We start from the raw sequence: 144,179 nt of genomic DNA, 5'->3' as shown, positions 1-144,179 counted from the left end.
TTCCAGTGAGTACAGACCCAGAGCCATCAAATGTTCCTTGTATGATAACCCTTTCATTCCCGGAATTGTTCTTGTGAACCTCCTCTGGACCCTCTCCAATGCCAGCACATCTCTTCTAAGATGAGGGGCCCAAAACTGTTCACAATACTCAAGGTGAGGCCTCACCAGTGCCTTATAAAGCCTCAGCATCACATCCTTGCTCTTGTATTCTGGACTTCTTGAAAATGAATACTAACACGGCATTTGCTTTCCTCACCACCGACTCAACCTGAAAGTTAACCTTCAGGGAGTTCTGCACAAGGACTCCCAAGTCCCTCTGCATCTCAGATTCCTGGATTTTCTCCCTGTTTAGAAAATAGTCTGCACATTTATTTCTACTACCAAAGTGCATAGCCATGCATTTTCCAACATTGTATTTCATTTTCCACTTTCTTGCCCATTCTCCTAATCTGTCTAAGTCCTTCTGCATCCTACCTGTTTCCTCAACACTACCTGCCCCTCCACCAATCTTGATACCATCTGTAAACTGGGCAACAAAGTCATCTATTCTATCATCTAAATCATTTATGTACAGCATAAAAATTAGTGGTCCCAACACCAACTCCTGCGGAACACCACCAGTCACTGGCAGCCAACCAGAAAAGGATTCTTTTATTCCCACTCACTGCCTCCTACCAATCAGCCAATGCTCTAACCATGTTAGTAACTTTTCTGTAATACCATGGGCTCTTAACTTGATAAGCAGCCTCATGTGTGGCGCCTTGTCAAAGGCCTTCTGAAATTCCAAATATACAACATCTACTGCATCTCCTTTATCTATCCTACTTGTAATCTCCTCCAAGAATTCCAACAGTTTCGTCAGGCAGGATTTTCCCTGAAGGAAACCAGGCTGACTTTGTACTATCTTGTCCTGTGTCACCAAGTACTCCATCACCTCATCCTTAACAATTGACTCTAACATCTTCCCAACCACTGAGGTCAGGCTAACTGGTTTACAATTTCCTTTCTTCTGCCTTCCTCCTTTCTTAAAGAGTGGAGTAAAATTTGCAATTTTCCAGTACTCTGGCAATATCGTGGCTGACAAGAGAAATTAGGGATAGTATCAATTCCAAAGAAGTAGCATACAAATTAGCCAGAGAAAGTGGCTCACCTGAGGACTGGCAGAAATTCAGAGTTCAGCAGAGGAGGACAAAGGGCTTAATTAGGAAGGGGAAAAAAGATTATGAGAGAAAACTGGCAGAGAACATAAAAACGGACAGTAAAAGCTTTTATAGATATGTAAAAAGGAAAAGACTGGTAAAGACAAATGTAGGTCCCCTGCAGACAGAAACAGGTGAATTGATTATGGGGAGCAAGGACATGGCAGACCAATTGAATAATTACTTTGGTTCTGTCTTCACTAAGGAGGACATAAATCATCTTCCAGAAATAGTAAGGGACAGAGGGTCCAGTGAGATGGAGGAACTGAGTGAAATACATGTTAGTAGGGAAGTGGTGCTAGGTAAATTGAAGGGATTGAAGGCAGATAAATCCCCAGGGCCAGATGGTCTGCATCCTAGAGTGCTTAAGGAAGTAGCCCAAGAAATAGTGGATGCATTAGTGATAATTTTTCAAAACTCGTTAGATTCTGGACTAGTTCCTGAGGATTGGAGGGTGGCTAATGTAACCCCAATTTTTAAAAAAGGAGGGAGAGAGAAACCGGGGAATTATAGACCGGTTAGCCTAACGTCGGTGGTGGGGAAACTGCTGGAGTCAGTTATCAAGGATGTGATAACAGCACATTTGGAAAGCGGAGAAATGATCGGACAAAGTCAGCAAAATCAGCCAATTGGGCCAATCGAGTCTGCTCTGCCATTCAAACACGGCTAATACTTTAACTCTACGTCATTCTCCTGCCTGGATGCACAGTGGGCTGTACTGTCTCTAGACGATAGCCTGATCCCACTCAGTGCCACAGTTGTCAATAGTCTGATTGACAACTGAATGTCCAGGAACCTGGAAGTTCTCAGTCTGGGTTCCCCACTCTCATGAAGCAGGCATTGTTTAGTTTGAGCCATGGGTTCCACATATTCTCCCTTCAATAAGGCCAGAATAAACCATGTGGGCTGGAAGAGCTGTTGGAGTTGCAGTGGGTTTATGAAGACCGGGGTCCACTGTAGAATGGATGGTAGATTAATTTATTGCTCTTCAATTACTGTAGTGACACAGTGAATTTTGTTTTAGAAATTTAAACTCATTGCTTAATTTATAATATCACACAGTGCATTTTCAACCATAAACCTCCTCGGGAGAGGGTCCAGAGGAGGTTCACAAGGATGATTCCAGGAATGAAAGGGTTACCGTACGAGGAACGTTTGATGACTGAGTCTGTACTCACTGGAATTCTGAAGGATGTGGGGGGATCTCATTGAAACCTTTCGAATGTTGAAAGACCTATACAGAGTAGATGTGGAAAGGATGTTTCCCATGGTGGGAGGGTCTAGGACAAGAGGGCACAGCCTCAGCATAGGGGGGGCGCCCTTTCAAAACAGAGATGCGGAGAAATTTCTTTAGCCAAAGGGTGGTGAATTTGTGGAGTTTGTTGCCACATGCAGCTGTGGAGGCCAAGTCAATGGGTGTAATTAAGGCAAAGATTGAGAGGTTCTTGATTGGACACGGCATCAAAGGTTACGGTGAGAAGGCTGGGAACTGGGGTTGAGGAGGAGATTAAAAAAAAGAATCAGCCATGATTGAATGGCGGAGCATACTCGGTGGACCAGATGGCCTAATTCTTCTCCTATGTCTTATGGTCTTATGGTCTTTATAAACCAACTTTATTTCATGCAGGACACATGATGGATATGAACACAAGAGATATATGGGATGTTTTCTACACTGAGAAAACAACATGATTAGGTCAACTTACACTAAGCTTCCAGTTACCTCTTGCTATAGTTCTCCTTCCTACTCTCTCTCTCTCTCTCTCTCTCTCTCTCTCTCTCGCTCTCTTTCTGATCTCTCTGCTTATGGTCTCCTTCACTGTTCCAAAGCCCTCACTTCAGCTTGAGAAACAACATCTTATCTTCACCTAGACACTCTACAGTTTTCATACTCAGCAGCTCATCAGATAATCAGACCTTCAAGCCTTGCATCTCTCATTGCCAGTATACAGAGGCGCAGGTGACTCCGCAGATGCTGAAAATCTTGGGCAATACACACAGAATGCTGGCGAAACTCGGCACGTCAGGCTGCATCTATGGAGGGAAATGAACAGTTGACAATTTGTGCTGATACAAAACGCCAACTGTTCATTTCTTCCATAGGTGCTGCATGCCCTGCGCAGTCCCTCCAGTATTTTGTGGGTGTTGTCAATTTGCAGTCATTTTCCCTTTTCTTCTGATAATTGCAGATTTTCTTCACCTCCTCCTTTCTGCACGCCGTCAGCCAACCCTTTAGTATCCTCCTTCAACTGGAATCAGCAGCAATTGTGTCATTCAATCTCACTGAGTCTCTGCGTTATCTAAGAACTTGATTTCATTCTCTCTGCCCTTCTTGTCGATCCTCACAAGTTAAACTTTGTTTTATCTCAAACTTTTCCCATCTCTGATTAAGTGTTATTGATCTGAACTGCAACTGTTTTACTCTCCACTGACATTTCCAGCATTTTCTGTTTTCAATACAAGTGAGATTTCTTGCGTCTCTCATCCATTCAGTAAACTATGGCGACGCCTTTATTTTCGGCTGCAGTTTGTGTGAACCTCCAGTTCATTATAGCTCAAGAACACCAGTTTATCCATTTCCTCTCTCAGGGAACTGACTGTCAATTTGCTGAACTTAGAAGATATATAATCAGACAAGGATGGCAAATACAAAATCATAGTCATAGTCATACTTTATTGATCCCGGGGGAAATTGGTTTTTGTTACAGTTGCACCATAAATAATTAAATAGCAATAAAACCATAAATAATTAAATTGTAATATGTAAATTATGCCAGGAAATAAGTCCAGGACCAGCCTATTGGCTCAGGGTGTCTGACCCTCCAAGGGAGGAATTGTAAAGTTTGATGGCCACAGGCAGGAATGACTTCCTATGACGCTCTGTGTTGTATCTCGGTGGAATGAGTCTCTGGCTGAACGTACTCCTGTGCCCAACCAGTACATTATGTAGTGGATGGGAGACATTGTCCGAGATGGCATGCAACTTGGACAGCATCCTCTTTTCAGACACCACTGTCAGAGAGATCAAGATCCTTTGCTGCTGTTATCACAGAAAAAAACCCCAGAAACTAATGACTTCTGCAACTAGAACATTTCCTTGTTCACTCTTTCCAAACAAGCCTGCACTCTCTGGAGGAGTTTTTCTTACTTTGCGCCCAGTGCTCCTGCCTCGTTTTGGACACCCTCATTTTGCTAAAAAAAAACTTAATTCTTCCATATTTCTCCCGCAGGCTCTTCTTTATCCTGCACAGTGATGAGTGTAAAATTATTTGCTTTTCAAACCAGCAAATACTGCTTGCCCACACACTTTCAAAAATACACGAAAGAGGTCTGAGTTTATATTGCACTAAATGCACAGTGTGTTTGATACTTTATGGAATATTAAAGTCAAACTGTTTACATGATATTTTGTATCGCAAAAGTCATGGAAATTTGTGTAATCAAATTATTTTGCAATATCCTAGACTGATGATAAAGTACATTTTGTGACAATTGCATATTTCTTTGGAACAGCCTACACAGTAGTTTCAAACTCAGTCAAACTATTTACTTTTGAACTGATGAATAAAGGTTGATATAGATATTTACCACCTGATTCCATCAGAGGCGCTTGATACTGATTAATTGCACGCATGTACAAGGCAATAAAACTGGAAGTAAGATACTTGTCCGTATTAGCACTGCTGCAACAGAAATGGCCATTTAAAACTGCTCCCACCACAAGCACATGGACTCTTTAAATACCATAGAAATGGACAAGCTAAAGCCTTCTAGTTAAAGAATCTTTTGCTCAATGTTGAGTTCTTGAAGGATGAGTTATCAGTTCCTCTCAGAAATGGCAGCTGTCCTGCACCAGCTATCTCTATGTTTTGGATCATGTCGTGGCAAATTACCCAGGATAATTGAAGGAAATGGAAAAGTAGTATCAAAGGGGAATTATGAGACCTTTCTGAGAAAGATTAGAGGAAAACTGCTCGAGTCATGTTCACCTGACAGTACAGAGCAAAGATAAAAGAACCAAAGGGAATTCACAATTGCTGTCTTAAGTGGTCAAACTTTTCAAAGTAAATTGGTGTTGCTGACCACTAACAAGCTCAGTCTAACTGTTCAATAACCTGCCAAATGGAGCTAATGTTATGCTCTAGTGCACAGGAGGAAAACCATTTCACAGCCCATGCCTTGCATTTGTGATAGTGCTAGGCTCATTGGGGGTTTAGGTAACTCTCACTGCTCCAGTACTGAATCCTCATTAATTCATTTGACCATGGATGTGTGATGGATTTGCCTGCATCCCTTGAACTGTGACATACTTACAAAACCTTGAGAAAAATAATCATAAGTTATAATAATTGTGCAGAGTCGGCAATCATGCATGAAAAGAAAAATGGTGTTTCAATTTTTGGGGCTGTAGCTGGCAGTGTAGATAAGGGGCAATGCAAATTTCAATGAAGAATTTTTTACAGAAGGTCGCGATCCAGGATTGGAGTGGCTTATTGTTATGAACTGTTGGTCAGTACACAAAAATAGAGTATGAACAACAGACTTATTGGGATACCTGTTGTACCGCTCAGCACTGCAAATATCAGCATTTTCAGCTTGGCTATTTATTATTTGTATCAATGACCTTGATGAGGTAATAGTGTGAATTAACTCCAGGTTCACGGAAGATACAGGAGAGACAGGTAAACCGTGAGGCGGATGCCAAATGGTGCAGAGAGATCGAGAGCTGTTAAATGATTGGATAAGGAAGCATCTTACAGAGTGCTATTGATGAAATGTTAAATACCTTGGTGAGAAGGATGGAAAGCAAACTATTTTAAAATTGTTTTCAATTAATTATACCTTGGTGAGAAGGTTGGAAAGCAAACTATTTTAAAATTGTTTTCAATTAATTAAGTGTTGATTTTCGGATAGACCTGTATTTTTGGACATGAGTTACATAGTTAAATTTGAAGATACCTGGAAACCTTTTATGCGACATTTTCATATGATGTAATCTGACCTTTCCGAATCTTTTTTCTAAAATTATATGATGAGGGGAGCGGAGTTAGCAACATAATGGATCTTGTCTGATACAAGTTGTTGGTCTAGCCCTGTTTCACATTTTTTTTTTGGTTTTTTTTTTCTCTTTTACTTTTGGGGTTTTTTAAAATATTTTTTTTCTTTTTATTTCTTTGTTAATGTTTAATCTCATTATGAGTTTGGAAGTCTTTTATTTCTATGTCACTTAAAATTCATTTTATATATGCTGATGAACATTTTTCCAATCTCTTTGTACCAACTTTGTTATTGAGTTTATAATTTTGAGAAATTAATAAAAAGATTTAAAAAGAGTTACATAATATTAGTGTGCAGATAGAGCAAGCAATTAAAAACACGGTTTTGCTGTGGATTTCGAGGTTCACAAGTTGCAGAAAGTTGCATATTGTGTAAATCTTTGATGAGGTCATGCATGCAGTAACATATGCAGGCTTAGTCGTTTTTTAGCCAAGGAGGATATGCTCACCTTCTGAGCATCAATGAAATGTTTTCACAGATGGGAGATTGTGCAGAAAAACCTACATGCTCTGGAGTTTAGAAAGATCAATAGTGTTCTCATTGGAATATTGAAAATTCTTGAAGTTTTCACGAGATGGAGGCCAAGATGCTGCTCCTATACTCAGTTAGAATTAGAAGTCATGGGTCTGGGATAACATATCAGCCATTTAATAATGAGATAGAAATATTTCAATTCTAAATCTTTGTTTTTTTTCCTTTGCAAGCTATGGATCCCCATTTGGTGAGTATATTCAGAAATGATATTGATTGATTTTTAGGCAGCCATAAAATCAAGGAATTTAGGAATAGGATGAGGAAGTCAAGTTGTGACAGAGTATCAGTCTACTGAATGGGCCTGGAGGTTCACAATTGCTCTTGTTACTTGTGGTTTTGTGTTCCATCATGAACACTGCAAGCACGAATTGTTTCCTAAGATTGCCTAAAGTTATGCCAATTGTTAATCTGAAATTTGATGGAGAGAGGTTACTTTCTGTCATCTGATTTCAATATATTAATGTAGCCTGGGGAAAAGTACGCACTCAGGACAACAAAAACTTTTTCAGGTTTTAATTCCTTTATCTGTTTTAGATGTTTAAGTGCCAGAAGAGGGTCGCAAAACAAAACGAATGAATTTACAACCAGTTCTTGCCGTTACAATCTCAGTTTAACTTTCGATCCACACCCTCGTATATGGACAGAATTGCGTATGCAGTATAAAAAAAATACCAGAACTAATACGGTACAAATATGGTACAAATACGGTAGTGGCAATCCTTTCCTCACCACGCCCAGCACACTCTGGGAGGGTCCCAATTCCAACACCCTACCACACCTTCAGCAGAAAGCAAAGTGGTCTCCCCACTATCCCACGCATGCATAATGACATCACCGTCTCCCTTAAAGGCACAGGCAACTATTTACCATTACCCGGATGGATGCCTAAGTACACTTTTAACGATAGTGAATAAGATCTGACGGTCACCCAGTTACATTAGTATAGGAACATAACGAGTAAAAGCAGAAATAGGCTACATGACCCTTTGAGTATTCTCCACCATTCAATGAGAACGTGGTTTCCATCATGTTCCCAATGACAGATGTTTGTCCAATTGATTTAGAATTTCTTGCTTTATATCTCACTTACCCCTTCAATAAAGTTGCTATATTTGCACCTTTTCAATCTGTTGGAGTCTTCAGAGTGTCTAGGGAATTTAGGAAAACCATATCTACTACCATTATAGTTCCGAGCAGTTAATACACTTGGAATGGGGAGCATTTGAGTTAGTGTGAGGAACATTCACCTGTTTCTCCAGAGACTCTCATCTTGAAAAAATGTGCAAGGTATGAAGGGGTCCAATATCACATGGAAGAATGCTCAATGTGTCAATCAGTAGCCTTTTTGTTCAGCCACCTCAGTTTAATTTTAATTCCCATCTGGCTGTACAATCTCTGAAGATGACCAAGAAAAAAGGCAACTGAGGACAAAGTAAAATGACTAACTCAAGAGATGCTTAAATCCTAAACAAGTCCCTGAATAAAAAGGCAATTTCCATTCTCACTGCCCTTTCCCATGAAATGGTGGGAGATACAACACATGCCATTTTACTTTGTCCTTTACCAGTATCCAAATGCGCAAGTCGTGCTTCCAGACAAAGGAGAAATTCATTTGCATTCCTCTAACATAGTATATTACTTTCCAATGCTCATGAAGAAGGTCTTTGTACTGGGAAACCAAACGTAAATTGGATGACTGCTTTGTAGAACATAGTTTAGTCTATGGAATGAGGGTGGCGTGGGGTGGAGCTTAGTGCTGATCTTTGAGTTTACTATCCCTTTTATTTTCTTACAATGACCAATGTAGGCTCGAGAAACATTGAATCTGTTTCTCCTCCACAGATGCTCTCTGACCTGCTGAGTAGTTGTGGCATTTTCTGTTTTTATAAGAAGGTTAACATCAGAAAATAATCTGTGCATTAATTCCAATGTGTTTTTTAACCATTGGCAGAAAAGATAATTGTGCCTTAAAATAACTTAATATGAAAGCTGTTTTTTTATTTCTCTAAATTACTAAGTACAGATATGACTCAAGCTGGTTAGACCACAAGACAAAGGAGCAGAAGTCAGCCATTCAGCCCATCGAGTCTGCTCCACCATTTTATCATGAGCTGATCCATTCTCTCATTTAGTCCCACTCCCCCATCTTCTCACCATAACCTTTGATGCCCTGGCTACTCAGATACCTATCAATCTCTGCCTTAAATACACCCAATGACTTGGCCTCCACCGCTGCCCGTGGCAACAAATTCCACAGGTTCACTGCCCTCTGGCTAAAAAAATGACTTCGCATTTCTGTTCTGAACGGTCGCCCTTCAATCCTTAAGTCATGCCCTCCCGTACTAGACTCCCCCAACATGGGAAACAACTTTGCCAAATTCACTCTGTCCATGCCTTTCAACATTCAAAATGTTTCTATGAGGTCCCCCCTCATTCTTCTAAACTCCAAGGAGTACAGTCCAAGAGCGGTCAAACGTTCTTCATATGGTAAACCTCTCATTCCCAGAATCATTCGAGTGAATCTTCTCTGAACCCTCTCCAACGTCAGCACATCCTTTCTTAACTAAGGAGCCTAAAACTGCCCACAGTACTTCAAGTGAGGTCTCACCAGTGCCTTATAGAGCCTCAACATCACATCCCTGCTCCTATACTCTATTACTCTAGAAATGAATGCCAACATTGCATTCGCCTTCTTCAACACCGACTCAACTATTTGCAAGATATCAAAACATTTTTTGAGTAGCAAGTTAGTCAGGGTGCAGAAGAATTGAAATAAAACTAATCAGATTAAGAGCAATCAAAGTGTTAAATTGTGTATAGGGGCTGAATGCTGTGTAAGCCAGAAAATGATCTGTTCCTCAGATATAGCATTGCAACTTTGAAATTGATTATTGAGCTGCAGTTAGTCAGTGGTCTGGTAATGAGAGTATATGTGCTGAACATTTCCTCAGTGTACTGTGCCTTGTAGAGCAGTGTCAAGGAAGTCTATATTGGCAGCTCAGCTTAACAGAAACCAATCTCTCTTCATATACAAAGGTCACATGGGGACGACCACAATGTACAACTGTCTTCAGTGAAATCGTACGTTTTCAGACTGTGTGAGAAACATTTTGCAAAGTTGCCATGTTGAGGCTTGTGATTGTCTGAGAAGTTATTTATTCTTTCTCCCATTTGGATTTGAGCACTGCCCTAATGGTTCTAATGGGCCATTCACACACTGTAAGATCTAAACTATTACCTTATTTGGTAGGTGTCCCACATCACTCTTTCTTTTACTGAACTGCATCACTTTGTCAATATTTTCGTCTGCTTACAGAAGTGAAGGTGGCAGTTCCTCCACTGGCCCAGGAATACTGGGCTTCTGCTCTAGTCTCATCCTATTTGTTCCTGCATGGCCCCATGGGTACAGGCACCATGTCAAATGACCTGTTGCCCTCAATTAAGAGCTAATGAAACCTCACCACAGTCTCAGGCGTTAAGACCCTGAGACATAGAAGCAGATATAGGCCATTCGGCCTACTGAATTTGCTCTGCCATTCAATCATGGCTGATTTATTTTCCCTCTCAACCCAATTCTCCTGTCTTCTCCCCGTAACCATCGATGCCATTATAAATCAAGAACCTACAACCTTCACTTTAAATGTACCCAATGATTTAGCCTTAAAAGCCATCTGTGGATGTCTTTAACTTTCACAAATGTTTAACAGTATTCTAGCCATACTAAAACATGTGTTAAAGACTGAGAAATGCAGTGGATTCTGGTTATTTGTTCTATTGGTTAATTGGGACAGCCATTTATTTGGGACGACTCTTAAAGAACAAAAACTAATTGAGAAAATAGCTGGGATTCCCTTCATTTATTTGGGACACTATGCCAGTTAATTGGGACGGGAGAGTGTTGCCAAAAAGCCTCTAACTAGCTTCAGTCACATGAGTTTCTGTAGCCATTAGACACTACACTGTGCTTAGGGCAAACAGTTTTTAAATAGTATCAGTTGCATGTACTTGCATTCAAAAAGCAGTGAATTCTGTAACTGAAATAAGCAGTAAGACAATTCATTGCTGTTTTGCTCATTGTGGTTTCAAGTGTTCATGCTTTGAAATGCCAGAAGCAACCTGGGGTGAAAGTGAATCAATTTCACTACTTCAACAAGTTAGGAACTATGAAGAATTGAAAGTATTGATAATCATCTTGAATGTTAACCTTACTCCTCACAGGGCACTCAGCTCTCACTTATAGCTGTTTTCATGTGACTCGGCCATACCCTAGTACGCCATCTCGAAAGGCAGGCTAAACTAGGTGAGGGTAGCAGGTGGGTTTCATACCCTGTTCTAGCATGCAAACTCAGCTCTGGCAGATTGGGTGGATGAGATCTACAGTGAGGTCTAATGGCCAGGAAGGAGGTTCTGCAACACTCCATGGAAAGCAAAGGGCATGACAAGGCACAGAAGAAAGTATAGTCAACAACTGCAACCAATGAAGACCCCAGTATGACAACTCCTTATACCACTGGACCTGGCCATCCAAGATCATCCATGAGACTCAACCCATGCCTGTTTAAATATTGAGTGTTATAAACGTACTGAATGTTTTTCTAGTATGGTGGAATGGACCCAGTCTTCGTCATGATGATCTTGCTCCTTATTGTCTATCTGCACTGCACTTTCTCTGTAGCCATTACACTCTATTCTGCATTTTGTTATTGTTTTATCTTATGCTGCCTCAGTAATGAATTGATCTGAATGGACAGTATGCGACACAAGTTTTTTCTCTGAAAATATAAAAATAATAATCCAATTCCCATTCCAATATCTTTGTACAAGGGATTAGTTTTAGAGATTAGGAGATTATTAAAGTGCATACCTGTTCAAACAAGAGGGTTAATATTCACAATTATAAGCCATTTAATCTAGGCTCAGAAATGGAGAACTATTAAAAATATGAAAACGAGAGAAAATTAACCAGCGAGTGAAAGCAGAGTAAATAAATGAAGGCCAGCACAGACTTAGTAAAAGGCAAATCATACTTGACTGATGATTTAGTTCTTTAATGGAGTATTGGAAATATTAGATGAGCATAATGTGATGGATATTGTCCATAAGGACTTTCAATAGGCTTTCAATAAAATAGCTTCTCAGTCAAATTGTAGTGCCAGGGAACAATGAGGTAGTTAATGCATGAAGACAAGATTGATTAAGGGATGGAAACAAAAAGTTAAGGTTAAATGACAAACAAGGGAAAATCTGTAGATGCTGCAAATCCAAGCAGCGCACACAAAATGCTGAAAGAACTCAGCAGGCCAGGCAGCATCTATGAGAAAAGTGCAGTCGACGTTTCTGGCCTGGACCCTTCAGCAGGACTGGAGAAAAAATGCTGAGGAGTAGATTTAAAAGGTAGGGAAGGGGAGAGAGAAACAAAAGGTGATAGGTGAAACCGGGAAGGGGATCTGTTCCCTCCTATCGGACTCCCCCTTCTCTAAGCCTGGATCTCTTTCACCAATCAACTTCCCAGCTCTTTACTTCATCCCTCCCCTTCCCGGTTTCACCTATCATCCTGAGTTTCTCCCTCTGCTCCCTTTGGCTAGGCTTCACTTGAAGTGTTTGATGCAGTTCTAGCCACTCCATTACAAGAAGGATGCAAAGGCTTTGGAGAGGGTGCTGAAAATGTCCAGAAGAATGCTGCCAGGAGCAGAAGGTATAAGCTAAATGTGGAGTTTGGACAAAATTGAATCATTTCCTCTGGATCATCAGAGGCTAAGAGGAAACCTAACTAAAGTTTATAAAATTATGAGATGCATAGGTAGGGTAGACAGCCAGAGTCTTTTTATCCAGGATAGTAATGTTGAATACTAGAAGGCAGAGCTTTAAGGTGAGAGGGGAAAATGGAAGTTGGACATGTGAGGCAAGTGCTATTTGACGCAGGGAATGGTAGGTGCCTGGTGCTAACAGCGGTGATAGCAGAAGCTAATATGACAGCAGCATTCAAGAGGCTTTTAGATATGAATATGTGAGGATTGAAGGGATATGGATCATGTGAAGGCCGAAGGATTACTTTAATTTGACATCATGCTCTGCACAGACAGTTCCTGTGCTGTACTGTTTCAAGTTCTATGTAAATGTAATTTAACAGAGAATTGAAAATGACTCATATTTGTAGGAAGAAGGAGGAGGCGCAACATAAGATAAATGGTGTTTTCTCAAATGGGATGCAAAACCAAAGAGATCTAGGGGTGTTAGTAGTCTGAGGTTTGTAGGGAATCTGCAAAGTTGTTACAAAGTTATTTGGATGCTTGGTTTTGAGGACAGAGTACAAAAGCAAAGAAGTTATGTTGAGCCTTTACAGAATACTAGTTTAGATACATGAAAAATCTAGTTTAGATAGAATATCAAGACTTTACAGAAGTTGTAGAAGAGAATTACAGGAATGGAATGAGTGATATAGATATATGGTGAAATTGGAAATGCTGAAGGTCTCCTTTGAGGTTTGATAACCGAAAGCTTTTGACAAAGTAAATAAGAAGAAATTGTTTTGAGTATCAGAAGGATCAGTAACACAGTAACATGTTTACAACAACTGGCAAAGAAATCCAAAGTCAGGGGAGTTTCTTCCCTTAGCTACATGCAGATAACAACTATCCAAAAGCAACATAGAAGCAAAGAAAATTAATTTATTTGATATGATCTGGAATTCAGTGAAATGAAGGAAGAAAATTTATTATTAGCTCTTGCAAGGAAATTGAGCAAATGTTTGGTAAGATAAACTTTGTTGGTCAATGGGGATAGAGCAAGGAGTGAGATGAACTGATGAGCCAAATGGCTTGATTCTGTGTCATTCTGTCCTAATATTTGTGCAATCACTTTTCAGACCAAGCTTCGCTGTGTTGCTCATGATTTCTGGACATTAAAATTTGTCATCTGCATGATCTACAGAAAGTTGACAGGTGAGAGCAGAACTATGATGCCTCCAGAATAGTTCCCTGCGTAAACTATGTGTCCTGGAGTGCAGAAAGTGTGAATCTAAAGAAATGGGAGGACTCTGAAAGGGAGGCAGAAATATTCCTTCCAGAGTCTAGTAAAGCACATCTCATCCCCTAATAGATAAAAATCCTGAAGAATAAGACCATGTAACTTAAGTTGTCTTCTTCTCACCCCCATCCTCCATTCTGACAAATTGCACATGTAGGTTTGATACTGTACTATCTGCCTATTTGAAGGAAAAAATAATCTTCAGATAAATTATTTTCTGACACTGATGCCGAAAACTTAAATTTAAATTTGGTTCCTTCCAAATTAATTGCAACTGGAACCTAAGGCTAATTTTTAAGACAATGAAAATAAAATATTGTCATTTTGGAGATGATTAGACTTCAGGTCAGAAAGTGAAATCAAGATCACTTTAAACTTTCCCAGTAGTGCAAGGTTGATGGAGGATGTGTTGAAAATCTACTCTGTAGCCTCAAGGAAAAACAATTGGTTTCGCATTACTTGTTAAAACTATGCTCACATTCCCTGAACATTGCTTATATTCTAAGATGAACCTTGTTTCTGTACTCCATTATGTCTGCTGATCATTACAGGTCATTTCCTTAGAGTGCTGAGATTTCTAGCTTTATAATTTAACAGTGTGCCCTTTGGTCCTCATTTTAAAATAGGAAGCGTGTTGAATAACTGTAATTTTCTCATGTACAAGCCAGACCTGAGTGCCCTAGAAACCAAAAAAAGGATCAGGATTTGCGACAATTTCTTGTAATTATTTTGCCTGTTAATGGACTTTTAAAATTAACCTGTTATGTCTGATAGTGTAGGATTTTACAGCTGTGCAAACAGAGAGAGTAACATGGTGAACATTTCATACGGTCCCTGGAATCATTACTCAAATCCTTGGAATATTATGAAACCTTTGCCCTGTGAGTCCTTATTTGCACCTTTTGAGATGCAAAGTGATTTGGGAGTCCTCGTCTAGGAAACCACAGGTTGATCTCATTGGTACCTACCAAATATTGAAAGGCTAGAGAAAGTGGACACGGAAAAGATGTTTCCTATAGTGGAGAAGTCTGAGACCGGAGGGTACAGCTTCAAAATGCCAGAACATCACTTTGAACAGGGGTGAGGAGAAATATTTTTATCCGGAGGGTGGTGAATCCATAGAATTCATTGCCACAGATGATTGTGGAATACAAATCATTGCGTATATTCAAAGCAGAGGTTGATAAGTTTTTTTAAATTAGGAAGAGCATCAACTATTACTGAGAAAGCAGGAGAAGGAATTTGAGAGGGATAATAAAGCAGTAATGATGGCATGGTGGAGAAGGCATGATGGGCCAAATGGCCTACTTCTGCTCCTGTCTTATGGTTTTACTATTCAACATCTCTTCTATCCTGCTGGGCAACCCTTGCAGATAACCTTTTTTTCCTATGCCGAAAGGCCATAGATTAACATAGCCTTCAAGAAAGATTAACATTTACTTCAAACCTACAATTTACTGTGACAACTTTCTTTTTCATTTTTCCAGATCTGAAACTATTAGCAAGAACGGCTTCTTTTGTCCACTTCCTAATGGCTCTTGTTTGACCACTTATGTAGGTGTCAACCAGACTGATGGGTCTAGACTCACATTTAAGCCAGAACAGCTAAGGACTGTGGATTTCCTATGTTGAAGGATATTACTGAACCCAATAGTTATTTTTGATGACCTGTAAAATGCTGGAGGAGCTCAGCAAGTCAGGAAGCATCTATGGAAAAGAATAAACTGTTGACGTTACAGGACAAGACCCTTCTTTGTGACTGGAAAAGAAGGGGAGAGGTCAGAGTAAGAAGTTGGGGGACAGGAGAAAGAAATACAAAGTGGCAGGTGATAGGTGAAACGTCTTCCCGCCTTGTCAATTGTAACAATGTCTCCCGTTCTCTAACTTCCTCCATCTCAGCCACATCTGCTCTCAGGATGAGGCTTTTCATTCCAGAACAAGTGAGATGTCATCTTTCTTCAAAGAAAGGGGCTTCCATTTCTTCAAGATTAGTGCTGAGGAATAGACTGTTTACTCTTTTCCAAATGTAACCAGGTGACTGTTGAATATCATTTTTTGTTGCTAAAGTGCATTTATGCATTCACCTTGGTGATGTTCATCCATTTTCGTCGTCAATGAAGACCTTGACACCATTAGTCACTTTGAGACTGGATGCAGTGTGTCTGAAGATGACTGGTCAGGTCAATTCGGGCACGGAATGTCCTGGCACATGTCGGGCAGACGTGTGTAGGCACTGCAGTTGTTGCGCTGGTGGCTCTGGACTTGCACAGGTCGCGCTTATGTTGATCTTCAGCAATGCGCCTTGCTTCGTAAGCTTGACAGCCCTTGTGGATGAGGCCGCGCGGGTAGGGCGGTTTTGTGCCAGCCTTTCCCAGGTGGTTGTGTCTATGTCAAGTGACTTCAGGGAGGCCTTTAGTGTGTCTTTGTAATGCTTCTTCTGCCCTCCATGTGAGCATCTTCCAGCAGAGAGTTCCCCAAAAAGGAGCTGCTTGGGTATGTGCTCGTCCGGCATGCGGATGACATGACCTGCCCACCGGGTCTGTGCTCTCATCAGCAGTGTGTGGACTGATGGCAGACTTGCTCTAGAGAGAACTTCAGTGTCTGGTACTTTGTCTTGCCGTCTGATGCCTAATCTTCTGCGAAGACAAGTCATGTGGAAATGGTTGAGCTGTCTTGCATGCCTTCGATACATAGTTCACGTTTCACAGGCATACAGGAGGGTAGTGAGTACCACGGCTCTGTAGACCTTCAGTTTTGTTGCTGGACTGATTCTTCGATGTTCCCATACAGTGGAGCGCAGTCTACCGAAAGCAGAACTTGCCTTTGCTATTCTGCAGTTAACTTCTGTATCAATAGTCACTGCTCGGGAGAGGATGCTGCCAAGGTAACTAAACTCCACTGCCTGTAGTTTCTGTCCTTTGTTTGTGATTTTCGGTTCTGTGTACGGTGCATGAGGGGCAGGCTGGTGCATGACTTTGGTCTTTTTGATGTTGATGGTGAGTCCAAAGTTGTCACAAGCTGTGGAGAGTTTGTCCATATTGACTTGCATCTCTGGCTCCGAGCCAGCATACAGGGCGCAGTCTTCGGCAAAGAGGAATTCTCTCAGAACAGTCTCCTTCACTTTGGTAATTGCTTGAATTCTTCTCAGGTTGAAGAGCTTCCCATCCACTCTGTACTTGAGGCTGATTCCGGCATCACTGTCCTGGAAGGCATCATTCAGCATGGCAGTAAACATTATGCTGAACAGTGTGGGTGCGAGCACACAGCCCTGTTTGACACCATTGGTGACTGGGAACGCCTCAGAGGATTTTCCGCCGTCCAGCGCTCTGGCCATCATGTCATCATGGAACTGCCGTACCATCTGAAAGAATTTGGCAGGGCAGCCGAACTTTGACATGATCCTCCACAGGACTTGTCGGCAGACAGTGTCGAAGGCTTTCGTGAGGTCAACAAAAGTTGTGTAGAGTTCGCGATTCTGCTCCTGAAACATCTCCTGAAGTTGGTGTGCGGCAAAAATCGCGTCAATAGTCTCACGACCTTTGCGAAAGCCACACTATGATTCTGGCAGCTGGCCCAGCTCCAGATAAGTGACCAGACGATTTAGCAGGACTTTTGCAAGGGTTTTTCCTGCGATGGAGAGCAGCGAGATTCCTCGGTAGTTGTCGCGTACTTGTCGATTGCCATTCCTCTTGTAGAGGTGTACAATGGATACAACTTTAAGTTCCTGAGGAATGGACCCTTGCTTCCAAAAAGACTAGAACAACTCGGTGAGCTTCTCTATAAGTACAGGTCCACTGGCTTTGTAGATCTCTGCAGGTATGGCGTCCGCCCCTAGGGCTTTCCAACTGGATAGTTGGCTGACAGCTTTCGTGACTTCAGTTACTACCGGTGGGTCATCCATGGTGCTGTTGATGTTGACCTGGGGAATCCGGTCTATCGCCTCATCGTTAATAGATGACGGTCGGTTGAGGACGGCTTCAAAGTGTTCAGCCCATCTCTGCAGGATCTGAGCCTTCTCTGTAATGAGAGTTGTACCATCTATACTCAGGAGGGGGGAACTCCTGAGAGACTGAGGTCTGTAGAGAGTGTTGAGGGCTTCATAGAATCATTTCAAGTCATTTCTATCAGCGTATTCCTGTATTTCATCTGCCTTGGCACTCAGCCAGGCATCTTGTAATTTACGCAGTTTATTCTGGAGTGTCCTGCGAGCACTGGTAAAGGCGTTTTTCTTGGCAGCTGATGATGGGTCGTTCTGATGGTTACGATAAAGGCTGTGCTTTTCAACAAGTAGAGCCTGTATCTCCTCATCATTCTCATCGAACCAGTCATGCTGCTTGCAGGTAGAAAGCCCCAGCATCTTCAGTGCAGATGAATGGACTGCATCCCTGAAACGATCCCAGTCGTCCACAGCGCTGCCTGCAAGGTGTAGGTCAGCAAACTTGGTTTCTAAATCTTCAGCCAGTGCTGATGCTATGCTGGGGTTCTTCAGCCTGGCCACATTGATTCTTTTCATAGCCTTGCTTCCTTGTGGTCGCCTCTTGGGTCTGATGCGGAGCTTCATTTTGGAGACGATGAGCCTGTGATCCGTCCAGCAGTCAGCACCACACATGGCCTTCGTCACTGACATCCTGCCTGTCTTTTCTCCTGACATTGACATGGTCGATAAGGTGCCAATGCTTGAGCGGGGGTGCATCCGGGAGGTCTTGTTACAGGTAGGCAGGCGGAAAGTTGTGTTGGTGATGAGCAGGTTGTGTGCTGCACAGATCTTCAGTAAGAGCAGGCCGTTACTGTTACATTTGCCCACTCCATGTCTCCCAACGACTCCCTGCCAGGCTGCAGAGTCGCACCCTACTCTTGCATTGAAGTCGCCGAGCAAGATCAGCTTGTCAGTGCTGCTCACTGCTGACAGTAGGGCGTCTAGTTCTTCATAGAACCTGTCTTTCGTCTCGTCCGGGTTGGTCAGTGTGGGGGCACAGGCGCTGATCAGGGTGGCTTGACTTCTGTTCTGTAGCGGAAGCTGTAGTGTCATGAGCCGGTCGTTCACACCCTTGGGGAGACTGGCAAGTTTCCGAACAAGGTGACTCCTGACGGCGAATCCAACTCCAGCATTACGACGCTCATCGCTGCCCAGACCGCTCCAGAAAAAAGTGTATTCGCCTCCAGTTTCAGTCAGCTGACCTAGTTGGCAAGATGAGTCTCACTCAGAGCTGCTATGTTGTATCTTGCAAGCTCTCTGGCAACTAAGGCTGTTCTTCTCTCTGGTCTGCTTGCTGTAGGGTTGTCCAATAGCGTGCACATGTTCCAAGTACCAATGGTGAGCGGTGTCACCTTGCGTTTTGTTGTGTTTGTTCGACCACCAAGACAGGATCCCCGCCAGCCGCGGTAAACTAGCCAGGGTGTAATGAAGCAGGCAATGTTTAGGGCACCTTGTCTAGCCCTTCCTCACACTACGGAGGTGAGCAGTGCGTTTCTGAAGAGGGCTGCTCAGTCGCGCAGGTAGACGCCGAGTTTCACCGCTGTTTCGGTCAGCAAAAAGCGACCATAGACCATTAGGCCTGCGTGCAGGTCCGTGACTACAGCTCCCAGTGTATCCACACCTGCTGCTTCGTCGCTCGCCCATCGCCACAGGACTTCAAAGGTTGAGGGTGATGATGATGATGGTGTCGAGACTAGCGCGTGACTTGGATTTAAGTGAGGGAGAGTTGCGCAGCATCAGCCTCACTCTCTCTTCCCAATTCCCATCTTGTCTTGCCATTCACCTCGGTAATGCTGAAATAACTGCATGTGCCTTTAGTAGAACATGGAGATGTCACTTTGCATGGGTGAAATAGAATGAAGAGTCACCATGTTCTAGAAAGGATGATGTTCGAATGCTTTTCCCAGGTTTGGTGAGGAAAGATTTTCGCGAGTAAAATTGATTAACACTGCAATAGCGCGATTGCAAAGTTCCTTAATTGGCCTATTAGTGTGAGCGAGCAGAGCTCATTTCAAGGTCTAGTCTATATGTCTTTGGAAGTTAAGCACAGGTATACCAAATAATTGCCACTACCGTATTGGTTTTGTATATTTTATTTTAGTTATTTTCAGACTGCATATGTAACAAGGGTGTGGTCAGAAGTTAAACTGAGATTGTAATGGCGGGAACTGTTCTTTTTTAATTTATCTTGTCATTTTTATTTTGATACCCTTTTTCTGCAGTAAGTCATCTCAAACAGATAAAGGTGTAATGGCTTCTTTGTAATGTGTCACTGCTAAGGCTAATGTAATGGCTTCTCTGTAAAGTTCACTGTTGAGGTAATGGTTTCCAGTAGCAGCAATGTTTGGGTTTTGGCTAGAGATAATGGGGCTTTGAAATGGCAGGGGTAGCCAATGAGGAAATGTTGTTCTTTCTTGTGTGTCTAGGAGCCAGGTTTTTCACAGTTTTTTGTCTAGGAGAGATGAAGAGAGAAGACGCAAATGGAGAGATTTGGTAGACCGCCAGAAGGGTGGACTCGGAATGAGGGTCTGAGGAGCAGCGACGATCGAAGGAGGATTGGTGAAGGGGAAACCGTGAGCTCCAACTTTGTGCACAGATTGTTTATTATTAAATTTTATGAATTGGGTCCTTTTTATTTTATATTTTGTTTCTCTACTGACCATATAGTTAAAGTAAGAGTTAGAAAGCTTAATCGTTTATTCGCATATTGTGTACTGTTTGTTATTTCGGGATACTGATTTGTAACAGGGGGCACATCGCGCAGCATCCACTCAAATGAGATTTCTTAAGTTTGGCTGGGCAGGGGGTTATCACCCCCTATATTAAGCCACTAGGCGAAGCGAGTGTTAAAATTGTGGGGGCTACATTCGGGATTGATTCCGTTGAATGCTGTGTGATTACCCTGAGTGATGACCCAGTGGGGCAGATATTTGTACTCCGGATGAATTGTTAATTCCACTATTAAGTGCTGTTAAAGTTGTATTTGTGAGCAAAGGTAAAAATCATCTTTTAATAGTTTCCAGTACAGAAGGCATGAAAACATCCTGATGCAAGGTTTTGACCCAAATTGTCAATAATTCCTTCTCCCCTTCCTTTTTCCCAGATGAGTTATCCTGCAGATTGTTTGTTTTTACTCCAGATTCCAGCATCTGCAGTCTCTCCTGACTTCAGAGGATTTGGCCATTGGAAGTGCTTATCTCTGCACACTGGATTCCATTTACTGTAATAGAAAGAAATGTCATGACTCAAGTAAAATTGCTGCCTGATATTCTTCTACATATGAAGGAACAAAGATTGATTTCTTCTGTAGAGAGTGCTTTTTATTTTCTCCTCCAGGGCCTCCAGTTGAAAACCCTATTCTTTTATACATCAATGGAACAATTTCATAGATTAGATTTCCTGACATTTCTGTTCCTGAATCCTTTGAAGAGAGCCCTTTCTAGTAAACAATTATAGTAGTGTACTACAAAAATACTTTTCTCAAACAAATATTCATACCTAACTGCTCTCAATTCCTTTGAAGACTAATTTTATTAAGCAATATCAATCCATGTTATAATTAACAAGTTAATGACAGACCACTAAAGATGTCAGTCAGGCTTAATGTCTTCTCAGATATTTATTTCCTGTATAAACATGTTTCGTATGTAATATTCAGACATCAAAGGTAGATTATGCTTTTTATTATACCTAAAGCTCTGCCTACGTATTGAAAAGCAACGTTTAACAACAGAGGTTAGACCATAAGACCATAAGACTCCCCTGCAATAAGAAACATCCTCTCCACATCCACTCTATCTAGGCCTTTCAAAATTTGTTAGGTTTCAATGAGATCCACCCTCATTCTTCTAAATTCCAGTGAGTACAAGCCCAGAGTCAGCAAAAGCTTCTCATATGATAAGCCTTTCATTCCTGAAATTATTTTCATGAACCTTCTTTAAACCCTCTCCAGTGTCAGCACATCCTTTCTTAAATAAGTGGCCCAAAATTGCTCACAAAACTCCTGGTGAGGCCTCACAAGTGCCTTATGAAGCCTCAGCATTATATCCTTGCTTTTATATTTCAGTCCTCATGAAATAAGTGCTAACATTGCATTTGCCTTTCTCACCACTGACTCAACCTGCAAGTTAACCTTTAGGGAATCCTGCACAAGGACTCCCAAGTCCCTCTGATATATGAATTTTCTCCCCGTTTAGAAAATAGTCCACACTTCTGTTCCTTCTACCAAAATGCAAGGCCATTCACTTCCCAACACTGTATTCAATCTGCTACTTCTTTGCCAATTCTCCTAATGTATCTAAGTCCTGCTGTTGTCTCCCTTCTTCCTCAAACACTATCTGTCCCTCCGTCTGTCTTTAGGCATAATCCACAAGGCCATCAAATCCATCATCCAAACTGTTGATATACAACGTAAAAAGTGATCCCAACATTCACTAGTCACCAGCAGCCAAGCTGAAAAGGCTCCCATTATTCCCACTCTCTGCCTCCTGCCAATCCTAGTATCTTTCCTCTAAAACTATGGGCTCTTATGGTACTAAGCAGCCTCATGTGCAGCACCTTGTCAAAGGCTATCTGAAAATCCACGAACACAACATCCACAAATTCTTCTTTGCCTCTCTTGCTTGTTATTTCCTCAAAGAATTCCAGCAGATTTGTCAGGCAAAATTTTCCTGAGCTCAAGAGCAGGGGATGAGCCAATGTTTGGTCATAGCTAGAGCAGACTTGGAGACAATCCGACGTGGGAGAACTGAGGTGAGGCAAATGGACGCAAGGTGAGGCGGAGCCCGCGCGCGTAAGTGAGGAAAGACCCCGAGGTTTGAATGATTTAAGTGTTGAGCTGAATTGGAAAGGTCAGGTATGGGCTGAATCGAGGCAGCAGCGCCTGAGCCCATGAGAATCTTGAAGGCAGGTCCAGGATCTTAGAACAAGAAATGAACCAAGGTTTGGATGACTTAAGCAAGGGGTCGATTGAAACGATCATTGTGATGGGGCCGGAGGCGAAGGGCGGGCTGGTTCAGCTTGCTGCTCTGTGAGGTTTACGTGTATCTGCACTGAACAGGGTCTGTGCTCTGTGACTAACGGGCTTCTGTGGACTCACTTTGATGAACTACGGTTCTGAATGCTATTTGCTTACTTGCTTTTGTTTTTTTTTAATGCACGTTGGGTGTTTGATGACCTTCTTTTGCCTTAATGGTTTCTATTGGGTTTCTTTGTTTTGTGGCTGCCTATAAGGAGGAATACCAAGGTTGTATGAAGTATACATACTTCGATAATAAAGATGCTTCTAAATTTTGAACTTTGAACTTTGAAGTGCAGTCTGTTGAATGTCTTATAAAGCCTCAGCATTACATCCTTATTTTTGTATTCTAGTCCTCTCAAATGAATGTTATCATTGCATTTCCCTTCCTTACTGCAGACTCAGCCTGGAAGTTAACCTTTGGGGAATCCTGCACAAGGTCTCCCAAGTCTCTTTGCATCTCTGATTTTTTAACTTTCTCCCCATTTTGAATATAGTCCACGCCTTTACATGCAGGTCACTCCTGGGCATAGCAGCTGCTTAACATCCTGATCGGGGTCACGTGAAGCCATGGGACCAGTGTGAGCAGCTGGTGGGTATCACAGCGTCGTGGTTATGTGACCACTGATGCCAGGCAGACCGTCTCTGATAGTGCCTGGGGTCACCTATCTTGTTGAGACCCTGAACAAAGGAAGACAGTGGCAACACACTTGAAGAAAAATTCTTCTGTAGAAAAAATTACCGAAAGCAATCATGGTCATGGAAAGACCATGATCACCCACATCATACAACACACACATGATGACAAACAGTAGAATAAAATGTTGGTAGAGGAAGTGGAAGACATGTTTCCACATAGCCAAGGTTCATCCCGGGCTGTAGAATATTGTTGCACATAGAAATCACTCTGACTTCCTAGGTTGTGTGGTAATTCCACACCATTTTGTTTAATTTCGTATATGGATGTCTTAGACCAAGACCATAAGGTATTGGAGCAAAATTAGGCCATTTGTTCCATCGAGTCTTCTCCACTATTTCATCATGGCTGATCCAATTTTCCTCTCAGCCCCTGTCTCCTGCCTTCTCTCCGTCTGCCCTCGTGCCCTGACCAATCAAGAATCCATCAACCCCTGCCTTCAATATACATAAAGACCTGGCCTCCACAGCTGCCTGTAGCAATGAATTCCACAGATTCACCACACTCTGGATAAAGAGATTCTTCCTCAACTCCGTTCTAAAAGGTTATCCCTCTATTCTGAGGCTGTATCCTCAGTTCTTAGACTCTCCCATCATAGGAAACATCCTCTCAACATCCACTCTAACAAAACCTTTCACCATTCGATAGGTTTCAATTAGGTCACCTCTCATTCTTCTGAATTCCAGTGAATACAGGCCCAGAGCCATCAAATGCTGATGTGACAAGCCATTCAATCCTGGAATCATTTTTGTGAACCTCTTTTGAAACCTGTCCAGTTTAAATACATCCTTTCTAAGATATAGGGCCCAGACTTGCTCACAATACTCCAAGTGAGGCCTCACCAGTGCTTTAAAAAGTCTCAACATTATATCCTTGCATTTGTATTCTAGTCCTCTTGAAATGAATGCTAATATCACATTTGGCCTCCTTACCACAGACTCAACTTGCAAATTAACCTTCAGGGAACCTGCGCAAGGATTCCCAAGTCCTGTTGCACCTCAGTTTTTTGTATTTCTCTCCATTTAGAAAATAGTTAACCCTTTCATTTCTTCTACCAAAGAGCATGACCATACACTTCCTAATTCTGTATTCCATCTGCCACTTCTTTGCCCATTCTCCCCTAATCTACCTGTCCTCCTATAGCCTGCCTGTCCTTCTATAGCCTCCCTACTTCCTCAAAACCAGCTGCCCCTCCACCAAAATTCATATCGTCTGCAAACTTTGCAACAAAGCCATCAATTTCATCATCCAAATCATTGATATATAATGTTAAAAGAATCAGTCCCAACACAGACTCCTGTGGAACACCAATAATCACTGGCAACCAATCAGAAAAGGTTCCCTTTATTCCCACTGTTTGCCTCCTGCCAGTCAGCCACTGCTTTATCCATGTTAGAATATACCCTGTAATACCATGGGCTGGTAGCTTGTTAAGCAGCTTCACGTGTGGCACCTTGTCAAAGGCCTTCTGAAAATCGAAGCACATAAACCAACCAGTTCTCCTTTGTCTATCTTGCTTGCTTTTTCTTCAAAGAATTCCAACAGATTTGTCAGGCAAGACCTTCCCTTGACTAGGCCTATTTTGTCATGTGTCTCCGAGTACCCTGGGACCTCATCCTTAATAATCAACTCCAACATCTTCTCAACCACTGAGTTCAGGCTAACTGGCCTACAGTTTCCTTTCTTCTGCCTCACTCCTTTCTTAAAGAGTGGAATGCCATTTGCAATTTTTGGGTCTTCTGGAACCGTTTCAGAATCTAGTGATTCTTGAATCATCATTACTAATGCCTCCACGATCTCTTCAGCGTCCTCTTTCAGAACCCTGGGGTGTACACCATGTGGTCCAGGTGACTTATTTACCTTTAGACCTATCAGTTTCCCAAGACCTTCTTTTTAATTACGGTAACTTCACACACTTCATGACCCCTGACACCTGGAACTTCCACTATACTGCTCGTGTCTTCCACCATGAAGACTGATGCAAAGTACTTATTCAGCTCATCTACCATTTCCTTGTCCATTACTACCTCTCCAGCATAATTTTACAGTGGTCCAACAGTGACTTTTGCCTCTGTTTTACACTTTATATAACTGAAGAAACTTTTGGTATCCTCTTTAATATTATTAGTTAGCTTACTTTTGTATTCCATCTTAGCCTTCTTGTTGACTTCTTAGTTGTCTTTTGTCGGTTTTTAAAAGCTTCCCAATCCTGGAACTTCCCACTAATTTTTGCTCTTTTATATGTCCTGTCTTTGGCTTTTATGTTGGCTTTGACTTCTCTTGTTAGCCATGGTTGTGTCATCTTGCCTTTACAATACTTCTTCCTCTTTTGGATGTATATCTGCTGTACCTTCCCAATTACTTCCAGAAATTCCAGCCTTTGCTGCTCTGTGTCATCCTGGCCAGCTCCTCTCCCATGCCTCTGTAATTCCCTTTGCTCCACTATAATGTTTTCTCCTTCTCAAATTTCACTGCAAATTCAATCATACTATGATCACTTGCCCCCAAGGGTTTTTTTCACTTTAAGCTCTGATAAATTCCAGTTCATTGCTCAACACCCAATCCAGTATAGTTGATTCCGTAGAGCAGCTCAACTGTGAGCTGCTCTACAAAGTCATCTCATAGGCACTCTATAGATTCCACCTCCTGGAATCTAGCGCCGACCTGATTTCCCCAGACTACCTGCATATTGAACTCCAACATGACCATTGTAACATTGCCCCTTTGGCATGCATTTTCTATCTCCCAATGTAATTTGCAGACCACATCCTTACTGTTGGGGTTCTGTAAACTACTCCCATCAGGGTCTTTTTACCCTTACAGTTCCTTAGCTCTATCCACAATGATTCAAAACCTTCCAACGCTTTATCACCTCTTTCTAATCACTTGATTTCATTTTTTACCAACAAAGCAATGCCACCCCCCTGCCTTCCTGCCTATCCTTTTGATACAATGTGTATCCGTAGACTTTAAGCTCCCAGCCATAATCTTCTTTCAGCCACGATTCAGTGATGCCTACAACATCTTACATGCCAATCTACAACTGTGCTGCAAGTTAATCTACCTTATTCTGTATACTGTGCGCATTCAAATACAACACCTTCATTCCTATATTCACCCTTATCAATTTTACATAGAAACATAGAAAACCTACAGCACAATACAGGCCCTTTGGTCCACAATGCTGTGCCGAACATTTACTTACTTTAAAAATTACCTAGGGTTACCCATAGCCCTCTATTTTTCTAAGCTCCATGTACCTACCCAGAAGTCTCTTAAAGACCCTATCGTATTCGCCTCCACCACCATTGCCGGCAGTCCCATTCCACACACTCACACTCTTTGCGTAAGTAACTTACCCCTGACATCTCCTCTGTACCTGCTTCCAAGCACCTTAAAACTGGGCCGTGTCATGATAGCTATTTCAGCCCTGGGAAAAAGCCTCTGACTATCCGCACGACCAATGCCTCTCATCATCTTATACACCTCTATCAGGCCACCTCTCATCATCTGTTGCTCCAAGGAGTAAAGGCCGAGTTCACTCAACCTATTCTCATAAGGCATGCTCCCCAATCCAAGCAACATCCTTGTAAATCTCCTCTGCACCTTTTCTATTGATTTTGTCCGCCTTTTACATCGCAACTCATCCTGTTGACTGCAATTTTGCCTCTGAACAGCTTCTCTTCACTATACATTGCCTCAGTTTCTAAACCAGCTACCTCATCTTCAGCACCATCGTCTGACTTTCCTATGATCCTATGATATGAATGTCTTAACCCAAGACAAAAGACTTGGAATGTAAAAGACTGATTTAAATTTGCCATAATCCCTTTTGGCTATGGTTGGCTGATAAATATTACCGCTGGATTCCTTCAGGCATTCGGTGGAGGGTGGGCATTTGGCGTGCAGGAAAGCTCTGATAAAATGCAGTCTATAAGAAGCAGAAACCAAATTTGGACATTCAGTGCGGAAGATTTGTTTAGTCTATCATACACTTTGAAAAAGCTAGACTGTAAAACAAATTGAATAGAAAACATCCAGCTACTGAGAATCTGAAACAAAAAAGACAACAATGAATATATATATATAAAATTTTAGAGATACAGCATGGGGCAGGCCCTTCTGGCCCAGCACCTCACCTATTTAAATCTAGCCAAGTCACAGGACAATTTACGGTGACCAATTAATCTAGTAACTGTACATCTTTGGACTGTGGGAGGAAACCAGAGCACCTGGAGGAAAACCGTGTTTGTGGGAATGATATTCAAACTCATCACACACAGCATCGAAGTTGAACTCTGAAGGCTGATGCACCGAGCTGTAACAGCATCGCACAAAGCACTGCACTCCTGTGCCGCCCCCAGCAAGTGAGCAGGTGGGGCAGCAGATGTGGTGATGGAGGCAGGGTCAACATGTCACATCAGTGAACCTCCATCAGAACTGGAAAAGTGGGAAAGCAAGGATGTTTAATGTAGCAGTGAGGGAGACAGGTGGCAACAACAAAAAACACCTGTACAGACAAACATTGTGCAGGCAAGAGCACTTTTGATGCTGCTTGCTAGAGAGAGAGAGCGAGAAGAAACAAAAGGACGCACCGAACGGCAAGATGCAGAATGTCGCAGATGCTTGACATCGGAAACAATGAGAATGCTGGGAAGGCCCAACAGATCAGACAGCATCGGAGGGAAGACAAATGTAGAAGAACTGGAGCTCTAGGATCATTTTTAAGGACACACAACAGGCAGTCATAATTGCAAATCTCCTACATTAAACTTATTGAAAACAGGAATTCTAAATTATTAAAGTTCTTGCTCAGATCAGATTAATGCCACCAGTGTGACATTTCTTCAGTCCACATCGGGGTGTTCCTGCTTTATTGTTCAACCTGTAAAGCCATTTGCGGCCGTTTATCACCAGGGTACGACTGATTAATGGAATCAGGGCAGACAAAAGCATTAACATAACGATAGAATAAAGCTACACAGGAAAAGCACAAGGAGGATTAGCCGATGTTTGTGCCATAATTTCGTTTATAAATTTAGTTTAGTATGTTCAAATGTGTCAGTTACTCTAGTTTTTTCTTCCTTCCTTGCCTGTTCTGAGGTTATTATGTCCTTTCTGGAGAATATTTTTCCTGATGTTGTGTGCTCCCCTGTATATGATCCCATGAACTATGGTTCACATTTGAGATATCAATACCAGCATCTCTTCAATCACATTAAACAGCACAGACAACTGAGTCCTTGCCCATCATTGAAGCTGGCGAACTACCAGCAGAAGCCACTGGGTAGTGATCAAGAGAAGAAAATTGGACAGTTTTCTCCAGCACTGAGAAAAGCTTCTACTATGGGCATGCTGATATCAGTAATTAGGTGCAACTTAAACCCAAGAACTATTGGTGCCTACCGTCTTTGCTTCAATAAATTCTGTAACGTTGCAAAAAGCTATTTTCTTTTATAGTGCGTTTGAATGAGCAGTAAGAGACTCACACTCAAAACCTGCAGATATCTGTTGGCAATCTCTGAGACGTTTGATTTCAAAGTAGTTCTTCTTTTTAATTAGAAACAGAAAATGCTAGAAGCATTCACCAGGTTAGGCAGCAATGATGACAAGAGAAGCAAGCTTAATGATCTGGACTAATGACCTTCGATCAGAATTGGACAATGTTGACAATGAATGTACAAGCAATTTCTTAGGTCCTTTTCACCTCTATAAGACTCATTGGTGAGACTTCATTAAGTAAGTCTTGAAAATCTGAGTCCGCAGTATCTTCTAGACTTCCCTCATCAACCAATTTAATTATCTCCTCATAGAATTTGATCTGATTTGCCTTTAGCTGTGTTGTAAGTGATGCTTCATTTTCATTCTAGACACAAGTGAATAATTTGCTTTATAGTCGTGGCATATGTTCTGTGCAATGTCATCAGCTGTGGATTTATGGAAGTTCATATTAGATTTTTTTTTACCTGAAATACTTTAAAAATACCTCAACTGACAGCCTTATCTTTCTCCAGCAACAAGCAAGGCATTTCACAATAGTGTGTCTGCTCTGTGCAAATGATTCCTGTGACAATCATTATTATTCCAAAAATGTGCTGGCTCATTGAACTGGAAAAATTCATGCTGCTCTTTCACCATCAAGAAAACAGTGAAACAGCTCTGAAAACAAACCTTTTATATGGAACAATAGATATTAGAGAGAATGCTTATTTCTAAACTGAATTGAGTTATGAAGCTGTTTCCAATGAAGCGAAATATGGCTAACAATTAGTTTGAGGCTAAAATCTGGTGTGTCAGGGAAGACGGCTGTTCATGTGAGCACGAAATCCTTTAAGTTGGAGATGGACCTCTCTTGAAGCATTCATACGTGCAGCAGACACTTCCTGCATCCTTCATTAGTTACATCCACCGATAACAATTCAAGTGGGCCAGCTTCTCCTGGAGTTGAGATGCACTCTGCATCGGTGGACTGAAGCAGCTGGATGTTGCCACACAAAGCCAAAGAAGAACTTGCAGGAACACCACTCTCCTATTGCAGTGGTGCCCTATGGCAAGACCTCAGTTCCCACTACACAGCTATGATGCTGAAAACAAATTTCTTGGTGTGACCTGAGCTTTCAAAGAATAGGTAGGGGTGGAAATGCAGGAGATTATAGATGCTGAACTCTGTAGAAATAAAAAATCTGCTGGAGGAACTGAATGCTTGGGCAGCATCCTTCCTGCTGAGGGAAGTAGGTTCATTCTGTAGGTCTCATAAATCTATACACCTCATAGATTCTTGGAGTCATAGAACTCTTACAGCACAGAAACAGGCACTTCAACACATCAGGTCCATGTTTTGTCTCGCCCCATCAACCTGCACCTGGAACATAGTCCTTCATACCCCTCCCATCCAAACTTCTCTTAAATGTTGCAATCAAACGTGCATCCACCACCTCCCCTGGCAGCTGGTTCCATGTTCACTACCCTCTTGAGTGAAGAAGTTCCTCCTCAGGCTCCCCTTAAATAATTCACCTTTCACATTTAACTTATGACTTGTAGTTCTAGTCTGATCCAACCTCAATAGAAAAGCCTGCTTGCGTTTACCCTATCTATAAATTTGATAAATTTGTATACCTCTAGCAAATCCCCTCTCATTCTCCTGCACTCTAGAGAACTAAATCCTAACCTATTCGAACTTTCCCTATAACTCAGACCCTCATCAGTTAAATCTCATCTCACTCTCCCATGTTCCAAAGATATCTACGCCCTTAGCCAATCTCTCCTCAACTATAAGCTTCATTAATGACTCACAAACCCCTGCATTCTTTAACACTCTTCCCATATATCTGCATATGCAACGTCTCTGTAATTCGATGATTCTAATAGTGTTGAGGTAGAGATCTGAATTCCAAAGGAGCCCGAACCAATGATGATGATAATGTATCACGATGAACAGAGATCATTTTAGGAACCTTCTCTGTGTGACACAGCCAACCTTTGACACCATGGTCTAACCTCACTCCCTGCCACTTCCAAATGACATGATATTCACAGAAGCAATGACCAATCTTTCAACGTGACAACACAGCAGCCCTGGCCACCCCTATTGCCACACGTGATAGTACAGCTTAATGAATGACTGCATCCAAAAACTATGCCTTTTCCTATATAGCTGTGACCTCTGAGAGTAACAACACAGCCTGTCAGTGCACAGTTCATTGAAGGACAATTGCTGCATACTGCCAGCTTTCACATCCCTCTGTTTTAGCACTCTCCTTCTCTAGGCTGTTTATATTGTGTTTCATTTCATTTCATTTCCATCCAATCCGCTACCTACCTGTAACCCCAAAGGTCTTGATTGGGTGGGTGGTAGGGCAAGGAACTAGGGGGTTGTTGGCTCCTCTAGTTGCACAGATGTGTCAAGAAATCTGAGGTGGGTCCTCCACAGGATTGCAGTATCTTCATAGGTGGCCTTTGTTCCCATTTCTAAAGTGACCTTGGGGGAATCCTGGTCTCCAGGCTGAAGTTACTGGGCGGAGAAATGGCAGGAGGTCTCCAGCCCCTCATCTCTGACCCAGGACCACGATTCTTGAGAAACAGCATGTGGAATCTGCCATTCAAGCCATGCTCCAATCTTTCCCCTACTATAGTGACACTTCAGTGAGAGATGGCTATGCTAAGGGAGTGAAACGTCTCTGGCTGATGACGCTGGAGGTGCAGCAGGCAGCAATGACAAGCAGGAAATGACATCTTTCTGTAAATCTCACTGGATGCACTTTCTTCAGTGTGCTTATCAATTCTGCATCCCAAAATCCGTCACCCATGGTGGGCTTAGATAACGCGATCTTTCTCATTGCTTGAAGCCTAGTTACTCTTGCCAGTCTTGTGTACAGCCCAGAGTTCTCTTACAGATTGCAATGGAGCTGCCGTTCAGTGCTTTGGTCCCTGAAGGAAGACAAAAGTACCGTAACATGAAAGCCCAGGACAGCCGCCGACATGAACAGTGCATCTGTTCATTGGCACAGGTTATCCTCAGATTACGTTTGAAGCTATGCTATGCCATGGCTGCAATTTCTTCAGTGTGTGCTTTGTCAATTCTGCATCCCGTAGTCTATCACCCATGGCGGGTTTAGATAACACGACCTTGCTTACAGCCTGAAGCTTAAGTAGTTTACCTCCTCTTTTTTCATTCACCCTGAGAAGGGCTAGGGACATGCAGCACAAAGGCATTGCGTTGTTCTCTGGTGGCAGTGGAATTACTGGAAAGTGAAATGATCAGGGTGGCCTTTCCCTCACTCATCACATGATACCCACTCCCATGACCGCCTGCTCTTGACCGTTTACATAGCACTGTATTTCTTAATGCATTCAGTAAGTTTCCAACTAGTTGAATCGTTTTCAACTGATTTTATGCCAACAAATGCTCCAATAGCAATATTGACCTGAGTGGACACTCCTCATTCTTGAGATGAACATTGATAAAAGCAAACTAATTCAAGCATTTTGGATAGCAGAGTGTTGCAGCAATTCCTGCCGCTGCCTCACGGCTGTTGTTATCCAAATTCCATCCTGACCTCTGTTCAGAGTCTGCTCATTTCCCTGTGACCACATGGGCTTCCTCTTTATACCTTATACTTTATTGTCGTCAAACAATTGATACTAGAATGTACAATCATCACAGTGATATTTGATTCTGCGCTTCACGCTCCCTGGATTACAAATATTAAATATTAAAAATAGTTAAAATTAGTAAATATTAAAAATTTAAATTATAAGTCATAAATAGAAAATAGAAAAATGGGAAGTAAGGTAGTGCAAAAAAAACCGAGAGGCAGGTCCGGATATTTGGAGGATACAGCCCAGATCCGGGTCAGGATCCGTTCAGCAGTCTTATCACAGTTGGAAAGAAGCTGTTCCCAAATCTGGCCGTACGAGTCTTCGAGCTCCTGAACCTTCTCCCGGAGGGAAGAGAGATGAAAAGTGTGTTGGCTGGGTGGGTCGTGTCCTTGATTATCCTGGCAGCACTGCTCCGACAGCGTGCGGCGTAAAGTGAGTCCACGGACAGAAGATTGGTTTGTGTGATGTGCTGCGCCGTGTTCACGATCTTCTGCAGTTTCTTTCGGTCTTGGACAGGACAACTTCCATACCGGGTTGTGATGCATCCTACAAGAATGCTTTCTACGGTGCATCTATAAAAATTAGTGAGGGTTTTAGGGGACAGGCCAAATTTCTTTAGTTTTCTCAGGAAGTAAAGGCGCTGGTGAATTTTCAGTTGTTAAACCCTTGGATGTGTGGATTGATAGGTTGATTGATAAATCATCCTTTGCTCAGGAGAATAAGGGTAAAGTTGAGCGGGGTGTGGGACAGAATAGGTTACAGTGCAATAATTGGCGACTGGGACTGTTGGGATTACTCGAGTGAGAGCAAGCGTACACTTGAGTGGCTCAATAGACTCCCTCTATGTTGTGAAGAGGGAGACATGACTTGCCAGCAAGTATTTTCTTTTGGTAAAATCACTCAATGAGTTAAATACCTTATTCCATTCTCCATATTCTTGTGTTCTTCAGCTGAAGCCACTGTAAATGAGAGGGAGACACTGTGAGGCAATTTTTCTTTATTAAGTAAGAAAAAATCCTTCTGATTGAATTGTGATTGAAATTTAAATGTAATTTTCTGAAATTATGCAGACCAAAAAGAGTAGGAGTACTACTTAATGTAATTCTGAGCACAAAGGCATGTGGTTTGAGAGACATAGAGGAAAGCTTCCACTTTCAGTTGCAATCTGATTTTATTTTGCTAAGATTAAATGTTAGCTATATCCACTGAAGGAGAAATGATCTGGTCTAAGAATCGTGCACTTTTAATGCTGATTATATAACATGTGGCCTTATGGATTCAAGTTCATTTAATTAATCACCCCATGAAGAATTTAGAGGCAAAAAGAGAAATGTCTTCCAAATATAATCATAAGAAAACGTCATGATGTTGGAGCAAATGGTGCTGACTACATCTCGGGAAAGAAATGGATGTTCACACTGAGAAAACACATTCATTGTGCATCCAGGACACTTGCTGACAAATCCAAGGGCAGCTTCTGTCACCAGGCTCCTCGTTGAGCAAAACTGCAGGCTCTAGACTGGATAAGATGACCCAACTTTAACAAGGGGATCATCACTAAGGACCTGTATTAGAGCTGGCAAGGGACCTGGAAGTCCATGTATTACAGTGGGGAATCCAGGCGTGCTAAGGGGAAAATAAGTGAATCTTAAATTATTTTTCTTCACTTCAATGTTTTTCATTGTATGTTATCCATGTTTAGCTTTTAATTTCAGGTGTAGTATTCTTCAAATGTCTCTGAAGGTCAATGCTAAATTCAGTGACACTTTCAACAGATGTCAGATGTCTAATCTCTGTTTTGTCTCTATTCAGTGCAGGTCAACAACATTTCAGCAGTGCCCCAGTACACACTGCATTCAGACCTGTTGTCTCAGGGACCACAGCATGGGAGCGGAGGGAGCAGAGAGCCTACTGGATCAATCAAACGCATCAGGCTCGTGTAAGCGCAGGTGTAGAATCAGAGAGGGCCATTCTAAGCTGCTGGCTTGCTCCGACATGGTCTGTCCAGTGAGAAGGTATTTCAGTCACTACCTCTGAGTAGTAAGTAGTTGAGGAGAGGGTTCCAAAAGCTCCATGCTTCTGATCAAGAAGAATACATTATGGAAGATCTTCTGCCACAAAGATGGTAGACACCACAGTCCACAGAGGACAACTTCAGCCTCGCTGCATTAGGTCCTTTGTTTCACAAGCTTTAAAATGTGAATGTTAAGAGGGATCTATAATTTTGGCACCTTACCTTTAATAAGACAATACTCCATGAATGCCAGGGAGATGCCTTTGGGAGTCTTCCAACATTACCTCAGGAACTGCAGTCATTTATTGGGACTTGGGATGGTGGAGGTGGTCTGAGAGACTCCACAGCCAGCACGGAATTAGTGATACAGGCTGCTTTCTCACAAGGCGGTATGGAGATGGAAAGGAATTGCCCAGCCCAGCAAGGCACAGCGGAGGAGAATCCTGGTCAGGCCAACTTATTTTTTGGCTTATTAAGGCAGAATATGAGAGGAGAGTCCAACATAACTTATCCAGAACCCCAGAGGAGCACTTAATCAGTTGCATTGCTGCTCATCTTTCCAGAAAATTGTTAATGTTGCATTCACTCATTTTGTTCTACAACCATAGCTTAAAATCACAATTTACAGCTTTTATGTCCTTAATCATTCGGGATGCCTTGGCGCCTCATTTTAATAATTTTTCTCATTTTCTCCTGATGGAACTAGCTGCTGTTTTGTATTCATTCCTCACAAGCTAACTTCTCTGATCCCAGAATCGTTGTGTTCTTTCAACTACCTCTACTCAGTCAGCACCCAATGGTAATAACGATGGACATTAAGCAACTAAATTGTCATGTAACTGATAAAATTGGCAAATGCTTCAGCCATCCTTTTCGACTGGGATCATGCATATGATTTCCAGCTAACTGATGCCAGAAGTCTAATTAAAAAGGCCCTATAGAATTCCAAAGTACAGACTGGGACCAGACAATGTGACCAAATGCTTCTCATTAAGCTGATAACACTATCCAACAGCAATAACCTAAAATCATTGGCTGGAATCTGGTCATACACAAATTACAAATTAATTTTGTCAGCAAGCGTTTTAAATAAATCAGGCCCAGTGGAAATTTGTCACCGTTTTGGGCAGAGACCTTTTATCGGGGCTGATAAAGACTTGATGAATCCTGATAGGGATCTCAGCCCGGAACTTAGACTGCTTATTCCTCTCCATAGATGCAGTCTGATCTGCTGAGTTCTTCCAGCATTTTGTGGGTGCTGCTCCAGATTTCCAGTGTCTGCAGAATCTCTTGTGCTTCTGCCAGTGAAAGTTATTCAGCATTGCTGCTCTTGTCTAAATCAGAACTGTATGATGTGCATGGTTATCACTCCTTGTATATCTGATCATTCAGGGTGTCCTTCATTGCTTTGTACATTGTTTTGCAATCATTCACCCAGTGTGCACTTGACCTCTTGCTGCATAGTCAAATACTCACTATACATTTGATGGTTTATGTTAAACTGAATCAGACTGTGTACAGTCAGTCACTCTGTGTGCAGACCTTTCTTCATTGTGTAATTTGTGTGCTCAATCGCTCAATGCCGCCAATCATTGAGCGAGTGCTTGAAGGCTTAACATGCGCAGAGTCTGAATCTACACTCAGTATACACTTCAACACTCAGTCACACAATTATTCAGTGTTTAATCAATCAGAATCATTGATCATTCTGTGTGCATTCAGGTGATTATTCAATATTTGCCTGAGCATTCAGCATGTCCTCTATCACTCCCAAAGCACTGTGCTCAAACACTGTAAGATTTCAATTACTTCATCAGTCAGTGCACACTTATAAACTCAATGTACTTTCAATCCCCAGATATGATGTTGACTCTCATGTGGCGGATCATTTCCTTTGCACTCTGCCACCTAGTGCGCATGAGAACATTTGACACACGTCAGTAATTCAGCATGCACACATCTGTACCCACAACCTACATTCATACCCATTCCTGTGACCTTTTGTGAGTTCTCCGCTCAGCCGGAACCTCTTTGGTTGCATTCCTAGTGTTCTTTGCTCAGCCTGAAGCTCTTTGGTTGCATTCCTAGTGTTTATAACCTCAGCAGGACCTCAGAATGAAATCAACTGGACTTCATATTCAAAGTAACGGCTCCTATCCATGTGAATTGGCCTCTAATGCAATTAGCAGAATAGCTTATTTGAGAATAGGAGGGCATTTATGAAATGAAGTCCTTTGTTCACTCTTACCAAATAGCCTGGTTGCTTAAGTTGGTTATTTGTTTTGAAATGTCTATCTCTATTTTAAGACTCTTTCTGTTTGGAATTAGTCTCAGTATGCATAAATAATTCATATCGTCGCAGTGTGAACAACACTGGTTATGCAGATAAGCAGAGCTTTAAGACTTCAATTATTCTTGACTGAGAATGACTTCCACATTAACTTTCATCCTGCAACTATTCAGCACCTCTTGAGCTTTCCTTACAGCTCCTGCTGAAAATCTTTTTTGCTCTGTTAACTAAATGGAGAAAATATGGGGCTCTCTGAAGGCAAAGTCTTAAAATCATTGCATTTCTTTGGAGCTGTCTCAACATCTCGAAACCTATGTTTGCTATAGTAGATAACGGTGCAGAAACCTGAAGCAGCTCTAATGTGGTGTTTGATGCTCACAAGTGTGCATTTTTGTTCGGAGACCAATGAACCAAAACATCAATGGTTCAATTTAATATCAAACAATGTATACAGAATACAACCTGAAATCCTTACTCTACCCAAACATCCACAAAACAGAAAAAAACCCCAAAGAATGAGTGGTAGAAAATGTTAGAACCCAAAGCTCCCCCTCCTCCTCCCCTGCACAAGTTGCAAAAGCGTCAATCTGCCCCATCCCCCTCCCCCCACTTGCTCCAGCAAAAGAATCAACCCCTCCCCCACCACCCACAATACAAGCACCAGGAAAGCCCCCAGACACCATGATCGAGAGTCCATCAAACACTACTGTCCATCCCAACGCTTCAACACCTCAGACAGGCTCTCTGTCCCACTAACGATGGAGAGGGATATATTGCTCCTGCCACAAAGAGGGGGGAGACCAAAAGCCTGCTGTATCGACGTTACAATCTGCCGCGTCACTTGCCTGAGTTCCCCCAACTCGAGGACCAGCAGACTCTCACTCACCGTCGAGAGAGGGAGATTGGTAAGGGAGTTCGCCCATGTAGTTATTTCCCCTCGGGAAGTGTACAGAGCAGGTAGATTGTGACATCAGTTCTTGTCAATGTTGATTTGGCGCCACTTGCAACTCAATGTTCCGGGTAATTTTCTCTCTGAACGTCACACACTGAGCAGGTGTTTGAAGCAGGAAGGCTCCCACCCCTCAATTTCTTAAAGAGAACCTTAAGTAAGTCGCTGGTTGATTTTCCCTGTAATAGCAATGATTTTATGAATGTTTGATGCCTTCCTGAGTTTTAAAAGCAGTTTAAGTGTACAGGGAATGGTGTGCCAGATGCTGAAGGGGTTTTGGCTGGCCTTCGAGGCTCCAGCACAATATCAGCTGCTTGCAGACACGGAGGGATTAGTAGTGCAGCCCCACTGGGAGAATGGGCAGAAAACATGGATCGAAGGACGACCGCTGAAAGTGGGAGGAGGAGCAGTTACGTCCTCAGCCGAAAGGTATATCCACCCAGAATATCCAGGAGGAACTCCTCTGACCCGACCCTCACAGAGGAACGGCGTACAAGCTGTCTGGTTTTTACAGTGTGGAAACCCTCGCAGAAATCTGCCCCCACTTCAATTCGGCCGTAATTTCGGTTGCAGGATGGGATGTTGGTCACTGTGTATCCTTTATAGGTCAGGCTCTCTCCTGACGGGAGCTCAGCTTGTTTGCAACACATCACAACACCGTATCTATTACTGCATGACACATATTACTTAAGCAGACCAAAGCTCCCTTCACTCTCTCTTGCCTGAGAACAACAGGCAGGAGGGTCTCTACAGGGACTTCAGGGTTACAGGGCAACACATTATGAAGCAGATATAATACAATGCTTTGTGACAGCTGAGAAATGTTCCAAATTCAAGAGGGATTCCATTCCTTTATTCTCCTTTCGGTGTGTGTCTGAACACACGGGTCAACACTGAGTGGCTTGGCAGCAGACAAGTATTATTATAACAAAACAAAGGGCGTCGTCTAGCCAGCATGGGTCTTAACTATGCACAAAGGAGGAAAACATAGACGCATAGATTAACTGAGTCATACCTTTGGCCCAATTCATTCATACCTTCCTCTGTTCATCCCATTTGCCTGCACTTGGCCCATATCCCTCTAAAGCAGGGGTTCCCAACCATTTTCATATCATGGAGCCTTATCATTAATCAAAGCGTCTGTGGACCCCAAGTTGGGAACCCCTGCTCTAAATCTTTCTCAACCACGTACCTGTCCAAATGCCTTTTCACCCAGCTCTACTGCTTCATCCACCACTCTCTGTGCACAAAGGTTGCTTTCTCAGTCTCCTTTAGATCCGTGTGAATATAGTGTACGTAGGATGTAGTCATGGGGAAGACTACTGGTTTGTGAAATCAGCGATTCCACTGCCTGGAGCCTCTAGATAAGTCGTCCAGTCGGTGAAAGGACGAATGTAAGGATTTGTAGTGTCCCAGCTGAGACAATGGCCATCAATAAAACCCACAGCTCAGCTTTCTAGAAATGAAGAGAAACATATTACTGAACTGTTTTCAGAAAGTGCACCATGGTGATGAGGCCGAAGCCTGGACTTATAAGGGAACAAGGTATACCTGTTGCCACTGTAGCATTCAGAGCTCTCATGGCTCCTGGTTTGTTTCTGAGTGGACCAATCATACCCATATTCCAGATCTATTATGATATGAAAAGTAGACATTTTAACTCACTGAGTCCATGCCATTTTGCCCAGCAAATCCATCAATCCTATTTCCTCAATTATTTCCCAGTGACTTGTTCTCTCTCACATACCAGGCAAGTTCTGCTACCGCCCATCTGGAGGACTGGATGCAACTGCGGTGGACAATTGACCTTCGAGCCAGCACACCATCGGGTGTGAGAGCAGAAACCCAGGCGGTCACAGGGAGAAAATTAAAAGTCCACACAGACAGCACCCAGCGTCAGGATTGAACCCGAGTCCATGGAGTTGTGAGGCGGCAGCACTAACCGCCATTCAGCTGAGCCACTGTGACGTGGAGGGTTGGCTTATTTGCCAGTCGAAAGCCACTTCTACTGGGTTGGTCGTTGATTGGCCTGGGTAAAAGTTGCAGCCGCTCCTTCCCTTTGGCAGGCTTGCGCTCTGTGGCACCAGTGACCAGCTTCAAGCACCTCAGAGGTACAGGAATAGCAGATGCAGGAGGTTTGGTCCCTCCCTTTCCTTTGTCCCCAGGGTTCGTTTCATACTGAGGTCATGAACCATGCTGAAGAACCATTGGGAAAGTATGCTCCAGATTTAGAAAGCCTGCCTACACTCTTAGCTAGGTATCTATTTGGTGAATATTAGTTTTGTTGTTTGTGTAACTTGGAGGAACTTAAATGTTTGGTCAAATTTTTTAATAAATAAATGATTAATATGCTTATGTGGAATCAGTATCTTCTGTGTCACGCCAAATTTGTGAATTTGCTTCCATGTGACAGCCGCCTGCCTGATTTATGTAAGCCAGCTATCTTGTTATCTGAATCAGCTGTAGCAGAAGTGGTGTGAGCACCCGGAGTGGAGAGGAGAGCAGCCACTTTCACTAAGCTGCCCCTGTGCTGCAACACTGGCCCGCTGCACACGGACTCTGCGTTGATTTAAGTTCTAAATTAAGCACAGTGTTAGTAGCTGAGTAGCCTATGGCTCATTGATTAAAAAAAAGAACAATCCAGGAACAGGGATGCAGTGATGGAATGCTAATGGAAACTTCTGGAGAAAATAAGAATCTCTGCTTAAAATATGAAAAACATGTGGGATGATGATGTGATGGGGTGTGAGAAAAGAGATTAGGTTTGTTAATAGTTTTATTTTAAACTTATGTCATATAATAAAGAAAGAGGCCCACAATATCTATGTTCACCCAATACCAATCCATACTAACCCAATTTACAGCACTCAGACCTTAGCCTTCTATACGATGGCAATTCAAGTGTTCTAGTTGCTTCTTAAATATTCGATCTGCCTCCACTACCATCTTTTCAGTCAGTGAATACCAGATTGCATCCACTCTCTGAATGAAACAACTTTCCCTCAGCTCCTCTTTAAACTTCTTATATTTCATCGTAAATGTATGACCTCTAGTCCTAGACTGAGGGAAAAATTTCTTTCTATCTACCCTATCCACACCTCTCATAATACATAATCTTTTGTACCTCAGTCAGGTCCTCCTCATCATCTTCTGCTCCATGGAAGACAGACCCAAACTATCTAATCTCTTGTCATAATTGTAATGTTCCATTCCAGGTAACATCTTGGTGAAAATCCTCTGCACCCTCTCAATGCAGTCAGATCTTTCCTATATTGTAGCAACCAGAATTGCACACAATATTCCAGCCATGGTCCAACCAATGTTATATGAAGTTGTGCTGTGACCTTACTGATTTTATATTCTGTATTGTGATGAGTGAAGGCAAGCATCTCACATGCTTTCTCCCCCAACTTATCTACCTGTGTTATTCTTCTATGATTTCGGCATCACCATTCACTAGGGATAAACAATGATTACACTTTCTTGGCCATAAGGAGATGTTACAGCCAGACCTGTGTTTCTACCTAATTTTTTTGCATCTTCTTTACCTAACAAAAGAGAGGGTGGGGCATTTTTTGACTGCAGTGTGATTGGGAGAAGTTCTTGGGTTAGTTATGAGTTGACAGAGATTATTGGTGAGTGAACACGGTGGATGTGTTGCTTTAGGAAGTGTGTGAAGCTGGTGATACAGTTGTTGGCATATGCCAATCAAAAATGCATTAATTGACACCAAGAACCGATCTGTTGTGAGGAAAGGAATTATCAATTTTTTTTGAGTCAAAACCCTGCAAACAATGCATTAATTGACTTTGGTCACACATGATATCTAACTATATACTTGCAGCACTCCGTTGATCTACCCATCCATCCTGGAGACAGATTCCTGATACAGTTAGTGCCTCTCATTGCACAAGGATTGACTGCTTCCCTGTAGATAAGGTTCTCTGCTACCCTGATCTTTTCTAACAGGTTTCCAATACAGGATAAGGAGACTGATGGTCTTCCACTTAGCCATCGCTTCACTGCCCAGAATTGTATGCAGCCAAGTTAAGAAAATAGGATTAGACACAGCAAAACTGGATATGCCTCAATAACGTCCTTAGAAATCCTTCAGAGGAATCAGAGAAAGGATAGGAAAAGCCTCCTGACTTTTAGTCCCTACTGCTAGACTTCCTTTCTCAGTGAAGCTCTGAGATGTTGCACTTTGGGAAGTCAAATCTAAAAGGAAAATATACCATCAATTGCAGGAGCACTGATATAAAAATAAATATTGGGATGTTGTCCATTGCTCTATGAAAATGACCACATGAGTTGAAAAGGTGGCAAAGAGGGTGGACAACATAACTTCCTTTATCAGTTGAGATTTTAAGTATATAAGTATGGAAGTCATGTTACAGCTGTATAAATTTTTGGTTAGGCCACATTTTGAGTATTAAATTCTGTTCTGGTCACTGCATTACAGGAAAGGTGGGGAGGATCTGGAGTGGGCGATATTTACCAGGATGTTGCCTGAAATAAAAATAACCCCAAGGAGAGCATAGACAAGCATGGATTTATTTTCTCTGTAGCATGCTGTGGGTCGACTTGATAGAAGTGTATGAAATAATGAGAGGCATAGATACAATTGACAGAGCTTTTCCCCGATTGGAAATGCCAACACCAGAGTGACATTTAATTTTGGGTGAGGAAAGAATTTTGATTTGAGATTTGTGAGACATACTTTTTACACACAGAGTGATGAGTGCCAAGAACTCTTGCCTAGGGGAGGTGGTAGAAGGAAAGTTTTTGTGGATTTGACTGGAAGGATACAGACTTTGTGCAGGCAGATAGGATTAGTAGGATTGGCATCATGGTCAATACAGAATATTTGAGCCAAAAGGCTTGTTGTCGAGCAATACTGTTCTCTATTCTTTATACGCTATATCATTTGAGCAGATTGCCACAGTCACTTGTTTTCTGAAATGCTCTCTTCTTTAAATTCCAAAATAACCCTTGTCCTGCTTGCTTCCTGTGTTCAAACCAAAACAGAACATCGTTCTACCAGACCATCAAAGGCAGGGAGTGTATCCTTCTTTTAACTTAATCAGGCATGTGAGTCCAGATAATATTCACTAAGTTATAGATAAAATCAGAATCTTCATAATAATGCTTGATAACAGAAGTCATGTGTATAGCCAGAAATGTGTTTTTATTCTCAAGGTAATTGCTATGGACAAATTCTGTCATGTATATATCTACTAGATTACTGAGCTGAGCATTATGTTTTATTTGTGTTTTTTATATCGTCACTGCCAGTACGTCCAGTTTCCATGGTGATGTGAATTTTATTTCACTTACATTGTGTTTGCACCAGTTCGATATGAGGTTGAGATAACTGCGTATGAGACCCGCTGTAAATGAGTGTTGGCTGTAAGAGTTTACAGCCGTATACCATGAACAAAGCTGAGTTTTGCAGATCCCTGTGCGCACATCTCAGATGATTACCAGGACTACAGAAATGATCATAAATATAAAGTAATTAAATACAGCCTAGCAGCTAGAGTACATTGAAGATTTGTTCCCTAATCAGCTCCTTTATCTTGAAGTGAAAGTGCACACACACATTCCAGGGCTGACATTAGGTATCAGGAATCCGTGATCTATAAAGTTTCTGGAGCTCTAGTATAACTACCGTTCAGTTAAAATGAAGGGTAGTCAGAAAAAAAACACAATAATAAATTCTCACAGTGAAACTCAAAGATTGGGAAATATTGGTAGGTTTCAAAATAAAATTTCTGTGATGAAAATGCTCTGGTGACTACAGCACTAAGTGAAGTATTGTGAGTTCAAATGCCAGGACTGTATTAAGTAAATCTTAAAGGACTAATGTTCTTGTGGACATGGGAAAACGTGTTAGATATCAAATTACAGTGGATGCCTCTTTTACAACACTGAGACCATTTCCGTCTATAAGGCTCTAAAGTTTACCAAGAGAATCCAATCAGTGTCCACATCAATCACCAAGATTGCACTATGCTTCAGTGATAACTATCTCTCCGTTAGATTTTATTGGCTGACCTAATTCAGCATAGTCATGACCTTAAGGCCACAAATCCCAAGTTGGATTAATCACACTGTTGCTGCCCATTTATGACTTAAAATGAGTTTCCAGAATTACCTCACATCAAATATTTTAGCATTTCCCTGTGCTAAATCAGGCAGAGCAGCAGTGAAAAATATGCAAAGAAATCCACAATTTCTTGCCCTGGAATTCTTTTGCTCATCACAAGACCTCCTCTGTGTGCTTCAGCTCTGACTGAGCCCTCACTCCATTTCATCCTCGGAACCAGCATCCTCCAAATGTACTTAACGTGTTTGGGCCATGTTGGATAGAGCATTGAGTAATGGGCCAGGTTTAGTTAACAGCTGAACAGCGTGTGTGAAGATCTATCCAAAGGTGATCACCACTAGTGTATTTAAATGAGAAGAACACAAACAGCTAATGAGGTTTTTAAGCAACACACATAAAAGTTGCTGGTGAACGCAGCAGGCCAGGCAGCATCTCTAGGAAGAGGTACAGTTGACGTTTCAGTCTGAGACCCTTCATCAGGACTAACTGAAAGAAGAGCTAGTAAGAGATTTGAAAGTGGGAGAGGGAGATCTGAAATGATAGGAAAAGACAGGAGGGGGAGGGATGGAGCCAAGAGCTGGACAGGTGATTGGCAAAGGGGATATGAGAGGATCATGGGACAGGAGGCCTAGGGAGAAAGGAAAGTGGGGGGGGGGGAACCCAGAGGATGGGCAAGGGGTATAGTGAGAGGGACAGAGGGAGAAAAAGGAGAGAGAGAAAAAGAATGTGTGGATATAAATAAATAATGGATGGGGTACGAGGGGGAGGTGGGGCATTAGCGGAAGTTTGAGAAGTCAATGTTCGTGCCATCGAGTTGGAGGCTGCCCAGACGGAATATAAGGTGTTGTTCCTTCAACCTGTGAGGTTTTTAATTTAGTGTCGGCTGACTTCCATTGGAAACTCCTGATGGTAAAATGGCAGATCTGCCAATGGGCAAATACATGGGAGAATAGTAGTGTCATGGTCCGGATCGGGGTCCCTTTAAATTTACCTTGTTTATGTTAAGATCCGGACCGTCGATTCCCTGTTTTCCCGTGTCCCTTGGCTTTGATGATTAGAGGCAATTAACGCTCGGCTGAACCGGTAGTTTATAGTCTCCGGCTTTCAGCCGTTCGGCGCGGGAGCGTCTGCAAAATCATCTAAGGTTCGGTGTGCTGATGTCATCTGGCCAGAGCAAGCCTAGTCTCTGCCGAAGCGAGTGCCGGTAATTTGCCTTTCCTCACCGGAGCAACCCTGTCCAGTTACCTCGCCAAAGCAAGCCTGCAAAGTTTCCTCACTGAGGTGGGTCCGTCAGTTAAACCGCCGGAGGGAATCAAGAACCGCTGTCTACTGTTCCTGGGCCGAGTCGAGAGCGCGCCACTACCCGGAGGCTCCAAGTCAAGTCCTGGCTCCGGGGGCATTCAAGTACCAAGTCAAGTCCTGGCCCTGGCGGCATTCAAGTACCAAGTCAAGTCCTGGCCCTGGCGGCTTCCCAGTTCCGAGTCAAGTCCTGGCCCTGGCGGTCTGTGATTCCTGTCCTAACCCCCTGTCTGAATCCCTTCTCTGCCCCTCTCGCCTCTAGCCCTCGCCTGCCGCCCTCGCATGCACTTCGGTCTAGTTCTATTGCCGGAGTTAGGTAGGTACTGTCTGGTGTGCTTTCGTGTTGCTCTTGTCCTGTCCTTGCCTCTGTGGGGTAAGTCAGGCCGTCTTGCCGTTGCCCTGCGGGGGAGTCATGTCTTGTCTTGTCTGGTCCTCGCCGCCGTGGGGTAAGTCTGGCCATCTTGCCATTGTCCCACGGGGGGTCATGTCTTGCCTCATCTTGTCCTTGCCTCCAAGGGGTAAGTCAGGCCATCTTGCCGTTGTCCCGTAGGGGGTCATGAGTCCCGGCCCTATGTCCTGTACCCAAGGAGGGGTCCCGGCTCTGTGCTCTGTGTGTGAGTCCCGGCCCTATGACCTGTACCCAAGGAGGGGTCCCGGCTCTGTGCTCTGTGTGTGAGTCCCGGCCCTGTGTCCTGTATCCAAGGAGGGGTCCCAACTCTGTGTTCGGTGTATGTGTCCATGGTTCCATGTACCTGCTCTCCCGAGACCGAGGCTCTGTGTTCCCATGTTCCTCTTCTCCCTAGTCCATGTCATTTCCATGCCTGGTTCTGGGGTCTGAGCCAGAGGCAAGGCCCAGGTACTGGGTCCTTGCCCAGTCTCGGGCTCGGAGTCCATACCCTAGCCTTTTCATGTCTCCTCCAGTTCTGGGAGCTGATTCCAAGTCCAAACCCGGACCCTTGGTCCCAGCCTAGTCGTAGTCCTGAGTCCTTGTTCAGTTCGCTACTCCTGCTCCTGCCTTGCTCTCCTGGTATCGAACAATAAACTAAATCTAAGTAACCTCACAAGATGTAGAACCATAGAACCATAGAACTCTACAGCACAGAAACAGGCCTTTTGGCCCTTCTTGGCTGTGCCGAACCATTTTTCTCCCTAGTCCCACTGACCTGCACCTGGACCATTCCCCTCCATACACCTCTCATCCATATACCTGTGCTAGCTTTTCTTAAATGTTAAAAAGAACCCGCATTTACCACTTCATCTGGCAGCTCATTCCACACTCCTACCACTCTCTGCGTGAAGAAGCGCCCCCCAATGTTCCCTTTAAACTTTTCCCCCTTCACCCTTAGCACATGTCCTCTGTTTTTCTTTCTTCCCTAACTTCGGTGAAAAAAGCCTGCTTGCATTCACTCTATCTATACCCATCATAATTTTATATACCTCTATCAAATCTCCCCTCATTCTTCTCCACTCCAGGGAATAAAGTCCTAACCTATTCAACCTTTCTCTGTAGCTGAGTTTCTCAAGTCCCGGCAACATCCTTGTAAACCTTCTCTGCACTCTTTCAACCTTATTTATAGCCTTCCTGTAATTTGGTGACCAAAATTGCACACAATACTCCAGATTCGGCCTCACCAATCCTGTTTATAGAACATAGAATAGTACAGCACCGCACAGGCCCTCCGGCCCACAACGCCGCGCCAAACCCCAAACCCCGCCCCCCCACACAAGCCCTAACCCCAAATTCCTCCATACACCTGTCCAGCAGTCCCCCAAACCCCACCAGTGCACCTGCCCCCACCACCGACCCGGGCAGCGCAATCCACGCACCAACCACCCCCCGAGCAAAAAACCCCCCTCCAAATCCCCCCGAACCCCCCTCCCCCCACCCCAAAGCCATGCCTTCCCGCACCGAGCCCATGCACTCCACCCACTCCTCCCACCATCTCGCACTCCTTCACCATGTCTCCTCCCATCCTCCCTCTCTCCAAAGAGTAAAGCCCTAGCTCCCTTAATCTCTGATCATAATGCATACTCTCTAAACCAGGCAGCATCCTGGTAAATCTCCTCTGTACCCTTTCCAATGCTTCCACATCCTTCCTATAGTGAGGTGACCAGAACTGGACACAGTACTCCAAGTGTGGTCTAACCAGAGTTTTATAGAGCTGCATCATTACATCGCGACTCTTAAACCCTATCCCTCGACTTATGAAAGCTAACACCCCATAAGCTTTCTTAACTACCCTATTTACCTGTGAGGCAACTTTCAGGGATCTGTGGACATGTACCCCCAGATCCCTCTGCTCCTTCACACTATCAAGTATCCTGCCATTCACTTTGTACTCTGCCTTGGAGTTTGTCCTTCCAAAGTGTACCACCTCACACTTCTCTGGGTTGAACTCCATCTGCCACTTCTCAGCCCATTTCTGCATCCTATCAATGTCTCTCTGCAATCTTTGATAATCCTCTACACTATCTACAACACCACCAACCTTTGTGTCATCTGCAAACTTGCCAACCCACCCTTCTACCCCCACATCCAGGTCGTTAATAAAAATCACGAAAAGTAGAGGTCCCAGAACCGATCCTTGTGGGACACCACTAGTCACAATCCTCCAATCTGAATGTACTCCCTCCACCACCACCCTCTGCCTTCTGCAGGCAAGCCAATTCTGAATCCACCTGGCCAAACTTTCCTGAATCCCATGCCTTCTAACTTTCTGAATAAGCCTACCGTGTGGAACCTATAATCCATATAGATCACATCTACTACACTACCCTCATCTATATGCCTGGTCATCTCCTCAAAGAACTCTATCAGGCTTGTTAGACATGATCTGCCCTTCACAAAGCCATGCTGACTGTCCCTGATCAGACCATGATACTCTAAATGCCCATAGATCCTATCTCTAAGAATCTTTTCCAACAGCTTTCCCACCACAGATGTAAGGCTCACTTGTCTATAATTACCCGGACTATCCCTACTAACTTTTTTGAACAAGGGGACAACATTCGCCTCCCTCCAATCCTCCAGTACCATTCCGCGTCTTGCATTTGGGTCCACCCTTGCTCCCAATGCCCCGCCCATTGTGACAAGTAGGTTATAGTCATCATTGAATTTACTCCGGTGCAAAACTAATAATTGTTCCTAAGGAGCAAAATAAAAACACCCGCATGACAAGAGAGGTAAAGGACAACATAAATCGAAGAGAAACACAAAATTGAAAAGCAAATATTAGTGCAGATCCTCTTAGCTGTAAGAGATGCAAAATAAAGTCAAAACATAATAAAGTAGACTGCAAAAGCTACAAAAAATAGGGAGTAAGAAAAGAAATTTGCAAAACCAAAGTCAAATGCTATTATTTTGCAGTGATTTTAGGAAAAAGGAAGCGTTCAGAAGTAAGGTGAGGACTGTATACTTAGCAAAATTACTCATGAAGTCAAGAGTGGTGTTATTACTTGGACTGCACCTCCTCCCATTCTGCTTCTGTAGGACACCATTTCATTCTCCCAGCATCTGTGGCTCCATCTTTTCAATTATGATGCTGCTACCATCCACACCAGTTCCTCTAAAATGCCTTCCCTTCTCCTCAACTCTGACTTCTCTCCAGGAACTCTCAAACGAGTTCCCTTTCCTTAGACTTCTATTCTCATGAATTCACATCCCATCCAAAATAAAGATAAACCTTCCCTTGTCTATACTGACTACCTCACCAGCCTTCATATTCAACAAGACTAAGATTTCTGTCACCTCTAGTAACAAAGATATCTTCTGCTCCCCTTCCAGCTTTCTGAAGGGATCACACCCTAAACAACATCATGGTTCCTTGTTCCATCTCCACCAATGCTCACTCTCCCTACCATGGCACCCTCCCATAAATCTATTGGGAATGTAATACCATCTTCCTTTGCCAGGAAAAGCAGCAAATCTCCCGCACATTTTTCAATTTCTTTACCTGTATTTTTTGTCACCATCTGGTTCTTCCCTGAACTGGAAATCACAAGTTGGGTGACCATTTTGGCCAAATACCTCCTTTTGGTACAAAATGTAACCTTGACCTTCCAGTTTTCAGTCCCTTTGATTCTTCATCACACACTCATGTTGACCTCTCCGTGTTCCAACTCCTACACTTTTCCAACAATGTAATCTCAAACAAATACCTTGTTTTCTAACTGGATCTTTCAGACTCGATATTGAGTTCAATAATTTCAGATAATCAGCAAGGTTATGCTGCAGGATGAATTTCAAAAAGTTACAGCTTTGTTGCAGTCAAGAGAGACAGAATTAGGAGAAATTTGATTACTTCTATGAATTCCAACAATTTTGAAAAGTTAGTTGGAATATTTGTTTCTAAGGGAATAGAACTTAAATTACATCTGTATTTTTATGCCATTAAAATATCTCAGTGGGATTGTTTTATCTCAGTAACTATTGCTTGTTATGCACGTCCCTGACTATTCTGTTTTTCATTGCTCTAATTTGGTCTGTGTGTCTGCTGCAGAAGCAGGATATTTCAGGTCTGAAATTCTGTATGTAGGCAGCAAGCTCCAGGAATGGCGGAGAGGGAGGTCAGGAGATCAGGACGCCGTGGACTAGCCAGAGATGTAGGAAACAAGAATGGGTGGACTTTCTGGGCCATTTGTTACTCACAAATGCCTTTTCCACCTTCTGGCACAAGCAGCATCAACAGTGCAGTCACTCTCTCACACCTTTCACCTCACACAGCCTTTCCCTTTCATTTTCTCCACCTCCCTCCGAACCACCGCACCATCCTTACATCTCCTTGAGTTTTGCACATCCATGTATAATCTGATGACACTGTGATATCTGCACTTGTACTCTGTGAGGTGATGGTAGTTGTATCTGCTGGTATTCCCAAGAGGCAGTGGCCATTTGTTCCAACATCCTGCAATAAGGAATGGGCAGACGGAGAACAGACAATGACTGACGGCGTCATGGCAATGACTTGTAAAGCTGTCCCAGACATGTACGTGTGCAGTTGCTCACCGATTTATTGTTCATCTTCCTACTACGTGGCATCTGGTTGATACCACCACACATATAAACCAGTGATTGTGCAGAGGCTAATACCAGTTCTCAGGGGTTGTCAGATCTGAGTTCTGTCTCCCTGCTTTGTGGCATCTATGGGGAAGGATTACTGTTTAGAGAAAAGGATTCAAATTACTGGAAAGATTAATTAATGCTACAATATTAGCTGCAGTTGCCAGAAATGATGCACAACTATCTTCGGTGTCTTTGACAGCTGTGGGAAATAATGTGGGTAACACCTTGCTGAGCCATAGATGATGCAGCAATCATTGTAGAGCTCTGAGTCACTTCCCAGTAAATGAGAGCTTCCTCAAACAGGGATCTGTGGCAAACTGTGGACAGAAGTTCTCAGCTCCACATGTTCCAGTAACGTTCAGCTTCTTGTGTACAGCTCCTCTTATGGAGTTCTCTCGGATGTTGCCACCCCTGCAGCCTACCTCCTCTCCTCAACCCATTCTTCAAGGCACAATAATGGTGAAAGCACCAAATCCACTGAAGCTCTAGGAATATGTTGCTGGGTCTGATCATTCAGCCATCGAGCTTTTGACTGGTCTGTGTCTAACACATCGGCTGCTGACCTGCAATTATATACCTTATAAACTTTGTGTTTAGAAATATTTTCTAGCTTCACTTGAAAAGGGCCTCACATTAATTTTGTAACATGCCCCCGGTTCTTTATGTTTTAGTCGGCCAAAGTAGTTTCTCTTTGTCCACCCTGCCAATTCCAATTAACTGCCTGATCTTCTAAATTCCTGGCAATGCCTGATCTATCCTTGTAAAATAAACCCTAGCCCAACAACTCAATCCAACACTCAATGCAAGATCTTGAAATACTTCCTATTTGCAAAGTTCTACAGTAGTCTTGACAGAACTACAATAAATGCTTCTATTTGCCATCAACATAAAGGATTCCTTCTTGTATATTCTCAATAGAACTTGGCCATCCAGTTCCTTACCTGATAGCACCTACTTTGCTGTCCCTCAGGCTCCGGTCTAATGCAGAGATTCACTGTCCTGCTGAAGGGTTGAAGACCAAGTCTTAGCACATAGAAATATAGACTGCTGGGTACAGTGCTGGGAACAGTGGATACACTGACAGGTTGAGACAAGATTCTTAGCAAGGGCCTTAGTTGAGCCTGAGTTGGGTTTCAATTGATGTTCAAGCTTGTCTTGTTCGTCCATAGATGGTGTCGAGACTAGCGCATGATTTGGATTTAAGTGAGGGAGAGTTGCGCAGCGTCAGCCTCACTCTCTCTTCCCAATTCCCATCTGGATCCACTGGCAAGACAGAGTCGAGATGGCTGGAGATGGGACTAGGCGCAGTGGATGACCAGCACGCCTTCTGTGTCTTGTCCTGCTCTACACATTCCACGACGCTTGCAGAGACTGCCTTCTTGACCGTTCGACCTTCCATTGGTCTCGTCCGCTCAATCCGCCGGGAGTCTGTCTTCACATGCTGGGATAGACAACTCCCTACCTCACCGAGGGTTTGAGACCCGTCGGCTACCCTCACCTGGTTTAGCCGGCTTGTCGAAGCCGTTGCCTGGGGTGTGGCCGCTGTCGCATGCAAACAGCTACAAGTTCCACAGGTGAGAGCTGAGTGCCAGGTGGGGACCAAAGGTGGGCTAACCGCCTTGAAAAGACGCGACATGTTCCCCCACCTGAGGTGCTACCCCTCCCTGACACCCCATACACCCCAAGCTTATCTATCTACTGTATGTCCAGGGACAGTTTCTGGAGTTTTACTGTTGATACATTATTTTCTACTATCTTTTAAGATCTATATGGGATGGCCAGAAGTTTTCCTCATTGAAATCCATTGTCCATGTATTTAATCTCTCAATACACACTCAGTGGGGTGTATGGGGTATCCAGAGAGTGGAACACCACTGGTGAAGGGGCTTGTCGTGTCTATTCTGGGGCAGCTCACTCACCTTTGGTCCTCACCGGACACTCAGCTCTCACCTCTGGCTCCAAGTAGCTGTTGGCATGTGACAACGGCCACACCCCGGTACACCGCTTTGACAAGCGGGCTAAGCCAGGTGAGGGCAGCCGGCGGCCTGAGGTAGGGGCACACCTGTCCGAGCATGTGAAGTCAGCTCTGGTGAACTGGACGGATGGGATCTACAGTGAGGTTGAATGCCCAGGGCTGGTGGCTCTGTAATGCACTGTGGAGAGCGAGGGGCATGGCGAGGCACAGGAGAAGTCATGATCATCCACTACAAACGAGGAAGAGCCCAGTCGTGATGCTTGCTCGTACCACTGGACCCAGACTTCCGAGCTTGAGAAAGTGTAACTGCCCCAGTGAGCAGCTTATCCACTTTTAAAAACTCTCCCGCACAGGTTTCCTATCGTTGTCGGACACAACGGGACAACCACCACGATACACTTGACGGACACTTTATTAGGTACACCTGTACACCTGCTTGTTAATGCAAGTATCTATTCAGCCAATTATGCGGCAGCAACTCAGTGCATTAAAGCATGCAGACACAGTCAAAAGGTGCAGGTGTTGTTTGGACCAAATATCAGAATGGAGAAGTAATTTGATCTAAGCGACTTTGACTGTTCCTGGTTTGCCGGCTCTAGATGGGGTGGTTTGAGTATCTTAGAAACTGCTGATCTCCTGGGATTTTCATTCACACAGTTTCTAGTGTTTACAGAAAATGATGTGAAAAATTTTTAAAAACCTTTCATTGAGCAGCAGTTTGTGGGCGAAAATGACTGGCTAATGGGAGAGGTCAGAGGAGAATGGCCAGTCTGGCTCAAGCTGACAGGAAGCTGGCAGTAACTCAAGTAACCACACATGACAACAACGGTATGCAGAACAGCTTCTCTGAATGCACAACGTGTTGAACCTTGAAGTGGATGGGATACAGCAGCAGAAAACCATGGACATACGCTCAGGGGCCACTTTATTACCTATAGGAGGTACCTAATAAAGTGGCCTCTGGGTGTATATTTGGAAGTTAATATTTCCATCTTCAGTGCAAACAATCTTGTGTTGTCAGCGGACAGGGATGTGTGGCTTTCTGACCTAACTTCTACAAATAGAGCGCATGGTTGAGTTACAGATTCCATTAGAAAGCCCGTCTATTATCTGTCCTTACTATCCCCTGAGGAGATAGGAAGAGATTTAATGGCCAAGTACTCTAATTGGCAACATGTAACTAGTGGCATCCTGCAGGGACTGATGCCGATGCTGTAACAATTCAGAGTGTTTATTAATGACTCGGATATGACAGACTGTCATTAATCCACGTTTGGTGATGACACAAAGATAGGTGGCACTCTAAGCACTGTTGTTGGATATTTACACATAAAAAGATGCATATATTTTAAATAATTGAGCACAACTGTGGAAAAATTTGACTTCACTGTAGGTCATTTGTGTGACCCTCAAAGGATAGATCAGGGTATGTCCAAATGGTGAAAGTGCAGAAATAGTGGAGTTCCAATGGATTTAGGAGGAAATTACAAAAACACCGTAGAAAGTGAAGGCAATAAAAAGATTTGATGAAGAACTGGTTTTCAGATTACAGAGTTCAGATCTCACATTGCACTCTCCTGTTAGTCCACGTAGGCAGCAGTATCAGTTTTTCAGAGCAGCGTACCTTAATTGACCACAAAGGAGCTGATGGGAAGATTTATCAAATTGATGCCTGGACTCTGAGGGCAGTGTAAAAGCTAGCTCTCCAGAATCAACAAGAATAAGAAATGACTTGATCATAGTTTTTTATGGTATTAGAAAGAAATTATTTATACTTGGTGCTGGACCTAGATCTCAGGGACATAGCCTAAAAATCATATCAGTACATTCTAAGGGACAGTTAGGAAGTAATTTCATGTGGCAAAGTTGTTAAAACTTTGGTAAATCTCTTCTGCAAGATGTAGTTGATTTTCAGTCAGTTGAATCTGTGACTAACAATCCAAAAGCTAAGGGTTAGCAAGTAGATGGAGTGAGGTCATATATCAGCAATGATCCCTTCGATTGGAAGGATAACTGCAAGGTGCTAGTTGACCTTCTCAGAAACCCATGTTCCTACAGTTTAGGTGGATGTGGAGAGTGGGTGAAGTAAGCTAGTGGCAGCAGAAGATGGGCTCTTGTCCTATCTCTCTCATTTTCTTTGATGTTGACTGATGCTGCTTCCCAGCATTACACATCTTAGCCAACGTTCCCTTTCATTTTATTTACAACTGTTTGGACCAACCATTGCTCTGAGCAGGAAATGTTTACACACCCTGAAAACTGGGTGGCACTTTAAACATTTTCTTTTGCAATATGCATACTATGAACATCTTAATCAAACCCATCCTAACTTTAACACGAGGAAATGTCCTGATGGCATAAACATTGACTTCTCTAACTTCCGTTAATGCCCCACCTCCCCTTCATACCCTATCCGTTATTTATTTATTATTATTATATATTTTTTTTTTTCTCTCTCTTTTTTTCCCTCTGTCCCTCTCACTATACCCTTTGCCCATCCTCTGGGCTTCACCTCTCCCCCTTTCTTTCTCCCTATGTCTCCTGTCCCATGATCCTCTCATATCCCTTTTGCCAATCAACTTTCCAGCTCTTGGCTTCATCCCTCCCCCTCCTGTCTTATCCTATCATTTTGGATCTCCCCTCCCCCTCCCACTTTCAAATCTCTTTCTATCTCTTCTTTCCTTTAGTCCTGACAAAGGGTCTCAGCCCGAAACGTTGACTGTGCCTCTTCCTATAGATGCTGCCTGGCCTGCTGCGTTCACCAGTAATTTTTATGTATGTTGCCATCCTACCTTTATTGGAAATGATAAATTTGAAATCACAATATTGCTGAGATATTTTTAAGGCAAAATTTCTGTTGCTGTTTATAATTGTAACTATCTTTTTTCAGTCTTGCAATATTCTCTTCCAAATTCAAAATCAGTTACATTTGCACCAGGTTCAAAAGTTTGCCATTCTCTTATCATCAGGAAATCTACTATACAAATGATAACACAGACATTGAATGAATCGAATAATAGGTGCAGTATCAATGTCAGAACTTATTGATGCAAGCAGATCTTTCACTCTCACTTTAATGAACATTATCGCCAAGATACTGTGACGGTAATTTGTTAATTTTTGCTTTTGCATACTACAGTTCTTTGATTATATTCAAACAGCTTTTCTGAAGGAATTTACAAAGAGATGCAAGATCTTCTACAACACAATTAAGGACAGTTAACTGTACTCAATACTGTGGATTGGTCAAATTCTTCAGCCAGTTCTTACTGATTGGATCGTTTCATTCATTAACTTGCTCTTTGCAAGACTGGATCAAAACTTCGTAATGCATTGTCAATTACAGAATATTTTACAATTATATTAAAATAGATTTCAAAATTACAGTATATTAGCGTTATTTCAAAATTATATTAAATTATATAAAAGAGAATTCCAGCTGCATGGCAACAAAGGAGATGTGCGCGGGGGCATTTCAGCTACTGCGTGGTTGTGCACCCATGCAGCTTAGAGGGAACAATGATCCTAGCATTAGTGGAAGTTATCCCTTTACAATATAAAACCCCCCTCCTACAGTTTAACCTGCTTTTGAGACATCTGGCAAGATCATGAGTGACAGCCAATGTGTAGAATCTCCAACCTCAGCACCATCTACAATCTCAGAGGAAGTGCTTTCACATCTTCATGTTCTATCTGAAATACAATCACTACCAAATGTAGATAAAACTGAAATTAATTAAGTGCAAATGATTTACATATTATCAGAAAGAGAAGAGGCACATACTCAACGAACACCTCAAGGAGGAGCTAAAAGTAGAGCAGTATTTGTCTTAACACCTATGTTGGATTATACACTTCATAGTGATCATACACTTGATAGTGAATGTCAGTGGAGTGTCTCTGAGTTGAAGGAGAGCTGGGAAGATTTTCCACTGCTCTTTCTTGACATTTGCCACCATTTTGATTTTTTTTCCTAGTGTTAGAAAGAAAGTTGAAGTGACAAATTACAAGAGTTTGGTTCAGTTGTCATTTTATTCCCTGGTATTCAGTGCCACTAAGACAATGTGAAGATTTAGAAATGAAAGGTCACTTTAGATACTGAGAAAATCAATTGCAATAGGCAGGACATGCATTTTAAAGCTTCTGTTCTGAGGCTCCTGAGGCTCCTGGGAATGTTACGCCATAGCATCATCATGGTTAAGTTATTAGGCCTGCAGTGAGAGTTCTGGGCCACTGATCCAGGGGCATGCTTTTGAATTCCATTACTGCAGCTGGGAAAATCAAGTAATTTAACCAATCAAGTAACTTGGCTTAAAAAAATCTGGTTCATTAATGACCTTCAGGGAAGGAAATCTGCTATCCTTACTCAGCCCGGTCTTTATTCAACTCCAGACTTGCCACTGTGGTTAAAGAAGAAAGAAAACCCACCAGTGCTGGGTACACAAAACTGAAACAGAAGATCCCAGAAGCACTCAACAGATCCGACAGCCTCCCTGGGGAGAGAAACAGAGTCAGAAATCCAAGTAATGACTCTTGGTGAAAAGTGGATGTGGGGAGAAAAGAGACAGGGGTTGATGGGGAGAACGGACAGAATGTCTGTGAGAGATGCCACGGAAGTTGTCAAGGTAACAATTACTTTAAATGCTGCGTGCTGGTATATAGAGATAGAAAAGAAGCAGTAAATTTAAAAAAAACAACCAAATCTGAAATACTTGACAACATCTGTAGCGAGGAAAGGGAAACATTGGTTACCGTAGGTTATAGAGCTTAATGTTGTATCCCAGAGACGGCAAAGTCCCCAAAGAGGAGATAAAGTGTCCAGATTGGAAAAAAACTAAATACAAATTGAGAGTAGAATACCCCACTCAGTCCTTGGAAGTGACCCTCAGTTTCCAATCATCATCATTTTAATTCTTCACTCAGCATTCTGCCTTCTGAGTTGCTTCAGCAATGTCTATATGAGATTGAGAAACAGTACCTCATCTTCCATTCAGACACATTGCAGCCACTGGGAAGTAGTCAACATTTTGTATCTCTTTCTCTCTCTTGATTACTTTACAAGAATAGGACCCGGTCTGACTGCACCATCCAGGGACCCTGCAGGAGCAGATGAGGGAGACCTGAAGTTGCTGTAGTACCAGAGATTTAAAGGTAACTAAATCATGCAGCAGAACAGACATTAATCATGGTGGTCTGGTAAGGGTGAGAAGAAATTTCACTGGAATTTAGATCACAGATGTAAACGTAAATTTATGCACATAACTGAGTGCTTCCATTTCTAGAAAACATTAAAAATAGATGTATTCATGAGCTCTTGATTACTTATTATTTTGATAGTTTGAATTAAAATTATTATTTTTTTAAATAATTAAGTTGCGATCATGGCTGCCATTTTATATTTTCATTGAATTCTACCAATCCATATCACAGCAAAGCAAACAGATTCCAAAGCAATTAAAATCCAGTGTAGACAGATTAGCAAAGAGAAAAATTATGGAAGTGCTTCACTTGCAAAACACTGATATTATAAGAAAATTTAGATTTCTGAGTGCCTCATCATGTTGGAAGGTATCAAACAAATGAATAATCTCTGTGGGATTACTGTTACTATACAACTCATACATAATGGTGCCAAAAATATTAACTTGCCCTTCATCTGCCTTTAGTGGAGGAGAAAGTTTTCTACATACACGTGGAAGGGTAATAGCCCACTTGAGCTTGCTACCTGTCAAGTAGCTGATGCATACGCAAAACCATTGGCTATTCAAAATTCCTAAGTTGCCAGTGGGGCTTTTTTCAGATATACTACCAATATTTCTTAGATTAGGAGAAAAATATATATATATTTGGACTGAAGTTTTCAAAGGTATTTGTATTGTATAGAATTTCAGGATGGAGTTGTCAAGGATTGCATTTTACTGTTTTGTTTCTGAATAAACAGGACCAAAGGTCTGGAATAATTGAAGGAGCTGGGTTCCTTTGTTATTATGCAGGGCACTGGAATTTTTATCTCTGGTTTGTTAATTGTGCAACAGGGCAAATCCTCCTTCATAGCTGGGATGATAAATTGCCAGAGTTCATTATACAACTGCAACAAAGCTAACCATCCACCCTTAGCTTTCATTTATGTTTAAATCGATTGAAATTAAGATCAGGCTGCTCCTATAATGGCAGCAGATACACTCTGCGAACTTAGTACCTGGAGATGACAATGTAGAGCAACTCAAAAGAGATGAAATGAAAATTACTCTCAGTGATTCCATCCACTTGTTCATGAAAATACAAAATCACCAGCTTTGATTATTATATATCATAAATAATGACAGGGAGACAGGGTGTTTCACAGGATCATAAATGCTTTATACCAATTTTCAAACACCATAAAACTAAACAAAGACACAACACGTTACAGCAAATTTACACAAGTCAGTACAGTACTGCCATATTTATGTTGCTGGCCTTGTAATTCATAGGCCCAAATTAATAATCCAGAAGTGCTTAAATGCTATTATGCTATTGTCCACATTTGAATTCAGCTTTAAAGTAATAGGGAAATAAAAATCTGTTGCCAGTTTTAGAGTGAAGCTGACAAGCCGTCATCAAATCCCAATGGCTGAACAGAGTCCTTTGGGGAATATCCCTCTCCAGCTCAGCCTTCTGTAAAATCTGTGTCATACTAACACAGTTGACCGGAGACTATCGATTGAAGTGAGCCACCAAACTATCCAGAGTCATGAGGGATCAACAGCGAATGCCAGCAAAACTTTCACTCCACTGATAAAAAGCAGCAAAACTGATATTTTCTCCAATACACTAAAAGACCTGATTGGAAAATAAAGGAACTGCATCCTATTTTTAGCACTACATGAGCACGCTACTATACATGTGGTGTGTTACCCACCTAATATGTGCATGAGAATATAGCAAGCAATGTCTACTCATATAAATTACAATGCCACTTTTGGCCAATCTGATTTGCTGTACATAAAGATACTGTGGACTGTCCATATCAGTTTGGCTGGAAATAGGAACTTCTTTCATGTTGAACTTACATTGAATAATTTTCTTGTTTCACATGCTGCTGCTCCTAAATTCTGTGCCACAGTAATGCAATGATTAAAACTAATCAATATAAATATCTGTACATCATGTACAACACATACGTCAGTCTTTTTGTTCTGTATAAATATATGTCTATATTCTTACTCTCTTAACACTTATAAATATTCTATATACAGATTTATATCAGTCCCATAGTTAGTGCACAAGACAGTCACCAATTAGTAAGAAAACAGTTGGCATATAATGCCATTTCACATATTTATCATTCTTAATTTGTTAATCCTACATTTGAATTTTTCCTATCAATAACTATGATGTCATGAATAATTTATTTTATTTTTTTTAGATTCTAGTAATTTGTCATTAATGCATCATTTATTAAATAAAACTTCCATAATGAAATTATGTGCTATGTGCATCTAACGAGATCATTTACTGAAAGGCACAAGTGTGCTTCAATGCAATCAATCACTGTTATTAACAACCTACCTGCGCTTTGCAAACTGTAAGGGAAGCAAAATGCTTTAATTTTTTTTTACCAAGTAATGAAAGACAAAGCTGCTAATAATTAATTAGAATATGTCACTGAAAAATCTTCAATGGAAAATACAGTATAATCTACCTTTCTCAACTTTTCAGTGCAGGTTTGAAACTCACCCATTTCCTTTAGTTGGTTACTAGTACCTGGATTGATGTTGGCATTTAAGTTTGCCATCAGATCCATTCCTCCTCACTGAATTCTGGTTCAATTATGTACACCACCATGCTGACAAAGCAGGTTTGCCTGATAGATCTATCACTAAGCCACAGTGCGATCACTAGTCAAGGGCTGTATCTGCATCTCTTAACCAGAACATTGTGTAATTTTCATACCACAGTGCCCAAAATCCATCCTGAAGACTTTATCTCATTCATGGATTCACAATGTAAGGCAGTCATTTCAAACAATGAAACTTCAGTGAATTGAGAAGTTAATACACTTTCTGTGCATGCATATTGAGGGTATTAATGAACACAGATAGCAAACGACGTTAATAGAAATCAGAGAGACATCAGAGAGCATGATAGTCTTAGCAAAAAGATGAGAGTGATACATGTCAGTCTTACATTCATTTCATTCAATCACAATGAATAGAAACTAAAGGAAGGCAATGATGTGGAATGTAAGATGCAATAGCACCTTACTTTAGCCCTATTGTCCCATGAAATTTTAATAGTAAGATATTGTTAATGATTCACTGGCACTGACCCGAAGGAAAGACATTTCCACTTTGACACATATTTGAATAAAATAAGCACTCTGCAAATGACCTTGTCTAACAGCAAGGCAGTAATCATAGAGGAATCAATAATTACATATATTTACAGAAAGAGTGTGCTGATCATTTGTATTGAGAAGTTGTAAGCTGTAATTCAGCATAGCTTCCAGCGTTCAAAATCAGAGGTAATCAAGCTGGAGAATTTCTAAAAAGCATAATAGTTCAAAAGGTATTTTGATTTTGTTATTTTAAAACAAGACATGATCAGCAAATTACTGTGGTATTCTCTACTCATTCGATCATAAAACTGAGCTGTAAATCTTAGCACAGGATATTGAGTAAGGATACAGTCAAGTTACTGGAAACAAAACAGTTCTTCTCTCCTAATATTTATTGAAGAAGACAAATTAAGTGTGTAGTCTTTAAGGTTGATTATTTTTTGGAATCCATTTATTAAAATAGTAACAACTATTTTCTTTTATGCTGCATGTGGTATCTCTGCCTGTGGTTTAGTAAAAGCAGCTCAAATGTGTGTGGGAATTAAAATTCCATTCCAGTTGCAGCATGACAAAAGTACAGTCCCTTCAATGCCAACTAAAAACAATGACTATTTTATCAATGTTTGGAACAGGTGGCAGGTTTTAGAGAGAACATCTTTCCTAAAACACAGATATATGATACACTGATACATTGATGCTTAGGTGGAAGAATTGCTTCTGAATATTCCATGCAGTTACCAAAGCCCTTTAGTGTTCTTTCTTTCCTCTCCTTCTTTGAGTTGCTTGCCCTCTTTCTTCAGGCCCTCACCTCATTCTTCATCACAGGAGGAATGGCTCCAAATCCCTGCTATATCTGGGATAAACTGGTTTCTGCATAAATAAAATGTAAAGCACAGGTACACCAATCCCTGTGCACTAGCCTAAGTCTAGGAATTCAAAAAACAAACAAAACCCTGAGACATCCTAATCACAGCAAGCAGAAATCAATCAACAGCTTCGAGACTCCTCAGGACCGACTTTCCTTTTCAAAACTGTACAGCTATTTCAAAATATCCTGATGTGCAATGGTAATCATAAAATGTTTCATTCCTTTAGACAGCTCTGCCGATACAAAGGTTCAATCCTTTCATCACTGTGATAAATCTCTATACAATACAGAGATGCATTCCTATTTATTCCAAGACACTTGCAGTGATAACACTACACCTTTTAAGCACAGCAGGCTACTTGAAATTCTCATGCGTTTCCTGAAAAACCCTAGTTAGTTGAGACTGTGCTGAGAGATTTGATTCATTTCTGATTAGTGAACTGGAAATCCACAAAGGTTTGGTACTTTCTAATGTTTACACTTGGGCAGTGTACAGGTAATGACGTGCCAATCCACTAAGCTTTTGGCTTGACTTCAAGGCTTCTGCACGCACCAGTTTCTCCCAGATATGGTGGGGGGGGGGGTGGATTAGCAGGTATTCTTGTATGCAGAATGAGCAGAGAGCACAGAGAGGACAAGCTGCTTGATGAGAGAGGAAGCTGTGGGAGACAGCGAGGGAAGTCTCTTAGAAGAAGGGCTCTCATACGCAAAATATTCAGGAGCAATTCTCTGAAACTCAGTGAGAGAACGATCTGCCAGGCATTGGTGGTTCAGTAAAGACATTCTCACCCAAATCTGTCACCTTCTCCAGCCATAATTAGAAGCTCAAAGCTGAAGAGGCAATGCACCAGCTGTCACCCCCCTAAAGGACAGTCTCCAATGCCAGAGAAGCAAGAATGGAATCTGTGAGTAGCTTTGTGCAAGCTCCTTCGCTGTGCAGGGTGATCAGACCACAACTCTGCAGATGCCACCTTGAAGCTCTAGATGCCAACCTGGCATCCACGATCCCCTTGCTTAATGGTTCTAGTCTATGGCATACAAAAGGTTGGGATCACCTGCTCTAGGTGTAACTTGACCAAAAGGAATAACCACCCTCTTGATGAGCAGGCAGCACACGACCAGTCAGTGAATTGACACAAATCAGCGCTGGTGCCTGGAGCTGTCGGGATAGTTGCAGTCCGTAACTGTCTGCTGCACTCTGCAGCTGACCACCACAACTAACCAAAAGGCAGTTATGGGAGTTCAAGGGTCAATGCCTACAACATGGTCTGCAACACAGGGATTCTTGCACACACAAATGCCACATGGCTACCAGACAAAATTGTGAAAGAGCAAACTACTGCTGAGCTGCAACAAAGATTCTACTGCCTACACCGCCCAGGAAGAGTTCTGCAATACACAGCAGAAGAAAAAGGGAAAAAGTTTAAGGGGAACATGAGGGGAAACTTTTTCACTCAGAGGGGAACGAGCTGCCAGCACAAGTGGTACATGCAAGTTCAATTTGAACATTTTAAAGAAGTTTGGATGGGTACATGGATGGTAGGGGTATGGAGGGCTATGGTCCCAGCGCACGACGATGGGAGTAGGCAGTTTAAATTTTTCGGCCCCCACTAGATGGGCTGAAGGATCTGTTTCTGTGCTGTACTTTTTGATGATTCTATGACCGTAATTCTGCTCTGTGTTGCACAGGCTTCCCTTTACAGGGGCTATGCTTTTGTTAACCAGCTCCGTGTCAAGCAGTTAAATGCTAAGAAAAAGACACAAACACTTGGTTGGAGTCTGTCTATGCTGCATCAGGATCTGAGATGTCAGGTGCAAGGCACTAGGTCTTCAACCCAAAATGGAGTTACTCAGCGCTTCTGTGAAGCAATGGATGTGGACTCCTCCATGTTCTTTGACATTGCTCACGTTTTCTGCAGTCAAGAATTTGACCTTATTTAACCTTCTTATCCACAAAAGTCCTTACTTAACTCCTTTTCACTAGAACCTGTCTGTGATCTACTGAATTATTCGTACATCCCCAGCCCAAGGTGTAGGCTGCATGCCCAGAGTCACTCCACGTGCAAAGATACACCGCTGAGCCCATCGCTAAATAATGCACTTGGTTTGGTCACAGACTGAGTGAATCTGTGCCATCATTTAAATTCCCTTCCATCACCACCTTACTAGAGTGTGATTCTTGGTCGGCTGACATGGACCTCACAAGAGTAGCAAAGTGTTGAGGGACACGGGCGAATGTAAAAGATGTACTTTTTGGTAAAACAGGAGAAATTGTGGATTAAAGGAGAAGTAGAATTTGAGAAGGGTTAGGCATTCAGCTGTGGATTGACCATTGACCCAACAGGATAGTCCCACTAACATGAAGCAGCACCTCTCCGTGAGGACATGTGATGGAATGTCTCAGCCATTCTAACTACTGCTCCCCGTCTAATATCCGGGGTGGAATGAGGTGGAAGGATTTATTCTGCTTTATGCAAGACTATTTGAATATTTATTTGAAAATAGCCTATGAAAAATAGATACAACACTTACTACATGTGCTTCTGTGCTACTTAATCCCACCCCCTGTAGGAAGAACACACTCAGGCTTTGAGTACTGCAGGTTAGCTTAACTAACGTTTGCTAAACACAAATCTGTGTCCGTATTGAGGCACGAAGATAATAAATAGCCCTATAAAAGCTGACTTCAAGCAACGATCATTCAGAAGTGCAGTCAGCATAATCTGACCTAATTCCAACACTGGAAATTACAGGCATCAGGGCAGGCTAATTGGGCATAACCCTTATGCTAGTTTTCTGGACCCATCTAATTTAGTCCCCAGGATATTGCCTTGACAAGTTAGTGGCTTTTGGATTAAGTTTCAGTAGCAGGAAAATTCATTAGCAGTTTATGCATAGGTCTTTTAAATGCCAACAGTCAGAAATTAAAAGCCAACATCTTAAAAAAAGGGCAAAATATTATCCATGGGTACTTTCAGCTCCAGATTGAGGGAGTGTATTTTGGTTCATCATGTTCTTTTGGAACCATTTCCCAGTGTGTTGTGCTTCTAGTTATTCTTCTGTGATTTTTTTTATCCTTCATTAAGGGTGCTATACAAATCTCTTTCGTCACCTAATCTTAAGGCTGCCAGGATCACCAAGTAATCCCAGTATCAGGTAACAAAAGGCAATATCCTGATGCCTCATATTCTTTGACTAAACACACTTATACAACAGGCTTTATAGGCAGGAAGACACAGTGGAATCTTGTACACATCATCTCAGATTTCTGGAGCTGGAGCAGATAGACCACAAGATTTACATTAGCTTATTTACCAGTGCTAGTAGAAGACCCCAGTCAAAAATCCGTGAAGGAAAAAGAAAATTAATTTATTTAAATCTAGTGGATTATTGATGTTGTTCCTTGAATTCTGGCCTCAAAGTTTTTGAGTTCTTAATAATCAGGAGTAGATCTTAGTGTGGTTGAAGGATAATAATCCACTAGGAGAACCACTCTGATGCATTTTTACCAGCCTGGGCCACAACAAAATGCTATGAATTATTATAATAGGAGACCATCTATAGAATAAATATTTTCTTTCTTTAAATCTAAATTCCAAATAACGAGGATAGTTTCGAAGCAACCAATTAGAACGACTAACTGAAAGGTAATGAAGTGTGCATCCATTAGAAACACAAAGTTATTAAGAGGACAAGATACAAGTTTTGATACTGAGTAATATCATAAAAGTTGAATTTTGTAATTCAGTGCATTGGGATTAATTGGGCCATTGGTTAATTGGGGCAGCCGCTTTTCTAGGACAACACTTAATGAAAAAAATAAATTGAAAATATTGGGATTCCTTGGTTTATTTGGGAAACTAAGCCACTTAATTGGGGCAGGAATCTGTTGCCAAACAGTTTCCAACCAGTGTCAGACACATGCAAGTTATGTGGCCATTATACACTAATTAAAGCAACAGTTTTAAATAGCATCACTTGTGTGTTTGTGTTCAACAAGCAGTGATTTTTGTCATTGATCATAGGCAAATGATAATCAGTAAGACGATTTGGAACAGTTTTGCTCACTGTGGTTTCAAGCATTCAGGCTTGCGGATGCCAGAAACGGCTGGGGTGAAATGAAACAATTTCACTACTTCATCAAGTTAGGTACTATGATGAATTTGAAGGTATCAGCAATCATCTTGAATGTTACAATTAAAATGAGGATTTGGAGGTTCCAATCATCAAAAGCACTGTTTGAAAGCTGCCCACTATCTGCACTTGGTGTCTGTAATAATTTTGTTTATTTACAGTCAATCAAAAGAGCACGTCAGTGTATACTGAATGAATTCCAGCATAACAATTGGGAACTAATACAGTTTTATATACTGCAGTGATTTTGGTTGTGTTCTAATTTATTCTGTATTTTATTTAAATACATAATTTGTTACTTATTTAAATGGTAGTTTGTCTTTTTTTATACCTTGTTAACTATTTCCGTGAAACTTCGGCTAATTGGGGCAGACATTTAGTCGGGCCAAAACGTACAAGTCCCAGTGTGTCCCAATTAATTGGAACACACTGTATTTGAAATTTGGGCAGATTCATTTACTATTTCACACAGAAACATTATAATAATCAGCACACTCTTCATTTAAACAGATATTAGAAATTCATTGGACATAATTCAAGTGTGCTTTCACCATATTACATATAATGTCTACTTGAACCATAACTTGGCATGTTGAACATTTTACTCACATACATTTATCGATAAACATTATGAAAGTCATCTTCAACATGTATAAAGTGTTCATGGAGATGAGCTTGTTGCTGATTTTATCTTGATGCACCAATGTTTTTATATTGACACAAGAGGAGATGTTTGAAGGTTTTCTTGAAGGTAGCATTGCATAGTGCATAGCAGGCAGGGTTGATAGTACTGTTGATGTAACAGAGCCAGTATCCAATAGTCCATACTGTGTTAGGGACGCAGACTGAACAGAAAGTGTTAATGAGCACCATGACATTGTATGGGGTCCAGGTAATGATAAATGCCAGAAGAATAGCCAGGATGGTCCTAGTCACCTTCTTCTCCCGGGTTACAACTCCCTTCTTTTTCTTAGCAGGGGTCTTTGTCACTTTAATGATCTTGTGGGCTGCGGTGAGCTCTCTGTCTTTGCCATTCTTGGTGCTGTTGTCTGGCACGATTTCAACTGTGGTAGCACAGTAGTCACTCTTTTGGGATTTAGTGACAACCTTTATGCAGGAGAGCTTGGAGCTGCTGATGCTAAAATGCCTTTGTGCAGTGGAGACCTTCGTGCTCTCATCAATCGTTCCTTCCTCCTTCTGGATGGAAGGGACCACACTGAGGGAAGTTGAGTCATTGGAGACCTCCTTTTCCTCTCCTTGGCCACAATGATCTGTCATTCCTTCACCAGCTGCCTTGCCATTTTGAACTTTGACATTCTGCAACCCATCAGGTGCACTTGAAATGTTGTTGTTATTCGGTTTCATTATTTTACCTCGCACTAGACTGGGAGAAGTGGTGCCTTTGTTGGACTCTGGCTCTTTCTTATCCTTCTTGATCCGACTCTTGCTAGCACGGGATATGTGCACATACAAAATCGTCATGGTAATAACTGGTAGATAGAAGGCTGCTATTGCGGTGCCAAAAGTGACAACTGGATTTGAGAAGAACTGCACATGGCACTCACCCTCTTTAACTGTCCGCCCACCTACAATGAACTGCCAGAAGAGAATGGCAGGAGCCCACAGGATAAATGACAGCACCCAAGCAGCTGCAATCATCATCCCTGCCATCTTGGTGGTTCTCTTCACAGGGTAGCTGAGAGGCTTTGTCACACAGAAGTATCGGTCAAAGCTGATGATAAGAAGGTTCATGACAGATGCATTACTAACAACATAATCTAGGGCCAGCCATAAATCACACACCACTGGGCCCATGGGCCAGTAGCCAATGACGATGTAAATGGTGTACAGGTTCATGGAGAACACACCAATAATCAAATCAGCGCAGGCTAAGCTGAAAATGAAATAGTTGTTAATTGTTTGTAACTGTCTGTTTACTTTGATAGAAAGCATAACCAGAATGTTTCCAATAATGGTCACCAGACTCAAAGATCCTGCTACAATCACAATGAAGATGACTTCAACTGTTTTGTAAGCACTCCCTCTTTCAATGTCTGTTAGGTTGCTGAGAGATGCATTTGTCTGTGTTGAGTTAGCCATCCTTTCCCTCTGAGTTAGCACTGAAGCGGCCTAAACATAGAAAATAAGAGAAAAAGGAGAAAATATTAGCAAACAAGCATTAAAGGATTTCTAATTGAAGTCCCACCAGCAAGAACACACAAGACCATCTGTTGTAATAAACTTCAAGATTATTGCTGAGGGATTAATTTTTAAACAGGGATCAAAGAGCTCACTTATTGTACGTACAATTAATTATGAATTAATAGTTAATTACTAGTGTCTAACTGAATGAAGACGTTGATGCTTGACACTGCAAACATGTTTTCATGACATTGGTCCACCTTTGTGCACTTAAAATGATGGGAAACCTCCGATACCTTGGTTCCCTTAAGTGCACGTGCTTTAAAAGCAAAAACTATATGAACACGAGAAATCCCAATTGCCTACAGAAATGACGCAAGAAGAACAGATGCACAGGATTATCCCTCTCCTACAGGAGGAACAATCATCCAATCCAATAAACTTGCAGTCAGAAGTAGAAGTGAAGCAAATTCCAGGAGGGAGAGAAGAATCTGGGACTGAGTTACGTCAGATCAACAGCATGTGCTTCAAAACCATGTTAATGGTGGCCTAACACTATTGATTTCCCCTAGTTATGTAGCCCATGAGAACTCTAAATAATTATGGTCTAATTTTCTTGAAACTAATAGCTTAAAAGGGGAAGTTATGACCTGTACAAAAAGGATAGGTGACACCTGAAGCCAAGGGGCACCAATATCCTTGTGGGGCAGGTTTGCTGGAGCTGTGGAGAAGGGTTTAAACTAATTAGGCAGGGAGGATGGGAACTGGAATGGTGGGTCTGAAGACGGGGCAGTTGGTATACAAGTAGATGCAATGTGTAGTGAGACAGGCAGGTGATAGGGCAAAGTTGCAGTCACTGGGATGAGTTGAAGTCTAACATGGTGGCAAAATCAAAAAGGGTTAGGAATACATGTCTGAAGGTGTCATAATTGAATGCACACTGTACAGTATATGGAATAAGGTAGAGGTTAGAGATTGCAGGTATGACATTGTGGGCATCACTGAATCGTGGCCGAAAGAAGATCATAGGAGATTAACGTCAAAAGATACATTGTATAGAAAGGACAGGCAGGTAGGCAGAAGGGGTGGAGTGGCTCTGTTAGTAAAAAATGAAATCAAATCCTTAGAAATAGGTAACATAGGATTGGGAGATGGAGTATCCTTATGGGTAGATTTAAGAAACTGCAAAGTTAAAAAGACCCCGATAGGAGTTATATACAGGCATTCAAACAGTAGCCTAGAGGTGGGGTACAAATTACAACAGGAGACAGAAGAGGCATGTAAAAATGGAAATGTTACAATAATCATAGGGGATTTCAATATGCAGGTAGATTGAGAAATTCAGGTTGGTGCCAAACCCCAAGAGATGGAATTTGTAGAAAGCGTACAAGTTGGAGGAACTCAGCAGGACAGGCAGCATCCGTGGAAACAATCAGTCAATGTTTCGGGCCGGAACCCTTCATCAGAACTGAAGAGGGAAGGGGCAGAGGCCCTATAAAGAAGGTATGGGCAAGGTGGGAAGGAGAAGGCTGGCAGGTTCCAGGTGAAAAACCAGTAAGGGGAAAGATAAAGGGGTGGGGAAGGGGAAGCAGGGAGGTGATAGGCAGGAAAGGTAAAGAAGGAATAGAGGAAAACACAATGGATAGTAGAAGGAGGCGGAACCATGAGGGAGGTGATAGGCAGCTGGGGGAGGGGCAGAGTAAAATAGGGATGGGGGAAGGGAAGGGGAGGGAATTACCGGAAGTTGGAGAATTCTATGTTCATACCGAGGGGCTGGAGACTACCTAGACGGTATATGAGGTGCTGATCCTCCAACCTGAGTTTAGCCTCATCATGGCAGTAGAGGAGGCCATGTATGGACATATCCTAAAGGAAATGTGAAGCAGAGTTGAAGTGGGTGGCTACCGGGAGATCCTGTCTGTTGTGGTGGACGGAGTGGAGGTGCTCGACGAAGCGGTCCCCCAATCTGCGTCGGGTCTCACCGATGTAGAGGAGGCCGCACCAGGAGCACCAGATGCAATAGATGACCCCAACAGACTCACAAGTGAAGTGTTGCCTCACATGGAAGGACTGTTTGGGGCCCTGAATGGTGGCAAGAGATGAGTTGTAGGGACAGGTGTAGCACTCATGCTTACAGGGATAAGTGCCGGGTGGGAGACCCGTGGGGAGGGACGTGTGGATCAGGGAGTTGCGGAGGAACCAATCACTGCGGAAAGCAGAGAGGGGTGGAGAGGGAAAGATGTGCTTAGTAGTGGGGTTCTGTTGAAGGTGGCGGAAGTTGCGGAGGATAATGTGCTGGATCCGGAGGCTGGTGGGGTGGTAGGTAAGGACAAAGGGAACTCTGTCTTTGTTGTGGTGGTGGGAGGATGGGGTGAGGGCCGAAGTGCAGGAAATGGAGGAGATGTGGATGAGGGCATCATTGATGACGGCAGAAGGGAAACCACGATCCTTAAAGAAAGAGGACATTTGAGATGTCCTGGAATGGAAAGCCTCATACTGGGAGCAGATGCAGCGGAGATGGAGGAACTGGGAATAGGGAATGGCATTTTTGCATGTGGCGGGATGGGGAGAGGTATAGTCGAGGTAGTTATGAGAGTCAGTGGGCTTGTAGAAGATGTCAGTGGACAGTCTGTCTCCAGAGATGGAGACTGAGAGATCGAGAAGGGGGAGAGAAGTGTCCGAGATAGACCAAGTGAATTTGAGGGCTGGGTGGAAGTTTGAAGTAAAGTCGATGAAATTGATGAGCTCAGCATGGGTGCAGGAAGCAGCACCAATGTAGTTGTCAATGTAGTGAAGGAAAAGTTGGGGAGCAGTACCAGAATAGGTTTGGAGCACAGACTGCTCCACATAACCAACAAAGAGGCAGGCATAGCTGGGTCCCATGCGAGTGCCCATAGCTACACCCTTGGTCTGAAGAAAGTGGGAAGACCCGAAAGACAAGTTATTAAGTGTGAGTTCCAGTTCCGCCAACCGGAGGAGGGTAGTGGTGGTGGGGAACTGGTGAGGTCTATCGTCCAGAAAGTAGCGAAGGTCTTTGAGGCCTTCTTGATGGGGAATGGAGGTGTATAAGGATTGGACATCCATAGTGAAAATGAAGCGGTCGGGACCGGGGAACTGGAACTGGAGGCTTGGGTTTCTAGAACCACTTGTAGTTGAGCCCACCAGGGGAAAGGCAATTCTGGATTGAATGTTGTGTTATGAACCAGAGTTCATTAGGGAGTTTAAAGTAAAGGAACCCTTAGGAGACAGTTATCATAATATGATAAATTCACCCTGCAGTTTGGGAGGGAGAAAATAAAGTCAGATATATTAGTATTTCAATGGAAAAAAGGGAGTAACAGAAGCATGAGAGAGGAGCTGGCCAGATTTAATTGGAAGGGGACAGTACCAGGGATGACAGCAGAACAACAATGGTTGGTGTCTCCGGGAGTGATTCAGAAGGCGCAGGATAGATACATCCCAGAGTATTCTAAAGGGAGGATGAGGCAACAGTGGCTGACAAGGGAAGTCAATGACAGCACAGAAGGAAAAGAGGGAACAAATAATACAGTAAAAATTGTGGGAAGTTAGAGGATTGGGAAGCTTTCAAAAACTAACAAAAGGCAGCTAAAAAATCATAAAGAGAGAAAAGATGAAATATGAACATAAGTTAGCCAATAATATGATGATACCAAAAGTATTTTTTCAGAAATATTAAAAGTAAAGGAGAGGTGAGACTGGATATCGGACCACTGAAAATGATGCTGGAGAGGTAGTAATGGGGGAAGAGAAATGGCAGACAAACTTAATACGTATTTTGTGTTTGTCTTCGCTGTGGAAGACACTAGGAGTATGCCAAAAATCCAAGAGTACTGGGGGAAGAAGTGAGTGTAGTTGCTATTACTAAGGAGAAGGCGCTTGGGAAGCTGAAAGGTTGAATTGTAGATAAGTCACCTGGACCAGCTGGACTACACCCTTGGGTTCTGAAAGAGGTAGCAGAGGAGGTTGTGGAGGCACTAGTCATGATCTTTCAAGAATCACTAGTTCCAGAATGGCTTTGGAAGATTGGAAAATTGCAAATATCACTCCACTCTTTAAGGGAGGGAGGCAAAAGAAAGAGAATTGTAAGCCAATTAGCCTGACTTCAGTAGTTGGGAAGGTCTTGGAGTCATTATTAAGGATGAGGTTTTGGTGTAGTTAGAGGCCCATGATAAAGCAGGCAAAGTCAGAGTGGTTTCCTTTAGGGGAAATCATGCCTAACAAATCTGTTGGAATTCTTTGAGTAAATAATAAGCAGGATAGACAACAGAAAGTCAGTGGATGTTGATTACTTGGATTTTCAGAAGGGCTTTGACAAGGTGCCGCACATGAGTTTGCTTAACAAATTAAGAGCCCATGGCATTGAAGGAAATATACTAGCATAGCTAGAAGCTTAGCTAACTGGCAGAAAAGAAGGAGTGAGAATAAGGGGCCTTTTCTGGTTTGCTGCCGGCAATTAGTAGTGTTCCACAGGGGTCTTTGTCGGAACCAATACTTCTCATGTTATATTTCGATGATTTGGATGACTGAATTGATGGCGTTATGCCAAGTTTCAGGATTACACAAAAAGAGTTGGGGCAGGTAGCGTTGAGGAAGCAAAGTATCTGCAGAAGGCTTAGACAGACTGGGAGATTGGGCAGCTGGAATACAGTGTAGGGAAGTGTATAATCATGCACTTTGGTAGAAGGAATAAAGGCATAGACTATTTTCTAAATGGAGAGAAAATTTAACAATCAGAGGTGCAAAGGGACTTGAGATGCCTTGTGCAGGATTGTCTAAAGGTTAACTTGAAGGTTGAGTCAGTGGTCACATTCATTTCAAGAGAACTAGAATATAAGAGCAAGGATGTAATCCTGGGGCATTATAACCATCGGTCAGACCACACTTGGAGTACTGTGAGCAGTTTTGGGCCCCTTATCTAAGAAAAGATGTGCTGGCATTGGAGAGGGTCCAGAGAGGTTCATGGGAATATGAGGAGCATTTGATAGCTCTGGGCCTGTACTCACTTGAGATTAGAAGAATGAAGGGGGATCTCATTGAAACTTATCAAATATTGAACAGCCTATATAGAGAGGATTTGGAGAGGATGTTTTTTATAGTGGGGGAGACTAGGACCAAAGGGCACAGCCTCAGAGTGGAAGGACATCTAATTAGAACAGAGATGAAGAGGAATATTTTTAGCCGGGGGTAGTGTTTCTGTGGAATTCATTGCTGCAGATAGCTGTGGAGAACAAGTCATTGGATATATTTAAAGCAGAGGTTGATAGATTATTCGGGGCATCAAAGGTTACAGGGAGGAGGCAGGAGAATGGGGTTGAGAAGGATAATAAATCAGACATGATAGAATGGTAAAGCAGACTTGACAGGTGGAATGGCCTAATTCTGCTCCCATGTCTTCAGGTCCAAGAGTATCATCAAATGTAAAGATGCACTTGAGACTGGGACAGATGCTCCATGCCTAAAGTCATAGGATACATAAAGAAATTTTATCAAAGGTAATACTGAGGGCTGTATTGGAGATAGAATGAAAGGAAATTATGAGGAAAGAATAGAGAAAACAGACAGGAAAGATTAATATATAGAAGGAGTTGACAGCTTTAGGAAATAAAGACATTAAGGTCGTGTTGAAGATTAAGCAGAGGAGATGTATATAATCTTGGACAAGATGGACTATTTTCAATATTTATAGCAGAGTAAAAACACACAAAGAGAAAATAATAATTCTTCATGTTTTTACGTGTTCTCAGTCATGTGCACATGCATGAAAATGAACCACAAAATAAAAATGGATATAGAATCTTCGAAGAAAAATTATCAGCAGCACATTTACGGCATTTTGCACCATCTTGGGGAAGTTATTAGCCAAGTAAAATCACTCCTTCAATATCCAGGTGTGGAATGAAAGTTTTGATTTGTTTTATAACTGCAGGCTTGCTGTTGATGGTAATTCCACATTCAGAAATGGCTGATGCACAAGGTACTTCTGATCTGTTTGCAGGTAACTTGTTAGTGAGATCTCAGACCAGTATGGAATTGGAACTGGTTTATTATTCTCGCATGTGCTGAGATGCAGTGTCTAGAACATTGTTCATACAGATCAGATCATTACACAGTGTGTTGAGATAGAACAAGGTCAATGAGTAACAGTGTAAAATGAAGTATAAAAGCTACAGAGAGTTTGCAGTGCAGGTAAACAAATATTGCAAGTGCATAATGAGGTCGATATAATAAGATCAAGAATCCATCTTATACTGAGGAATCATGTTGTTAGGTTTCACTAATAGCTGGTTAACGACAGGGAGCACAGTGGAAGTCATGGCACAGGACAGCCTGTTGGCCCATGACATTGTGCCAGACAATGGAAGCTATCATTGTACCAGCTGGAAACTTCCACCAGAATTGCAAATACAAAGATTCATCCTCTAAAATATAAACTTTATTATTCATTATTTAGTTTCATCCTTGCCATTGCTACTTCTAGTAACTAAAGCTTCCATGAGTTGTACAAGCCAATGTCAGCTGATTACGATTAAGTATCCAGTCCCACCCCAATCACCTTCAGTATTCAGGATGCAAATCTTTTTTGGTTCACTTTCTCCTGATCACAATTACCACAGGTCAGTTAAAAATCTTATCTTGTAAAAATATTATATACAGGTGAAAAATCTCAATGATGGGTGAGATCTCCTTTCTCTTGAGTCCAAAGATAACTTACTTCTACTCCATTTGGAGTGAATGATGAGGCCATTGTGGGAACTGTAGACTCTTCCACAAATGGGGCAGGATGGGTACCTGACTGGATAGGAACATAGCTTGAGAGGCAGTGTGTTCCTTCTGCTATTTACATCACAATTCTGTTCGCCACCATGCATCCTGGATGCTCCTTCTCCACCTTGAGATGTTACGAGGCAGAGAATCCCAAAAGACAGTGGGATGTTGTAATTCAACAAAGACATCCTTGAAACTTTTCCCCTCTCTGTTTAGTGATCTTCTCCTGCAACATGGCTTAGAATAGAGTGTCTGTTTTGGGAACTGGTGCTAAATGGAGCCTAGCCAAAGTAGCAGACAGGTGGTAGACAAAGACTTCAGTGCTGACAATGTCGGCCTGAGAGAAGACACTGTGATTATTCTTTCAATAAGTTGAAGGATTTCACAGAAATAGCATTGATAGTATTTTGTGTGGTCCAGATCTTAGAAGCATATAAGAATGTATGGATTTCCTCTGCCCAGTGGAGCATGTTTTGAGAAATGTCTGATCATTTGATTGTTATTCAATTGCATAGCAGGTGATGGTAAATTCCGTTATCAATGTCATCACTAAGAGAAGGCTCCCACCATATGGAAGTGGTCTTTTGCAGGTTGTAGTTATTCCTCTCCGCATCTTGTGGCACATTGGGCGACAACTTTGCAGTTTCTTTAGCATTTCTGTGTTTTTACGAGGCCGAGTTGTTACCTCGACACTTAATCCAAAGCGTTCAAGGAGCCGACTGGATTTGAACCCGAGTCCACTGGCCTCGAAGTCCGGTGCAGATGCCACTACACCACCAGCCAGCCATCCTTTTCAGGAAAAAGTTTTATTGTCAGTAAAGGGAGATTTCTACCTCAAACAACACACACAAAATGCTGGAGGAACTCAGCAGGCCAGGCGGCATCTATGGAAAAGAGTACAGTTGATGTTTCGGGCTTTTCGTATGTGTTGTTTGGATCTCCAGCATATGCAGATTTTCTCTTGTTTGTGATTGGATCTTTACCTCAAACATCAGCAACATATTTCTCGGTACAACTGCTGTTCTGCACTTCCAGAATGTTTTGCTTACTTTTCCCTGTGTCTATCATTGCTGGGAATTAGATCACATAGCTCCCGTGAAAGCCACCATTACTTTATACAGAACACTCGAAGGAAATGACATCGAGCCTTAGTTTAGCATTTCAAATCAGTCTTTGATGCCTTGGTAACATGAGGCCCCTGTCATCAGCATCGAATAATAAGCAACTCACCAGTACAATTAGCATCTCAATTGCTGCCTCCCACCAGTAAATCTATTGGCACGTCAATCCCAACACTGCACACTCCCTTTTTATTTATGCTTACTGCACACAATGCAATTGCCTTTTTCCTCAATATTGACAAGAGTATCCGTAGATATTTAATCAATTGTACTCTGCCTTTGTAAGTTTTCCTTCATTTTCTGCTCTTCCTTCTATATTGGATTTATTCTCCAACACCTCTGGGAAGCAGATCTTCACTAGGATAAGATGAGCCCTCCGTCTGGCTCATTTATACTTCAACCCCATTTCTCTTGCATCTGCAACAAAACCCTTGACCCTAGGAAACCCTTACTGAGCCCTCTCTTGAAAATTTCAGAGCTCTCAGCCTTCACTTACTTTATGGGAAGAGTTCCTGAAGTGAAAGGGTGGAGCAGCAAAAATCATGAACACAAGGAAGTCTGCAGATGCTTGAAATCCAAAGCAATGCACACAAAGCGCGGGAGGAACACAGCAGGCCAGGCGGCATCTATTGAACAGAATAAACAGCCGACATTTCGGGTGGAGCCCCTGGTTTCCCTGGGTTTCCTGAGACATAGGAGCCTGCAGATGCTGTAACCTGGAGCAACAAACAATCTGTTGGAGGAACTCGGCAGGGTGAGCAGCAGGACATCCCCAACATAGAAATTTGACTCGAAACATCGAATCTCCTTTCCCCATTCAGATGTTCCTTAGTTTCTTGAGTGTATGGATTGAAAATCAGACTGGATGGACGGAATGGTTGTTAACAAAGATTTATGACTCGAAAGAAGAAAGCGTCAGAGGCAGTACATGGAGTGCGAGCCAACAAGTGGTATAAATGATTGTCTTGGTTGTTTTCCTTGTGATTGCAAGATCCTGTTGGACATCGGTAATGTAGAATACTGCAAGTCCGGTTCACTGGTTCTTTGGCGAGACCGACTGTGGGGGAGCTGCGTGGCCTCGGTTGTAAGCCCTCATGCCACAGGGTCACCTACCATAGCCGCCCAGGGAGGCAGGTGCCGGAGACGGTGTGGGAGAGATCTGGAGTCTGTGCTGGGTTGGGGGCTGACCCGTCCCGTCACTACACACAAAGTGATGGAGGAACTCAGCAGACCAGGCAGCAGCTAGGAAAAGAGTACAGTTGACGTTTCAGGCCGAAACCCTCCCGTCAGTGGTCACTCGGTGGAAAACGAGTTGGATTGCATTCTCTGTGACTGCACTAGGACGGCCTCACCATCAATCTATAGGCTATGACACTCAGGGACGAGCTCTCTCTATATATATATTTGTTTTTTTGACCGTATGTTTAACTGCTATTTTAACTATATGTGCTGTGTGTGACAGTAGTGTGTTTTGCACCTTGGTCCAGGAGAAATGCTGTTTCGTTTGGCAGTACTCATGTGTATCACTGAATGACAATTAAACTTGAATTTGACTTAATTTAAAACTAACCCAAGAACTCCCTGTGACCAAAAAAAAAATTGGCCACAGCTTGGAAAGAGTGCAGGACACACAAAATGCTGGAGGAACTCAGCAGGCCAAGCAACATCTATGGAAAAAGAAAGAGTACAGTCGACTGCCAAGACCCTTCGGCAGGACTTGAAAAGAGTGATATGACAAATCATCATCTCAAGGACTTCAGTACTCCCACTACGGACAGGAACAAGCTGTCCAAGCAGGGTCAGGTCTGGTGGAGACTCTATGAACAGAACACAGAGAACTTTGGCTAAGGCACACAGGAAAGCCAGAAAGGAAGTGTACAACAACTTCATATGGTGAACAAGGCCTTGAATGATTTATTCTTCTTACACTGAGTTTTTCCTGTAGACCTCTGACAGGCAACTTTGGATGATCTGTTGTCAAAGTGCTGGCAGGAGGTCCTGCAACAAGCAAGGTTCCTTCGTGCTGAATTACTCTGCCATTTTGAAGCTTTTGTATAAAGACTCAAAATACATCTCACAAAGGAAAGTCCACGTTTTCAGAAATGGGCTGCAGTGACGATGGGTCAACTCACACCATTTCATAAATGTAACGAATTTCATGGGCTATCTTATGGATGATATTTCGTGGGCTCTAATCAGCACACCCCCCACCTTTCTGCTCCCTCTGGTTCAACCTGTCATGGTTCGGTCTGTGAAGTCCGCGTTCCGGTTCACAGTCCGGTCCGTGGACTCTGGACTCTGGGTCTTCTGACTGTCCCTTGTTTCAGTTGGGCTTAATCATAGGCACCTGATGCTCATCTTGGGGCTGGGAATATATGTGGCCCTGAGTTCGAGTGTGGTTGCTGGTTTGTCTTGTCAGCATCCCATCCTCACCTCTGTGGGGTAAGTCAGGCTGTCTTTGCCATTACCCTGTGATTGGATCTGTCCCTTCCTGTCCTTGCCTCCGTTGGGTAAGCCAGGCTGTCTTTGCTGTTACCCTGAGGTTGCACTGTTCCCTTCCCTTCACCTTCCTCCTGCAACCTCTGCCTGAAGCCTTACCTGCAACCTCACCTGTGTCCTTGCCTGTATCACTGTCAAGTTCTAACGCCGGAGCAAGACCGGAGCCTTGTTGTGTCTAGATAAGGAACTGTCTATCGTTGAGTTGGAACTGTCTCTGTGTCCACACCTTCGCTAGGTAGGTCTGGCCGTTTGTCACTACCTAGTGTTAGGAACTGTCTCTGTGTCCACACCCTCGGTAGGTAGGTCTGGCTGTTTGCCGCTACCTAGTGTTGGGAACTGTCTTGTTGTGTTCAGCATTCTGTGTAGAGCCCCAGCCCCAAGTCCTGTTCCCAAGGAGGGGTCCTGGCTCTGTGATCCATGTCCCTGTGTTCCTGTCTTTCAAGTCCAAGGCTCCGTGATCCTGCTCTCCCTGAGACCAAGGCTCTGTGTTCTGTGTTCCTGTTGTTCCAAGTCCAAGGTTCCGAGGTTCCTGTCATCCCAAGTCCAAGGCTCAGCTGTTCCTGAGTACCAAGTCAAGGCTTCATGTTCTCGTCCTGTCCATGTGCTTCGTCTTGTGCTGGAGTTCCCTCATCCTGTACTGGAGTTCTCTCATCTTGCCCAGGAGTCTCTTGTTCTGTCCTGTAGCCTCGCCTAGACCTGTCTTCCAAGACCACGTCATGTCTTCGCCTAGTTCCGGAGTCTGAGCCTGAGTCTAAGTCAAGACCCAGTTTCTTGGTCCCTGTCCAGTCTCTGGGTCGGAGTCTGAGCCCAAGCCTCGTCAGGTCCTCGCCTCGAAGAGCCCAAGCCTCATCATGTCCTCGCCTCGAAGAACCCAAGCCATGTCCAGTCCTGTAGCCACGTCATGTCCTTGCCTAGTTCTAGAGTCAGAGCCCGAGTCAAGACCCAGGTTCTAGGTCCTTGTCCAGTCTCCGGCTCAGAGTCCAAGCCCAGGGTCTTAGTTCCCAGTTCCTTGTCGTGGTCCCGCTTGCCTCGTCAATGTCCTAGCCCAAGCAACACACATCAAAGTTGCTGGTGAACGCAGCAGGCCAGGCAGCATCTCTAGGAAGAGGGACAGTCAACGTTTCAGGCTGAGACCCTTCGTCAGAATTTCCAGCATCTGCAGAATTCCACGTGTTTGTCCTAGCCCAAGTCTGTGTTCTTGTCCCAGCTCTCTTGTCAAGTCCTGTTCCTAGTACTTCAGTGTCTGTGTCTTGCATTTGGGTCCTCCCAGTGGCCCCCCCCCCCACTTATGACACAACCCCTCACTCTGCCATCCACCAAATCTCAATCATCTGGATGAACACACCCGGTTCAGGGAATCTGACTCAGTTCCTACCCCCACCCTGCAAGTTGCCGGCATCTTTAGTGTACTCGGTATTGGTGCCCCATATGAAGGAATGTTCTCTCCTCATCAGTGGCACCAAATATCTATGGTCTCAGGCATTACTGGATTATCATGTGACAGGTCCACACCCAACAGTCTTTAGCTCACCAATGTATGACAATTAATGCACTTCTACTTCAATTCAGGATTGCATTCTGCCTCGACACTGCAAGACATCTCTCCATCTGCTACATTGGCTATAATGGGTAATGGCATCTAATTTACAATCAAATGGGCAAATTAAAGATGGGTGATAAATTCAATGATAATTGGACTAGTTGTGGTATTTGAACAATGTTCACTGTGATGCATCAGTCTGTGGTCTTGCACGGATATTCAGGCCTCTAGCAGCCTGAAAATAGACATGACTGCTTCCATCTTACAAGAGTGAATTGGGTTCACTAAGGTTCCTCTTCTACCACTTAACTTCTTGTTATATGTTTTTTTTCAAAAGTTCTGATCCCCGTGCTCTTTCTGGAGCTGCATTCTCAGAGCTGAGTGCAGGCTTTGTTTCTCACGCTGTCTGAATGTCCGTTCCTGGCTGGTTGAGAACAATCCAGCCCCCGATCTCTCTCCTCTGCGAGAGGTAGAGTGGACACCGAAGTATTGAAGTGAGAAAAGACAGAAGAGAGTTTAAAGAAATGAGGGACAAAACTAGATGGGAACAAAATAGAGGAAAGAAAAGAAAATGATCGAGAAAACAGGAGGAGGAAAATCAGTGTAGGAGAGTTAATAGCAACAGTGAAGGAATCATTCAGGAGAGAGGGAGCACAGGCAAAAGAGTCTGACTGTGGAAATAATAGTGACTAAGTATGAAAGATATAAATGAGTGTTGGGTGTAATAGAAACAAAAGTAAAGCTGTTCTTTCTCCTTACTCAAATCCAATACCCTTGACAAATCAGAAGGTGCCAAGGACTATGATAAAGCTCATTTGAAAACATTCTCACTCACTGCTAACTAAATGGCTTCCTCTTAGTAGAAGTAAGAACTATCGGATGCATGCAGTCACACAGGGAATGTACAAATTCCGCAGAGACAGCAGTGAGGATCAGCACTGAACACAGACTGCTGGAGATGTGAGACAGCAGCACTATCTCCCTTATCGGTCACGAACGGCCCTGTGCTGTACTACGGTGCCGCCCATAACATTTTTAAAAAGTTAGCCGAATTGGTCAATTCACTCCTCAATCTGGAAGGTCACCACATACTCAGACAGAAGACAGGATACCATACCTGAAGTTTAAGTCGGGTTGGGCCTCATCAGAAGTGAAGGAAGCCGCAGACAGACAGGTCTAAATTGGGGGTGGAATGGAGAATTAAATTTGAGTTATTTCAGATTTCCAGCACCTGCAGTTTATTTGATTTTCATGGGGAAAAGATCAGATTTTCAAATTATCACATGGTTTCCATGGCACAGAAGCAAGCATTTCAACTCAATAGTGTTTGCGTTTCACAAAAGACTTACCTCACACTTGGGCATTTAACTTCCCTGAAATATTCTGCCATTCCTTTCACTATCTCTTCAACTAACTTTCTTATTGGTCACGAGTGGCCCAGCCTTACAAGTGGAAACTTTCCCCCGTCAAATCCTCTCAGAGGTGCAGAGTGGAGCAGCAGTTAGTATTGCCACCTCAGAGCTCTGTGACCCAGGTAGGATCCTGAGCCCTCTGCGGCCATGTGCGTTTTCCTCAGTTGCTGCGGGTTCCCCCTCATCTCAAAGTCATGTTGGTGCATTGACTGACCACTGTAAATGAGCCTTGGTGCAGGCGGATGCCAGGTGAATTACAATGCAGGTTTTGGGCATGTGATTGAGAGTAAGTGACAGGGAAGTCGAAGAATATTACTGATAGGAATTCTCTGAGAACTGATAAAGGCTTGATGGGCCAAATGGCCTCTTCTTATGTTGTCAGAAATTGAGAAATATCTTTAAAGATTTAGTTCAAAAAACCCCTTAGTTTTTGTATACTTTGTAGAGTCTTAATGTAGGCATTTAAAATTTGTCACATTTCCCTTATGTCTCTTTGATTTTTTTTCCCCTTTCATCTGGTGCATTTTCCCTTGTACTGTTTCTGATTTAACTCTAATTCATTCCCCATCACTATTATTCCGTTATTTCTTTCTCCGTCTCCGAATCAGAAGGAAGTCTGTTAGCTCCATTGTTTTCTAGTGTTCCAGATAGATTATCAATTCCAGGATAGGTTCCGGATGGAAAAAAATATGGGGGGTAGGGGCTGCAGGTAAACTCTCAATGATTCAGGTGCACTGATCTTGCAAGATTTGGCTAATGATTTTCAAGTTGATGTTTAAAAATATCAATTAGTTTGTCCAATCTTAAAAGAAAAGACTCTTGTCATGTGTACTGACATTGTCAACACCAATCCATATGTTACATCATTTTAATGTTTTCGAAGCATCATTACTAGTTGACAAACAATTAACAATGATTCTCATTTGTCCGTGTAAAAATTTCCAATGCTGACTTTCCCACAAGATGAAAACAATGTTCATACAGCAATGAATCTAACATTTGCTCCAGAACAAACATTGCCTGCAGCCAAAAGAACTGCAAGTATTATGAAACAGGGGATATTAATAACACAGAATAAATTTTAAAAATCCCTTATTGTCGACATTGAGATGGGAAGCTAGAAGATATGCATGGTCTGGTTAGATGTGTAAAAAAAGTGTCAAATGGATTTCTGTCATGACCACTTGAAGAGGTACCACAAGGTGAGAGGTGGATAATTGGGAAAATGCTGAGTCATGTGGAGGAACAGACAGACTTTGGAAAGGATGACTCCAGGTCCTTAAAGGTCACAGGATGGATCAATACAGAACCTAAAATGCATTCACAAAGATTTCAAGTTCAAGTTTAATGGTTATTCCACCATACACATGTACACTGTTAAACGAAGCAGAGCTCCTCTAGGCCAAGGTGCAAGGCACAGTGCCTACAGTCACACACAGCACATCGAACAGAGAGATACAATGGCACACACAGTCACAAAATAATATTACCACAGTTTGCTGAGTGGGATGGCCTGATGATTAAAGCAGAAAATATAAAGCACAGAGATTATGCACGAGCTGTCTTTCAGATGAGCTAAGGAACATCTACAGAATGGTGAACGCATGACTGGAAGGATTAAGGAGGTAACAAGGAGACTTAACTCAGGCCTGGAAATTTGTAGCTATGGAGATAGATTGGATAAATTAGGATGAATCTTTACTCTCTGTATACTCATGACTGTGTCACCACCCACAGCTCCAATCTGCTATTTAAATTTGCTGACAACACTACACTGATTGGCCTAATCTCAAATGATAATGAAGCAGCCTACAGAGAAGAAGTCATCACCCTGACACAGCGGTGTCAAGAAAACAACCTCTCCCTCAATGTCACAAAAACAAAGGAGCTGATTGTGGACTACAGGAGGAATGGAGACAGGCTAGCCCCTATTGACATCAATGGATTTGGGGTTGAGAAGGTGAACAGCTTTAAATTCCTCGGCATAAACATCACTGAGGATCTCACGTGGTCTGTACATACCGGCTGTGTGGTGAAAAAAGCACAACAGCGCCTCTTTCACTTCAGACGGTTGAGGAAGTTTGGTATGGGCCCCAAATTCTAAGAACTTTCTACAGGGGCACAATTGAGAGCATCCTGACTGGCTGTGTCACTGCCTGGTATGGGAACTGTACTTCCCTCAATCGCAGGACCCTACAGAGAGTGGTGCGGCAGCCCAGCGCATCTGTGGATGTGAACTTCCTGCTATTCAGGACACTTACAGAGACAGGGGTGTAAAAAGGGCCTGGAGGATAATTGAGGACCCAAGTCACTCCAACCACAAACTATTCCAGCTGCTACCATCAGGGAAACGGTACCGCAGCATAAAAGGCAGGATCAACAGGCTCCAGGACAGCTTCTTCCACCAGGCTATTAGACTGATTAATTCATGCTGACACAACTGTATTTCTATGTTATGTTGTTGTACATACCATTTGTTATAAAGTACTATAAATTGCAAATTGCAAATTGCACATTTAGGTGGAGATGTAACATAAAGATTTTTACTCCTCATGTATATAAGACCATAAGATATAGGAGCAGAAGTAGGTCATTCACCCCATCGAGTCTGCTCTGCCATTCAATCCTGGGCTGATCCAATTCTTCCCGTCATCCCCACTCCCCTGCATTCTCCCCATACCATTTGATACCCTGGCTAATCAAGAACCTATCTATCTCTGCCTTAAATGTACCCAATGACTTGGCCTCCACAGTCACTCATGGCAACAAATTCCACAGATTCACCACCCTCTGTCTAGTAATTTCTCCGCATCTCAGTTCTAAATGGACGTCTTTCAATGCTGAAGTCGTGCCCTCTTGTCCTAGACTCTCCTACCATGGGAATTAACTTTACATATGAAGGATGTAAGTAATAAAGTCAATTCAGTTCAATTCAATTCAATAGAAGCAGAGAAGTCTAAGAAGAAATATAATTGGGGTGCATACTATTATAAGCAGCTTAGTGTAAACAGAGAAGTCATTTCCTTAGCAGAGATGTGAACAGTTTAAAATAATTGTTAAAATATTTAGAGGAGATATATAAAACAGGTAATGGGTCTGGAACTCAATGTCTGAAAGGATGATTAAAGCAAAAGTATAATGCGTGTTTGGATATGTGAAAACAATGTATTGTGGGGATAAAGACCTGGTTTCAGAAGGTGGAATTAGGTTGCGTAATTCTTTATAAATTGCCGCAGATATAACGAGTCAATTCACATTTTAGATTCTAGTTTTTCTATGATTCAGTAGATTTTCAATGGAAAGGCACAGTGATACTGCAGGTAATGCTCTGGATTCAAACCTGACCTGCTTGTGTGGAGTTGGCATGATCTCCCCTTGTGTTTGTCCAGGATGCTCGGGTTTCCATCCACACCCCAGGGACGTCTGGATGGTAGATTTTTTAGCTACTGTCAATTTCTCCCTTGCAGTAACTGGGTGGTAGGGGAATCAGGGTGAAGTTGAAGGATTTGTGAAAAAGGTGACAGGGAAATTAAAGGGCGGAATGGGATTGCCAGGAATGCTCTGAGAGCCAATATGGGCTTAATGGCCTTCTTTCTGTAATAAGAACATGTGGATATCTTAAAATGAATGTTCAGTAGTTCAGAAGTTCCATTTCATAGCAGAGAATGTATGCAATATACATCCTGAAGTTTTTATTCTTCACAGACATCCACAAAAACAGAAGTGCCCCAAAGAATGCGTAATAGTTAAAACGTTAGAACCCCAGAGCCCCACCTATTGCCCCTTCCCACACACAAGCAGCAGCAAAGCAACAACCATCCCCCACCCTCACCCCCACCTACTTCTGCAGAAAAAAGCATCAGCACCTTCCGCCCACCAAGCAAGCAATAACGAAGCCCTCAAAAAAGACCATGATCTGCAGTACAACAAAGACTACTCATTCACCCCACAATTCGACATGGCACAGGCTCTGTCTCCCTAATAAAGGGAAAAAGAGGGGTCCCTTTTCTCAGCGATAGGGAAGATGTAACAAAACAACTTGCTGATTTATGGCGTTAAAAGTTGGTTACGCTGCTTTCTTTTCTGAGTGTATGATCCAAGAATCGGCAACAATCTCTCACCCACCAATGAGAGAGTGAGCCCAGCTCGCCAAGTACACAACTTCTGACAGATGATCCGCTGCTCCCACTGTGAAGACTTGCTGAAGACTTTAAAATATAGTCTTACAGGCTCAAAGGTGATGGGATATGACAAAGCAATGAAATAATAGATGAACAAGCCACTAATTAGAAAAAGTAATGAGGATCTCACTGATCAGGAAACAAGGTTACAATCAAGCATTATATACAAAAGAGGGGGAACAACAAAGACAACATCATAAGATACCAGATATGAGGTCACACAAGGCAGCTCAGAGGTGAGAGATTATAAAGTAGCATAGCAACTAGATCCAAGAGCAGCAAAGAACACCCATCAAATTAACAGTCAGCACAACAGAACAAGCATCATCAGAAAGCTAAGATGGGAAATGTAAACTTAAGGTAGCATACAAATTAGAATTAATTACCAAGATAGCATAACAAAAAGATACAGAATAAAACTGTAAAAATGTCAGGAAGATGTAAATTAATTTGCAAATACTATGATACATCTTTACATATCACTGTGCTTAAAGTCCTGATGGATTCTCTGCATGTATGTAAATTGTGTTTATGCATAAGTTGCTCACCCTCATTCCATCCATCCAGAAGTGTTATAATTGAGGTGGCTATAATCAATGTTGTGCTTGAGGTGTTAATATTTGTCCTACTTAATCAGATTATTTTTCATTTGCAACATATAGGCTATCCTCAGGTAACGAGCGGGTTCTGTGTTTACAGACATCCATAAATAAATTATGTCAACAAGTCGTAAAATGCTTGGAGATCACCCAGTATGGAAACCAAGCCAGTATTGTAACGAATGGCATCAAATACACATAGAACAGTTACTAAGAATGAATTGGTGACATTTGTTGGAACAATCATATGTACATATATTGGACCTTTGTATTTAATATTATTATGGCCACACATTTGTACGGAGGCGTGTGTGGCACCATGGCAGCGTAGAAGTTAGCACAACTCTATTACAGCTCGTGCTGATGGAGTTCAGAGTTTAATTGCAATGTGGACTGTAAGGAGTTTGCACACCCTCTCCTTGAATGTGTGGGTTTCCTCCCACATTCCAAAGGTGTACCGGTTGGTAAGTTAATTGGTCGTTGTAAATTGTCCTGTGCTAGGGCTAAAATGGTGCAGGTTGTTTGGCCATACGTGCCTGTTCCACACAGAATCCCTAAATAAATAAATTTAGTATTAACCTAAGATGTCTTGTATGCTACTCCTTTGTAAATAGTTGTGAATCTCCCAAAGGCTTCCCCTTTCCCCAGAACAGAAGGAATGTTGTAACTAAATCTGTTCCTGCACAGTGGCATGTGATCTTACCCAGAGAGATTTGTTATAGTTCCCTATTTAGTATGGGAAAAGAGAAAACAAACTATTGTTTATGGTCCTACCACAAACTCCATTTCCTAATCACTGGCTCCATGCCGCACCAGGTTAACTCTGAGACAATGTTTGCATCCATGCCGTTGTGTATGTCCCCTGGGGTGAGATTACTGTCCTAATGGTATGCCCATCTATTTCCATCTCAGTGATGACACTGACTGTACCTCTCCACTGGGTTACCGGCCACTGAGTCCAGAAGGCAGGATAGTTGGGCCCATCCTCTAGAACCCCAGTACTCTGGTGTAAACAACAGAGCTGCCTCTGATGTCACTGGGCAGCAGTATTTTTATTTATTAATTGAAAGACCTGGGTATCGCAGACAATGGTAGCATTTATTGTCTTTCTGATATAGGCTCACTACAGTCGAGCTGAGGAGGAAGAACCAATCCAATGATGGTGACATGCTAGATTTTCACATGAGGTAGCGTTCAGATTTGAGTAGATCTATATGCTTGTAAATCTATCAGAGAGCTGTTGTAGCATTCGATCACTTCCAAATACTGCCAAATATTCATCCTATATCCTATTCTCTCTCAAGTGCATAAGACCATGAAACACAGGAGCAGAATTAGCACATTCAGTCCATCGTGTCTGCTCTGTCATTCGATCAAGCTGATTTATTTTCCTTTTCAATCTCGTACTCCTGCTTTCACCCCGTAACTTTTGACACCCTTACTAATCAAGTGGGTGGTGGAGCGGAGATATGTCCCTCCCAAAGGAAATGTAAGGCATTCCTTCCCTCTGCTAGCCTGCAGGCCACCTTTGGGCTAGGTGTAGCACCTGCTTAGCCCCCCAGTCTGAGTCACGTGAAGCCATGCGAGCAGGTAGTGGATGGCCAAATGAGCAGCTGGTGCATATCACAAGTTCTGGTTATGCAACCACTGACGCCAGGCAGACAATCTCTGAAAAGTTTTGATAATGGCTGGGGTCACCTGTCTTGTAAAGACACTGTCCAGAAGAAGGCAAACAACTTCTGTAGAAAAATTTACCAACAACAATCATGGTCATAGACCATGATTGCCTAGCTCATATGACACGGCACAGAATGATGATGTCATAGGACACGGCACATAATGATGACGGTGGCTAATCCAGAGCCTATCAACCTCCGCTTTAAATATACCAAATAAGTTTTCCCTCATAACTGTCTGTGGCAATGAATTCCACAGATTCACCACCCGCTGACTAAAGAAATTCCTCCCCGTCTCTGTTCTAAAAGGACATCCTTCTCTGAGGCTGTTCCCTCTGGTCCTAGACTCCCCCACTATTAAAAACATCATCTCAATATCCATTCTATCCAGGCCTTTCAATATTTGGTAGGTTTTGATGAGATTCTCCCCTCATTCTTCTGAATTCCAGTGAGTACAGGCCCACATCCATCAAACACTCTTCATACATTAACCTTTTCATTTGTGTAAGCCTCATCTCGACTCTCTGAAATGCCAGCACATCCTTTCTAAGGTATGGAGCCCAAGTCTGTTTACAACATTACAAATATGGTCGGAGCTATGCCTTATAAAGGCTCAGTACAGGTGTCCCCCACTTTTCGAACGTTTGCTTTACGAAACCTCAGTGTTACGAAAGACAGTGAGGTAACAGATTAGTTACCTGTTTTCGCTACCAGAAGATGTTTTCACTGTTACGAAAAAGGCAGCACGCGCCCCAACCAGCTGCTCCTCCCCCCGGTTTTGGAGCTGCATTCTAGCCGACATTGCTTAAACACGTGCCTGTGAGCAGCTGTTTGCAAGATGAGTTCTAAGGTATCGGAAAAGCCTAAAAGAGCTCGTAAGGGTGTTACACTTAGCTTAAAACTAGACATAATTAAGTGTTTCGATCGTGGTGAACGAAGTAAGCACAAAGTGAGTTTGGCTTGTGGAAGTTAACGAAGATGATGTCGAAGAGGTTTTGACATCCCATGACCAAGAACTGATAGATGAAGAGCTGATGCAATTGGAAGAGGAAAGGATAACAATCGAAACCGAATGCAGTAGCGAACGGACCGAAAGTGAAGTGGTCCAGGAGCTGAATCTGAAGCAACTGCGTGAGATTTTCGCTGCAATGATAAAGTATGACTTTAATTTTGAAAGGGTACGTCAGTTTAGGGCATATTTGCAGTATGGTTTGAGTGCTTACAAAGAACTGTATGATAGAAAAATGTGTGAGGCTAAGCAGTCAAGCAAGCCTTCCACATCAGCCACTGCAGACGACAAACCTCGACCTTCAACATCGAGGCAGGTAGACATAGAAGATGATTGTTAATTGCGTCGCCTCTGATCTGGGCTGACATTTACGTGCTGGGCGGCACCTAATTAATTAGCTTGTTTATTTCGGCTTTTTTCTTAAAGATGTGCTGGGTGCATCCTGGCCACCGCTGTACCCCTGCATGCTTCGCAGATCGGTGGCTTGGAGGGTGGGGGCCACTGCACCACCCCACCACCCCAACCTCCGACGACTCAGCCGAACACACCATCATCAGTGTGCTCGGCGCTGTCTTCCCGATTCCAGTACGTGATACTACACTCTACATACATTATTTCTACTTTATATAGGCTGTATTTTTATGTGTTATTTGGAATGATTTGGCAGCTTCATAACTTAAAGGTTACTGGAGAGTGTTTTTGCCGAGAGCGCTTGATCTTCGGGTCTCAGCCTGAAACGTCAACCGTACCTCTTCCTAGAGATGCTGCCTGGCCTGCTGCGTTCACCAGCAACTTTGATGTGTGTTGCTTGAATTTCCAGCATCTGCAGAATTCCTGTTGTTTCAGAATAGAGAACCTGGTTTGGGCATGCTGACGATATGACCTGCTCAAATCTGCTGACTCCATGTAACTAATGGACCAGGTGCTTGGAATGTCAGCCTAGAGGAGGAGAATGACATGAATTCATTTATCCTTCTGATGAATTTGGAGGGTTTCACTGAATACGGCTGACTTTTTTCTCTTACCTCTTTTATACAAAAAAGACAACTTAGCCTTTACCAGGGATATTATTGTGCATTGGACCGCCTTCTACCTACACTCCCTGACCAGCAAGCTCTACTCAAAAGGGATATGAGATGGGGGCCTCCAAATTTCCAATTCTGCAGCTCAGAAACCCTCAGGAACTTTGTTAGCTGTAGGCCAGGCTGCTTGAATGCACCTCTGGTAAGAAACTTTTAGTGCTAATTTCCTTAGTTTTAGGTTCCCTAATACTCTCTTGCTCATGTTCTGAGTTGGATGAACTCTCAGCTTCCAGACTTGCCTTGCTTCCTGGTTAATTAGTGCGGTGATATTAAACTTCACATGCTTGTTTTCAGAACCATCGTTAAATGTTGCTAATCTACTCTGAAGCCTTCTTATATGGTTTAGTGTCAAATTTTGTTTGATTGCAGTCCAGTAAAGAGCCTTAGTAGATTTCACTGTGCAAGAGATGGGGTATTAGTTCAAATAATTTTTTTGCTTTTGTATTCATTTTCGCTGTAAATTTCTATTATTATACATCTCATTAATGTGTTATTCTGCAATACAAAACTTGTCAGTAAATAAAAAGAACCCATCAAAGGAAAAGAGGTGGAAAGAAGTTTTGATGAATATATTACAGTGACAATGCATGAAAGGAAAGGAAACATCAGTCGAAAGGAAAACAGGAGACTGGACCACTAAGGCAGGCAGATTAAACAAAAGAAATTGTAGAACACAAATAGATTTAACTGAAAGATCCATAAATTATTTAAAAAAAATCTGGGCTTCAGGAAAGTTAACAGAAAATACAAATTAACAGTGGATGGAATGCAAGTGATTTTACCTGTATCTTAACATCACATAGTGTCGACCCATCCTGATGGAAAATACGGCATTGTGCTGTGCTGTTACACAATATGAGGAATTCATCAACAGTGCCTTGCATCTTGCACATCAAATTTGAAGTGCAAGTACAACACATTCCATGTTACAATAAAATGTCGGCAAAAAGTTTTTTCTTAATGCTTTGAGTATTTCGGTTTATTTCTTTACTAATTGGAACCTGATAATTTAGATTGCTTCAAAATTCAATTAGTGACGAACGTGACAGTTTTACTTAAGGGAAGTTAAATGCAGATGAAGATGTGAAGCAATAGGTTTGCATTTCATATCTATCAGTTAAATACAGAAGGAAGGAAGAACACGGAAACCAAATTCATCATTATTGAGTGTGCTTCCGCATGCGTATCGATAAAACGTGGCTGCTCCAATCACATATGTAAACACAATTACACATGCATTTATTGCAATGCTAACATGCAGCTCATATGCCAAAAGTTGACTATGAAATATCAGTAAGCCCTCAGTGAGATAGACGATGTGGAAAATGACCATACTGGAAGACACTGAGGTTTGGTTATCAGCCAGTGAGCCCAGACACTTCACATATTGCTATCAATTAGTTTCATGGACTATTTCAATTTCTTATCTTTGAAAATGGCTGATTATTCCTCTCCTCTGAGATCCTTCCATGCCCAAATAATAGGAAAGGAAGATTATTATGATGAGTGTCCTTCATGGAATTAGCTCCCACTGCCTAGTCCCTTTTCTCTGTTAATCCTTATTTTTAAATCCTATCATAATAAACTGCCCTCCATCTCTCAGGCTGAGAAGGTACAATTAGCTTTTGGCACTTCCCCCATCTATCTTCAATCAATATTACATTTTAACACTTGTAGGTCTGGAAAAAAATACATTTTTTTTTCAAGAGAAGACTGACAAATTCATTTAAAATAATAAAAGGAAATTTTAAACACTATTTCACACCATCAATTGTCACGTCAACTTAGTGCATATACTCTAGAGGACTGGTGTGTATTAATACCGTACATTCAACCCAGCATGTTATCTTTCCTCCTCCCTCTGAGGAAAAATCCAATGCAAAATCAAACTGGGCCTCTGTTTAAGTGAAGATCAAGAGAGCAGCATGTGGATCAGGCATCACTAACATGCAAATTATTCTCAGTCATATTTGCCACTCTACAGGATGGCACTTGAGGGGGAAGTGTAAACTTAATCTCGTCTGAAATTCCCGGTGGAATCTCAGCTAAATGTGACATAATAGCCTGGGTTAAGCACATAGTTGAACCCTCACTGTGTTAACTCTTGTACCAACCACAATGGACCAAGCAGGATTCCAGATCAGGTTCATATCCACTTCCTGCCCTTTTATCCTTCCAGTCTGTCCAAATGTCTTAATTGTATAATTAATTAATAGTGCTGACTTGTTAATTACTCGAAAGGAATGCTGTGAATTCTAATTAACCAAATTACAATTGATGTTTCATCACAGATTCCCTGATGGCTGTCACTTTGGTGATACAATTATGCTCTTCATGTAACACAGTCTTAAAGATCAATAACCTCACTCTGCAGCTTAATTAAGAGGTTTATGTTGGTATAGTATATTATTGGAATAATTTCATCTATCCAATTACAAGGAGGTTGCAAAGACAACAAGAATTTTTCTTAACAAGTTATTCCCACATCCCCAGAGAAGTTGAGATGGACCCTAATTATTTATGGGTCTCAGCATTGGGATGGCAGTTTTCAATCCATTTTTTGTCAGCTTGAAATATATTTCAGTTTATAGAGGAGAAGAGACAATGGCAGAAAGATGTCAATAATTTGAGGGACCTAAGGATCCTGGTGGTGGCAAATGGAAACATCACACCGAGGCAGTAGAGAATATTCTCTTGAGAAAAGTTTCAGAGGCAGAAGGAAGAGAGATTTAAAACATGTAGTCATAAACCCAAACTCTAAAACTAAAAGGACAGTAGTTCTCAGAATGTAAGTTTTAAAGGACCATGGATTGCAAACCAATAAATTAAAGTAGATGCACACGATTTTAAAATGACTCTAATAAAACAGGTGCTGATTGTAAAGACCCAAATGATGGTTTGATTTAACCTGAACAGTTTGAGGACACTTTTAATGAGGAGAGGGAAAGAAACAGGGGCAGGTGGTGCCAGTGACCAATGGTGACATCTTGCAGACAGCTTACAAATCTACTGGATACTTTTCTTCTAAATATACTTCTTCTTCTTCTTCTGAACTGCAATCAATTGCAGCCTGTAACTTCCCTTCTAAGAATGTATTTTTGGGCTGACTGAACGATCTGGCACTTCTGTGATCTCCTGGGGGATTCAATGTGGATGTGTCGATTCCTTATGGCAGATAATGAAACCATGGTTGGCTCCATTACTCCTCAATGATTAAAGCATCGAGCAAGGTTAAAATCGTCAAGGACAGAGTGCCTTCTGTCTGCGTTTGACCAGTCCCTCTCGCTGCTGCAGGCAGGTGGAAGGTTCAGGAGTCTTGGGTCCCATGTCTCTGGGTTCGGCAGTGACTGTTGCCTGCAACCATTGGTCTTCTGAACGTGCGCTGCAATTGTGGATTTACTTCCGGGGCTCTGCAGTTCATATCCTTGTTTTCTTTTGTTTACTGTTTTTAAACTGTTTGTATGATTTGATCGGGGTGCTTCAGCACTGAAATAACCCTGCAGTTGTGGCATGCGGTCATCAGCACAGCACTGAGGACTCATTCTTGGGAACTCTGCAGTTAATGTTAGTTGTTTAGTTTCTACTGCTTGCATGATTTGTTTTTTCTCCCCCCACACATTCGATGTTTGTTGATGCGGTTGTGTCAGGTTTTTCGTTGACAAGGTTCCATTATGTCTCTTTGCTTTGTGGCTGCCTGCAGGAAGACAAATCTCAAGGTTGTATACCGTATTCATGCTTTGATAATCAATGTACCTTGAATTTTGATTATAGTGGGATAAGAAGAGTAGGGTGGTGCAGCAGAAGTAAAGGATAGAGTGAAGGTGGAGGGGAGAGGGTGAAGAAAAAGAAAGGAAACTGGTGGAAAAGATGAAGAAAATGCAAGAGTGCCATAAAAGAAAATTGAAATCAGCTGCCGTGGGGAAAATGGAGCACAGAATGCTCTGCTCTTGTGGGAGGCAGTGAGATGCAATGAGTTCAGGTTCAGATTTATTTAGCACAAGCACAACAAAACATACAGTGAAACATGTCATTTGCATTAACAGCCAGGGCAGCCTGCAAATGTCACCACACATTCTGACACCAACATAGCATGCCCACAATGTTCAGCAGAACAAACAACAACAAAATAAGACAACAACTGCAAAAAAAAGCCACTTTTCCAGACTCCCACCCACTCACCACAGGACTCAACCACAGGACGGGCCACCTTTGGACCTTCAGTTCCTATAATTGATGGTTTACTAGCCTTTTTTTAAAACCGCCACTCACTCTAGTTACATACCTGCGTGCTCATTCAAAGCTTTAGATCTGTACAGCCATCCTCGTCTCAATATAATGCTGATGAAAGCTCAAAGTAACTGTGAAGCATTTAGCCAGAGGCATGCAAGATAACATAAAATAAGCACTCTCGGGGTCAGTGTAAATATTAGCACAGACTGAAAGATGCTAAGGGACACTAAACAAATAATGGAAACAAAGCAACACACATAAAAGTTGCTGGTGAACGCAGCAGGCCAGGCAGCATCTCTAGGAAGAGGTACAGTCGACATTTCAGGCCTGACGAAGGGTCCCAGCCCGATACGTCGACTGTACCTCTTCCTCGATATGCTGCCTGGCCTACTGCGTTCACCAGCAACTTTTATGTGTGTTGCTTGAAATTCCAGCATCTGCAGATTTCCTCGTGTAATGGAAACAAAGAGTGCTTGTAAATTCATTCCTGACTGGTGGAGCTATGTACACTATATAGGAGCAAAAATGCATTGTATACTCTGTATATCTGCTAGTAAATATCATTCTGAGCACTTACAAATGGGGATCCATTTCTCATCTTTAGATAGCTATGAAGAGGATATCGCAATGTTCAGTACACATTTCATCTGTCAAGTAAAAAAAAAGTTCTTCATTCCCATTCTTGGAGACACAAGAAAATGCAGGTGCTGGAATTTAAAGCAAAATCCAAAGTGCTGGAGGAAGTCAAAGGGCCAAGTAGCATGTGTGAAGGAAAAGTATTTCAACCCGGTATAACAGCTATCCCTTTCCCTCCTCAGATGCTGCCTGACCGGTTGAATTCCTCAGCAATTACTCTTTTTTGTCTCATGCCTGGATTTGCTTGTTTTCTAATGAAAGATTTTTTTCTAGCCAAGGGGGCTTATACGGAGAGTTATACAGCTCTCGTTACATGCACATGCAGGTCAACTCTTTGAGTGATTATGCAGAAAGTCTGAAGTTAATACCTGATCTCCTTCTACCTGCGGCCACGAACCTAGCAATCACCCCTGCTGTGGACACTTCCTGGAGGTCCAAGATCCGTATACTCCACGACCACTGGACTAAGTGTGTAAATGTAGGAGGGGACTATGTTGAAAAATAAATGTGCTAGGTTTTCTAAAATTGACTTCTTCTACCCTAGGCCACAGACTTACCAATCACCGCTCATACATTCAGGTTTAAGTTTTCTAGAACCAAAAATGGGGAGCTTACAATGAGGAACAGTGAAATGGCCAAGCAATTGTTCTGCCTTCATCGTTGAATGCTCCATAAACCCTTCACAAATGTTAAGCAACTGCAAATCTGATAGAAATTAGAATGGAATTCTCTACCCCATGGTTGGAATAAATAAGTGTTTTTCAGAATAGCAGGCAATAAATAATGGGATACCATGTGGATCAGTGCTTGGGACTGAGCATTCATAATATATGTCAGTGATCTGGATGAGGGGATAAAATGCAATATTTCACAATTATTCTGACAATAAATCGGGTGGGATTATGAATTGTGGGGAGAATGCAGAAAGGCTTCAAGATGAGGAGTTAATGAGGTACTCCAGGAATATAAAGAATGTAAAAAGAATCTTAAGAAAGAAATTAGAAAAGCTAAAAGAAGATACGAGGCTGCTTTGACAAGTAAGGTGAAAATAAATCCAAAGGGTTTCTACAGTTACGTTAGTGGCAACAGGATAGTGAGGGATAAAATTGGTCCCTTGGAGAATCAGAGTGGACGGCTATGTGCGGAGCCAAAAGAGATAGGGGAGATTTTGAACAATTTCTTTTCTTCGGCATTCACTAAGGAGAGGGATATTGAATTATGTAAGGTAAAGGAACCAAGAAGGGTAGTTATGGAAAGTATGACAATTAAAGAAGAGGAAGTACTGGCACTTTTAAGGAATATAAAAGTGGATAAGTCTCTGGGTCCGGACAAGATATTCCCTAGGACCTTGAGGGAAGTTAGTGTAGAAATAGCAGGGGCTCTGACAGAAATATTTCAAATGACATTAGAAATGGGGATGGTGCCGGAGGATTGGCATATTGCTCATATAGTTCCAGCGTTTAAAAAGGGTTCTAAGAGTAAACCTGGCAATTATCGGCCTGTGAGTTTGACGTCAGTGGTGGGTAAACTGATGGAAAGTATTTTTAGAGATGGTATATATAATTATCTGGATAGACAGAGTCTGATTAGGAACAGTCAACATGGATTTGTGTGTGGAAGGTCATATTTGACAAATCTTATTGAATTTTTTGATGAGGTTACTAAGAAAGTTGGCGAGGGTAAAGCGGTGGATGTTGTCTATATGGACTTCAGTAAGGCCTTTGACAAGGTTCCACAAGGAAGATTAGTTAGGAAGGTTCAATCGTTAGGCATTAATATGGAAGTAGTAAAATGGATTCAGCAGTGGCTGGATGGGAGACGCCAGAGAGTAGTGGTGGATAACTGTGTGTCAGATTGGAGGACGGTGTGTAGCGGTGTGCCTCAGGGATCTGTACTGGGTCCAATGTTGTTTGTCATATATATTAATGATCTGGATGATGGGGTGGTAAATTGGATTAGTAAGTATGCGGATGATACTATGATACTAAGATAGGTGGCGTTGTGGATGATGAGGTAGGTTTTCAAAGCTTGCAGAGAGATTTAGGACAGTTAGAAGAGTGGGCTGAAAGATGGCAGATGGAGTTTAATGCTGAAAAATGTGAGGTACTACATTTTGGTAGGACTAATCAAAATAGGACATACATGGTAAATGGTAGGGCATTGAAGAATGCTGTAGAACAGAGGGATCTAGGAATAATGGTGCATAGTTCCCTGAAGGTGGAATCTCATGTGGAGAGGGTGGTGAAGAAAGCTTTTGGTATGCTGGCCTTTATTGATCAGAGCATTGAGTATAGGAGTTGGGATGTAATGTTGAAATTGTATAGGGCATTGGTAAGGCCAACTTTGGAGTATTGTGTACAGTTCTGGTCACCAAATTACAGGAAAGATGTCAATAAAATTGAGAGAGTACAGAGGAGGTTTACTAAAATGTTGCCTAGGTTTCATCTCCTAAGTTACAGAGAAAGGTTGAACACGTTAGGTCTTTATTCTTTGGAACATAGAAGGTTGAGGGGGGTCTTGATAGAGGTGTTTAAAATTATGAAGGGGATTGATAGAGTTGACGTGGATAGGCTTTTTCCATTGAGAGTGGGGAAGATTCAAACAAGAGGACATGAGTTGAGAGTTAAAGGACAAAAGTTTAGGGGTAACATGAGGGGGAACTTCTTTACTCAGAGAATGATAGCTGTGTGGAACGAGCTTCCAGCAGAAGTGGTTGAGGCAGGTTCGATGTTGTCATTTAAAATTAAATTGGATAGATATAAGGACAGGAAAGGAATGGAGGGTTATGGGCTGAGTGTAGGTTGGTGGGACTAGGTGAGAGTAAGAGTTTGGCACGGACTAGAAGGGCCGAGATGACCTGTTACTGTGCTGTAATTGTTATATGGTTATATGATAATTTAGGTAAATAGACTGAGTTAATAAATATTTAGTAGACAGGGTATAACGTGAATAACTATAAACTTCAAGAGAAAGGGAAATAGAGTGTACAATTTAAATTATGTTAGATAGAGAACTTGATAATAGCCACAAAAGCAAACAAGCAGTTAAGAAAGCAAATTGTTCATTGATTGCAGGAGCAAGGATTATACTGTAATTATAAAGGGGCTTGTTGAGTGCATTACTTGAGACCTCTCTGTAATTTTGGTGTCCTTTTCTAAGGAAGGACATGTTTGCCCATATGGTGGTGCACTGAAGGCTTAGCAAGCTCTGACCTAGGATAACAGGACTTCACCATGAAGTGAAAAATAACATAACTAGATTTGTATTCAGTGAAGTTTAGTAGAATGAGAGGGGATATAATTAAAAACATAAGTTCTGAAAGCTAACAATTTACAATGATTATTATTAAATTGATGATTAGTTAAATAAGACATCTCTGGAAGAGCAGCAGTTGCAGAATATGAATAAATCATTAAATCATGTTCTCCGCGCACTCACGTGCATACGAACTCATATGCACATTATGTTCTAATTGTGCTCTTTCCAGTTTAAATTGTGTACAATCTATGCGTAACTTGTGTGCTTTTACGATGCTATATGTCTGTGATGCTGCTGTGAATATGTTTTTCTTTGCACCTGTGCACACATGTGCTTGTGCAGACGACAATAAACACAACTTTGAATTTAAAGAGCTACAATGAAAGCAGAAGAGATTTCAGGTGAATAGAATCCCATGGCACATTAGGATCTTACTCTCAATTAACCTATTTATCCTCAGTGGGATTTCTGGTGAACTGTTCACCATTATCTCTTTACCATTTAGTTGTCAATTTCTTGACTGTCATAGGGTTTTACTACACAGTGAAAGTCCTGTGGAAGGATACTGAACAGAGTTCACCAAGAATGCCTACAACACTCACCCAGTATGCTGATTGATGTGACAAGGCTACAACTATTGAGCACTCTGATAGCCATGCAGTCTAGAAGTATGATACTGAAGATTTGTACAGTTCAGTTTCAATTGACCAGTTATCTCTGACTATTTTGCAATCAGGATTTTACTCCAAGCAAATTATTGCTCAAGTGTACATTGAAAAGGTTTTTTTCCTACTTGATTAGAATGTAATTAAAATATATCAGTCCCAACCTATTGCAAAGATCTGATTTGGATGTCATGCCTTTTTGTTGCTCTGTAGCACAACTAATTTTTCGAGTATTAATTCAGAGGTGTAGTTGTGTATTCAATATTGCCCCAGGAGTGGGGTTGGGAAGTCTTGCTATTGGGAAAGAGGTAGCAAGTTTTGCTATCAAGAAAGCTATTCCACATCAAAAATTTAAATTTTACTTCTCTTAGAAGTTCTCATAGATATAAATAGAGAAACATTATTTAGGTATTTATTTATTGTTAATTGTCAATTTTTTTCATTACTCTTGCCACGTTCTAAATCATTAGTTTGACTATGTTCACGTTTCAGAATGTGAAGTCATTGATTTTGGAATTTACTATACTCCTGTGCTTCATATTGGCCACTCTGCCTAATTTGACAAGAGCACACAAACCTACTTTCAATATGACTTGCACAATTTTCAAACTAGATTCTTGAAGAGTATACCAAAATGTTTCATTCAGCTGGCATGTTTCGCTTAAAACGAGCAGTTCGGGCATAAATCTTAAGGTCAATTTCCATTTAACGTTGTCACTTGTCTGAATTCATCCTAACTTTCACTTTCACACTTCTCTTCTCCTGTATGAATTTCCTTTATAAATCATTGCATCCCTGACAGCAATTTTACATATTATGAGCTTGTATATGAAAGATCCACGCTTACAAGCTTTGTCATATTTTTCATATCTGTTGCACATTGACTAATGCTTTCCCTTTCAAATTGAAAATTATTCTCTTGTGGTATTAAATATTTCTCAAGCCTGTCTTTCTGATTAACTTGTATGAATATCTCAAGGCTTTCTCACCTAATGCATATCATGAAGTATTCATCTGTATCTTGTTTGTTTTGTTTCTGACGTTCATTATTACTGGAAATAACTCAAGACTCAATCTCTTCCAGTCTCAAATAATCTGGGAGATGTAAAAAAAATACATCTTAATCCCTCTAGTATTATAAAATGGACTCAGTACCTCACAAAATTATGATCTTGCACCTTAACGCACTTTCTCTGTAACTGTACCACTTTATTCTACATTCTGTGTATGGCCTCACTGTCAGAATAAAATCATCTGTATTGGTGGCATGCAAAACAATTTTCAAACTATGCGTAGGTACACTCAACAATAATAAGCCAATTTACCAATTAACTTTTCATGCAATGTAATGATTTTTATATTATTTTATGAGCACCACTTGGAAATTAAAATTTGTTTTGTTTAAATTAATTATAAATGTCTAAGAGCATGTTTTGTTTTACTCTCAATCTATTTTTTTGTGATTATATACTGCTCTATTTAACTTCCTACATTACACGTTAGATGAGGAAAGTGAATTCATTTGGATTGGACAGCAAAACCAAATAACTGGAATTATCCAGTGTCCTAGTCAGTATCTGAAGGTGAAATACACCGTAGTTCAGAGGTAACTGTTTAGCAACATCATGTGATATTTTACACCATATAATTTATCCTAACTGAGTTGCTTTTCTTCCCACAAGATTTTCTGAATCTCAGCAAGTTGTGATTGACATAAAATTTAATTCTTTCCCTGTGGAAGAATATAAAAACAAGGATGTAATATTGAGGCTTTATAAAGCACTGATGAGGCCACACTTGGAATATTGTGAGCAGTTTTGGGCCCCTTATCCTACAAAAGATTTGCTGACACTGTACAGGTCAAAAGGGGTGCACGGAAATGATTCCAGGATTTTAAGGAGTGTTTGCTGGCTCTAGGCCCGTACTCACTGGAATTCAGGAAAATGAAGGGGGACCTAATTGAGACCTATCAAATGGTGAAAGGCCTCGATAGAGTGGATGAAAAGAGGATGGTGGGAGGTCTAGGATCAGAGAACACAGCCTCAGAATAGAGGGGCTTCCATTTAGAATGGAGCTGAGAAGGAATTTCTTTAGCCAGGTTGAGGTTAATCTGTGGAATTCGTTGCCACAGGCAGCAATGGAGGCTAAATCTTTATGAATATTTAAGGCAGAGGGTGATAGAGTCTTGATTGGACAGGGCATGAAAGGATACAGGGAGAAGGCAGAAGAGGGGGGCTGAGTGGAATAATGCATCAGCCATGGTGAAATAGCGGAGCAGACTTGATGGGCCAAATGGCCTAATTCTGCTCCTATATCTTATGGGTTTATGGTCTTATGGTCTGTGTCTCCTTTTCACGTGTCCACTATTCTCAAAAACACTTCAAATCTCAAATCAAGTCACCATCTTATTAATACTGTACTGTTCATCATCTGTTCATTGTTCAAATTGAGTAACTTGCTATGTCTATGTTCATTTCAGCTTAAGATCGTCTGTTTAATCAAACCAGTAATAAAAGGTAATAAGATTTTTTATTAGTCAAGAACCTTCAAAATAAGATGGTTGCACTCTAAAGGTTTTCTTTCACTAGGCATGGGTCATGTTTTAGTCAGAGATCCTAACTTTTAACAGAAATGGCCCATTAAAATGAATTAATGCCCACAGAAGCAGTAATGTTGAACAAGTGAGATATGTTCAGCTGCAAACACACATCATGCTGAAGAAAAGAAATAATATAGCAGAGGAATAGTTTCTGTGTATATGCAAGAGTTTATGAAAATTTAAAGCTGTACTATATATTAGACTTAAGAAGTAATTCTCTACTTAGGAAGGCGAACTTTCCAACGAATTAGTTATTACTTAGTGGCCTATAAAAGGAACTTGTTTTTTATTGCTAAGATTGTACAACATCGGGCAACTTGATTCTGAGGTAATTCAAACACATTATCATTAGGAGGGAGGTCCTCTTCCATATACCTGGATAAAGGTCTGACACCTACGAGGGGTGATTGATAAGTTCGTGGCCTAAGGTAGAAAGAGTCAATTTTAGAAAGCCTAGCACATTTATTTTTTCAACATAGTCCCTTCCTACATGTACACACTTAGTCCAGTGGTCGTGGAGCATACGGAGCCCTTCTTTGTAGAAGTGGTCCACAGCAGGGGTGATTGATAAGTTCGTGGCCTAAGGTAGAAGGAGATGAGTTATTAACTTCAAACTTGCTGCATTATCACTCAAAGAGTTGAACTGCACGTGCATGTAACGAGAGCGTCTTGGACCTCCAGGCGGTCCACAGCAGGGGTGATTGATAAGTTTGTGGCCTAATGTAGAAGGAGATGAGTTATATTGCTCTCATTACATGCACATGTAGTTCAACTCTTTGAGTGAAAATGCAGAAAGTTTGAAGTCTCTCCTCATCTCCTTCTACCTTAGGCCGTGAACTTATCAATCACCGCTGCTGTGGACCACTTTCTGGAGGTTCAAGATGCTGACTCCTACAAAGAAGGGATCCGTATGCTCCACAACTGCTGGACTAAGTGTGTAAATGTAGGAAAAATAAATGTGCTAGGTTTTCTAAAATTGACTCCTTCTACCTTAGGCCATGAACTTATCAATCACCCCCCGTATGTAAATGTCAATATTAATAAGATTTTACTTGATTTGAGAGCTGAAGACTCTTTGAGAATAAAGGATATGGATAAAGGAGCTACAGGAGAAAAATTAAGTTTGATGGCAATCTAGACTTGCTGAGATCTGGAAAATCTTGTGGCAAGAAAGGCAAGTTCTAAGCATGAATTGCATGCAAATATCCCCAGACGTGCTCCCAGAAGCTACATGTGATGCGTGTGTTAAAGTTACTTTTTTGTTCCAGACTGCTGAAGAAAGAATCCCTTTCATACATCTTATACTCTGCACACTCTGCAATGATAATCCCAGCACCATCAATATTACCCTTTCCTCCTTTGAAGTCAGTAAGGAATCGTTCACTGGCTGATTGTACTCAAATGCAATTAACCACAATACTGACCTGTAATATACTTCTCTCTTTTGGGTGCACTTTCTATGTCTTCTTGTCATGCACTTGACATAGAATTGCTTCCTTTGTCTAGCAGAGCCCTTGACAGTGAAGATATTTATTAACTGGAGATTAATTAATAGAAAACGTCCAGAATTATAACTTAGGGTCATTTTTTATCTGAGAAAGTCATGTTGGTAGTTCCTGGTGTCAGACCAAGATGGGCCTCTAAACTTTCCAGCCAGGCAACTGAGAATTGGGTTTAAAGATGTGTGTTAAGTAAATAAGAGAATAGCAAAGGTAAATTGGGAGCATTCATCTAAATTGCAAGAGTAGAAAGAGAGATTAAGGGGATCACTTTCAGTTTGTGCAGTAAGTAGACAGTTACAGATTGGCCAACAGTAATATTTTCTCAATTGACTTTTTCTTCCAAAATTAGCCCCATGGATTAAAATTAGTAGGTGGTCATTTTAGGACTAATGATAGAATGTTCTATTCACAAAAATAATCCATTTTGCTAATAAACCTGGTAAATATAGAGGTGGCAAGCTTGAACTCAGTTTTGTTGAATCATTAAATATTTTAACAGGGGACACAGGTCTTTAAGGATGCATGACCTAGGATAAACAAAATAGGCTTCCTCCTGCAGAATGATCTTTTAATCTTACAGACTAAATGGCATTGAACGTAATCTGCAGCTCCCCTGACATATGCAAATGCAATTTTGAAAATAATGCTACATTTTTAAAATCTAACAAAACGCTAGAAACCATCCTAAACAAATGATGAGTAAATAGATGTGTGGGAAGGTCAAGAGGTATTTGGTGGGGAACAAGGGAGCTCTGTATATGTTAGATAAGGTTGTATATTTGGTTTATTGTGGATATCTTAAGGAGAATTCTGTAATAGCCTAGTCTGGGTTTATTAGCTGGAGGATATATGTCAGAGCAAGAATGGTGCTTGTGAACTTCAGCTTCTTTAAATGTTATCTTTCTCCTTCAATTTGGATTGTCATCTTTTATTATAACCAGTACTCACATTCACATTCATCAAAATGAGTCATTTGAAGTTGAATGTGTTATTTGAGAAGAAGTTAAAGGAATGTTGAGAGTTTATGATTGATGTGACAGTAAATAATCACAGGTTCACCAGCTGATGATAAGAACCTAATCAGGACTTCTGGCAATAATCTTAACCTCGCTGGTGCATTAAGAAGAAACACTGATAACTAAATGATAATGGTTTGGAATGATTTTTATTCCTGTGTTACACTTTTTAAGGCCTTAAAACAAAGCATTCAATGATTAGTTAAAATTGAAGTTGCCATCCTTATAGACCATAAGACCATAAGATATAGGAGCAGAATTAGGCCATTTGGCCCATTGAGTCTACTCCACCAATTCATCATTACTTGAAGCTTATCTGATAAATTGATCATGTGAAAAAGAATTTAACATTAGCCCTAAAATTCATTAGCTTTAATCTATAAAAATAATTTTGGAAACATGCAATAATTGAAGAACAGTATAGATGACCAAGCTGCCCCAATCAGTTTCTCTATAAGGTAAAAATGACCTCACCAGTCTCCTTCCTTGCAAATTAAGATCAATCTCTCAATGTTCCCCCTATTCATTTAGATATAATTGACACTTTCATGTTGTAAGACAAGCTTAACGTGAAATAACAATTAAAAATAGAAGGACATGTCACAAATACATATAACCTGCAGCACAGCATAGGATGAAAACCAAGAAAATAAATGAGAAATGAGATATTAATTCCATTGCTTTTCAGAATATGACTCACCATGAGAGTAAAGCAAGAAAATAAATAGAAAGCAAAGCCATTTTGGCTAAACAAGAATGTGAGAAGTAGACTGCAAATGTTTCAGTGTTTTGACACAAGCTTATGAATGTGTAGATAAACAAGAACTCAGAATGATCAATTGAAAATCACGATCAAGTGAGGAATTCAAGGAATAAGGAGAAAACAAAAGTGCAATCTGCAGCTAGGGATAAGTTCAAAAATAATTTAGTTTAACCGTTGGCAATCATGATTAGAGCAGATCCAAATATTAGAGGGGTGAAGGGAGGCGGAAAGAAGCATAAGCTGATACTATATACTGACGATATTTTATTACTGATTAGTGACCCTCCTAATTCTTTACCCCCACTAATGAAAACAATTCAATTATATTCTGAGGTATCTGGTTATAAAATCAACTGCAATAGATCTGAGGCTATGCCAATGTTAAAATTGTGTTATTCAAATTCAGTATCCCAGTTTAATTTCAGATGAGTGCCAGTTGGAATGAATTATCTAGAGGTCAAACTCAGTCAGAGTTTGGATGAAATAGTTACTTTAAATTATGATCTATTATTGAGTAGGATAAGCAATAATCTGGATAAGTAGGGGGCACTGAGACTGTCACTCTGGGGTAAAGTCAATGTAGTTAAAATGGTCATAGCACCTCAGTTTAACTATCTTTCTATGATGCTTCCTTTAAATACCTACATCAAAGTTGCTGGTGAACGCAGCAGGCCAAGCAGCATCTATAGGAAGAGGCGCAGTCGACGTTTCAGGCCCTGACGAAGGGTCTCGGCCTGAAACGTCGACTGCGCCTCTTCCTATAGATGCTGCTTGGCCTGCTGCATTCACCAGCAACTTTGATGTATGTTGCTTGAATTTCCAGCATCTGCAGAATTCCTGTTGTCTTCCTTTAAATACATCAGATTTGATCTACAAGCAATACAACAAAATTATCAGTGATTTTCTATGGGATAAGAAGAAGCCCAGAATTAAAATGAGTAAGATGTGTATGTCCAGGGACATGGGTGGGCTCAGTCTACCAGACGTCAGGGCATATAAATTATCCTTTGAAACAACCAAATTAGCTAAACATTGGGACAGGGCTGATGTTGATTTAGATTGGGCAATTATAGAATGGAGCCTGGCTGCACCATATTCTCCCCTTAATATCCTCTCACAACATGTGGAAAACAAGACTAATCTAAATCCTATACTATTTCACTCAAGGAGTGTGTGGAGTACAATTGATAAAGCTTGTAGAATGTCACATTTAAACCAGTTATACTGTTCGCTCTGGAATAACCCTGAGATATGCATTGGGAAAAGAATGGTGTACTGAAGAGAATGGAAGATTAAAGGTGTAAATACAGTAGGTGATCTCTATGAGAATGGGATTTTTATGTCATATGTGGATTTGCAGAGGAAATATAACTTTGTAGATAAAGGGAATTTTTGGAAGTATTTACAAATAAGACATTGCATTAGTAACATATTCAAGAACGGTGACCCACAAAGTAACCCTTTAACTGAATACATTACCACAGGAAGTTCATAAAGCATCAGTGTTTTATAAAATGTTCAAGCATTCTGTGGGTGAATCATGTAACAATCTCAAAGCAGTATGGCAGAAGGATCTTGGAAGTGATATTGAAGATAATGAGTGGTCAAATATTTTATCAAATGTGGGTAGACATATTAGGGAAGCGAGAGGGAGATTTATCCAGTATAAGATAGTACACAAATACTATTGGACACCAACTAGACTCTACAAAATGGGGATTGTTGATAATAATTTATGCTGGAAATGTAAAAATGAGGTGGGCACATATTTTCACATGATTTGGGAGTGTTCCATGGTTCGTCCATTTTGGTGTAAAGTTCTTGACTTGTTGGGGAATTGGTCTGGTTCCACAGTGCCCACGGCTTTGTCCCTTGGGTGATAGTACAATGATACCTAATGTAAACAATGACAAATTTACTACTTTAAAGGTGGGTCTCATCACAGTTGCAAGAATTATATTCCAAAACTGGAAAAAACCCAGATGTCCCACTGTGAAGGAATGGACTGAGGAAATGGTTAAGATTTCGTCATATGAACAGATGTTGGGAAGAATTAACAGTGAGGGAAAAGTGCAAGACGCGTGGGATCAATTTTGGTTGTATGTCAATTTAAACCTAAATTAGAACTTCTTGCTGTTTCTAAGTTTTATTTGTTTTCCTGTCATGGGATGACTGTGTAAATATGCTGTACTGTATCTGCTCTGTGATATGCTGTGCTGCTTTGTAAAATAAGAATAAGTAATAATGAAAATTTGAATTACAAAAAAAATAAATAATTTAGTTTGATATGATCTAGGCGGAGTGCTAAATAAAAGATATACAGTGTACAATACGCTGCATGTTTGTCGAATGTGTGCTTTGCTGGGAAGGAGCACAATTAAACTGGTTAAGAATCAGTATTGCAGGTAAAGATTACCACAGCACATTTCATAGGAAAATCAAAGGATAACATCATTAATGACTCAGACACTTTTTATGGCTTCGTATCAAAGCATCGAGCATGTATTCACCAAGATCCAGTGAGACTGAACTTAAATGATTACGCTTGATAAATAAATATTCCACTCTGATACTGAGTGCAGATATTGGAACTTACCATTTAGATGAGGAAGCACAATGTAAATGACCAATTTAGATGATTGTGAACTTGATTACTGATAATAATAAAACATGGAAATTCCGGACTGAATGTGAAAGTGACACATACAAAATGCTGGAGGAACTTAGCAGGACAGGCAGCATCTATAGAAATGAACAGATGGTCGGCGTTTTGGCCCAAGACCCTTCTCCAGCATTGAGAAGGAAGGAGGAAGATGCCAGAATAAAAAAGTGGATGGGGAGGGGAGAGGGGGGACGCAGCTAGCTAGAAAGTGATAGTGAAGCCAGGTGGGTGGGAAATGTTGAGGGCTGGAGAAGAAGGGAATTTGATAGGAGAGGAGTGAGAACTGTAGAAGAAAGGGAGGGACAAAGAGACACAGGTGGAAATAATAGGCAGGGGAGAAGAGGTAAAAGGTCAGAATGGGGAATAGAGGTGGGGGGGGTAAATTTGTTTACAGGAAGGAGAAATCGATATTCATGCCATCAGGTTGGAAGCTACCCCACTGGAAATAAGGTGTTGCTCCTTCACCCTGAGGGTGAAATCTTTTATAAAAGATGAACTGAGACTGATACAATTCCCCCAACCAACAAAACCTACAGAGTTCTCCATAATGCATCCACATAATTCTAATATATACCAGACCTCATGTCGAAAATACATACAGAAACCAACCTGATGCTCTGGCCATATCGCCTCCCACTTCCCCCAACTCATGTTCAGTTACTTTGCTATTGATCGAGGAGGCTTCCTAGCATGGACTTACAAAATAAACTTTTTTTTATCCAGTTGTAATTTCAATTAATTTCCTTTACTGTTTCTGCATAGAATACCTCAATGCCCGAGGTCTTGCTTTCCCTTTGGAATTGTAACACAAGAGTCCACAGAAATTTTAGGCATAATAGAAAGTCATAATGAGCCTTCTACTCAGTCCACAGTTAGTGTTGTTTTCTGATTTTAGGCCAGGTATTGCAACAGAAATACGAGAGCATTAAAAAAAGTCGTAGATAGATTCGTCCAAGTGAAGCTTCTCTATCTAATATTTCTCATTTTAAATTGTGTTAAATGAACTTACAGTTCAATCGGTGCATCTGAGAAACATAAATGCTATATTTTTAGTGAAGTTCTTTTTTCTAATATCTTAATTTCGCCACTAAACATTGCCAATTCTGACATTTGCTGTATCCTCCTGGATCCTGTATAAATTATATATACAGGCTCAGGTTGAAAGAAGTCATAACTGCTGCTGGACAAAATAATATCTCAAAGAGGTGACCGAGAAACTGAGGTCATTCAATTTAAGTAAATGTTCAACGGTTCTAGAAGAGGGAAAGTGACAAAGTTGTTCAGAATTCTCATTCGTTAACAGACAAGGAAAGCAATGGCTTCATGGTGCCATCGGAATGAACTTAATATCTACCCAGCACATAGGATGATCTTGAATCAAGCACCTGGATGCTTCCATTGCTTTTTGCTTGTGTTCTTCATCATCTTCTTCTTAAGAATTTGAAATGAATGATGAAACCAATGTAGAGTCTTGGATGGATAATGCAGGCAATGGCTGATGGATCAGCCAGCCAGGTGGTTTGTAAGGTAAAGAAGTCCTTTCACCACCTACGCAGAGCTTCCCTTGACAAATTGTGTCAAGTTTCTCAATCCCAAATTATTCTTCTTCACTTTAGGTGGTCATTGGTCAGAGGCTGTCAGGGGTCAGGAGGGATATGGAAGCTTGAAGCACATCTTTGAATCCTTTTCCACAAAATAAATCAGGATTCTGGTGTCGGGATGCAAATGATTTTGGACTAGTACCATTTCATGAAAGTGAATTTCAATATTGATGAAATGAAGGGATGTGCAGAGATGAACAGATACATCATGAAAGAGTTTTCCTGAAGTCCTGAAGAAGGGTCTCTGCCCAAAACATCTACTATTTGTTCATTTCCATGGCCTGCTGAGTTCTTTCAGCATTTTGTGTATGTTGCTTGGAATTTCAAGCAGCTGCATTATTTTGTGTTTATGAAAGAATTTTATAGAGTTCAGACCCATCTGTGCTTCAAAATTAAGTATTAAGGAAGGTATTCTCTACTGATCAGCAACCAGATTTAATTAGTCAGAAAATCACATCTACTGTTCATCTTATACAACTTTTTCTAATAGCGACATATCAATTATCCAGCATCATTCTGGGTGATTAACAACATTTGGGAGTTCAGTTGCTCCTTGTGGACAGCCTCACCTAGTTTCATGTACGGCAAAGTAAGGCATTAAAATTAGATAATTAAATAAATTTTTTAGTGTTACAAAGTTAAAGGGAGAAAATTAAATCAGAAAATAGTCAGAAGAAGAGAAAATTAAACCTTTGCATCTGATATTAGGGGCAAAGTTGTGTGGTTACATAAACCTAAAACTTTATAAAAAAAAATGTCAATATTTCCCTTTACAAAGTGCCTGACATAACAAAAACAGCAATTCCTCCTGAAATAACATTTTGGATTAATTCTTTGTTTTGGATGAAGTGGCAGCTGTCATTGGGTTATTGAATTTGCCTTTCATTCCACAGGAATGCTGGGATTTTTAATTTATAAAAAATGCCTACTTTGCTTGAATTGTAATATGCAGAAACAGCAGTCTACCATTGAACATTTGTGGTAAAAATAACTTGTGGAGAAACCTAAATATTGAATGTAGTAATGAAATATTGTGACAGCTATTTTCAATATTCACACAGAACAGATGGAAACTAAGTCCTACTCCTAGTATTCTGATGAAGTGAGAGATTGAATCTACGGGTTATGTCATGAGTGAAATGACTTTCAGTTCAAAATAAACATTAATATTGCTTAGGCTGGGAGATCAGCTGCACGCTTACTTGCCTTCTGAGGGCATAATAATTGGAGCAAGATTGAGTGGTGCTGGCTTTTCACTTCTAAGATTTAGTTTCACATTCAGCACAGATTAAAGAGATGAAAATCTCATACGTTGGTTTTAAGGATCGTTGTAGTTTATTTGGGCACATTCACCTGGTGAGCATGGGTCTACAGAACAAGATTACACCAAATCCAAGAATTCCCTTTATTTTTAAATGTTTATTCATGGTTGTAAATGTCTCCATAATCTTGCCCTTCCCTCCTAAATTGATTAAATTTAGCTCTTCAACATCCCCAAATTTAATTATTCCAATACTGCTGACTACACTGTCAACAGCTAAGATTCTAAATTCTGAATTTCATATTATGGTCACTACATCCTAATGGCTCCTTTACCTTGAGGTCCCTGATCAAATCCGGTTCATTGCACAACATTAAATCTAGAATTGCCTTCTCTCTGGTAGGCTCCAGCACAAGCTGTTCTAAGAATCCATCTCGGAGGCACTCCACAAACTCTCTTTCTTGGGGTCCAGTACCAACCTGATTCTTCCAGTCTACGTGCATGTTGAAATCTCCCAAAACAACTGTAGCATTACCTTTGCTACATGCCAATTTTAACTCTTGATTCAACTTACACCCTACATCCAGACTACTGTTTGGGGGCCTGTAGATAACTCCCATTAGGGTCTTTCTAGCCTTAGAATTTCTCAGTTCTATCCATACTGACTCTACGTCTCCTGATTCTATGTCTCCCCTCGCAAGGGACTGAAAATCATTCCTCACCAACAGAGCCACCCCACCCCCTCTGCCCATCAGTCTGTCCTTTTGATATGACGTATACCCTTGAATATTCATTTCCCAGGCCCTGTCCACTTGCAGCCATGTCTCTGTTATTCCCACAACATCATACTTAACAATTTCCAACTGTGCCTCAAGCACATCCACTTTATTTCTTATACTCCGTGCATTCATATACAATACTTTTAATTCATTACTCCCCTCACCTCCCATATCAATTCCTATTTCACTTGGCCATACTGTACGATCCCTTCTTGAGCTTTCCACTCCGTTGATTCTGTTGTCTTTCTTAACTTTTCTTATTCTCACTTTCCCTTTAACTCTATCCTTATATTTCCAGTTCATCCCCTCCCCCCCCCCAACCCACTACTGAGTTTAAACACACCCATGTTGAGAGTGTCTACAAATTGAGAGGGAGAAGGGAAACTCGGAAGTGTCAGTATTACAGTTGAACAAAGGGAACTATGGTGCTATGAGGGAGAAGCTGGCCAAAGTTCAATGGAACAATACCCTAGCAGCGATGACAGTGGAACAACAATGGCAGGTATTTCTGGGAATAATGCAAAAGGTGCAGGATCAGTTCGTTCCAAAGAGGAAGAAAGATCCTAAGGGGAGTAAGGGGAGGCCGTGGCTGACAAGGGAAGTAAAGGACAGTATAAAGATAAAAGAGAAGAAGTATAACATAGCAAAGATGAGTGGGAAGCCAGAAGATTGGAAAACCTTTAAAGAGCAACAGAAGATAACTAAAAAGGTAATATGTGGAGAAAAAATGATGTACGAAGGTAAACTAACCAAGAATATAAAGGAGGATAGTAAAAGCTTCTTTAGGTATGAGAAAAGGAAAAAAAAATAGTTAAGACCAAAATTGGGCCCTTGAAGACAGAAAAGGGTGAATTTATTATGGGAAACAAGGAAATGGCAGACGAGTTGAACAGGTACTTTGGATCTGTCTTCACTAGGGAAGACACAAACTATCTCCCAGATATAATAGTGGCCAAAGGACCTAGGGTAATGGATGAACAGAAGGAAATTTATATTAGGCAGGAAATAGTGTTGGATAGACCGTCGGGTCTGAAGGCTGTTAAGTCCCCGGGACCTGATGGGTCCGCATCCCAGGGTACTCAAAGAAGGTGGCTTTAGAAATCGTGGACGCATTGGTAATCATTTTCCAATGTTCTATAGATTCAGGATCAGTTCCTGTGGATTGGAGGGTGGCTAATGTTGTCCCACTTTTCCAGAAAGGAGGGACAGAGAAAGCAGGGAATTATAGACCGGTTAGCCTGACGTCGGTGGTGGGAAAGATGCTGCAGTCAATTATAAAAGATGAAATTACGACACATTTGAATAGCAGTAACAGGATAGGTCTGAGTCAGCATGGATTTACGAAGGGGAAATCGTGCTTGACTAATCTTCTGGAATTTTGAGGATGTAACTATGAAAGTGGACAAGGGAGAGCCAGTGGATGTAGTGTACCTGGACTTTCAGAAAGCCTTTGATAAGGTCCCACATAGGAGATTAGTGGACAAAATTAGGGCACATGGTATTGGGGGCAGAGTACTGACATAGATTGAAAATTGGCTGGCTGGCAGGTGTGAGGGCATCCTGGAGTGCTCCTATTAACTGTTTGGAGAGAGACATTTATCATTGATAGTTTGTTTGGAAAGGAGAGAGAGACAGAGTTATTTACCACCGATATGTTGCTTTTGAAAAGAAAGAGAGAGACGAAGATTAACAGTGGACGGTCACTTTAAGGCATTGGAAGTAACTTTGGATTTTTACTGAGTTTGGAGTTGGAGACAGCACCGAGCAGCTCGAAGGTTGCCATGGTGACCAAAGGCAGATTGTTGATATTTCTTCAAGGACTTGTTGCCTGCTTGCACTCCTTTACAGACAAAGGAGGGAGGGACTCTTTGAATGACAGGTGATGCTCAGCCTGGTGAAATAAATAGGAGGTCAGATGATACAGACCTCAGGACACATGATCTGGACACTGAATGAGCATTGTTGTGCCCGCAGAGAAAGTGGGTTTTGGAGGATCGATCAGGCCGATTGATCCAAATTGTTATTCCATTAGTGACGAAGGGGTTGACTGGTGGGGAGTTGTCTCTGTGTCCACCCTCGCCTGGGTGATAGCTCCACCACAGAAGACCGGTCCCCATGGTTAAAGTCACAGTCATTGACTTGTAAAGGATTTCGGAGGACGACGAGAAGATCAACGGCATCAGCTCACCTGAAGACTCAACTCACTCTCTCTCTCTCCATCACTACTCAACTACATACCACGAACTGAACTGAACTAAACTGAACTTTACTCAACATCGTAAGACTGTATCTTTTTACCCCTGGACTTAAAGAAGCTTGGTTTTTCATACATATATATATTCCACACTTAATTTTCTATATAATCATTGCTGACCTGTTTGATTTATCTACATTTATATTACTGTATTGCGTAGTTACTAATAAATATTAGTAGTTTGTAGCAATACAAGACTCTAAAGTGTTTTCCATCTCTGCTGGTTCTTTATCCCCGTCATGGGGTTCGTGACACAGAAAACAAAGAGTAGCGATTAACGGGTCCCTTTTGGAATGGCAGGCGGTGACCGGTGGGGTACCGCAGGGTTCAGTGCTGGGACCGCAGCTGTTTACAATATACATTAACGATTTAGATGAAGGGATTAATAGTAACATTAGCAAATTTGCAGATGACACAAAGCTGGGTGGCAGTGTGAAATGTGAGAAGGATGTTATGAGAATGCAGTGTGACTTGGACAGGTTGGGTGTGTGGGCAGATGCACTTTAATGTGGATAAATGTGAGGTTATCCACTTTGGTGGTAAGAACAGGAAGGCAGATTATTATCTAAATGGAGTCAAGTTAGGAAAAGGGGAAGTACAAGGAGATCTAGGTGTTCTTGTACGTCAGTCACTGAAAGCAAGCATGCAAGTACAGCAGGCTGTGAAGAAAGCTAATGGCATGCTGGCCTTCATAACAAGGGGAATTGAGTATAGGAGCGGAGAGGTCCTTCTGCAGCTGTACAGGGCCCTGGTGAGACCACATCTGGAGTATTGTGTGCAGTTTTGGTCTCCAAATTTGAGGAAGGACATTCTTGCTATTGAGGGAGTGCAGCGTAGGTTCACAAGGTTAATTCCCGGGATGGCAAGACTGTCATATGTTGAAAGATTGGAGCGACTGGGCTTGTATACACTGGAATTTAGAAGGATGAGAGGGGATCAGATTGGAACATGTAAGATTATTAAGGGATTGGACAAGCTGGAGGCAGGAAGCATGTTCCCGCTGATGGGTGAGTGTAGAACCAGAAGCCACAGTTTAAGAATTAGGGGTAGGCCATTTAGAACGGAGTTGAGGAAAAACTTTTTCACCCAGAGAGTGGTGGATATGTGGAATGCTCTGCCCCAGAAGGCAGTGGAGGCCAAGTCTCTGGATGTTTTCAAGAAAGAGATGGATAGAGCTCTTAAAGATAGTGGAATCAAAGGTTATGGGGATAAGGCAGGAACTGGATACTGATTGTGGATGATCAGCCATGATCACAGTGAATGGCGGTGCTGGCTCGAAGGGCCGAATGGCCTACTCCTGCACCTATTTGTCTATTGTCCATTGAATTTCCTTCCTAAATCTTTCTCCCACTCTAGCTCTATTGTTAAGGCTTCTTAAAATATTCCATTTACCTAGATTTTATTTATTAACTGCTTAACTTACATGTGCTAAATGTACCTTGAGCTGTGTGTGACTGTTGCTACTATGTTTTACACCTTGGCCCCAGTGGAACTCTGTTTCATTTGGTGGTATTTATGGGTACTAATGTATGGTTGAACGACAAACTTCAGCTTGATGTGGCTTGTTGTCAAACCTTCCTGATATTGTTCTTGTCTCAAGTAAAAGGGAAAAATATACCACTAGGCTCAAAGACAGCTTCTATCCCACTGTTATCAATCTCTTGAACAGACCTCTTGTATCATAAGATGGACACTTGCACTTACAATCTACCTCGTTTACGTCCACTGCACCTTTTCAGGAGATTTTGCACTTCATTCTGCATTGTTACTGTTTTATTTTATTCTAGCACAATGCACTGTGTAATAATTCAATCAATCCTCCATGGAAGGACTGAATTTGTGTGTCTGCTCTCCTTGAAGTTTACCGGAAGATTTTTTTCAAAATTCTGAGATTTATGTAATTATTGGACTGTACTTTATGTTGGCCTTCTTCAGTTTTCGATGTTTCCTTTCTTGTTGCCGTTTGGCAGGTGGGTGATATGTTACTTTTTGTGGGAGGGAGGAGTTGGGGATTTGTTGGATTTTCTGCGTGGCCAATCTGTTGGTTTTTGTGTATGAAAGAAGGGATTGGGGGTTTTGATGTTATTGTCACTGTTCTTTTCAGTGAGGGACAGGTTTAGGGTTTTGATATTATTGTCACTGCTTTTTTTGTGAGGGAGGTGGTGGGGGTTTTTTGGGGCTTGCAAGTTCTGTTTCTTTTTCTTTTTCTTGCAGGGGGGAGGGATTTTATAACTTTTCTTTCAACAGCTCCAAAGTTTTTCCGTATTTCATGGCTAGCTGAAGAAGACAAATATCAGATTTGCATTGTACATGCATACTCTGACAATAAAATGAACGTTTGACCTTTGTATAAACAATCTCAACATTCTATCTTGGTACATGTGGTAATAGGAAACGATTACCGATATCAGTGCCAACACCGATACTAGATACTTGCACTTCTATGCTGCCCTTCTCATCACAATATATTGCAGTGATTTAAACCCCACTGAATCAGAGACACTTGTTACATAGGAATCATAGCTTCCAATTCATGTAGGTTCCCACAACAGCACAGGAAAATTACTTCAAAATATTCTTCAGAGATGTTGGTAGGAATAAGTTTGGCAAGACACCATACATGTCATCATACACAAAATGCTGGAGGAAATGAGGAAATCAGTAAATCAGGCAGCATCTATGGAGGGGAATAAACATTCAGCATTTTGGGCTGAAACCCTTCATCAGGACTGGGAAGGAATGGGTAGTATAGCCAGAATAAGGAGATGGGTGAGGGGAAGGATTTCAAGCTGGCTGGAAAAAGGTGAGATCACTTGAGGGGGAGATGTGTGGCTGGGTGATGAGGGATGAAATAAGAAGCTGGGATTTGATAGGTGGAAGAGGTAAAGGGCTGAAAAAGAAACCTTATGTGAGAGGACAATTGACCTTGGGAGAAAGGAAAGCTGGGAAGTAGAAAGGGTGATGGGCAGCTGAGGAGATGAGGGTCAGGTTCAGATATTAAATCCATAACTACAGTACAAAATTGTCTCAGTTCTTCAGTGGTGTATCAGTTCTGAAAGACTGCTGCACTGTCACAGGTGCCATTTCTGGCACAACACATTTAACCAAAATCTTCATCTGTCCCTCCCGTTGGATGTAAATCATTCAATGACATTTGAAGCATTTCTGACAGAGAGAAAGAAAAAAGACAAAGTAGCTTCAACCTGAAACACTTCTAACATTTTCTAGTTTTGTTTAACATTTTTACGAAAATTTCCAAACTAGGAAACAGTGGCTTTTGTGTGGGGGCGGGGTGGGGGGGGTGGGTTGCGCATGAAATAATAATGTGGGAAAAAGAAAGATATGTATCTGGTATTCAACCACACTTCCTAATTAATGTTCCATTGTTTTCAGATTGGGTTCAAAATTGAAACAAAAAAAAATTCACCTGCTTTTCTTTCAGAATTTTAAATTATTTCCCTGGTTGCTAACATCTGTGAAAGTAAAACAACACTGAAGCCCTGTTATTTGGTCCCGTACACATAATCACAGACAAAGAGGAACCTACACATACAATTAGATTTTCACAATCCATTTGATAAGGTGCTACAGTAAAGGTTATTGCAGGAAACAAAAGCTCATCATTGGTGCAGATAGATTTGCTAAACAACAGGAGACAGACTGTAGGAATAAATGCTGCAGATGCAGGTTGGCGTTATGTAATAAATGTGCACCACAGATATCTGTGCTGGGATGTCAACCTTTTAAAATTCACATAGATGACTGGTTAAAGATTGCTAAAAAGGTTGATGACATAACCAATTGGGAGTAAAGCAAGGTATAATGCAGACAAAAGCATAAATCGACTAAAATGTGGGGAAAATGTGAAATAGTCCACTTTGGTAGAAGAAAAAAATAAAGAAGTATATTATCCAAAGAGTGACAGATTACAAAACAAAGGTGCAGAAGGATCTGGGTGTCTTCATGTATCATTTGCAAAAGACTAGTGTTCCAATACAGCAAACAATTAACAGAAAATCATTGTTTATTGATATAGAGATTGATTGTAAAAGCAGGGAGATTATGATCCAGATACGATGCACTGGTGAGACCATGTCTAGGATATGGTATTGGTCCCCTTATTCAAGAAAGGATGTTAATGTATTGAAAGCAATTCAGTGAAGGATTATTAGACTAACGTGCAGAAGGAACTATTGTTTTATGAGAAATGTTTAGTGATGATGGACTTATGCCCACTAGAGTTTAGAGAAATGTAAAGGGATGATGGAAAAACATAAACTCCTGAGAATAAATGTGGAGAGGATTTTTGCTCATGGGGGAGTCAGAATGAGGGGTAGCTGTTAAAAATAAGTGGTCACTTGTGACAAGTAGTTTTTTTTTTGGCTCACAGAGAGCAGTAAGTCAAAAGGCAGAGGAAGATGAGACTTTTTAAAAATAGAGATGAATAGATTCTTGGTAAATAGAAAGGTGAATGGTCATCACAGAATGTGGAGTTGAGATTGCAATCAGTTCAGTCATATTCATATTAAGTAGCTGAGCCAGCGGGGTGAATAACTTATTTCTGCTGCTACTTTGTGTGTTTGTATGTAACTGATGTCACAAGTAAGAATTGATCTTAGGTAAGAAATTATTGTTATAATCAATATTCATGTAAGAATATTCGTGTTAAGTTATTCGTTCCATAACTCTTTTAGTTAAAGTAGCAATGTCAATGGTGTAACTAGAATTTGCATTCTGATTTGGGTGTTGACATCCAAGACAAAGGTTCTATGCATCAACATCACTTGAGGAGCTTAGTATTTGTCTCTTGATCACTTCCCTCTTGCCAAAATATGTTCCCTCTTCCTATTTATTTCGCCCCTCTTAATCACATCCCAATCTCTCAATTATCTTTGTTCCATGCTCTATACCCAAACACAATGAAAAGCTTGGCTTGCATACTGCTCATACAGATCAAATCATTACACAGTACATTGAGCGAGATTAAAGAAAAGCAGAATAGAGTGTACAAGCTACCAAAAAAGTGCAGTGCAAGTAAACGATAAAGTACAAGGTCATAAAGTGGATTGTGAGGTCAAGAATCCATCTTATTGTACAAGAGACCTGTTTTAGAGTCTAATAACAGTGGGATAGAAGCCATCCTTGGTTTTTGAATCTTCTGCCCAATGAGAGGCGGGGGGAGATGAGAGAGTGTCCAGTGATGTTAGAGTCATTGATGTTGGCTACTTTACTGAGGCAACAAGAAGCATAGAAAGAGTCCATAGAGTGTGGGGGGGGGGCTGGTTTCTATGATGTGCTGACCTGTGCAGAGCAGCTGCTAAATGAAAGTGATATGCATTCATACAGAATGCTGTCTATGGTGCATCAATAAAAATAGGTAAGTGTGTATGGGGATATGCTGAGTATTTTTTACACAAATTATTCTGAAGTTGCTGGAAATTCAGAGTAACACACACAAAATGCTGGAGGAACTCAGCAGGTCATGTAGCATCTATGGAAAGGAATAAAGAGTCGACAGTTTAGGCCGAGAAACTTCATCAGAATTTCCTTAGCCTCCTGAGGAAGTAGAGATATTGGCCAGATCTCTTGGCCATGACATCGACCTAGTTGGACCAGGGCAGGTTATTGATAATGTTCACAGCCAGGAACTTGAAGCTCTCAACACTTTCGATCTCAACACTGTTGATATAGACAGGACCATGAGCATCACCCCTTCCTCAAGTAATGACCAGCTCTCTTGTTTTGTTGGTATTGATGCTAAAGCATCACGTTTCTAAGCTCTCTATCTCCTTCCTGTTCTCTGACGCATCGTTAATTGAGATGAGGCCCACTACAGCGGCATCATCTGCAAACTTGTAGATAAGGGGTTCCCAACCTCTTTTTGTGCCGTGGACCCCAGGTTGGGAACCCTTGTTGTAGATGGATTTAAAGCAGAATCTGGCCACATAGTCATGAGCATACAGGGGTTAGAGTAGTGGGCTGAGGAAACAACCTGATGGAGCACCATGACAGAGATGACTTTACTTATCCTTACTGATTGCAATCTGTTGATCAGAAAGTCCAGGATCCAGTTGAACAGGGAAGCATTGACTCCCACAGTCTGGAATTCTGAGATGACTTTGCTTGGAATAATAGTACTGGTGGGTGTAGTCCTCACCAGGTATGAACAAAAGATACTGTGCAAACCACCCATTTGCCCTTTCTTTTAATAGATACTAATGAACCAGTGGTGAACTTTCAATATTTTCTGTGTCTGTTTCTGAAGATGCCTGGTTTTTGTTATGTATGCTTACATTATATAGTATCTAGAACTCAGAACATAAAGCAGTAAAGCATAGAACAGGCCCTTTTGCAAACCTTTTAACCAACTCCAAGATCAACTTTACCCTTTAGCCCTCTAGTTTTCATTCATCCATGCACCTATCTAAGAGACTCTTAAATGTCCCTAATGTATCTGCCTCTACCATCACGAATGGCAGAATCTTTCATGCATTTACCATTCTCTGTGTCAAAAAATTACCTCTGACATCCCTCCCGTACTTTCCTATAATCACCTTGTATTAGCAATTGCTGTGTTAGGTAAAAGGCACTGGCTGTCCACTCTATCTGTGTCTTTTATCATCTTGTACTTCTCTATTAAGTCACCTCTCATTCTACCAGCTACCAGCTGTTCACACTTTAGAGTGCTGCAAATTCACTCTGAGATATCACTGATTCCTGCACCAAGGAGGCAACATACCATCTCAGAGTCACTTTCACATCCACAGACTCTCATGACCATTCACTGACTTTCAAATCACCTATCACCACCCCTTCTCCCCGCGTCTCTTCTGAGTCACGAAGCCAAAGTCAGTGTCAGAGGCATGGTCTCTGTGGTTTCCCCCGTTAGGTCATTTCCACACCCCCAACAGTATCTAAAGCATTATAGCTGTTATTGAGTGGAACAGTCACAGGGGTACTCTACACTGACTGTCTGTTCCTTTTCCTTCTCTTGTCAGTCACCAAGCTACCTGCCTCCTGCAATTTAGGTGTGACTGCCTTCTTGTAGTTCCTGGCTATGGCCCATTCATTTGCCCGACAAATGCGTAGGCCATCCACTTCCAGCTCTAATTCCCTAACATGGCCTGAAAGGATGGACTTCTTATGGGTGTAGCTACTAGGGACACAAGAGGTCTCCATGACATCCCATATTATGATAGAGGAGCACACCACTGCCCTGGGTTCCATTCCCACTGCTCTACCTGTGCAATAGTAAATAAAGTGAAACTTACCAGAAGCTCACTTTAGCCTCTGTCTCTTCTCCCCTGAGCTACTTGAGCCAAGGCCTTAGTTCCCCATTCCAGACCTGGCTGTTCCCATAGTGGACACTCTGCTTAAAGGAGGGAGGGAGGGACCTCGAGAGGCCTGCGTCAGGCATTTTCATTCCATACAAGGTGCAGATTGGAAGTCTGTGTGGGGCACCAGTCCTTGCACAGACACTAGAGCAGTGCATGGTTAAGTGCCTTGCTTAAATGTAAACTCCTTATTATAGGCCCTTGCCAATTGCCTTAAGTACTTATCCTGATGATTGTTATATTGTTAATATTGTTGGTGTAATTACATCCAGAGCTATAAATTTCCATGTTGGGTTCCACAAACACAACATATCATTCCACTCTGGCTATAAACTCTGTTTATTAGGGGAATAACCTGATTAAGGAAGCCTCAGCATCACAGTGAATGAGTCACCATGAGAATATTTTAAACTCTCTAGGCAAACACTGAAATATTCAGCTGCTCATATGTTGAGACTTGATTATTATAGTAAGAAATGAAAGATTTTTAAAATAATTTAAAATTGAAGTAATGCATTTTAAATGCCTTCATCATTTATGATGTTTACATTTCCCCACTGTAAGATTTTATGTAAGTGCACCCACATACACCTCCACCCAGCTTGTTCACATCTAGACAGAATAACTAACAGAATAATTGTGATTAAAAGTTGATTGATACTTTCTCCAGTGTTTTCCCTTAGCCATGATTCTGAAATGTCAGTTTCATTATTCAAAAAATGTAGTGATTTATAGAAATGCAGAATCTGTTCATATTTGATTTATATATATATTAATATTGTAATTATCTATGGGTATAAGAATAAATGTGCAATACATTGTAATTCTATATGCATTTTTTTGTAAATGATGTGCATATATATATTAGTCAGGATCCCGTTGGATACGGTGGAAGGTGCGGAGAATTATGTGCTGGATGTGGAGGGTGGTCCAGGTGAGGACGAGAGGAACCGTATCCCTGGTAGGGTGGCAGGAGGATGGGATGAGAGCAGATGTATATGAAATGGAAAAAATGCGGTTGAGGTCAGTGTTGATGGAGATTATCCCTCCCCCTATCACCTTTTCTTTCTCCCTCCCATTCCCCTGCCTTTAAACACCACTGTTCATCTTTTTTTCTCCAGTCCTGCTAAAGGGTCTTGGCATGAAACATCAGCTGTACTCTTTTCCACAGAAGCTCCCTTTCCTGCTGAGTTCCTCTAGCATTTTGTGTGTGTTGCTTTGGATTTCTAGCATCTGCAGATTTTCTCTTGTTTGTAGCTGGAACAAAATGTTGTGTTCTTTGTGAAAGTGCTTGAGTTAGGGATCAGCCCAGGGGCTAGCTGAATTTTATATTAATGCAAGGCTGAGATTCTACTGATGGTATGTGAATATATTTAACTCAGCACTTTATTCTGCTGAAACTGAATTTGCTTTTTACTTAGATGATTTTGTAGCAAGTTCACCAATGTGAATAACAGACATGTAAAGGATACAGTGTACTGTACATGTGTCTGAAAGATTGCCCATGTTTTGTTGATGGTCTGCTGGTTGTTTGCCAACTTTTTGTTGGTTTATATATTCAGGATGCATCATTCTTTACGAAGTATCAGTTTCCACATGTACAGTGGTGACACTGAGCACTGCTTCATCAGCTGTCGGCTTGGCTCTTATCACAAAGTGTTCAGATTGCTTTTTTGGCATCCAATACTGAATGCGTTAAAATTCTTCAAACTGATTATAGGGGCAAACAAGTCTTTAGACCACACACAAAAAAAAATACACATTCCCTAACATCTGGCTCTATTCTGCAATCTGGCTTCTGTCAGAAACTGAACCAGACCCCAAGATGAATTTCAAACCATATAACCTCACCATACCCATGGCTGCCACTCCAATAATATTGCTCGACTCTATAACTCAGTTCCCCTGCCAATCAAATGTATATGCCTTTGTTTCCCCATGAATTTTACTAATTTTGCACACCCTCCATTATTCAGCAGAGTGTAGAAGATACTGATGCCTGACCTAACTTGTACCAAATTGTAATCACTCAGCAAGCTTGGGCCTGCTGAACTGATGCATCCTGGTATAGTGATAGGAAGTGAAATAATTTAATAATTCTTACCTCTGTTTGCATACGCTTATTTGCATATCCCACTCGCTTTAACCTCTCCAACCATAAACGTGCAGCTTTAAGTTTCTCGGCATCCAAATCACCGAGGACCTCACGTGGTCTGTCCATACCGGCTGTGTGCTGAAAAAGGCACAACAGCGCCTCTTTCACCTCAGATGGTTGGGGAAGTTTGGTATGGGCCCCCAAATTCCAAGAACTTTGTACAGGGGCACAATTGAGAGCATTCTCACTGGCTGGTATGGGAACTGTACTTCCCTCAATCGCAAGACTCTGCAGAGAGAGGAGTGGGCAGCCCAACACATCTGTAGCTGTGAACTTCGCATGATTCAGGACATTTACAAGAACAGGTGTGTAAAAAGGGCCCGTATGATCAATGGGGACCCGAGACACCCCAACCACAATCTATTCCAGCTGCTACCATCCGGGAAACGGTACCACAGCATTAAAGCCAGGACAAACAGGCTCTGGGACAGCTTCTTCCACCAGGCCATCAGACTGATTAACTCACGCTGATTTCAGTGTACTTGTTGCAATCAGTGAAGGAAGCATACCCAAGTGCTGGACACAGGCATGAAGATTGAGTTTGGATGCTTACACAGGCATAAACGCCGAACAGCAAACAGGAGGGACCTTGACACGGAGAGACGGAGTCTCATAGGTAAACATTGAAACTGGAGCTAAACTTAGAACAAACGGTTCTAAGCAGTCGGGCAACGTAGTTATCTCACAGGAAAAAGACCAACGAACTGGAGACTAGTGGTTGTGACGCCGGGGTTCTTATACTGCAGTTCTTGATGGACACCAGGTGAGCTGTCCTCAAAGCGAATTAAAAGCAAGTGGGAAATTAACAGTCAGAACCGTGGCAAAATCAAAGGAAATTAGGACCAAGGTAGGGAATTAACAATCGGAACAGTCTCGGCCTGAAACGTCGACTGCACCTCTTCCTACAGATGCTGCCTGGCCTGCTGCATTCACCAGCAACTTTGATGTGTGTTACAGTATTTCTATGTTATGTTGACATACTTATATTTTTTTATTTGAATGTGAAATTAGCCTTGAGTTTCAGGACTGCATACAATCCATCCCGTTGCTCTAAAGCTGATTAATCTTGACGGGAGTTGAGATGTCGCTGTTTATTAATGACCAGATTATAGCGGCTCCACTGCTTGAATGATGTTGGAGAAGAGGTGATTAACAGCACTGGACCAATTGTTCAATACTCGTCTCCGGGGCTCGGCTTAGTGCTCAAGGACTGCAGAATCATGTCCGAAACTCCATTTCAGCATCTGGGCAAAGTCGTTTAGGGAGAGCGGCGTGATGGTGTTAGTTGTGCGCTTTGGGATTGGGGTCATAGGAGGCGGAGAGGTGTGGTAGGGGTGCGTGGCCCCCAGTGTGCAAAGAACCATCTGGCCAAGATACAACATGCAAGTCATTCTTCACAGCTTTGAAGTTATTACTTTTAAAGTTTAAGTTGATACATGATTTATTGGATAGAATTGAAACGAATGGAAGAATTACCAGAATTTAAAACAAGACACTGCACCCTCCTAACGACTGCACACACTCTCGAGCTGCAGGAAGCCTCTGAAGTCAAAGATAGGGTTACTTTTAAAAAGAGAACATAAACCACGAATGCTAATCAAGTTTAGAGGGAAAGAGAAGAGCGTTTTTAATGTTTCTATCTGTTCCGATGGCATTCCATTACATGTCATTGCTTTAGTTTACGATATTTTTGCTTTCATCAAATCGAGTTCGCATCGTGTGAGAAAGAACGGGAAAGATTAGTTCTGCCAGTCCGAAATATTGAACTGTATGTTGTCTCCAAACGCAATCAATTTATGGAATTACTGAGTAAGCCATTGATTCTTAAATGTTACTAATCAGTGGTTCGAAACTGAAACTCTGAACCAGCTGGAAAAGTTCTCTGCTCTTTTATTTACATAATCATACTTCTGAAAAATAACAGCAAACCTCACACAATTCTGCTCTATCTACCTGACCTGAAGACTGATGTCATCCTGAACACCCACGCAAAGCCACAATTAGATTCATTTTAACTTACTGAATTGTTATTTGGGACGTCAAGGTACTTTGATAATCTGCAATCAGAATCAGGTTTATTATCACCAGCATGTGTGGTGAAATTTGTTGAACATCCACGTGTCTTTAACAGCAAGTTAATAGAATGGGCATCATCAAAATGGTACTGAAACTGAGTTCTGGAATAGAGAGAGAGAAAACTAAAACCAAAAGCTTTATTGTGTGGTAAACTCATCATTTCTGTTTTGGTTGTGATAAGAAGATTAATTGTGTCCTTGTATGAGATCGCTTGCCTTTCGTCATCAGATACAAACATCATTAAAATAAGGAACATTAGAAGGACATGCAGATGTATAAATTAATAAAGAAACATTTTTGTATGATTTTTCCCACTGCTCAATGGGGAACCAGTCAAGGATTTTATGCTAAAGCTATTGATTCTACGTGTGGACATATAGCCAAGTAAAGGATATACAATAACTTGAAAAACAAAACATTGTGCATCATGTCAAATCAAAGGAAAAATTCCAAAGCCTGTTAACAATTTACAAAAAAAGAACAGCAAAATTGTGAGGCTGAAAATGTATCAATTCCCTTTGTAATTACTACGCTAACTTTTCTCAGGTGCAATACCTTAGCAACTCGTCCAATTTGTTGGTGTAGAAAATTGGAGGATCACCCGTTTTCAATGAATTCATAAGAAGAAATACCACGTCTCTGTAAGGTCCAACAGTATGGTAGACTTTCAACAAAACAGCATTCAAAGCAAGTCAGGGAGATGCTAATCTAGGGAAGGGTACAAGACCATCTCAAAGGCACTAAACATATCTCAGAGCTCAGTGCAGTCCATCATGAAAAGGTGGAAAAATATGAGATCACATCCATACTGTCTAGCTCAGGCCATCCCTTTAAACCTAGTCATCAGAGAAGAACTGCATTTGCAAGAGAGGCTACTGTGACACCAACAGTCACTCTGAGTGAGCGGCAGGATTCTGTGGCTGCAACTGGAGATGAAGTTCATGGCTCCACAATCTCTAAGGCCTTGCACTAAAAGGGTATTTATGAAAATGTGGCAAGGAAGAAGTCCTGGCTAAAAATAGCATATCCTTACCCATAAAGACTCTGCAAAGTGTCACTTAGAAGATACTATAAAGATGTGGAAGGAGTACTTGTGGTTGGATGAGACTAAAGTGGAACTTATTAGCCTCAGCACTAAGTGGTACATGTGGCATAACTTTAATGTTGTGCACCAGCCAGGTAACACCACCCCTACTATAAAGTTTGGTGGAGGTTTCACCATGCTATGGGGATGCTTTTCAGCGGCAAGGACTGGAAATCTGGTCAGGGTTAATGGGAACTTGAAATACAAAGAGATCCTGAATAAAAACCTGCTGGCATCTGCCAGAAAACTTCAACTGGAGAAGTTGTTCATCTTTCAGCAGGACAATAACCCAAAGCACACAGCCAGAGCAACCATGGAGTGGCTTCAAATGAAGACGACTGATGTCCTTGAGTGGCCCAGTCAGAGTCATGACCGTAACCCAATCAAACATCTTAGACAAGACCTCAAGTTTGCCGTCCACCACCGCTCCTCAAGAAACCTGCACAACTTGAGGAATTTTGCAAGCAGGAATGGGTACCCATCTTGGGTACTAGCGTACAAAGTACCCAGGACATCTTCAGGGAGCGGTGTCTCAGAAAGGCAGCATCCATTATTAAGGACCTCCAGCACCCAGGGCATGCCCTTTTCTCACTGTTACCATCAGGTAGGAGGTACAGAAGCCTGAAGGCACACACTCAACGATTCAGGAACAGCTTCTTCCCCTCCGCCATCCAGTTCCTAAATGGACTTTGAATCATTGGACACTACCTCACTTTTTAAAAAATATACACTATTTCTGCTTTTGCACATTTTTAAAATCTATTCAATATGTGTGTGCTAATTGATTTACTTATTTATTATTATTATTTTAACTGTATTTATCATTATTTTTCTCTGCTAGATTATGTATTGCATTGAACTGCTGCTGCTAAGTTAACAAATTTCACGTCACATGCTGGTGATAATAAACCTGATTCTGATTCTGAGAATTCTGATTCTGAAATCTTGCTCCATCACGTTGTGCAGAATTAATAAAGACTTATCCAAAAAGACTACTGGCTGTAATAGCTGCGGGAGGTGGTTCAACTAAATACAGAGCAAAGGTGGGTGAATACTTTTGAACTGCTAAGATTTCAATTTTTGATTTTTTTAGTTTTCAATGCTTTACAATTTTTCCTCTGTGTGTGTGTGTGTGTGTGTGTGTCGGGGGGGGTGCTCTACTGCGCAAAGGAGCTTGTGATTCATAAATAAAAATTCTCACTTAAATTGATCAGAATTGCTGTTTGTAATGCTCATTTATGTGAACAAAGGTTTGGGGGCTGAGTACTTCTACAAGTCACTGTATACTAAAACAAGTGTAAATTTATACATAACCTGCACATAATATTACAATGACAGTTCATATGTAGCTTGTATAGGTGCATTCAGGCTCATGGGTTATTATATCCAAAAGCAGACAAGACCAGGTCTGCATAGTTTGCATGTTGATATGCATTTATTGGCTGTCGCACCTCGGGTAAACCATGCATCCCGCCAGTGGATTCATCCTGTCGCAATTGACAGCAGCGGTCGATGACAGTGTTAAAAAGACGCAATAGCCCCTTCCGAATTTGCTAAGGGAAGAGATCAAGTTCGTTTTGCCTATGCACCCGCCCGAGGATACGATCAAATCGCACTTTTTACCCTTACGTTTCACACCTGCCATTTATCTGCAGGGTTTTCTGCTTTCACTTCGGATTTGCAGAATTATCTTAGATCGAGAGCCCGAACCACGGGAAGAAACAGAAGGCAACTTTTCTGCCCTCTGTTAAAAAAACGCGGATAATGAGGAAAACTATTAAAAATAGCTGATTATTTAATAATACAGCCTGGAGACGTTGACGGGCGATCGTGGTGCATATTGATATATGCACATGCCGTTCGTTAAAACATATAAACATACAATGTGAAACACTTCTTTAGAATACCAGGTAACCATTAGTTGATAGAGAATGAGCACAGTTTGCTAAATTAAAGTTGTATTCTCTTGGAAAATCAAATAAACTGCTGGAGGCGGGTGGGCTTTTCCTCGGGGTGCTTTTGAGATAAATTTCCTTTCATTGCCTAAGAATTCCAATTTTTTTTTGTTTTACCGGCACCCTGCTGCCTCATTGCTGTGCATAACCCTATGCCGACGGTTGCAAAATACAAGCGAATGCAACAATCAGGCACTCATATTTATGCTCCATTTAATTTTATAATAATTGGAAGGAGCCATTTGAATCAGTTTAGTGAGACCCATCAGGCAAACTAACTCCTGGATGACATCTTTGACTGCGATTTGAGGAATTAAATGAATTACTTTGAAACAATAAACTAATAGTTCAAGTTCTCAGTGCATGGTTTCTTTATACTGGGTTGGTAAAACTTTTTTGGTGAAAGATCTGAGCGAACGGAACAAAACAGTAAAAGGAAGGTTGGACTTTGGAACAACAACTTCATTTCTGTGCGTTCCCTGGAGAAAGTGCATGGACGCCCACGAGGCAACTAAAACAATTTAGTGATGGTCTGGTTTGGAAACTTTTTAAGTTGATTATACTCCTCTTCCCTGCAGATATTTAGTAATCAATACATCATTACAATGCATACATACAGCATAAACAAAACAGAGCCAGGTTCAATCCTTACAAAAATTATCCACTAGCAGTGTATACAACCCTAGATAACATTGAAATTAACACTAAAATAATTTCTGGAAATACTCAGCAAACAGGCATCACCTGTGTGGGAGAGAAACATAGATGCCATTTCAAATGTATGTCTCAAAATAGCCATAATGGGTATGGAGGACCTTGGTCCTGGTGCAGGTGGATGGGAGTAGGCTGTTTAAATGGTTTAGCATAGCCTAGATGGGCTGAAGGGCCTATTTCTGTACTGTACTTTTCTATGATTCTATGACTCTATAGTGTTAGAAGATATAACAAGGTATTACATTAAGTTCAATTAAGCTCATTGGCTAAGTCTACCAGATCTGCACCTATCCACAGAGTTCCTGTTCAATAGAAATCCATATTAGGCCTCTTTATAGACAGTGAGAACTGTCATAAACATGAACCAGAAATCCAAAATGTGCAGCTAAGGAACTGTACCCATCAAGTGTATCTGTCTAAAGGTTCAAAGCTAGTAACCTCCACTATAATGAACCTGTAAAATATTAAACAAAATTATTGTTTCATACTTTCTTTTAAAATCATGCCAGCATTTCTAATAGTTCTGTAAGAAACAGGTTTTTAATAATTTCTCAGCTTAGGCCCATTTGGAGCTGTACTATGAGGAAAGGATTATTATGAATGTGTAGACTTCAAAACCAGTAAATACGATTCAGGTTGCTGTCTAGACTGCCAGGAAGTGAACCATTCCAGTCTCGATTACTCGGTGGACACAAAGAAAGGTTGATGGGTGTCCTTGCAAAAATGCAACCACCCCAATATCAAATAACATCTAAAGCTTATTTAATCATTTTAACAAGTAAGCCCATCTTAAATTTTAGAGTCTTTGTACAGCTTGAGAAATCCAAAAGATCTCTGATACATGAGCATACAAGGTGGAGAAGCATAGAAGCCATGTAAAAACGGTGGCAGAAGTACACCGCCTTACCTACATGCCCTGTCAGGACCATCTGCCCATCTGAGGAAGAGCCTACTCTTCCTTGCATTGGCCTCATCAGTTACCTCAAAACCTACAAAACTTTTCAATGACAAGGGACTATCTGAAAAGGAGTGGAGTGATCTAGCCTCGGAGAATACTTTGCTATTGAATTAACTTATATGTCTTTAGCAATCATCACTGTCAAAGCTCAATTTACAAAGTCTAGCATTTTCAGGTTTTATTCTTAATTTTATATCTTTTGAGACCGAACCTCCAAGGCTGATATTTTAAATTTGGGTGAGGTTGTAGTGTGGTCATTGCTGTGTACATACATCTATTGATGCTTCTGGACACATCTTCAGTGATGTTCCTGGAATCATCCGGTGTTTCGGGTCTTTCAACATCATACAACCTCCTCCAGGTGACCCAGCCGAAGCTGATCAGACCCCAGCTTGTGTCCAGATGGCTAGCTACTTATGACTCCATGTATAAGTTATACATGTTGACACTGTTATACATAGCTCCTGATGTTTCTTCCAACTGGAGTAAATGTAAACCAATCAAGAAATGTAAAATGGACTATTAACTCAAAACCACCTATTTTACAATATTATGCCAAGCTAATGAAATAACGTTCTGGGAGACATTCGAAGGACACTAAATATTTGCTTATGGCAGTTGTCCTTGATTAATGCTCCTTACAGTATAATATTAATGGAGGGCAAGATGTCCCATCCAGATTGCTGTCCAGTTCCTGCTCCCTCTTCTGGTGCATGGGGAGCTGAGCAAAGTGGTATCTACTGTAAACTAATGGTGAGAATGAAAAGAAACTGTCAATGCTGAAAATCCAAAACAGAAATAGAAACACTGGAACATTGTCTCTGCTCCGCTTCCCACAGAGGCCGTCCAAACTGCTGAGCATTTCCAGCATTTCCCATTTTTGTTGCCAACCTAAAGTTGCATTGTTGCTTCTCAGGTTAGAACAAAATTAGGCTGAAAGATTCACTTCTGAGCCACAGGGATCCCAAAACTCTGCATTTCCAATTAAATAGCTTGATATTTCACTGATTTTCAATTTGATTTCATCAGTATATTAATGCCAATTTTATATGCAGCAATTTATAAAGAACACCCAAGAAAATAACACAGAGCACAGAATAGTACAGCAGAGGAACAGGCCCTCTGGTTCGTCATGCCTGTGTAAACTATAATGGCAATCTAACTAATCCCATCTCCCAGCACATGGTCTGTATTTCCCCATGCCCTGACTGTCCAAATGCCACTTAAATATTACTTTTGTATCTGCTTCTACCACCTTCTAGCATGCTCTTAGTGCAAAAACATCTTGCCCAGTACACCTCTTTTAAATAATCCCTCACTCGTCTTAAAGCTATGTCCTCTAATATTTGAGATTTCCACCCTGAGAAAAAGACGCTGGATATCTACCTTATCTACACCTTTCATAATTCTATATATTTCTGTCAGGTCTCTCCTCAGACACTGTCACACTCCAGAGAAAACAATCCAAGACTGTCCAGCCTCTCTTTATAGCTGATTAACTCCAATCCAGGCAATATCCTGGTGAAGCTCTTCTGCAACCTCTCCAAAGCCCCACATCCTTCCTGCAATGTAATGGCCAGAATAAAAACAATACTTCAAATACTTTAAACACAATACTCTAAAGCTTTATACAGATACAACGTTATTTTTAATCTTCAATGAATTGTTTATTGAAGAGTTCCCTAGTAGGATAAGATGGACTTTTACGTACAAAATCTACCTTGTTATGATCTTTCATTTTATTGCCTTCCACACTCCTTATCCTGCAGTCATCTACATTGTTCTACCTTGTACTATTTCAATGTTCTGTGTAATGAACTGATCTGTGTGAACAGTAAGTAGGACTGTTTTTCATTGTACCTCAGTACATGCGACAATAATAAATCAGTTCCTTTTCCAACTCCAGGCCCTAATCGATGAAGACAGGCATTCTATATGCCTTCATTACCAACCTATCCACTTGTGTTGCTGCTTTTAGGAATCTATAAATTTCACCAAATATCTCTGTGTATATCAGTGTTCCAAAGGATCCTGCCATTTACTTTATACTTTTCTCTTGAGTTTGATGCCACAAAATACGTCAACTCTCCTTTGCCCGGATTAAACTCCTTCTGCCATTTTTCCACCCAAATTTCCAAATTATCTATATCCTGTTATGTGTCTCTTGACAATCTTCCTCATTACCTGCAACTCCACCATTTTTCATGTCTTCATCATCACCAATATGTTCATCAATATGATTTAGTAAATATTACAATGTAAAATTATATACATATTGAAAACAACAAAGGTCCCAGTGCTGATCCTCATACAACACTGCTGATTGCAGACCCAGTCAGAGAAACATCCCTCAACTACCTCCATGACCAAACCACCTCACTGTCGATCCCCATCTGTCTTGATCTCCTGAACCTGAAGAAAACCATAGAAGGAAGTAGGAGATGCAGTAGACTATCTGGTCCTTCAAGTCAGCTCTGCTATTCAATATAATCATGCCTTAGGCCTTAATTCCTCTACCATGCATGTTAGACATTGCTCTCAATTCCCTAAATATTTAACAATGGTGCAACTCCAGTTTAAACACATCCAGTGGTCCAGATTACATAATCCTCTTGTCAGATTGCCGGCAGGTGGTAAGAGTGGGCTCCTTCACCACTGCCCCTCTGACCCTCAACACAGGATGAGGGTTTGTGTACTAAGGGCCATGTACTAAGCCCCCTCCTTTACTCTCTGTATACCCATGACTGTGGCACCACCCACAGCTCCAATCTGCTATTTAAATTTGCTGACGACACTACACTGATTGGCCTAATCTCAAATAATAACGAGGTGGCCTACAGAGAAAAAGGCATCACCTTGACACAGTGGTGTCAAGAAAACAACTTCTCCCTCAGTGTGGCAAAAACAAAGGAGCTGGTTGTGGACTACAGGAGGAATGGAGACAAGCTAACCCCTATTGACAGGGATATCGAGGAGCAGGTAGGGAAACAGATCTTGGAAAGGTGTAATAATAACAGAGTTGTCGTGATGGGAGATTTTAATTTCCCAAATATCGAATGGCATCTCCCTAGAGCAAGGGGTTTAGATGGGGCGGAGTTTGTTAGGTATGTTCAGGAAGGTTTCTTAACACAATATGTAGATAAGCCTACAACAGGAGAGACTGTACTTGATTTGGTATTGGGAAATGAACCTGGTCAAGTGTCAGATCTCTCATTGGCAGAGCATTTTGGAGATCGTGATCATAATTCCATCTCCTTTACAATAGCATTGGAGAGAGATAAGAATAGACAAGTTAGAAAAGCGTTTAATTGGAGTAAGGATAATTATGAGGCTATCAGGCAGGAAATTGGAAGCTTAAATTGGAAACATGTTCTCAGGGAAAAGTACGGAAGAAATGTGGCAAACGTTCAGGGGATAATTGTGTAGAGTTCTGCATAGGTACGTTCCAATGAGATAGGGAAGTTATGATAGGGTACAGGAACTGTGGTGTACAAAGGCTGTAATAAATCTAGTCAAGAGGAAAAGAAAAGCTTACAAAAGGTTCAGAGAGCTAGGTAATGTTAGAGATTTAGAAGATTATATGGCTAACAGGAAGGAGCTTAAAAAGGAAATTAGGAGAGCCAGAAGGGGCCATGAGAAGGCCTTGGCAGGCAGGATTAAGGAAAACCCCAAGGCATTCTACAGGTATGTGAAGAGCAAGAGGATAAGATGTGAAAGAATAGGATCTATCAAGTGTGACAGTGGGAAAGTGTGTATGGAACTGGAGGAAACAGCAGAGGCACTTAATGAATACTTCAGTATTCACTACGGAAAAGGATCTTGGTGATTGTAGTGATGACGCAGCAGACTGAAAAGCTTGAGCATGTAGATATTAAGAAAGAGGATGTGCTGGAGCTTTTGGAAAGCATCAAGTTGGATAAGTCACTGGGACCGGATGAGATGTACCCCAGGCTACTGTGGGAGGTGAGGGAGGAGATTGCTGAGCCTCTGACGATGGATCTTTGAATCATCAATGGGGATGGGAGAGGTTCCGGAGGATTGGAGGGTTGTGGATGTTGTTTCTTTATTCAAGAAAGGGAGTAGAGATAGCCCAGGAAATTATAGACCAGTGAGTCTTACTTTGGTGTTTGGTTAGTTGTTGGAGAAGATCCTGAGAGGCAGGATTTATGAACTTTTGGAGAGGTATAATATGATTAGGAGTAGTCAGCATGGCTTTGTCAAGGGCAGGTCATGCCTTACGAGCCTGATTATGAGCTGCTACTGTGTGGTAACCGGAATCTCCGGAGCAGAAGATCCCGAAATCCTCGGCTTTGCGTGTTTCAGCGGCCGGGGTGAGGTCGAAGGTGCTCGGCAGAGGATGGCGCTCGGGAAGCTGTATTGGAGGGGCTGATCAGAAGCTTGAAGTTTTCGGACAGATGGACTCAGTGTTGGCTGTGGTTGGCTGCTTCCAAGGCATCAGCAAGTTGACAGTGCCTGGAGGTTTATGACAGGGAGTTTCTCCCTTTTTCCGCCTGCTATCGGGGACTCCGGAGTAGATCGACTCGGGGACTTTTGAGACTTTATTTACCATGCCCATGGTTTGTCCTTCATCAAATTATGGTATTGCTTTGCACTGTTGTAACTATATGTTATAATTATGTAGTTCTGTCAGTGTTAGTCTTTGGTTTGTCCTGTTTTCTGTGATATCACTCTGGAGAAACATTGTATCATTTCTTAACGCATGTATGCATTTCTAAATGACAATAAAAGAGGACTGAGTGTTCTCATAATCTAATTTTTTGAGGATGTAACTAAACACATTGATGAAGGCACAGCAGTAGATGTAGTGTATATGGATTTCAGCAAGGCATTTGATAAGGTACCCCGTGCAAGGCTTATTGAGAAAGTAAGGAGGCATGGGATCCAAGGGGACATTGCTTTGTGGATCCAGAACTGGCTTGCCCACAGAAGGCAAAGAGTGGTTGTAGATGGGTCATATTCTGCATGGAGGTCGGTGACCAGTGGTGTGCCTCAGGGATCTGTTCTGGGACCTTAACTCTTCCTGATTTTTATAAATGACCTGGATGAGGAAGTGGAGGGATGGGTTAGTAAGTTTGCTGATGACACAAAGGTTGGAAGAGTTGTGGATAGTGTGGAGGGCTGTCAGAGGTTACAGCAGGACATTGATACGATTGCAAAACTGGGCTGAGAAGTGGCAGATGGAGTTCAACCTAGATAAGTGTGAAGTGGTTCATTTTGGTAGGTCAAATGTGATGGCAGAATATAGTATTAATGGTAAGACTCTTGGCAGTGTGGAGGATCAGGTGGATCTTGGGGTCCAAGTCCATAGGACGCTCAAAGTGACTGTGCAGGTTGACTCAGTGGTTAAGAAGGCATACGATGTATTGGGCTTCATTAATCATGGAATTGAAATTAGGAGCCGAGAGGTAATGTTGCAGCTATATAGAACCCTGGTCAGACCCCACTTGGAGTACTGTGCTCAGTTCTGGTCGCCTCACTACAGGAAGGATGTGGAAGCCATATAAAGGGTGCAGAGGAGATTTACAAGTATGTTGCCTGGATTGGGGAGCATGCCTTATGAAAACTGGTTGCGTGAACTCGGCCTTTTCTCCTTGGAGCGACGGAGGATGAGAGGTGACCTGATAGAGGTGTATAAGATGATGAGAGGCATTGATCGTGTGGATAGTCAGAGGCTTTTTTCCAGGGCTGAAATGGTTGCCACAAAAAGACATAGGTTTAAGGTGCTGGGGAGTTGGTACAATGGAGATGTCAGGGGTAAGTTTTTTACTCAGAGAGTGGTGAGTGGGTGGAATGGGCTGCCGGCGACAGTGGTGGAGGCAGATACGATAGGGTCTTTTAAGAGACTTTTGGATAGGTATGAGGAGCTTAGGAAAATAGAGGGCTGTGGGTAACCCTAGGAAATTTCTAAGGTAAGGACATGATCGGCACAACCTTGAGGGCCAAAGGGCCTGTATTGTGCTGTAGGTTTTCTACGTTTCTATGTTTCTATTCCAGGAAACAGTACCGCAGCATAAAAGCCAGTACCGACAGGCTCCAGGACAGCTTCTTCCACCAGGCCATCAGACTGCTTAATTCATGCTGACGCAACTGTATTTCTATATTGTGTTGACTATCCTGTTGCACATAATATTTACTATAAATTACTATAAACTGCACATTGCACATTTAGACAGTGACGTAACGTAAAGATTTTTACACCTCAGGTCTATGAAGGATGTAAGTAATAAAGTCAATTCAATTCATTTCGCAAGGGCAACTTGGGATGGGCAATAAATGCTGGCATAGCTGGCAATGCCTGTGTCCCATTAGTGAAAAAATTATAAATAAATAAATAAACCTTCTGGTTCTGATACCATGTTAAACTGTAGTCTCTGCTTACTGTTCCTGGTTCAAAATATCTTCATAGCCGCAGCTCAGCAGCATATTTTAACTAAATAGCTGCTCAGGAATAAGGAATATGCTTCCGTCCTTGGATTGTGATGGTGAGCCGCAGAGAGTTACACAGTGATACAGCACAGAAGCAAGCCCTTTGACCCAAGAAGAGCATACCGATCATCAGCCACACATTTACAATCCTCATAAACTCATGCCATTTTATGCTGTCTGCTTTCCCATCAACCTACACATTAGGAACAATGTACAATGATCAATTAACCTATTAACTGCAGACATTTGGGGTATGGAAAGAAACCAGAGCGGTCGAAGAGAAAATGTCCAAAATTATATTGAAAGTCAGGATTCTAATATTAATTGAAATATTAATGTAATGCAATCCTGTGATAGTAAAGGACCCCTCCCACAACATCAGTATCATAAATTTTGTGCATCTTCCCTCTAAAACGTGAACAGTGATATGATACATAATGACTTCTACACATTCCACTTTTCACATTTCCCTCACCTGTGTATCCTCATCCTCTGTCTGTCACAAACTCCTGAATATAGTTCAAAGTTCAAAGTAAATTTATTATCAAAGTACATAAATGTCACCATATACAACCCTGAGATTTTCTTGTGGGAATGTTCAATAAATCCATAATAAAATAATGACCATAGCAGAATCAATGAAAGGCCACACCAAGTGAGTGTTAAACCAATGTGCAAAAGGCAAGAAGCTGTGCAAATACAAGAATAAAGAAATAATTATAATATATATATATATATATATATATATATATATATACACAAGCAAAAAATATCGAGCACATAAGATGAAGAGTCCTTGAAAGTGAGTCCATAGGTTGTGTGAACATTTTAGTAATAGGCAAGTGAAGTTGAGAGAAGTTATCCCCTTTGGTTCAAGAGCCTGATGGTTGAGGAGTAAATAATTGCTCCTGAACCCAGCGATGTGAGTCCTGAGACTCTTGTGCCACCTTCCTGATGGCAGGAGCCAAAAGAGAGCATGACCTGGGTGGTGGGGGTCCTGATGATGGATTCTGCTTTCCTGCATGTAGATGTGCTCAGTGGTGGGGAAGGCTTTACCTGGGGTGTAATGGGCCCTTATCCACTACTTTTGGTAGGATTTTCCATTCAAGGATATTGGTGTTTCCATACCAGGCTGTGATGCAGCCTGTCAATATACTCTCTGCCGCACATCTACACAAGTTTGTCACTTATCTTCTTCCTAGACTGCCACCTTGAGTTGCTTGTTCATATTCATTACTCCTAGTTCATTCTTCTTGCTTGCTTCAGAACTTCTAAGGCATTGACGCTCCATAGTCAACTCCAGTCATACTTCTACTCATATTCACCCCTATTCACTCCCCCTACAACCCTCAGTATCACCTCATTCTACAAAACAGCTTCATTTCATACTCTTTACATACTCACATTTTACTTAGCATTCCACAGCAACCTTCCAATTTTCCTGATCATTACTTCCATTTCCATACCTCCCCCAACCCTACTCTCACTGCCAAAGTAGTACTCTGCTTTCCAAATGTTCCTCTATTCTTCTCCATTCTCTATGTATCATCAGTCTGACTCTGCTCTCTAACCCTTCACTCCCTCCCTGCGACAGAAACCATTACTCCTGGTCCACTTTCCATACATCCTCACTCCTAGTCCATCCAGCCTCACTCCTATGCACTCTCCACCCCTTCACTCTCATCTCTCTCAACATACCCTCAATCCTCTTTCACTCACCACACACTCTCTCCTAGTCCACACCCCATACATCCCCACTTTCACACCTTCTCCACAAAACCCCTATTCCTACCCTCTTGTCCAATCACTCTCACTTCAATACCATTCCCACATTGCCATCCACACATTAAACGACTCTCTACACTCAGTCCTATTCTTTCCTTGACATTACTCAATTCCACTCCAGTCCTGTCTATTCTTTATATCTTCTTTCACCCCTGCACACACCCTAACGCATTCTTCTTGCCATATATCTTCGCTCCTGTCCCACTCTCTGCTTCCTTGAACTCATCCCTGGTGATTCACACCCCGCTCATTCCTTCCACCTGTTCGATGCATCCCTTGCCTTCCATTTCCTCACTCCTATCTTATTCTGCATGGATCGCTGACTCCCAACTCTTTCTCATCATTGACAGCCTCAGAACCCTCTCCCCCTGTTACCTCATCTACTCTTCACACATCTTTCACTCCCTTGCCACAAAACACCTTGACTACTGATAGGATCGCTTTCTAGAGACCCTCATTTCTCCCTGCGTTCTACCCAAGCTCATTCCCACCCCACTCTTAATCTTTTGTCCCTTCAATTTCAATCAACTTCTGAACTTTCCAGCCACGTATTCCCACCCCTGTCTTCACACACCCCATTTATTCTACAAAATTCGCCCGACAGCACACATCACCCCTCCTCGGCTTCCAGTCCGTCACGTTCTCTGACTCATTGCTCCATTTAACCAGAGTGGGACGGTGGGTTAACATTTTCTGTTCGGTAGTTTGGTTAATGCTTTAACCCCATCGCACAGTCGAACTAATGCTTTAACCCCATCTGCTCCCGCCGATGTTTATCCCGGGGACTCAGACAGAATCCTCGTGGAAGCAACAATATAAAAACCCTGTTCCCCGGAGATTGCTTCCCTTATTCGTGTAACGGCATCAAAAGGAAGATATTTCCAGATAATCTTTATATTTTTGGCTGCGACATAGCTGTAGTTTATAAAAACCTGGGGTTAGTAACCTCTTTGAGTTTATAACAACCTTATCTCAGTTCCTCGGCAGGATCTCAGGCTGGTGCTGGGAAGTAGCAGTGGGGGAGTAGAAGGAGAGGCGGTGAAGGGGAGAGGAGGTGCGGGGTGGCTTTCTTGATACTGTTTATTCTCTTGTAGATCCGTCTTCAAATTCCTACGGACGTTGAGCATAGCGGCACCCCGTCGTGTTCCTTCCATCCAGACACGTCCATGACCAGGAGGCAAGTAATCACTCCAAGTTTTTGTCAATGGGCATTAAGTGCAGCACACACACACACACACACACACACACACACACACACACACACACTACTGGTCAGCATTCCTGTTGAAAATTGTTGCGCCTATTCAGACTTCCCTCCAGCAGCTGGAACTGCCAGCTCCGTGTGGAGGTGGACATTGACATTTGCAGCCTGAAGTTCGTCGTGTACTCCGTGGAATAATGTAGTATTTTGACCAACATAACTGTTCGCACAACCGAACTAATGAACCTCGTGGGAGGGAACTCCGGGGGTATCAGCGTCGTCGACTAAAACGCCGGCCTAAAATATTCAATATTTTAAAATAAATCAAAGTATTTAAGCATTCTATAATGTCTAAAGTGAAGCAGACCTAAGAAATATCAGCAAGGTCTTCTCCGCTCCCGCTCTAACAATAGTATTGTTGGTTAAAAACATTACTGAACAGTGTGGTCTGTTGCGCTTCCAAACCTGCACGGGGGTTTAAAACGGAGCCTCGTGTCTCTGCAGAGAGAAAATCTTAAACTGCTTTCTGATGAATGCCCGCATATGAGTCGAGTAGATGGGTGTGAGAGGGCGTGGGGGATACGGGGCCGATAAGCGACTGAAGCGGGCTGATATTTTGTTACATAAACGAACTATTAATGGAACCGTTCTGGCACTTTGAAGTGCCATTGCCAAGTGTAAACGGCTGGAGCTATCGAGCTCTTCCGCGGGAAGTTGCATCGGATTCCGCCAGAAATGGGGAAACCTACCCTTGGGCAAATCGACGTCATTCTGCAAAATCTATCATCACAGATGTAGTTTCCCGGTGCTGAGGCTTGCGGGGGTTTTCGGGATATATGCATTATTGATTTACCGTCATGCATAATGCAGCATAAATCAAGAATCAGAGAGAACATAATATCCGCCCCCTCCATTGTTTCTCAGGAAGAAAGCAAACATGCCTGGAGACTCTGCATTTAACCCTTTGAGTTTACACCTCGGCCAAGACTGGTCCAGATGTTGTGGTGTGTGTGTGTGTGTGTGTGTGTGTGTGTGTGTGTGTGTGTGTTCCAACCTCCCAATGATTTAATGATTTATCAGGAAAATTGTCAAGATCGAAAATTATATTATTCCCCTTATTCCACCAAAACCACCCCATCTAAAAAAAACTCATTTACGCTTCACAAGAGGTCATTTGTTTCAAAGAAACGGCATGCAATACTTTGCTCCGTGCTAATTAGTTTATACTCGTACCTATTGTAACGATCCTGTTGCGGTCTTAGGCATTGCCTCCGGCGTTCTTGATTCCAAAACTGAAATATCTATTTTCGCTGTACTGTATAATAAAAGAGAGTTACAAGGTGAAATAGCGTTGTTACTATATTGAGTCTGAGCCGTAGCAGCCTTTTAACAATCGCAATGGCTTCAACCCTGTCTGCTGGTCAGAAAGAACAAAGAATAGCGCGCTCGCCTACTGCCAGCCAGAAGTGATAAGGACGCTTACTCAATATAAATGGGTACCACATTAGATAGACAGCTCTGAGGTGCCCGCGCTACCATTCCAGCATCTCTTCGCACTAGATAAGCGCTGCCCTGCTCTAAATCACTACCAGCTCCGAAGGGGCTGCTATCTGTCAAGTGCCGACGATGAATAATGCCGTGTCGGTTTCAGTATTGCCTACACAAAGCGCCTCTGCCTACCCATCCAGTAAGTCACTTAAGGAGTTTGGTATGCAGAAGTACACGCCTTCGGCGAAGATACTTGTGCACTTAATGGTGATTAAGACCTCTTTTTCGGGATAGCGCGAGTTGTAGGACTGAGACTAGAGTAATAGATGTGCCAGTTTGGGAGGAGAGCCAGGGTTTCGACAGAAGTGTAGAATCACACAGAGATTTGAGTTGATATGTGAAGACTGAAAATATCGAGATCTGCGGCGTCAAAACCATTTAAACTGAATTTAGGCAACTAATGTTCATATTGATACCAGAAACATCATTATACCCGCTGCCTTTGTCATCGAGCGTTCGCATTATTTCAGAGACGGCAGGTCTACAGGATCTTTCAATCCTAATAATCCACGTTTTTGACCTCAGCCACTATAGTAGAAGGGCCGAGCTGCGTTTCGCTTTCTAATCGCTCTCCATCAATAGAGAGACCCAGGAACAGCTCGTATCTAACCAATACAAGTAAGATATACGCAGACATAAATCGAACGTGTGGTTTTGCAACTCATCATTTGGAATCGTTAGCAATGTACAAGATTTTGAGAAGCAAACCGCACCGAACACAATTAGGTAATGACTATTCGCGAATTGTATTCAGTTAGCCCTTTACCTGAAATCCGGCTTGTGAATTTGAGTTCAGACAGCGATATTCGCAGATCCAGCACTCGAGCCCTCTTTGACTCGGCACGCTTGGACTGGTCCGGCGTCAGTTAAAAGTGCAAATGCCCATCCTTCTCTTTCATACCTTCCAGTAGTCTCTGTAGGCGAGGCGATTGACAAAACAGTTTGGAAACGCGCTGAAAGTAGATAGCTGATAGGAGCTGTCTGCTACATAGCTGCGAACGCTTTGGGGCAAAAGAAAGCCTTAGCTGAAGATACTCTGACAACTGTGGTGTCTTCCTGTAACGGACAGGAGATCAATAAGGAGCAAAGTGCCGCTTGGACCATCTCTCGTTTCGGATGGAAGAAAATAAGGGAGTTGCATTGAGAAATTAGAGCACTGCGACAAGGAACGTTCCCTGCAAAATACTGACTGTCGCTAACATGGTGCAACTGTTCAAACATTACTGTCCATGCTGTCATAAATATCTCGGCGCTTTAAGTATTCACCATAGTAATAAACCCCGAGCCGCTGACTCGGGTGAAAGCTTTAGCTTTACACAACAGAACCGAATGAACTAATTTGGCAGCTACTCTACACAAGGCATTACAATCCCTTTATATGGCGAAGCATTTAAAAGTGTGACGTGCGTCCGACGCCGCCAATAAAATAAACAGTTGCACCTGATTTGGTGCAACATTGCAACATCTCTAGGATCGACCTCTTATCAGCAGTTTTCACATTACTGCAGAATTCGGTCCTACTGCTTTTTTAAATTACTTTTGAAGTCTGATATCAATAAAATTCTAGAGCTAAGGGCACAGCAGGTCAAGGATAACAAACGACCGTCTGATCGAATGATTTATCCAAGTACCTTAACTCCGTGCCGCTTTATAATTTGCGGAGCCGATCTCGCAAGAAGTTGTATTGCAATAATGATCAGATCATCATCCGAAACCCAACACCACACTCCGTATAACCGCTGTCTGATTGGCTTAAAGTGACCAAGTAGTAGTTAGAATCCTGGCAATGAATTCGCTATAATCATTCGGCTAGAAGATTTATTTTCAATCAGCTTTTTAAATGTACCTGTTGTAAATTGCTTCAGGTGATTACCTATAGTGCTTTCTTTCTTCAGGCCAGAGATCGCAAAATGCTGGAAGCTGACGGGAATTTTAAATATGCAGTGCCTGAAACTGACTGAACCCTGATAAGTGGGATCGATACAGTAGTACACAATCCATTAATCGATAATCATCTCTGCTGAGTGTAAAGAATGGTATCGTAGGGGGTGGGGAATGGAAGATCGCGGTCAGTGAAGAGGAGTAGGGGAGTTGTAGGGGTAAGTATGAGTCCGGGAGCTCAGCTATCCTGTGAACTTAAATATAGTATATACCTTTCAGAGAACAAGTCCACAATCTCTTCGCCCCAGCTTGCAACGCACAGAGATTGGCCGAAACGCTTCACATCTGGAGTGACAGTGCTTGTATTTATTTGTCCAAATACCTTTAGCTGCTGTTGGCTGCCCATAGCGAATAAAATCCCAGAGACTCTGCAAATGAAAAGCTTGATTCTGTCATAATCTTCTAGTCTGTGGTAATGAGTCCTCATGCATTCCAGCGCTATCTCCGGATCAACTAATAGTCCCTCCACTGCTTTACGGAAGGAAGGCCAATCTTCCCCCGCCCCACAGCACAGTCCCCAGCCCCAACTCTAGGATCCCAGATATTTCCACCGGGGTTTTATTCTCGAGGATTGCTTTTCTTTAATGATGTTCTCATCTGGCTCTGAGAATTGGTAACTTCCACTGCATAATAAACTAAGTTATACTTTGCAATGCTTGTAGGTGCATTATTGCCCTGACTTCGCCCCTTCCTTTCCAGTCCTGAAGAAGGGTTTCGGCCCGAAACATCGACTGTTTACTCTCTTTGCCTGGCCTGCAGAGTTCCTCCAGCATTGTCTGTGTGTGTGTGTGTGTGTGTGTGTGTGTGTGTGTGTGTGTGTGTGTTTATACCTCTCCTTAAGCCCATGCTTTGACACCCGGGGAAGGGAAACATATTGTGCCCATCTACCCATAAAGTATAAAATCAAATTATTCGTCCTCAATTTTATACTGATACCTCCGGCATGTCACTTCTCTGCTTCCTTTGTTCCAGGAAAACAGACCCAGTCTATCCAATCTCTCCTTATGACTCAAACCAGACAGCATCACCATGAACCTTCAAAACGCCATCTCTAGCTAATTCACAGCTTTTCTGTAGTATGCTCCAAGTGCAACCTAACCAGATTTTGTTGAACTGTAAAAGAACGTTCGAATTCTTATATTCAGTACCTGGCTGATGAAAGACAGTATACCATATACTTCCTTCATCGCCCGTCCATCAACGTCGCCACTTTAAGGGAAATATATACTTGTGTCGCCATGTCTCTATGTTCAACTGCGCTCTCCATGGTCCTGACATTCAGTGCGTATGCTCTCTCTGAGTTAACTTTCCAAACTACATCACTTTCACACTTGCTTGAGTTATGTTCCATCTGCCACTTCTTTGCCAAGTTTCCAGTTGATATCCAACCTGTTCTAACCGGAGAAAATCTTTTTTACTGTCTATTACACCACCAATTTTGGTGCCATTTGTAAACTTTCTAATTAGGCTCTCAAAGCAATCGAGCAAAATCCCTCCCCTCTTACCTCCATCTCTATCGGACAAGAAAGATTCATATTCCTGAGCATTGAGTTACCCGGTCTGCCTCCCCTTCAGTAGCGCTTCCATAATAGCTGTAATATCATAATCCCATCTGCCAGTCCATGTTCTGAGCTCATCTGCCAGAACCTTCAGGATTCTTGCGTTGAAGTTAATGCAAACCTAATCTAATCTGCTGCTTCAACTTCAGTTACCAGCATGATCCCCACAAAACTCGATACCTCTATAATACGAAATTCTTTTCCAATCTTGGGTACAATAATTCCAGAGCTGTGGTCGAGAACTCTAGAACTTCACTAACTACTGAATGTAGAACCTCTCACATCCCAGGTTAAAATGGCCAATAATATTCTTCAGTCCCGTGCCCCCTCCCCCGTGGTCACTCCCCCCCCCCTCAAACAGCAGAAGACTGACTCTTTCAAGCATGTAATCCGACCATTTTCTCGTGGGCCCTTCACATTTCAGCTCTCATTTTTCTCAACACCGGGAAGTGCGTACAGTACTCATTTGATAATTTCTTCCTCAAATTAACGCACTCATCCCTGGAATAATTCCAGCAAACTT

General features: G+C 41.8%; 1 protein-coding gene across 2 annotated transcripts; it reads right to left on the bottom strand.

The window, feature by feature from the left end:
- Positions 1–58,651: 58,651 nt before the first annotated feature.
- chrm2a (cholinergic receptor, muscarinic 2a) lies at positions 58,652–141,495 on the bottom strand. Of its 2 annotated transcripts, XM_063057948.1 has the most exons (4): positions 140,923–141,495; positions 139,842–139,923; positions 80,832–80,890; positions 58,652–67,756 (listed from the first exon to the last, which is right to left on the bottom strand). In XM_063057948.1, the coding sequence occupies exon 4, from the start codon at positions 67,724–67,726 to the stop codon at positions 66,314–66,316; it is 1,413 nt and encodes a 470-aa protein (XP_062914018.1). In that variant the 5' UTR covers positions 67,727–67,756; positions 80,832–80,890; positions 139,842–139,923; positions 140,923–141,495; the 3' UTR covers positions 58,652–66,313. The 2 variants fall into 2 exon arrangements, with proteins under 2 accessions (XP_062914018.1, XP_062914019.1); XM_063057949.1 differs by lacking the exon at positions 80,832–80,890.
- Between the last annotated feature and the right edge of the window lie 2,684 nt (positions 141,496–144,179).

The sequence above is a fragment of the Mobula hypostoma genome, chromosome 9 (genome assembly GCF_963921235.1).
Source record: "Mobula hypostoma chromosome 9, sMobHyp1.1, whole genome shotgun sequence".
Taxonomy (NCBI): domain Eukaryota; kingdom Metazoa; phylum Chordata; class Chondrichthyes; order Myliobatiformes; family Myliobatidae; genus Mobula; species Mobula hypostoma.
This window is presented reverse-complemented; position numbering and strand designations above follow the sequence as displayed.

What these genes read in the sequence shown, in the direction of transcription:
- chrm2a (XM_063057948.1), bottom strand. Translation starts at nt 67,726, where the DNA reads ATGGCTAACTCAACACAGACAAATGCATCTCTCAGCAACCTAACAGAC.